Below are 121,896 nucleotides of genomic sequence, written 5' to 3'. Positions count from 1 at the left end.
GCTGCACTGGTATGCCTATACAGGTAGACTTTTCTGTGGAGGTATGGTGTGTATACAGAACAGCTTTTCTCATGACACAGGAAGGTATAGATTGATGCTAAAGAAAATTAACTGAGCTGTCAACAGCACTCCTGTGCTAGCTTAGCTAGACTCACACGGGGAGGATTTGCTGATAAAGTTGTGTAAGCTAGGGAGTGTGCTTTTTCATGCTTATCCTTACATCGCTGTGTCAGCAACACGCTATGATGTAGACACAGCAGTGAGGTGTGGTTTAAAGTGACGTGCTGTAAGAGCTAACAAGACTGAGTCTGTATCCACTTTTTGTTTGCTTGAATCAATAAGGAAAACATTTAAACAATTAAAACAAACCACTTCCATATTGAAGTATTAGTTTCTGCACGTTCTTAGTGCTTTAACTAACTTTTGGAAGTGCTTCTGGGTATTGCACACAATACTTCACTCTTGCTGTTTGGTTGATGAAAATGCCCTTAAACCTAACCTAACCGTTTTATCCATCTACTTTATCATAAATGTCATGGAAGAAGCAGTTCTTTAAAATAAAACCAAGCAGAGGGAGTAAAGTTGATGAGCAAGCTAACCCAAGAACAGCATTGCATCCAAAAAGTAGAGTAGTAGAAACAGAGAGAGACAATTATACCAGAGAAGACAACAGTCTCAGAGGGCTCAGTATTTTGTGACAAAAAGATACAGGGCAACACAAGGTAAATTAGAGAAGTAGTCATTGGAGAGCCATGAAAGAGAAAACAAAAGGATGTTAAAGAAGAGGGATAGCCAATAACTAGATTGAAAGAGGTTAGGCATGGTTTAGTAAATAACACATTCACAGCAGTTCTTTCAGTGCAGTGCAGAGGAAAAGTGTGTGTGATGTGAGGGTCAGGAGGAGCACATTAGTCTTATGGGCAAAGAGAAAGGCATTTCTCTGATGTGCAGAGGGAGAAGCAGCAACATCTGAGCAAAACCTGTATGTTGAGTGTGAACAACTCCAGAACTGATAAGTAAATGCTGCCATTTTGAGCAGTGAAGGGTGGTCTAGGAATTAAGATGGTCCAGAAGCAGGAGTGATTTCACCTTTGTTCCTAATTGACTCAATCTTATGGCTGGACAGTGAGAGATTTCAAAGATTCATAGGAAAGCACATTACAAATGTAGGCTTGGCAAGAATTACTTTTTTGAGAGTTCAAGGTCTGATGGAATCCTATGGTAATATATGGCCAAAAGGTGGCCATACATAGGAAGAACCCTCTTTAATATGGTTTGTATGTCCCACTGCAGCCCCACAGCAACACGCCAAGTGTCAGGCTACATCTTGAAGAGGATCCAGCTACAGGGTTGGCATGAGAGCAGGAAGGGAAGGATAATGACAGAAGAGTTAGGAAGCATAATAGGATTGTTTTCTAAGGTGGAGATGTTCTGAGGAGCACTGCTCTAAGAGAAGGAGCCAAAGAGGAGTTTGTGACCTAATCATGATGAACACCTAATTACTGCAGCAGACTATGGTCTGTGGGCATACTGTTTGATGAGGTGTTGAGTGAAAAGCCATCATCTATAAAGTTAGAAGGAGAAAATGACAAAAGGAGTACTGAATATGCAGCCAGAGATGAAGGAAAGACAGATGGAGAGACCCAATAAAATACATATTTTAGAAAGGTCAGAATGATGCTGCTTTTTTGTTCACTTAAGGAAACTGAATTTCTAGTAGGGGCCCTCTAGTGTAGCAAAAAGCAGTCATTAAAGACTTCTGTAAGAATTGGGTGTTCAGTAAACCTTGTGATGAAAAAGAAGGTAAACCTTGTGATGAAAAAAAGTTAATTAAAGAATTATTTTTTTCCCATTTTACTATAAAGGAAGGTGCTGGTGTATACATGTATAGGATGAAGAATAGTCTAAGAAAAAGGAAAAAATGAGAAATATGAAACCTAAGACACAGGGACTTCTGTGAAGAATGTCAGCATGAGTCCTTCAAAACTCAGGCATTACAGGTAAAAAAATAATAATAATAAAAATAAAGTAGATAACATGATTTGAGAGATGCATCCAAAAAAAAGGTCAGCCAGGAGGCTAATACTGAAAGTTGGAAGAAAATCAGAAAATCAGAGAGGAAGAAAGTGGTAAAGGAATCAGTATGAGAGAACTGGTGGCTAGGAAGAGTCCTCATCACAGACAGGCAGTCATCATAGCATTTTGCAACTTTTTCTCAGTAAGTGGCCTTCTCTATTATATGTGTTGAACAAGGTTTTAGAGGAAAAAAGAAAAAGAGCAGACTTTTCAAAATACACTCGCACTGATAGGGCACATGTATAGAATTGTGCACATTCACACTGTAGGAAGTAATGGAGAAAGAAGATAATGAAACTGAAAAGAGCATAAATAAATATTTGCTGTCTCTAGATAAATGTCTCTGTTTTCTGTTTCACTTTCTGGATGAGTAGTCGATGTGGGTAGTTTTAAAAATCTGTCACTCGTTAAAATATTAGCAATAGTGCTCATGTTTACATTAAATGCATTTTTAGGTGAAGGTTTTTAATTATTTTTTTTTTAGTTTTATCTGTGTCACACACATCATCTGGCACTTTCTGCTGGGTATAGCCTAGCAGAGCGCTCTCTGTTCACTGACAGTCCGGAATATGAAACTGCTCCTTCCTGAGTTCTGATGCAATATGCAGTAGAGGCTTACATGACTCACAGGAGGGAGGACGATTTTTAAGTGGAAGTCTTGGGTAGAAGACAGGCAAGTTGGCAAAAGTAACGAGTTTTCTTTCCAAGATATTTCTTGTTCCTTGAAATTCCAGTTAATTATGCCTTCAGTACATACAGTGAAGGTTTAAACATAGTATTGCACCATGACAGAACTTCAAACATAGAGAATTAAATCAGCGCGTATTTGGCTCTGAGCCATGATAGTTCTATTCTGTTCATTATTGATATAAGTTTCTTTTCTTTAATTTGTACAAATCAAATCAGTTTCTGATTTTCAAATTTAGTTTGCTGTCATAACAAGGTGCAGAGAAAAATTGTAACATTAGTCGATTTTTCCTGTGGGTAAAAGATCTTCCCAAGTTGTTGGGAGATCTTAAAAGGTGCTGGACAACCTGCTTAGTGCTGTGGCTTGATGTGGAAATAGGCATTAACATTTCTCAAAAGTCAGTGAGAGTAGGCAACACATTGGAAGAGACACAGAACCACTTTCTTCCAGAGTCCTAACGAATAGCAAAACTGTGTATTATTGCTTCTGTCTAAAAACTGGGCATTTAGTAGGACAGAATGCAAAAGATGGCTGTCTGGAGATTTTCTTCTGAATCTACAAATTGGCATTTTTAAGTTTCACCTGTAATTAACTGTAGTACAAAACCAGATTTGGGCATGCAATACAATTGTGAGTAGGGCTCTCAGATCCCTTGGGTTTCCTTATCAGTATAGTCACCTTGCTAAGTGGCTTTGCTTTTTTTCCTCTTTTCAAAATTTCTGTTTTTGTTTTTTTCTGATAAAGTACTCAAAACCAAGAGACTAATAGCTCTTAAGAAAGAATCAAATAGCTGACTGAGGTGTTTTGGTTCAACCTCTCAGTTTTGGTCACTTTGGTTCTAATGGACAACTTCCTCTCAAAGTTTCCGAACATGTAGCAGGCATGGAGAGGAGTATTTCTCCTCAATATTTACTTTTTGGTTATCCTGCTGTTGCTGTGACTGCTGATCCTGGCCTGTTCTTACCTGTGGCTTACTATTACAAACCTATGATGAATTTATATGCAGACTTTCTCCTTGGGGCCTTCTTCAGGTGTTGAAAACCTCCAGATCCCTCATTGTACTGTTCTTAAGTAGTCTGTAAAAGTGACATTCCCTTTTGTTCTTTACCTGGACAGTCTGTGCTTCTCATCCTATTTTATCCATTGTCCTAAACAGAGTTGCTCGGCAGATGTATTCAGCAAGGATGTATCCAAAATGGAGACATTGCATTTGGTATGGCAGTCACATGTATGACTCCTTCCATTTTGTGGTCAGAAAAGCTGTTCAGAAGTGAATCTGTAACTCTGCCCACATGTTTAAGGAGAATGGAGACATGATACTACAGAGATGTTTGATGGATTATCTTTAGCAGATATTTTCAGGTGTTAGTATGCATCAAGCTGTGCGTTAATCTGCATCTTCAGTTTATCCTGAGAGCTGAGGTGAACATTTGTTCTCTGGTAATCTTCAAGCCTGACTGCTGCAGATATTTTTCTTTTGCTCTGGTTTCAGCCATCCAGCTCCATCACCAGCACCTTTTGAAATTCCTCCTCGGGTTTCTCCTTGGATTTCTATATCCAATTCAAATCTGTCATAGACTTCACTTTTTATCCCTCCAAGCCACTCTTAGTGCCTTTTCCATGTCTTCTGTGTCTGTTTCAGGGATTAGTTTTTGTTGATGTTCTTTGAGGATAACAAAGCCTTTACCATGCTATTCAAACACTTTTTGCACTCAATTAATTTCTCTTTGATCCAAATATATATTAGAAGATAATTAAGTTTCACTGTTTGCTTTTTAATCCATTTCTGAGTTTCTCTGTATAGCAGTTGAAATTTACCCTTAACCTGAAAACAGCCTTCTTCCCTTCTTTTTTTCCAGTGTTCCACACATTTTCAGTATTGAAATATTCTTAATTACAATTTCCGTAGAACAGGATTAGCGATAGAGTGACTTCAGATATGTAAGGTGACTGATAAATACAGGATAGAATATAAATTCACAGTTGGCTGTGCACTGTGTTGCATAGATATAATTTCCAAAAATATCTTCAGCATCATACATTATATTTATTATTCAAGTCAAGCGAATTGTATAAAAATCATGTTTTCTTCCTTGAAGAGGAATGGAATTTGCTGCTTTAGAGGTATGTTTAGATTGGGTCTCATTAGCTGTTCTTTATTACTAGAATTTTTTATCACTGTTTCTGTGATTTGTGTATGCTTGCTCTAATAAAAGCAAATATATGTAAGAGTGAGGAGTACAGCAAAGATATTGGAATTGGAGCTCTAGTAACAGGATCCTTTAAGCATGATTTTCAGTAGAAAAGAATTACCAAGCGCTACCACAGAAAGGCTGTTGGCTGGTGAAGGAGACATAAGCAAAACTATATTACAAAGAAAATAAGAGTAATTCCAGGGTATTTGGGTGGAAGAAAAATGTGATAAAGGTGGCAAACTATTTTATTATACATTCATTTTGAAATTTTGCTGCTCTTTATCCAAGAGGTATACACTCTGTTAGTGAACTGGGTTTACAAAGTATTCACTGGAAAAAGATAATGAATATTTTTCCAAATTTAAAAAATTTGCTGGAACTGGGAAAAAAAATAAAATAAAATAAAAAAGGCAAAACCTGCATAATTTTGTTCTTTAAATATAAGTTAGTTTCTTGAATGTAAGTTAGAGGTTGTTACTTTTCAGAAATGGGTAGGAATACTTCAAGCTTTCCGGCTAAGGGGAAAAAAGAAAACTCAGAATAAAAAGTGAGAATGAAATATTTTGCTATTCATATCACTTTCTTGTATAACACAGCATGTCTCATCATGTTGTAAAGTAATAAAAGAACAGCTTAGCTTCTAAACCTTGAAATGAAAATTTGCAATTTTACTTGAATGATATTGACAGTTGTTTCAGGACTGGCAATCTTGGTGCAAGAAATGAACTAAGAATACTGACGTAAACCACCAGAGAGGCCCTGAGTTTTGAAGAGAAAATGATAAGGCAATCACAGGCAGCTCCTCAGAAGCTAAAGCCATTTTAAATAGAAAGAGCTCAAAGGATTAATCTCTTATACTGAAATCCTGAAGTACAGTGGTAATAATTCTGGTATGCATGGTCATTAGAATAAGATTTCACAAGTAGCCAGAGGAAATAAATACGTTATGCATCATTTTTCAAAATTCTCTTTAGCTCTGAAAATCAGCCATGAACTGTAGAACAGGAACAATATTGAAACCCTAATGAATCTTGAAAATGTCTGTGTTTTCTCCTTTTTGGTTTGTGCTGTGTATTTGTAGGTGACAAAAATTAAGAGTTGCAAATAATGATAATAGCAATCACTGCTCAAGAAGATAGCAGTCATAACGTTATGTAACAGCTGGAGCTAGGTACTGGAAGAAGCTAAGGGGAAATGCTATCCAGAGACTGAAGATCATAAAATCACTGAATGATCTGAGTTGGAAGGGAGCTTAAAGATCATCTAGTTCCAACCCCCCTGCCCTGGGCAGAAGGATGAGCACTTACATCATACATTATGGGATGTAGGAGCTTCTCGATAAGTTGAGTTCTTTAAATCAAGGCAGGATGTCTTGCTGGAAGATATGCTGTAGCACTGCTACAATTCATTGGGCTCGATTGAGGCTTTACTGTGTGAAAATCTGTGTTCTGTGTGCAGAAATCAGAGGAGATGATCAAAAGAGCCTGTCTGGCCTTAAAACCTATGAACTGTTTTCAGAGCTATTCCCATTTGAATTTCTTCTTATAATTTATCTCTCTTGTCACTTGTATTACTTAAACTCTCTACAATACAGAAAATTACATTGTGTTGGTTTAGGTATGACTGTATATGTATATATAAATGCACGTCAGTACAGATGCTTGGTCTTATGTAGAAATCAAATTTAAAAGTACTTTTATTAAAGTATTGCCAAGAACAATGATATTTTTTCCTTTGTGGCAAGAGAAAAAATGGTGGAGGAAGCTAATTTAACTTGCTCTGTCTAAAAATGAGCTTTCATATGTTTGCGTAGCTGAAGAAAGAGGGCAACTTCTGAATACCTTCTAGTCAAGCTAAGACCTAAACTGCTGTCTTCAAATGTATTCTGTCTTGAATAGAAACAGAAAAGTCAGGAAGTAGGCTCCTTCTATAGCTTGTCTCATGAGAAGTGGTGTGAATCTGGGCCTTCTCCATAGCAAAATGTAGCTCCGGCAATTTCTTCCTAGCTTTTAAATAATTAGCCAGGAGGAGCGTGAACATATGTGAGCAGTGAAGGAATAAATCACCACCACAGCAGCAGCTATGTCAGTTCTTTACAGTATTCCAACTTTCTGTCTGTTGCCCACTGCAGAATGGTGGAAAATATCTCCTTTCTTTCAATGCTGAGAGTTGGCACTATGCTCAAACCCAGTAAAATTAATTAGAAAATTATTATGGCAGAGAAATACCAGTCAGTTTTCATTTTCAAGAAATGGTGGCACTAAGATACAACTGACTTCAGTAGACTTTGGTTTTGTCCATGGTGTTTTCCATAACACTGTTGCCTTTGGAGTAGTTTCAGTCATGCAGTGACCTATCAATATCGAACTTTGTTGAGACAAATCTTCAGTTGTGCTTTTTAAGCTAGGTTGAAGCTTGAAGCTCACGTCATTTTCACCAGTCTCAAAACGTAACGGAAGCATTTGTGTTAATAAATCTTTGCTTGCATTCAAGTTCTCCCTTCCTGAAGGTGAAGAACTGTTCATCAGCACTCTGCATCTGGTTGCGCTTTTCAGTGTGCTCAACTCAAGCACGTCTGGAGAGGGGCTGAGGTGCCCTTGGCTCTGCTGGAAACATGATGTCACTGTCTCAACAAGATGCTGTAACGCCAGCGAAAGATCAATACTTTGATGAGGAGCTGCTGGCTCAAACCCACGGCAATATTTGATAAAGGACTGGTTGGAACACTTTCCAAAGCATTTCCCGCGGTGTGAAACTCCAGGGACCCGATTTGTCTCTCTGCCTTGGAAACTGAGTTGATTCATTTGTAAAAACATGTCTGCCAACCTCAGATAACAAGAAAAATTGCACCTTCTGTCCATGTGAGTCTTCAACCTTTCAGGTATTTCAATAGCATATTTGTGAAAGAAGTGCTTCAAATACAAATTAATTCAGCAGGGAAGGGAGGAAAAGATTTTAGCTTTTTTCCTGCTTCTGATACCAGACAAGCCCAGCACTGTATGACTGCACACCCCTGGAAGCTCCGCGTGGCACAGAGTGCAAGCCTCCCAGGAGCTTCCCTGCTAAAGAATATTGTGCTCCGGTACTTCCACTCACTCCCAGCTGCCTTCCATGCCAGATTTCAGTGCCAGTGCTGTTGGCTGTGTCCGCCTCCATCTCCAGCTGGGACAGACCAGGACAGCCACGTGCCTGTGGGTCAATGCGTTGTGAAAGGCACGAGAATCAGATCTCCATTGAAACGAGCTCAGCTTTCCGCTGAGAAACAAGCCTAAGAAGAGATTAGAGTTGTTCAGAGCACTAAAGCCACGTTGCTTTGGAAAATGTCATAATTAGTATACAACGATCAAGGATTATACAACTGGTGAGTGAAATGGATTTTCAGAAGGGCTGGGCAAACCATTAGACTGTTTCTGTCCTTTTCATGTCGTCAGATGGCTTTAGCAGAAGGACTGTGTGGATGTCCTGTCGTGCAGTATAAGCATCCTGTCATCTGATGGCAAAATATCACCTTGCAGCTTCATTTAATCCTCCTGCAGCTTCATTCAATCCTCCCGCAGCTTCACTCAACCCTGCTGTTGGCCCGAGTCCTAAATTACTAAACTTGAGGGTTTGGATGCCCACTGACAATTATTTTTGTGAAGTTTTTTTTTAGTTGAGGAAGAAAATAATGACTCCAGTAACCTCAAAAAATAAGGAACAGGGGAAAAGGAGGGTTTAGCATCATGTCCATCATTGCCATCAGTTTCATGGTAATAAAAAAAGAAGTGTGTATAACTTTTGACTTTTAATGGTCTGTTTATACTCTGGTTGATGAAAACACAGTACCTAGTGCAGTTTTGAAGTAGTTTGAATTGTTTTAGTAGAAATTGCTTCTTGGTGTTATCACAGTATGCATATCTGCCTTGACAAGAGGCAAGCTTAACAATATCAAATCACTTCTATCATATTTATTCAGGTCAAATTTATGCAAAAATGTTCCCTGGTTCATTCTTGTGTTCTGGGGTGCCAAAAAATAGAACTCATATCCATTCTAGCTTCACTGTTTTATACCGCTACTGAAACATTGATTGCTGCATTTGAATTGTAAGATCTTGGGCATAATTGACATAAGTCCTGCTTCATCTTTTTTTCTTCAAACCTAAACAAAGCAGAACCTGCTTTTCATATGGAAAAGATCAGGTCCTCTACATCTGGGATGCATTTGCAGCCTGAGTACCTACTTCACCTTAAAAGAATTGCTCAGTGTTTGTTTGCTCTTTTGTTTCTTTCAGCAGTGAAGCCGTACGATCTTTTCTTCTAGTGGAAGAAACAGGCAAGCAACTTTGTCAGTGCTGTTGTGAAAAGCCTTTCATAGCATTCATCAGCTCCTGTGAACTTCAGGGGAATCATTCGTCCCTTTCATACTAAGGAAAAAAGATCAATATCTGAGAGACCTCTTAAAGGTGGAGAAATCCTGGAGACACAAGCCAGCAATAGGCATCTTTGGCACCCTGAGTGTTTCTCCTTCCATACAGCCTTTTTTCCATTGCCACCTGCCCATCTGAACGGCATTGCTATAGATTTCTCCCTGGCAGGCACACCTCCATGGGCACATACACAGTGCCTGGAGGAAACTGAACCTAGGTGGTAGGGTTTCATGCTGCTCTAAGAAACACTGGTTCTTATAAACAGCTCACATATGGATCCCATGGATTTTAAGGACTGGAAGCTTGACCAAAGACTTTTTTTTTTTCTTTTAACTTTTAAAACATCCACAAGAGTAGTCTTGTGTGCTTTTAGAGGGATGATTCTGCTTCATGACTGGGTTCTTTTCTGTTACAATTAGTCTACTTCATTTATCCTCTGTCATGTAATGAAATGAACTTATTGTAGCATCACTGTTTGTGTAAGTGGCTCTCACTGCTATTTCCTATGGGATCAATCTAAACAGACAAAAATAATAATTCCTTTTACTTTCCCTTGTATGAAAACATCATCAAAGACCACAGATTCTAGTTTACTGTTGGCCAAGTATTGTACTTTCAGTGTGCAATTTCTCCTGTCGGAAGGAAGCACACAGGTCAGGAGGGTCTTCCCACCTGCAGAAGAGAACCCAGAGAGTGCCTTCCTTGTCACCAGTGTTTCTATCCATTTCATGAGAATAAATGGGGCTTTATAGTTACAGATAATGCCTCTTCAAGAAAGAGCAAGTGTCTCCTGAGGTTGCTATTAATACCTCATTATGAGATTATAATAAGAGGTCTCCCTGGAGTCTGCCAACAAAACAGCTGTTGGAGTATGAGTTGGTGCTGCTCAGCGCTCTGATGGTTTACTAATCTCATTCGTAAGGATCAAGCCAATTATCATTTTGCAGCATGTCCAGGTGTCAGTCAGCTGAAGATCACAGCATTCTGACCTGATGTCTGAACCTGACTTGTTTTCATGTCAGCATGGTCACTGGGCAGTTCATGTGAGTCCACGTTTTTGGAACCTACCTACTTTGGCAGCAGCATTAGTGCATTAGGAGCTTATTAGGTTTATTACAGTAACTGCAACATTGAGAGCTTTAAGATTATCTTGGAAAAAAAGAATCCATTAAAGGATAAAGCTGGTCCTTCATGAAGTTTGAAAAGCATACCCTACTGAAAAGCACACCCTACTCCATCTGACATCCAGAAGTGTTGCACTTAGGAGTAGGTGGACAACGGAAAGAGGGATTTCTGCTTGAGATGACTAAAAGTTCTGCATGTTTGTTTATCTATGGCTAAGATTTTTGTCAGTTTGTATCTTCCCTGCACATGCTTTCTGGAAATTTAGCAAAAGATCCTTGATTTAAAAAAGGATCCTTCCTAATTCCAGCGCTGTGATAGCTGTGCCCGTACAAACCATATAAAAGCTGCTGGAACGGCAGTAGCAAAGCCGGTGCCAAACACATTGGGCTGTTTACTTTCAAGATAAGCAGTGCTGTGGGGATCTTGGCATAGGGCCCCCACTATTTGAAAGCTGAGGAAATTCCCACTGGGCCTGAGACCAAACACTTCCTTGCAGCCGTTTGGTGGGCTTTTACCGCTGCGGTGTTTGAAAACGCTGATGGTTAGCAGCCTCTCACTGCTCAGGAATCCAGCTGAGCTGCTTCACAGAGTGCTCTTCAGCTTTCCTCGGCTGCAAACACAATTCAGCCACTCCCAGCTGTGTTCTGCCCACTTACAGCAATGATTAATTTCTTTCCAGGACTTCAGTATAAAAGTCATCTGCCCTGAGTGATACGCAGTGTTGCTGTTCCTTTTTGCTACATTTTTTTAATATCAAGGCACGGGATGCTTGTTTTCTCACATTAGAATTTTCACAAATATTGTGTCTTCCCATTTCTGGTCTCGTGGCCTCACAGAAGTGGGCTGAAAACAAATCTGTAGCTGAAAATTGCATTTTGTATGGAAGGGGAAGCTTTTAATCTCTTTATACAGGAGATACTACGTATTGATTCATGCATAATTGCTTAATACCTAGTAATAAAAAGCTGTTTGTAAAGCCTGAGTACAAACTGCTTTCCATCCTGATTATTCATTTTTCACCAGTTTGTTGTTTCTAATATTGTTTATTCTAGGCCAGGCTCAGGGCATTGTAGGGACTAACACATGATAATGGCAGTAAAAGGTATAAGAGTTGATAGTAGATTGCAAATTTGGTAGGACTGGTGGCTTCTGCATTTGTTCAAAATTAATGTGGGTGCCAAAGGTAGCACCCCCTGGTTTCTCTTGGCAGTTACACTGCTGCAGTTTAGACTAGTGCTTAACCATATTTCGAGGCCAACTGCACCCCAGCTTGTGGAATGAAGTAATATAATGATTAAAAATATTCATGTAAAACATCCTGAAATATTGTAAGAAAATGAAGAAAGCTTCTGCAATTGGAACATGTTCTGACGAGCCATGGAACTATTCTTAAAGTTCCATCATTTTGCATCTGAAAGAAAAAAAATCTGATGAACATCCATTGATCTGATGAAGGCTTTTGGCTGCTCAGATATGGGCTGGATTTTGGAGCATGATGGAAGGACCTGACTGTTTGAGATAGCAGCCCTCAGATGCCAGAAAGGTCAATAGAATTCCAAGCCAACCAAAATGAACCAAAATGAACAGTAACAAATGGGGTGAGTGCATCTTAGGGACTGCATTGTTTGTGCTATTCTGTGCATTTTTGCTAGGCAGTGCACTGAAACAATCAATAGCATTTATTTCTGAACTATTCCAGTATACAAAAAAAAAAAAAAAAATCACGTAGGATTTGATTATGCACTAATAGCCTCCTGTAAACAAGATATTTAGTTTGTAGGATGATTTTCTGCTTTTACTATCAGCTTTCAAATATTGATGACTCCAAGGACAATAAAAGATCATGCGCTAAAGTAGAAAATAAATTATGTCTTTCAAATTCATTGGTAGACATAAACTTGAAATTTGATGTGCTTATGGCGTTTAATTACTGTATCAGTGTAAAAGTAGCTTCCTGAACAAATTAAAGTGACACAGCACTACTGCTCTTACTCCTGTAGGAGTCAAAGCTTTTAAATAAAAAAACACATCCACCCATGGATTTCCACTCATGGAAAATTGCCATGAGAGGATTCTGTGTGCCTGCTCTTAATGTAATGGTACATGTATTAAACCTCTGTATGGACTCTTTCTGCTTTTAGTCAGGTTGGCTAAATGCTTATTGTTCCAGAAGCACTGAGTGGTAGGCGTGGTTTGGATAGACAATGCGTAAGAGCCCAAGCAATTCTAATAGCGGGAGCTGGAACATGTGAAGAGGAGGATGGATGATATGATCATACTTCAGAGATACCCTGGGAGCACTCCTGGCTGAATGCACCCTGCCATTTGATGCTCCTGGTTCTTAAACCAGAGGACTCTTCTGCACAGGGTTAAGCGTGGGCACAGGTGTCAGTGTGTTAGCCCCTAGCCCTTGTGGCAACAGCTTCTTTGACTCTGAGATCACGATAATGATGAAAAATATTGTGATTTCACAGAATTGCTACTTCATTGCTGTCCATTAAAACAGATACCTGTCCAATAAAAATAGACGTGAAAAGAATCAGAGTTTCTATGTGATTTATACAAGGTGCTGTAGAAGAGTATTTGTAAATATTTATGGTACAAGTGGATAAATAAGCAGAAGGGTGTTGTATTATAGGTGGGTCAGGGGAAGAACAAATCACGAGGTAAGTTACACAGCCAAACACTGATGCTACAGAGAGTGTCTCTGTAGATTCACTCCCAGATGGATGAATGCAAGATTTACTTAGGCATGATAATAGCTTCACCATTGCAAAAGTATTAAAAATATATATATATATATATTTCTATTAGGTGTTACAGTTTTCTACAATAGCTGCTGTCTCTTGACAGCACTGAGATACATCTATATCTACATCAGTTTAAGGCCATTATAATTCAGCCATCATTTTGCTTGAAACCTGTTTGGTTTGGGGGGTCGTGGGTTTTTTTGTTTGTTTGTTTTTGTTTGTTTGTTTGTTGTTTTTAAATACTTGTACTGTAGCAGGAACTTGAAACATAGTCATGAAACCAGGTAAAGGCACTCAGCTCTGAGTTGCTCTAACGCCTTTGATAAAAAGGAGGTATCTTTTGCCAGATGCCCAGGAAGATTTGAAGCCTGGAAATTCGTTTGAAGTTCAAAGGACAGTAAAGAAGGGGGAGTTGGTTTTTTTGTTTGTTTGTTCATTTTGTTTAAAGATAATGCTTTCTAAGTGGCGGAAGCTATTTCACCAAGCAGTGAAGATGATAAAACTATAAAAGCAGTCTGTCCTGATGACCCTGGGCCAAATCTAAGGTTTCTAGTTACAGTGTAACCAGGAATACATTAGCAATTTGGATCGCAGCAGTAATTCAGTTTTGAAGAAAATCCCTTGATCGTCTCCATTTGCAGTGTTTCAGTTCAGTTCTGAGGACAGCTGTGGTTCCCATGAAGCAGATTCTGTTTGTAAGGAAACTAAACCAGAAATGTTGATCCAAAAGGGCTGCAGTGGTCTTCAGGGGCAATAGATAGGTTTCTTACTTATTTGTGGACTCTGCCACCAAAAGGTCTTCCAGTTTGTGTCTGTCGCTTTACACTGAGCATTCAGCCACCTATGTAGTGGAGAAATTTGGTGCAGGAAACTGGCTGACATCTAAACCAGGGTCAGTCTCCTGAGTCTCACAGACTGGAGATGTAAGTAGCCTTAGCTTCCTTCACTGTAATCTACAGATTGCACTTTCAGCAGGAAGAAAGTGTCTAAATTATTAGAAGTTCCCATATTTAGGACATTATTCCCAGTATTTACGTGACAAAACTTTGAGGTCTCCCTGTTTAAGACTTGTCAAACATGAGGAGTGGCATTCAGTTGCCTAAATCTTGGCAATTGATTCTATTTTAGATGTTGTAGTGTATCCACTCTAGCTTCCATCTGCTGCTTCAGAAGATGTGGGTCTTTTCTGAGGTCCTGTGTCATGTCTACCTGTCCCACACAGACATCCTGGCTACATAAAGGCCTGTCGACTGGCATTAGACACTTTGTTTTCGGCAAATGGTACACAATCAGGTTCACCACCCACATGTGAAGAAAAGAAAAAAAAAAAATCAAACAAAAAACTAGAGTTTTGAACAATGAACTCCGAGTATGCCATGTATCCAAACAAGGCATTTTGGTGTCTGTCCAGAAAGTGGGGCAGGGATGGGCAGTGACGGGGAGGACTTTTGTTTTAAGTTTGCTTTACCCGCAGGTGTTTATGCCTGTCCAAAGAGCAAGTTACTTATTCATATACTTGAAACCAATTATAAGAGGCAATACTTTCTGTGAAAGCAAGCATTATTTATTCTCATATATCATACTCACTGTACAGCAAAATAGAATACCAGTACGAAGAACACTAGAAAGATTTTTAGGATTAGCAAATTCAGTCTCTGAAGTAAAGAAGTCTAGCTGCATTATACCTTAACTACTGTGATGCGTAAAGCAGTGGGTGAGGTGTTACCATCGTTATCACCCAGTGAGTTTGGAAGCTCAGGTAAATGTTTTTTCACCATGCACACACGTACACTTTGTACTCGTAATTGTTCTCAGTGAGTGAAAGAAAGTAATGTCTTTCTTCAGTTTTACTTTGCCATTAGTCATGTTGCTTTTTATCTGATAGTTTTCGGAGAGACGTGTTGGCATCGATTCAGTTACGCAGGAGCAGTTTGTATTTTCTAACACAACTTGAAGCTATGTTGTTGTTGCTGTTGCAATGCGTGCTTCTCCTGGGTGCTGTTAGAGCTGCACACAATATTGCTTGTCTACTGAAACGGTGCATGAGTGTGGTGTTTTTGTGCTGGGCAAAAAAAAGGGAAAATGTAGTGTTTTATCTCCCGCTCTTGTCCTGTTTGTAGTTGGGCACTGTCAGCTTCTGCTAAGCCTATAGTTGAGTTTCTGGCTTGTACTGTGTAAGTCCACAGAGCACTTCTCTATTCCTCTTTCCCCACTTTATGTTCTATCCTGTGGTGTTTCAAAACGCTTCCTTCCAAAGCCAGATTGATTTGTGATGTTGAGATTATCAACCATATGGTATAGCGGGTAAGTCGCACATGTTTTCTCAGTAGCCAGTGGTTGCTGGCTGTGAAAGACATACATAGCATTACATTAGTTTCTGTCCTAGGAATTCTAGTCACGGTCTCAAAATTTGCTAAAAACAGCAAGAGGATGAAATGTTGTACAAGTCCATTTCAGACTGAATATTTATTTCATCACAATACTTCTCCGGTTTCTATTACAGTTGCTGTTTTGGCTCTTCATTTTACACCCATCCAATTGTGGAAGTTTCTCACAGCTTAATCTACTATGAATGTATTATTAGTTCAAGGCTCGTTATTACATTTCCTTTTCTAATCAAGGGAAAGAATCTGTTACTAACAATGTAATCTCTTTTCCTGATGGCTTGTTCTTATAGATACAACCATAAAAGCAATTGGCTTGAATGGTTCCTTTGCACTCAGGTTCTTTTTCAAAACACAGATTACTTCTAATTGTCATTTCTTATCTACAGTGATTTAGAATTATGTCTTTGAGTCATGATTTCTGCAAAACTATCCGCATTAAACAGTCTGGAGATAGTTTGGATATGATTGATTTTTCAAAGCTTTGCAGTGAAATTTGATTCATAGTTCTGACTAAATGAGCTGGTTGAACAAAACCCTGTGCAATCATTTGAAAATGTATCACTTTCATCAAAATTTCTATAGATTATATTTAGAATGACATGTAGACTAGTCAGCTCTAAAAATGTTTCCTCTAAGATGGCGTGCTTCAAATTAATTTGTCAGCCATTTGTCAGGCAAGACAAGCAGATTACAAATGTTTACCAGGTTACTCCTCAATTTTTGAATTTTCTTTTCAACATATTCCGAATTATCCCCAGCATGATTGCTTCCCTTTGAACAAGAATGAAGTCCGCTACAGCAAAGTTCCTTAATTATATTTGTTTGCTAGAATTAAATATTTAACTTCAGTTATGAGAAGATCTTCTTTGTTCTCTGTTGCCCTCATTTCTGGGTAGCTGTGTCTGATTTCATATTCTGTTCTTTCCATCTTATTTTGATACCAGAATATTAGAAAGAGAAAAATCCATTTCAAGTCCACATGCCTGCTGAGATGTCAAAAGGCATAGTGCAGAAATAGCTCTGCTTTGCAGATTTTATGCAAAGTATTGGCAAGTATCTGCGTTCCACGATCACTGATTCAGACAACTTCATACCAGCTGTCATCATCTTTGCTTCAGTATTCAGCTGAAAAACAATCAAAGTGAAAATTACTCTATTCAAACAAACTGTTCCAATCTATCTTTGATCTGATCATTCAGAATCTCAGTATTTGAAAGAAAATTTCACTTGCATTTCTAAGCATTTTCTTCAAGTTTATATTGTATTCTTTAAAGATAGTACTAACCATGGAAAATAACATCATTAATTAAGTTACGTGAATTAAGTCAAACCTGTATCCAGGAGACTATGCATTAGCATTTGAAGATACTAAAAAATAATTTAAAAAAACATCAACTCCCTTCTTCTACCTTAAAGTCACTTCACTATATGTTTCTCCATCTTAAATAGAAAGTAGTCTTACTTTAGTTTATGAAGGCCACACTCTCTGGTGTAAGCCTGACATGGATTACAGCTGATACGGATTAGAGCCCTGCTTACCAAAGCAGAGCATCAAAGAAGTACTCTGGAAATAGGCTTTTCTTGAGAGAATCAAGGAATATAAGTTAAAATAGCTCAACCCAGAGGTATAAAAATGAGGATAGGAGAAAAGGCGTTGCTTTGGTGATAGCAGGAATTTTTATATGAACAGTTCTTTCATCCTGAAGCTCTTCTAATGCATAGATTGGAGCCCACTCTTGAAATCTGTCAAGTGTCACGACACTGGCACACACATGTCCTGTAAATACCCAAGCAAGGTTATAAACCTTCAAAAAATCTTACTTTTCATATACTCAGAGTTTGTATATGTGGTAGAGGTTACTACTGAACTTGATATGTAGTTTGATAATACCTGAACTATGAAATATTGTCTGCCCACCCAGAGTTAATGTCTCTTTGAGCTCTTCTTTTGCTTTTTTTTTACAAAACTGCACACAGGCATGCTCCAGGCAAATTCTACCTGGGCCTAGTAAAGAGCAGCTTTGAGGGACTGGAGACATCTGCAAGACATAGTTTTCAGATAGAAACGTGCTGTTTTATTAGAAAAATTGATAAAACTGAGCAGTGGACAAAAGAGAGAAACATTTGAATATTGCCAGCATTTTTTCAGTTCTGTTTCTTCAGTTACCCTTGCCAATAAGCACTGCAAGGAAAATCTACTTGTAATTTCATTGCTTCTTAAAGGATGATGTTGGACATAAGGGGGATTTCACAGCTCCTGAGGGAGTCCAATTGAGGCTAATGATTAAAATAGGGATAAGGAGGTAATCAAAAAAATACAGGTAGTCAAATACTGTGCATATGTCTAGGTGGGAGACACAGCTATAAGAGCTTGAAACAAACCATGTTTAGTATTTTTCACAATGACAGGTAGTTTATACAGAGAATATGGAGATAGATTGGAGCTTTGGAAGAAAGGAAAGAATCTGTAAATTTCCATGGTTCAGGAATAGTACGTGACATTTCCCTTCGTGAGAAAAATTATCTTCTGGATCCATTCCCTCCAGTGTATCAACAACTTTCTCTCAATTACCTTTTAGTTTGAGTGAATAAAGGCTGCAATCATCCTTTCTGACAAGCCTTTAAGACTGCTTTTTCAAGATCATTTTCAACAGTAATTTAAACTTATGATATAAGCATAGAAGTGCTTGAAAATAGCTCAGGTATTTTTCCAGAGAAAGTGATGTCATTCTTTGGAACAGTGGTAAGAATATTCCACTCACTCCTTAGTATTTGTTTGCTGATGAGTGGAAAGGGAATTAGACCATTACCCAGTATTTTGATGTTAAAAATGAATTATTTTCCTGTCCTCTACTGTCTTTGTCTGTTAGTTTCCATTTTCTGAAAGTATTTCAATAGCCAAATGTGGCCTCTGAGTGTATGGGTGTTCTGTTGGGACTTGCATTGTGTACTGGAGAACAGAATTTGATTCAGGTGTAAGTACTTCAATCTTCCTGAGGAGATGCACTGAAATATTAAAAAAAAAAAAAAAAAAAAGATAATTCCCAAGCAGCTATCTAGAAACTGTCTTAGGGTATTTTTTCTGTGGAAGGAAAGAAATATTTTATAGTTATCAATGTGTTCCTGGTAAAAAAACTGTGCTTCCCTCTTGCTTCCAGCACGGAACTGAGTAGATTGATAAAAATATGATCACTGGTGCACTTATGTGGTTATTATCCAGCTTTCACCCTAGTTACAATAGTTTATATATATATTTTTTCACTTTAGACCTTCCATTGTCTTAGATAAGATGGCAAACACAGTACCTTCTATTTCTGCCAAGGTATTACAAAGGGCATGCTTTGTAGTCCCTTCTGGAAAAAATTAGTTGCAAGGTCCTTAATGAATAAGTAAACCTCCAAAAGAGTTGGAAGAAAGCCAGATTACTGTTTTGCAACTTAGCTCGAGTTCGTAATGATTTAAATCAATGTTTTGTTAATGCGGGTCACACTGAAGAGCACCTGTCTGCTCTTGTTGCTTAGAAAGATGTACCTGGTTAGAAGACTTCCTTAATTGATTGCCTATATTATCATGTAATGATCCTCTTCAGTACAACATAAAGTTGCTCGGAGTAAGAACTTTTTATAGAGATAAACGACCTATTATAAAATCAGACACTGGGGAGAGAAAGACAGCTTTAAAAGTTATGTTGTTTGCTGTACATATAAAATAAATGGGTCATAGAGTCTGTATAAACCTGGTAAGTTACCTTGTAAGTTACCTTGTGTTACCTTCCTGCATTTTTTCCACCGACATTGTGAATGGTGCTTGCTATGCAAGGTATGATCGTTCCCTGAGTTAACTGCAGCCCTTCCTGTGGCCTCTACAGACCTGCGAACAAAGTGAGGTCATTTGCAACCATACTATTTCTCAGGGTGGAACCCTGTCATCAGCTGTCTTCAGAGCAAGATTTTAGGCTATAAATCCTGCAGTTTACTGGCATCACTGCATCTGCTCTTCTGTCCCAGTGGTAATTGTAGGCTTATATAATAAGCAGCAAAACAATAATTGACACATGCATGCTTCAGCCTACAAAGTCAGTCGTGCTTTAGAAGTTCTTTCTCTATTCTAGTCAGGAAAGGAAATCATAAAATGCTAAAACTAAATGAAAAACAAAACAAAACAACCAACCAACCAAAAAAAAACAAACAAACAAACAAAAAAAAACACCATTGTGTTGCCTTGTAGTTGAGCATTACTTTTGAAGGGCAAAAGCAAATGTTGATGTTCAGGGAATTATCGGAGAGTGACAGAGCATAGCAAACACCATGCTGTTAAGAGTTCCTGCTCAACATACCTGTACCAGTGCAGAGGGAGCCCAAATCATGGACCAAAACACCATTATGCTAAAATGGTGTACAAGCAAGAAATAAGGGACTTCTCCTTATCTAAACAAATAAGGAATGTGGATGGGGAATGCTGGAGGGCCTGCCAGTGATGCTAACACACCCTTATAGACTTTAAAGAGAGCTGAGAATATTTTATCAATTCTGTGTTTTACAATTGAAGGCTTTAGCATTAGCTAACCCCAAAACGGTAAGCAAGTTGGTAAGAACTAAAAGAAATAATCATAGGCAAGAATTGTAAAAACAATAAACTTTTTACTTCTTCAGCTAGCATGGGTCACAGTGTAAGAATATTGATTCAGGTGATTGTAGACTATAAAAGAGTAGATTTAATTTGCTCAGTGTTAAAATTAGAAATAAGTACCCCTGTATAATATTTTAAATAAGCAGCATTATATGAATGATCTGTTAGTTCCTGGTGCGTGTCTGAGGAGGTCAACACTGAAAGAGGCTCTGTTGCATTGCATTAGCACTAGACCGTGGTTTTCACGTTGCTGTTGTGGCTTGTAGTAATGGGCACAAATAATGGGAATGAAGCTAGCTAGATAGGGTACTATCCAAAACAAAAAGACTGTTCCTGGCCCAAGGATATTACAATCCAGGTGTAGGAGAAATGGTAACAGCTGATGTAGCTGGCACAATGCGAAGAGCCAGTGGGATGTTAATGGCTGCTAACCAGTGGATTTGGCTGACTAATGCTCACAACAGACTTTCACAACAAGTGAGCTTTAATTTAAGCCTCAGCATAAAGAACTTTACAGGTGTTTGGGTGTTTGTGGGGGGATGGATTCCAAAATGTAAAGGACAATACAGTTGATACAGAATGGAAAAGGGTGGGATACCTTGGTATCTTACAAAAATAAAGTTGGCAACATCATGTTTTTCAAGGTCAGAGCGAAGGATGTTGCAATAATCAAGATACAAGATGGCAAGCAGACATGAAACACATACTTGTTCAAGACTATCCCAAACACATAATTTGGATGACAATGACTAGTTCTTTTGTTTTCAGGAAATGAAATGAGTGTACATTGCAAGGTTCAAAGCAGAGTTCAAGTGCTCTTGCTCAAGCTCAAGCTTTTTAGACCCGTGCTGGCTCCGGGCAAAGCCAGCTGGAGCATCTCTGCGTCATCCTTTGTGAAGCAGAGCACTGGCCCAAACAAGAACACACCAGTGAATTTTTTCTCTATAGTCTGTGGAAAATATTCAGAATCAGGTCTGGAGTAAGGTCAGAGGCAAAGAAACTGCCTGTCACTCTGGCCGGTATTTTGAGTAGGATGCTGATACTTACAGTGATGAGGTTCAATGACACCGTGGAGGACTTGAAGGGCAGCAAAGGCTCAAGAGTTTAATCCTATTGAATTATTGCCAACAACAGGCCGGTTATTGGCAGGGCTGGAAGCCATGTCCTGTGAGGAGCAGCTGAGGACACTGGGTTTGTCAGGCCTGGGGGAAAGGAGGTCAAGGGGTGACCGCATGGCTCTCAAACATCCCGAGGAAGGGAGGTGGAGATGGTGCTGCTTGTCTTTTGTCCCTGGTGTTTCGTGACAGGGCACGTTGAATGGCTCAGAGCTGCATCAGGGGAGGGCCAGACTTGACATTGGGAAAAACCTCTTTTTTAAGAGGTTTGTTTAGATGCTTGAACAGGCTTCCTAGAGAGGTCATTGATGTGTCATGCGTCAGTGTTCAAGAGGATAATGCTCTTAATGATAGGTTTTAACTTTGGGACGGCCCTGAAGCAGTCAGGGAGTTGGACTCGATGATCTCTGTACATTATAACTGCACGATTTGCTTCCAGCACGCTCCACTCAAACCCTGAAGTAAAACACAAACTACATCCACAGAGAGGAAGGCAGGGCTATCCTGAGAGCTCCGGCGCCTTCTCCAAGCACACATTTTCACTTTCACTTCGAGCAGCGCTCCATCCCCGCTCGGAACGAACACACGACGCAGACCAGCAGCACGACCCACGAGCTTTATTGCGCAAAAACAACCCCCATTCCCCTACAGCCGCCGCCGGGGCCTCGGCGTCCAGGCCTGGGTGCCGGGGCCCGGCCACCGGGGCCCTTCCTCCGCCCCGCCCCGCGCTCGGAGGCCGGCCCGGCGGCTCTGTCGTCGGCGCTGACGCCTCGCCCCGCCTCGGGGCCGGGTAGCGGCGGCCGAGGGGCGCCGTTAGCTGCCGGGCTTCGCCCCGCGGCGGGCCGCGCCGGGCCCCCGCAGCTCTCGGCTCTTCCCTCCATGGAGAGGCAGCGGCCGGCCGGCCGGCCGCCCCGCCTGGTGTCCTCGCTGGGGCTGGGGCAGCGCTGCTCGGAGGTCACCTTAGACCAGGAGCGGGGGCTGCTGGCCTGGCGCCACCCGCGGCGGGGCGGAGGTGAGCGGGGAGCGGAGCGGAGCGGAGCGGGGCGGGAGGGCCGCGGGGCACCTGCCGGGCTGCAGCCAGGGTGGCGAGGGCTGGGTCGTGCCGAGCCCCTTCGCTTCATGAGGGGGAAAGGCGGCCGGGCAGCGTGGCCACGCGTCCTCAGAGGCAGCGTCTGGGGGTCAGAGTCCGCCCTGGAGCGCTCGGGGAGCAGCGCGGGGCCGAGCCGGGCTCTTTGTGCCCTCGCGGCTCGCTGAGCCCGGCGCCTTACACGTGGGTGCTGCCGGCTCTGCGGAGGGGGCGAGCAGGGAACGGGCTTTGGGTAACCAAGGGAGAAAAGCCGGCCCTGTGGCTGGGTGAGAAAACCAGTTCAGTGTAAGCCCATTGTTCCCTGGTGCTGTGGCAGCAAGTCGGCTTCAGGTTGTACCTGCATCAGAGTACAACACCATGCACTCACCGAACTTTAAAAGTGACTTTTTTTTTCACCTACGTGACTTAGTTACAGCTTAAAAAAACACTTTCATCCCGAAACAGTGTTTCAGGTATTTTTTTTCTTTTCCAAATTAGTTATTTCTGAAGCAATTCCCTTTCAAAAGGGCTTCGTGGAAACTTCCGAAGAAAGTTTAACTTTTCTGAGTTCCTGTTTGGGAAATTTTTATTGCAGGCTCATAGCTTGTAATGCGGTAATAAAGCTGTCTGTAGTTCCCCCTTTGTGCAGTTTGAATAGTGCTGATTTACAAAACTGCAACTGGGAGAGGTGACTGCCAAAATGCCCGAGAAAATTTCAAGATGACTTCTGAAAATGTCTTTGCATGAAGTAGATCAAGCTTCCTGCTCCCTATTTCTTTTATCAGATTCTTTAACCTTGTGGTTTTTATATACGTATTATTCCCAATAGTCTTATAGCCCTGCTAGCATGATAAGTGTATATGTGAAAATGTTTCATGTCCTTCTCTTCGCAGTAGCTGCTATAGAGTGGAAAACCGGTGTCATCTTCGTTTTAGAGGTGGAGGAACTGAGAGAGAGAGAGGAACTAAGTGAATGATAGAAAGGTTAACTAGAAGTTTATCTTAGGTTAAATGTAGATGTCTCCAGTTCCTGGGAAGTTCACAGACTTAGACAGTAAAATAGTTCTTCCCTTCTTAGTATGTGCTTAAATATTTTCCTGCTTTTTTTTTTCTTTTTTTCTGTCATAATGTCTTGTTGACGTCAGGCTTTTTGGAAAAAGATGGGGCAAAGAGGAGGACTTAGAAAGAATTGTATGAATTTGATGTTGCAGTCTACGTGACAGAATCAGTCCTGTTTTAAATGTATCTCTTATTCGTGATAACTTAAAAACACTTTTGGTGTTGTCCCCTTCCTGTTGTGCGTACACAATTTGACGTACTCTAGCATTTGTTCAGCAGTACTGCTGAAAAAGGTAATTTGAAACTTACTTTAGATGTACCACGAAATGAACTTAAAACTTTGCAGACAAATTAGTGTTTTTTTTTTTTTTTAATCTGCTGAGTTTCATGGAATAAAATGCCTGTAGAGGAAGGTATCTGGATTTTGAATGCAATATACAACGTTTCAAAGCCTTTTTGGGACAATTGCTCCCACAAGGTAAAGTAGCCCCTGCTATGGAGAGCATTCTGTTGAATTGTGTAAAATCATTCTAAAAACCCTTTCTGAAGTTACTGGTTGCCTTACAGGCCTAGAGCAAGCTCAGTGGCAGCTCCATTCCACGGTATGGTAACTTCCCTCAGACCATGAATGAATGCCACAAAATCCCACTAGCTCTATTATTAGTCCTCTGAGGTTTACAAGTGCTTATAAACAAGTTCTCCTAATTTATTGCTGGTGGACCAAACCAAGTATGAGCCTGTCCTGAAGCCAGCTCCAGTGTGGATGTCGGAATGCTGGGAGTAGTAGAAGGAGAGTGGGACATAATAATAAACAAGGCTCTTTTTGAGCTGGTTTCTGAAGCAGTACTCAGTTGAAGATTCCTTAAGTGGCAAGCCTGGTTACTGAGTGCAGTTGCTGTCCTGTAACACAGCTATTTACAAGATTTTGGAAAATGATATAGATGGAGAAGAGAAAAGGAGAGTGGGAGAAGAAATAGAAATGCTTAAGTGTTCCGAAAGCACAGCTATAATTTATGTAGAGAACAATACAATAAATGAAGTAGTCTAAAAGCCCTGATTAATTCATGTGTTTCCCGAGCTTGCACTTTAGTACCATCAGTTCTATATTTTTGCTGCCTTCCTGTCTTTCAGCTTTTTTAAGACCTGGGATGGCTCATTGTGTTCTCTGCAATTATTTTGGAAACATGAGCAATGTACATGACGGTATATAAATAAGCTTTATAATATGGAAGATGGTTAGTTAGAAGCATATAATTTCAGAGGTGTAGCTTGACCAAGATTGATATCTTTCATCCATTTAGCCTTTGACTACGTGACTGCTTTACAGTATGCCTAAATACAGACTTAATTATGCAGTATAGGCATTCTTTATTTTTTTTCTTCTTGTTGAATAGGTAGTTATTGCACTGAAACAGTCTTCTTTAAACAGAACAACTCAGAGCTGCTTATATTTTGAGTGTTTATTGCTCATTTGCATTTAACTGCTTTAGTTAAAATGATTCAGCATATATTTTGTCAAGATTTTCAGGCTTTCACAGATAAGAAACTAGAACTGTAGTTAGATGTACTGTAGAAGTACTGAAATATTTACCTCTTCGTCATTGCAACCAAATTCAGGAACAGATGAGAAACAATAGAGACTTTGTTCTGTTGTCTAGTAAGATGTGGTTTTGTAGAATATGGGGAGATTGTGCGGTTTTCCATCTTTGCACAACAATATAATTTTTTTGTTTTGAAAAAAACATTGTCAAGATGTCTTCTGTGAAGAAATAAGTATTGATTCAGCAGAATCATTTTAATGCTGTCATTGAGAAGATAAAAACATAGCATGCTTGTTCAAGCCATGGTATGTTTTTAAAACTAACTCCTAAGTAATGTTTACTTTCCTTCCTCCTGTTAGGCCTTGTTTAACAGCATCATATTTTCAAGTGCTGAGGTTCCCATTTCCTGTTCTTTGGTTAGACTCATTTGAACTTAGAATGAAAAGGCTTATCTGAATTTCTTCATGTATTTCTCAGTTACTTCTAGCTATACACCTTTTCTTCCTAGACATGTCTTCATCTTCAAGCTTGCTGAAGAGCTTTCTTTTTCACCTTTGGAACACTAGTACATAAGACGTAGTTGGAAATCTTAAGTACCTTATGCAAAGCTGCAGTGATTAATTATTTTATATTGTTTTATTATTTCCTCATGTTGATGCCACAATCTGTGGGGTGGTGTTTTTTTTTTTGTTTTTTTTTTCAAGTAACACAGTTAAAAAGTGGCATACTAAATTTTGTAGTTTATGTATTTTATATATATATACTTAAATGATTTAAGTCTTGGCTAGTTCTAAGGTAGTGTAAACAGAATAAGATTCATTAGTCATTTTTCTATTTTTTTTATTTGTGAAGTACAGGAAGGAAAGGGATGATCAAAGTCGGCACTGGACTGTGTACCTTCCTTTCTTGTGTGCTCTTAATCTTTCTGTTTTTTTCCTTCAGAATCCTCCCTTGGCCCATTTTTTTTCAGCATTTTTCCCAAAAGAACCGCTCGAGGAAGCCTCAATACTAGTGTTAACCAGACTGATGCCATTCTGATGATGTGGATTCTAGAGAATGCTCAGTTTGATAAACACAGTACAGAAACAACAGAGGTGGGCTTACTTGGAAACTATGTCTGTTAAGCACCTGTAGTGTGTTGATACATCCGTAGTCAAAGTCACCTTTCCTCAGTTGTTCCCAGCTGGCAGTAGGCATGTAAGGAAATCTGAACCATGTTTATTTCTTGGCAGTTTCACTGACTGAGCTGGTAGGATGTGGAGAATAACAGGCCTGACAGTCATTGTTTCTTTTCAGTCATTGTTTATATGTATATACACACGCGCGCATGCATGACTGTATTTTGTGAGATTGCGGCCTTCAGCTTTTTCAGTGACTTTTCCAGTTTTGAATTAAATCACTTTGAATTAAATCACAACTCCTTTTTTTGTTTCCTCGTCTTTTTTTGTTATTTTTTTTTACGGATGTTAATTCTATGTAATTATGCTCTCCATCCCTATGCAGCATCTTCACATATTCTGATCTTTATTTGACACAACTTTTTCTAGTGTATGATCAATGTAATGCAATTTACCTTCTGATGGAAAACTTTATTTTTCTTGTTTTCTGGCTTTTAGGTGAAAGGAAAGCTTAAACTTGGGATAAGATAACTTACTATTCATGCTGTCTTTCTGTAACAGTAAATAACAATAAATTAGTCTTCAAAGTGACTAAAAAAATACTCTTTCTTTTTAGTCATTAATATTTTTAAGTTAAAATAGTAGGCTTATTATAAAATTAATTCTGAAAGCCGGCGTATTCACGGGGCTGAGCTGATTACTTCGGAATAAACTAAATATTAAAGTCGCAGACATTTGGTGGGTGTTTTTTTTGCATGCTGAAACACTAAGCTAACATGTTTTAGAGAGAATTTGACCTGTAGGATACATGGTTGGCTGTAGTGAATGAATAAATCTTGACTTGGGTTCTGAACGAGTTTGCTTGTAAACTCAGGAAGCGTTCTGGGGGAGTGACAGACAGAGATGACGCACTAAAAACCCATTCTAACAGACGAAAACACACTACAACTTTCAGTTCCTATTTTCACAAAGCAAACCTAGTCAGAGTGTTTACCTTACAGTTTTGTTTTTTTCCCCACTTGTTTAACGTGGGGAGAAGTAGTATGCATCTAACAGTATTTTGCTGATTTGTCAGTTTGCACTTCAAGAGAAGAGTGTTCAGACTGTAAGAGCACTGAGCAAGGAACAATGAGTGGCACAGACAGTGTGGTGGGAAGATTGTTGTCTGTCTGTTGTAGTCTGTTTGGCCAACAGGGCCAGTTGTGCCTTGGGGTGCGTCAGGCCCAGTACTGCCAGCTGGGCGAGGGAAGGGATTGTCCTGCTCTGCTCTGTGCTGTGCAGCCTCACCTCCAGCACTGTGCGCAGTTCTGGGTGCCACAGTGTAAGAAATTATCTCTACAACTATTAGAGAGTGTCCAGAGGAGGGCTATGAAAATGGTGAAGGGTCTAGAGGGGAAGGTGTATGAGGAGCAGCTGAGGCCCCTTGGTTTGCTCAGCCCAGAGCAGAGCAGGCTGAGGGGAGGCCTCATGGCGGCCTGCAGCTCCCTCACGAGGGGAGCAGAGGGGCAGGCGCTGAGCTCTGCTCTCTGGGGACAGCGACAGGACCCAAGGGAACGGCATGGAGCTGGGACAGGAGAGGGTCAGGCTGGGGGTTAGGGAAAGGGTCTGCACCCAGAGGGTGGTCGGGCACTGGGACAGGCTCCCCAGGGCAGTGGGCACGGCACTGAGCTACCAGAGTTCAAGAATTATTTGGACAATGCTCTCAAGACACATGACCTGAGTTTTGGCTGGTTCTGCGTGGAGTCAGGAGTTGCACTGGATAAACCCTGTTGGTCCCTTCTAACTTCTGTGATTCTATGATTCCCCTCTACTTGGCATTGATGAGGCTGCGACTAGAGTACCACATCAACTTCTAGGTCCCCTTGTACAATAGAGGCATGGACATGCTGGAATAAGTTTAATGCAGGGCTTCCAAAATGATGAAGGGATTAGTTAATAGTCTTCCAGCAGTGCCCAGTACCAGGGCAAGAGGCAGTGGTCACAAGCTGGGACACAGGAGGTGAACACCAGGAGCACTTCTGTGCTGCGCGGGTGACGGGGCACTGACACAGGCTGCCCACAGAGGCTGTGGGGTCTCCTCCTTGGAGATCTTCAGAGGCTACCTAGACGTGGATTTGGGCAACATGGTCTGGGTGACCATGCTGAAGCAGAGGCTTGGACCAAGTGACCTCCAGAGGGCTCTCCCAACCCTAACCATTCTGTGATTTGGGCTCATAGGAATTCCTGAGCTCTGTTCAAACATAAATGCTGTAGCATTCAAGCCTTGTTTTCCTAAGCTGTAGGGAATGTTCTGAATAACATGTTTATATTTGAGAGAGCTTTGTATCTTTCTGGCCCCCTGCAATTACTGTATTATGGAGTGCATGTTTTTGACTAATTAAAATCAGTGAATTCTGTCAGGACAATGAAGCTGCTTGGTGTTTGCACAGTGTCAGATAGTACTGAGGGGCATCACTGGCATTCACAGAAGATAAATTTCCCAGACTTTCTCCAAACTCAAAGATTTACAGAGGGAGGGTGAGGTCATGCTGGTTTTTTTTGTTTGTTTGTTTGTTTTGTTTTGTTTTTCCTTTTTTTTTTTTTTTTTGTGGTCAGGAACCTCTTTTTTAGTGGTATGTAATTCTTGTGGCGTAAGGTTAAAAAATGCACGTTAACTAGGACGTTTATTATTTGCATTTTTGACACGTCTGTGAAGAGATTTGCTAGAAAAGCAGAACTTACACAGTTGTGATTCTCAGGTGGAGAATGCATCTTAAGAACTAAGAGGGCTTCGTAAGACTGCTTTCAAGGTCATGGGTTGTTAATATACGTTACGCAGTATGTACTAAAGTACATGTTCCAAAGAAATGCTTTCAGTAATACTGGTTTGGAGGTGTTTTTTAAAGTTTGCTATTTGTACAGTTGGAAACCTTTCTTTTTATTATTATTTTTTTTAAATACAGAAAGTGCCTAATAAAACAATGACTTCTGTTCCTGCTCCTAGCATACATACTAATGAGTATCCAGCACATAAAACTGTTTCTCAAAATGTTCATTACAGCATTGTCATTTAAATGTTGATCTAATTGTTGTCAGTTCTGTAGCATATCTGTGAGCAACATCAAAATGAGCTACTGAAGTGCAGGCTTTATAAATGTAATGAGCTTTCTTTCATATTCTGATGTATGGATAGGTGGCATAGCTGATAGAAAAATGAGAACTAAAAGCAGATCTAGAAAAAGAAAGGTTAAAGCACCTGCTCCTTCTTCTTAGTTTAGTGTTCCTTCTAGTCTATGTTGTTACTTGGATAAATGTTAAGTGGATAATCATATTAAGATTCCTAAAAACAAGCAGATTTTTGCTCTGAATATCAGAAAGGCCAATTAATTGTTAATATCCAATATTAATTACTTGATGTAGTCCTACATACGTACATGTATGTGTGATATCTACATATATGTTGAATATTTTGAGTGAGTTTGTCTTTGCTCTTATATCTTTATAGAGATTCTGTGTTTGTTGCATTTCCCTGTTATGCTTTAAATACAATAAATACAGTCATTATAAGCTGCAATTTCTTTTGTAAGTAGTGAAAACTATTTGAATACAGCCAGGTTCCTGAAGGAAGGTACTCATAAAATAGTTCACAGTGAAGGTGGAGACTAGTAAGCATGTCTTTGGACTCAATCTTCAAATCTCTGTGAGAATACAAACCCTAAAGGAATATACATTGAGTTGCATACTAAAACAAGTGTAAGGGAAATAAGCCTTGACCGTATAATCCCAAGCTCTCAGTAGAATGTGATGATACACAACAACTGAGAAGAGCTGTTGACAAATAGGACAGAGGGGAAAAAAAATGGTAGCAAAGGAATTGTAGTCAGCACAGTAAAGAGCTTGTGAAAAGTTTGACTTCTTTTACGTTCCTAACTACCACCATACTACTTGTGCAAAGTAGCAAGAAAGGTGAAATATAGGGTAAAAGCCAGTAACAGCAAGCAGTAACAAAAGTATTAGTGTTTGTTTTTTGTCTAATATCTCTTTACATCTGTCTACATATGGAAAATATAACAATCCCTTATATAGTAAAAAGTATAATACATAATTCTTTAATTATATGTGTGTATATGTTTGTGCACCACTTGTTTGCATATAAATATACAGTGTGCTTTTTCAGTTCCTCTTCAGTTGTGGTGTTTTTGTTTTGGTTTTTTTTTTTTTTTTTTTTTTTTTAGATTAGACGTAAAAGTAGAGAAATTTTGAAATTGGTAATGACAATGAGACAAAATTCTCAGTTTGGCAGGAGTCAGGAAGACTGAGAATGTTGAGGGACAATGAGAGGAAAAAAATGGCGCGTAGAAGAAATTCTTTCATATTTTAAGAACAAGAGGCCTTTACTTCTGAAAAACATTACTTTTAAAGTTTATGGAAGGGAAATATATTTAACAGTACATAAACATAACATCTAGAATTTGCTTCTCAGGAGGTCTTGAAGTTTGAAAGCCTGGTGGGATTTAAAGACTTAAGAATTCTTATGAACACCCTTCTTTCATAAGACAGCTACTTACTTGAAAATAACAAATAGCCTTTGTAGTTTCTCTGTTGCTTGATTTAGTTGCATGGTCTTTGAAATAGCTTGTGCTATTCACTCAACTGTCTGGATTAGGGGTCACTGAAGGGGCAATTTCCTTCCTCTGAAAGCAATGTTACTGGATTTTGGCTTCATGCAAAAACGTTTTTATACTCAGAACATCTAGCTTTCTCAGAAATCGTAGACACTTTAAGCATTAATTGAAGTAGCTCATAGGTGGTTATTGATGATGTACTTTGAGTAAATGAGAGGGGAAATTGGAAATGTTCAGCAAATTTCTAGTTATGCTCTTGATTGTGCTTAATAAGCAGCTACTCTAATTGTACATCTACATCATATGTAGAAATAAACATTCAGGTGCTGTTTTAAGATGTAAATGTGTAAGGTCTTGTGTTCACACAGAAAACTATTTTGTACCAACCTCTGAGATCATTGCTGTAGAAGAAAGTGAACTGAACAAGAAGCAGCGTAACACTGGCAAATGGCACAAATTGGCAAAGCCGCATTCTTTCACAGGTAAGGCAGATACAGTCTCAGGGTGCATGTGCTAATTACCTTGTTGGAGATATTCTAGGGCAGATTGAAAAGTAAACTTCAGAATAAGTAATATTTTTAACAGAAATAATGTGAATAAAAAATCTTCCAGTATACATTTAAAGGTCCTTTGTTTGAGAACTTGAACCCTTCCTTTAAGAACACATGGTTTGGCTATATATTGAAGTGCCAGCTAATGTCTCACATCTCTGCTGCTAAATGGATCTGCAGCAGGACACTTGCTTTATACTACTTGACTAGACAATCAGAAGAAAAGCTGAAAAAATGAGACCAAATGTTTGTTTTTGCTTTGTTTTTGTTTGTTTTTGTGTGTTTTTTCTTTTTTTTTTTTTATTATTCATAACCGTCAGAATGTGTGCACGTAAATGTTCTTTGTGTTATTGACTGCATTCATAAGGCAAAGTGCCAAAAAAACATTCTGATTGTTTTGGGGAAACAGTAGTAAATTCTGTCCTTCAAGCAGTCTAGTAACGATTGATGATACTGCACATGGAAAAGTAAGAGTGTTCTGATCTCACCAACCTAGTTCTTAATGTGCAAGAAGATTTAATCTTTTTTTTTTTTCCTCAAATTTCAGCTTTCTGCAATTAAAGTCACCCTGTTTTGTTGGTTAGATGGGAGCTACTATGACGTCTTGGCTTATCTTAAATTTATGGCCTTTTAGATCACGTAGGCATTGCAGATTTCAATATGGCTAAAAATATCTATACAAGCTTGGAACTTTTGTATGTTTATAATCAATTTATGGAGAATGGATTGCATTGGGTTTAAAAAGTGTTTATGTTTGAGTATCTGATATAAGGGAAGGACATAGAGCATGTTTTCAATTTTTTTTTTTGTTTCTACTGTTGATGCTCTGAATCCTTTTGTTAGCGGGGGTTAGCTAGCACTTCTTTAAAAAGTCACATATTTGAGAGACCTATTTGAAATGCATGTCATTTCACTAAACATTTGGTGAATTTTGTCTCGTTGTACCTCTTCTTTTTTATTATTATTATTTTTTTTTAATAGTGTATTATGTGAAAAAAGCCCGAAATCACCGCTGGTGGTGCAGAGATGTGACGTTTTGGTGCGTTGATGAGAACTTGTGTAACCAGTGGACACAGGCACTGAAAGAATTACTTGAAATGCAAAGTAAGTTTGAAAAAACACTAACATTTGCTACATCAATTTACAGGCATGTATGTCAATCAAGATTATTTTGAGATTTTTGATATCTTTTTTTAAAGTCTTAAGGCTAGCTTAAGGTGAGGCAGGTGGGGAATCTTCTTGTCACTACTTTGCATCTTGCTGTACTTACATCTGTAAGCTGTTCTGAGTGACTGTTTTATCAGTTATGACTACAGGTGTCTTATACATTTCTATTTTTTTAATTATTTTTGCAAAATAGGGACATACTGGGAGCTTAGCAGCAGCTTTAAAAGATTCTAGCTTTGGGGAATGTAAAGAGTAGATGTAGACTCAGAAATCTGAGATACTCTTGAGATCCAAGGACAAGGGTTGTAGTAATTACTGGACTTGTGAGTGACTTTTTGTGCTTATGTGTCACATATCCGCTCTCTCAGTAACAATGTTCCTTATATAGTTAAGAGTTCCAGATAATAATTTCTGGAACTTTCAGGCATCTACTTTTTGGAAGGCTAAGAGTAGTTTTGCAGGAGTCATTCCTGACAGAGACAACTTGATAGATGTCAGGGAGCAGCAGGAGCAGGACGTGGCAGAAGGCAAGTCAAGAGTGACAGCAGCACAGGCAGTGCCCTCGCTGGCCAGGGTACGGTCCCACTGTTTCTGAGCAGGACAGGGATAGCAGCAGGTCCCATTTACAGCCCAGACATGACAAAGAAATCAAGTCCATCCAAAGCAGTGGGCTGGTGGGGCTGGAGACAGGACTGGGGACAAGCTACCTACAGCATAAAGCTGAGCTCCATCTGAGAGAGAGAAAGAAATGGGGAAGGGACTGGAGGCAGTTACACCTACAATGTGACTCAGGCAAGGCCTAAAAATACCTAAACCAAATACTTAACAAAAAACATTCTTTTAAATAGGCATTGGAAGCATGCATCTCACCATTTTTTTCTTTTGTATGTATTACACCTGAGGTATGTCTTCCAATAAAATCTTTTAGTAAATGGGTTTTGTGCACCTATTCACTGCATCTGTGAGACATGTGGCCTGGTCAGACATCTCTGAGTACAAACTTTCATTCAATCAGTAACAAACAGTTTCAGAAAAGGTAACAGGTTCTCAGAGAGGATGGTGCTTTGGTGTGTGGTAGCTTTAAACCATTCAAAAAGTCTAGCTTGGGTGGATTTATTATGTGTGTTGGTCTAATAACTCTGTTTATTCTTTTAAAATAACAGTTTAGAATGTCATCTGAGAAGGTACAAGTGTTATAACAGATAGATGATCTATTAAAAAAAAAAAAAAAGCGTAGCAAGCCATTTCAGGTATTTATTGGTGCAGAGATATAATTGTTTTCATCACCACTGCCAATGTAAATCCATAGCAATTTGAACAAACCTGAAATAGTAAACTCAAAAGGTCCTTTCTGAGGAGAAGGGCTTACATATGTAGGGCAAACTTTTGCTGTTGCAGCATGTAGTTTTGTGAAATATCCTCATTGCTTCTTTATAGCACAAAGGAAATTCACTTTAAATAAAACAGGAAGACTGTTTACATATTTTAATGTAAAAGATTTGTATGTATGCCTCATGTGGAAGTTCCTTTCCTCCTGCTGTGCTTGGATTTTTTTTTGTCCTGTGTGCCTGTGCTACTAATATGTCGTGGGAATGTACTGTAAAAATAATATGCGTGAGACTAGCCACATGGAGTCAGACAAAAGGTCTGTATTGGCAAATATTTCGTAAGAGCATACAGAGCAGAGTGAATCCTACATCCTCTGGCACAGTAGCCTTAGCTTCCAGAAATGTCTTACAGCCTCTGGCTCAGGTAGTTTGTATACACTCAGTGATTTTTCTCCCGTTAGTTTTCTACTGTGCATGCATGTGTTTAATTCTTTGTAACTGATACAACTTGTGAAATTACAACATGAAGCAGAAATCCAGATCCCAGTTACGTATTATATGCTTATTCTTAAAGTTTTCTACCTAGTCATACCATTTGATGCACTGTGGTTCTGCTGGTATGAAGGAAAAAAAAAAGTAACATTGCTGATCCTGAACTTTACCAGCTGTCTTATTACTCATTCACTCAGTTTTGTCAGTATACTTGGTACGATAAACAAGGTAGAAGAAGCATGTTATGTTTACTTTAGCACTTTCTGATTTGTTTTTGCATAGCTTGTTGATTTTTGTGTGTTTTTTTTTTTTTTTTAAATCTTTTTTTTTGTTTGTTTTTTGTTTTTTACCTTACTGCAGAGTGTAGACCAAAGCGGTTGCTTGTGTATATTAATCCATATGGAGGAAAACGACAAGGAAAGAGGATTTATGAACAGAAGGTTGCTCCACTCTTCAGTCTGGCTTCTATCTCCACTGATGTTGTTAGTGAGTAATGAATATTTCAATATCTTAATAAGCTACTCAGAAATGTCTTAAAGAGTTGGTATGGTGTTTAAGTTTATTCTGTTATTTTACCTTTTCTTACTAAGTGAATGAAGCTAAGTGGTAGAGAGGGAATGTTTTCTGGTTGAAGTGTAAAGACCCAGATATATCATGACCTTACGTCCATTTTCTGCTTACTAGGTACAAACTTAAAATAATTTGTAAGTTTGAGTAGTTCTGAGATATTTGATCTCTTCATCTATAATAAATACTGTTTTTTACCCTCCCTTTCAGTTTTACTGTTGGAAAACAATTGTTCACTTGAAAAATATTTTGCTAAAAATTGTGCTATACATAGCCGTGTGTGTATACATATAGATACATATCATAGTGCCTGTCTCTTTCAATTCTTTCCTTGGCATAAAATCATTTGAAGCACTTTTTATGGGCAAGCTGTTCTTGTGGGCATACTGACAATAGAATCACAGTTATTAATAAATTAATAACAGTTTTAACAGCCATATCTTTTTATAACAGTATTTTTATAACAGTAATTTTTATGTGCTCATTTCTTCATAGTAACTGAACATGCTAACCATGCTAAGGACAACTTATTTGAAGTTAATATTAATAAATATGATGGGTAAGTAAATTCGTTTGCTCCCCTTTTTCCCCCTCACTGATCTATTCTGTATTCTGTCTCTTGTTGTCTCTAACTTAAAATAGTAGAGTTCATTGATGATTGGGAGATGCAGGACATGTTCCTTTCTGTATGAGGTTATTCACGTTTAGGAGTATCAAAGGAAAACAGAACTATTTCAGTAAATCTGTTCGATATGTAACATATTCATGTGAAGTATAGTGATATTTGCATGAGATTTGTGTGCAGAAGATCAATGTAAGATTACTTTTGCTGATCCAGAAGCTGAGTATTCTGTGATAGCCTGAGAAATATCCTGCAGTGTTTTTTAGTATAGGTGATCTTGACACTTACATGAGTCCAAAAAAAAATGTATTAGTGGTACTCTGCATGTGTGTAAAATCATGCACTATCTAGAAATGTTTAATATACCTCTCACCAAGTGCAAATAACCGCTGTCGTTTGGCTTTATTTTTTTTCACCAGTTTTGTTCTATTTGTGAAATTACTGGTTTAAAAGAAGACTTAGCTGAATAATAAAATTGCATTCCCTCATTAAATCAATTGTAGAAGCGGAGTATTTTTAATGAATAAACTAATCATTTCAGTTCTGTTTCATGACATGAAATGAGCCATATGATTATAAAATTGAAAATGTATGCAGAACCTTTGCAAATGAACTCTCATAACTACAGTATTTTAAAATTATATCTTACTATGGCTGTAGGCAGGTACTTTTAAGTTCATAAACTGAAAAAACAAAACAAAAAAGCAATATTTGATTTACAAGAGTACTCTGAAAATATACTTGCATGGTATAAATCAAGTGAAGGCATGATGTTGACAAATTGTGATAGTAAGAAACTACATTTGCAAATTGAATTCCTAGGCTTTTCACAGATTGAGTTCCTAGACCTGCTTTAAAATAAGTTGACTTTATGTAAACTGTTTTGACAGTATTGGCATTTTCCTTGGTTTTGCAGATATGCAAGGAAAGTAACCTAGAAAAAAACATTTAAGATTTTTCTCCTTTTCATCTGACTTAAGTCATTTGAAGTATATAATACTGAGGATTGGTGAAATTTCAATACAGAGTGGGGAAAAAGAATCAAGCAAGCCAACGTCTAGAATTGGCTGTTGTATGAGATGGTGCCCAAAGTGGTAATCAATCATTCTGTCCTGCAGGGTTTGTCAAGGACTGTCAAAACAGGCAACTCTCATGTGAGATTCAAAAAGGTGTAGCTGAACTTGTTAGTGTGGATGGGAGGATTCCATTTCCACTGTAATATAATGTTTTAGCCTTTACCTTTATAGACTTAGTCTAGTAAAGTATTGGGAAGTGAAACTTCTACAACATCAAATTTCTAATGCTTTATATTGATGCAGATTATATGTATTACTGTAAGCTGTGCATATGTGTATTCTCATTAAGGCCACTTACTGTTTCATCAGAAAAATAAAAGTAAGTATTTTTCAGGAGGTTCAGAAAAATAGTTAAACAGAAGTTGGGACTTCTGGGGAAAGGAGGAAGACTACTTAGGAAATGCTGCAACATCAAAGTGGGAAGACAAGCAGAATCCTTGCCTTCCTAAAAGCAAGCAAACAAAAATGTATAGCTTAAAACCAAAACCACATGCAACAAAACAGCCTACTTAATCTCACCATGCAATATGTATGTATGTATGTAATTGCAGAAGTTGGATATTCTAGGAACTTTAGGAATAAGAGGAACAACTTGAAGCTAGCAGTGATTTTAAAAAAGCATGGTGAGTTGGTCAGCTCTAAAGAGAGGTGATTGTACCACCTGGGGATATATGCCAGAATTAAAAGGAGGAGATGAGCCTTCCCATCCCCAAAGGTATGTTTTAAAACATGATAGATCCCCTCCTAGCAACTTGCTTTTACAACAAGTGGCAGTGACCAATTGTAGTGGTACCCAAAACGTTTTTGACAGATTGAAACAATCTCTAGTGTAGATGTACTTACTCATTTTAAAGGTTCTCTAAATCTCTCTTTGGTAGTTCCAGCTTAAATCTTGTTTTGGTGGGGGTTGTTTATGGTTTCCCTACCATGACTGAGAAAAACAGTTGGCCAGAGAAGTGCATCTTTTCAGAATCTCAGGGTTCTTCCATTCCAAGTCTGGGCCTGAATGGCAGGTGCCTTGAGAACTGCATGCTGTCTTTCTGAGCCTGACTTTTGACCGTTGTGTATAAGTATGTTTCTATGGCGAACGGTGACATTAGGAAGCAGTTCTTTTGCAAATTTTTAAATATCAGATCATGTGGTTAAATGGAAGATTTAAAAAAGAATGTTTCAATCGCATAAGCGTGTATTTCTCTCCTAGTTGATTCTTTTCACATAGAGGGAAAGCTTTGGATTCCTTCATCTAATTGTTGTTCACCTGTCCTCATAAGTCACTTCTGATTAAGTGACTTTTCCTTCATTCAGTGATGAGATTCTTCATTTAATCTACCAATTCCCAATCTGGGAAAGCTTTGCTTGTAATTTTAGAACTAGATACAGGATTCTTACTGATAATTGCTTCCTTACCTTCCAAGTGTATATGCTGAGCCGTGTTGTATAAACCTCTTGTGCATGTTTCCTGTTTGTTCTTCCCATTTCTCCTAATAAGAATTCCCCCAGTGAGTGTACTGATCCAATAGCTCAGTGATAGAGCAGCTTCCCCTTGAAGCTTAATTAAAGCAGCCAACGTAGTTACCGTATAGCAGGTTCTTGTACCTCGTTATGCAGAACTACATAATGGGATATATTAATGCTGTAATATTGTACAAATAATGACTGTTAAGAATAAATCTGATATGCATAAGGATGATAGTGATTCATATATATGCCTGTTTCACAGGTCTGTGGAAAACTTTCATTTTCTTCTTCTAGTTCTTGAATTAGTTTTGAATTAGTTCACAGAATTGCAGGTTGAGGTTGGAAGGGAGCACAGCTCTTTTAAAACTCATTTGTTTCATAGAGATGCTACTCCTGAAGTTGTGAATATATTTTATTTTTATTATCTGTCTAACAAGTGAAACACTACTCCATTAGAAAAATAAACCCAAAATGTAAGAAACACTTCAGGAAGATGTCTCTTACAGTAGTCCTTCACTAGGGGCCCTTCATACAGGTGCGTCATGCCTTGATGATCATCTGATGTTTGCAATCAATTTGGTCATACTAATTTTGTCTCAGTGAACTTTTTCATTTGTCAGTTTAAAAATTTACCCTTGGTAGGAATAGAAGTTCATATTGTTCTGTTATCTCTGAGTCTGGATATACAATTTGTTACAAATAGAACATAGACCTTAAGCTGGGGTGGAAATTTTTGACCACTTCCTCCCTTTCTTAGAAGCTGCACAGAAAAATGAGACAGGTTACTGAAGCTGAAGAATAAAGTATTTAAGCTTCAAGGAGATAAATTCATTATAATGATGAAACACAAACCTTCTTTTCTCCCTTCTCGCACAGTCTCTTAGGTGTTAACTTAGAGTTGGACAGTATAAGACTGTTTTCTCCATTAATGGGGAAGAAAATTATTTATTCACAATAAGAGAATTCTGAAAATACAATAATAAATCTAAATCATCACTATTTAAAAACAAAATCAGCTAACTTGTCCTATGGGATGAGTGCTCATTCTGCAGTATCTATTGTTGACTATGTGGAAGAGTTGGTGTTTGTGCATTGGAAATGATTGCTATAGAAAACAGGAAATGTTCCAAATCATGTATGTATAATTTTCGATTTGTCATGTGTTCCTTCAAGATGTATTGGAAGTAGTCTTTCGGTTACAGAATGTTTATGCTTTTAGAGTTCAGAGCGTGCATTTTATTATTGTGCATTTTATTATTGTGCATGAAATGTATACTGCTGTAAAATAGTCTTTTACTTCCTAGTATTTGCTTGGGTGTGGACACTGCTGAGCTTTAACATATTGAGGATCTGTGTAGCTGCTGCACCAGCTCTGACCTGAATTAATTTTGCAAACCAAAGTTTTGCTTCTGGTAACATTTAGAACTCTGTTTCATTATGAGTGGTTATGTAGATACACGACTTCTGTCTGTTTGGGCTATCAGCACGTTCAAAAGAGCATGTGAGCATGCATTTTGCTGTTTTTGACTTTCATATCCCTGCTAAATGAATATTGTAAAATAGCATACTTCTGCTTGAAGCCACAAATATTAAACTTATCTCTCCCTTTTTGGTAAAGGTACCTTTTTTCCATTTTGCTTACTTAGAAAGCTGTGTGTGCAGTCCTGTTCGGTGCTTTCCTTGTATAGTGATTTTCCACTGATACCTGTCTGTCTGCATACAGCAATAGAGGACAAAGAATTTTTTTAGGTTGCATTCCAACATTTTTCAAACGTTAGAGAACTGTCTAGGCGCATTTGTAGTTGTGTAGCTTGAATTTTTTTTTCTGCTTTTTGTTTAATGCCAAGTTGACTGTGAGCTACTATATTCTGTAAAAACTGGAGGAGGAGATTAGAACAACTATATTTGATGTGCAGTGCATGCCCTAAGTAGAACACTTGCCGTGTTGTTTATTGACTGTTAGTGTGCATTCTAATTTGTGTTTCCTGGCAGTGTTGTTTGTGTTGGTGGGGACGGCATGTTCAGTGAAGTGATGCATGGTCTCATTGGAAGAATGCAGAAGGACTCTGGCATAGACCAAAATAATCCCAAAGCACCGTTAGTCCAATGCAATATAAGGATTGGCATAATCCCTGCTGGTAAGAAAGGGTTAACTTTCAGTTTACTTTATTCGTTTCTTGTTGAAATTTCTTCTATTCATAACTTCTTGAAATTAGGCTTAAGTGTGAGATACGAGCAGTAGTGTCCAATAACGGCACCTAACTGTAGCTGTTTGTATCCCAGCGTAGTTACTGACCGTGTGCACTATTTGGGAAGGATGCATTGCAAAGGAAAGCACGTCTTAAATGTGCAACTTCAGAATTTGTTTCTTTCTTGCTCTCTTAATTCTGTGGCTCATTTTATGTTAATACAAGATAAAATGTTGACAGTAATGTCTTTGCTCATCTAAACACATCAGTGAGGGAAATTTACTGAATGGAGACTTAACCTGTGGGGGGAAAAAAAAAGTGGTGTGTGTTTTTGTTTTTTTTTCCTCCAGTTCCAAATGCTCCACAAATGTAGTTAGAATTGCAGTAAGACCATCCCACTGTTCTGGCAACAGGTTGGTTCTGGTTTGTGTGTTTTGTTTTGTTTTGTTTTTTTTTTTCCCATTTCTTATCACAGAAAACATAAAGCAACTGCAGCTGGGGAACAGTCCTCAGGTTGCAGATAGCTACTACATATTCTGCGCAGGCTACTTCTGGTGCCACGTGCTGTACCTTCACAGTTCAGCCACATACTGTAATTGAGAGGCATTTGTGAAAACTGTCTCAGGATTCAGTGCTTCAATGATAAATTTACTTTTTATTGACCACAGTCAGTGTTTGGATTAATCTTGCTGTTAAACCTAGTGGCCCACCTGTTACCTCATCCTTCCCAATTGGTGGGATGTCTAAAAAGTGGACTTAAATGACTCTCTTGTCCAAGATTGGATTCAGTCTTGCAACTCTTTAATGGCAATTATCTGCAATTTTATATTATTTATCCGCAATTTTGTGGACTGTGTGGAAAGACAAGTGCACTTTTTAGTGTCATTGGTATGCTGTTCTCTTTTCCTTGTCAGACGCTTGAGATTTGAATTAAAGAACTGATCTGAAATAAATCTGTGAGTTTCTAACTAGAACTGAAACACAGACTCTATCTGAAAATTTAACATCAACAATAAAAATACACAGGGTGAAATAGAACATTTGTACCCTCAGGCTTCAGGTGACTAATTTTGTGTTCCTTGTATATTTAAGAAGAATGTATCTAAACCTAAACATCTGAATTGTTGCTTGGAAAAGGTTTAACAGTTTCTGCTTGTAGATGTCTAACTGTTACTGTATTGCAAGTTGTAATGTGAATATCCCCTTATATTTTTTTTGTTCCTGTTAGCACATTAAGGGTTCTGTGTAACCCAATATTTAACTGTAATCTGTTTTTATTTGTTGAACCTTTGTATTTAAATCAGTTTGTATATTAAGCTTCAAAGAATAGAATGTGAAGTGCTCTACCCTTCATTTCCCTTATTAATGTTTATTTCTTGGATTAAGGAGTTCTGCTTACATGAGTTGGTTTCAGAAAGAAATTGCCTACTGGTGATATTAGTGACCATAAAAAGACAGTTTTAAAAAAAAAAAAAAAAAGAAACAATGTCAGTATTGAAAGCTATTTCTTTGCCCCTAGGAAAAGGAAATTAACTATTAGCATCATAAAATTGAAAGATTTAACCTTGCCTTTTCAATGATTTCTTAATGCATTTTTTCCAATCACAGCCAGGAAGTATGAGCTTCACTGATGTTTTAATATTGCTCACGTGTACCAAGCTACTTTCTTCTCTGGTGTACTTCAGTGTTTTTATTGTTATTTTTGCCTGCTGTAGCTGTTTGCTATCTGGATGCATAGTGTGTGCTGTGTTCCTGAACCACCATGAGGTACATCCAGCCTTGTAATCAGTGCTAAGACTCAAATATTTTCTTTAAGTCATTATTCTGATGCTTCAAAAGTTCTTTACAATAGTGTATAAGGAAGCTGGTCTTGAAGTTCTGTTAATTATTTTTTGGAAGTACAGAAGATATAAACAGATCGAGATACAAATTGTGTTATACAATATTTAAAATGCTTCATTGCTGAAGTACGTGAAAGTGCCTGTAGGAGTATTATTTTGATGTATTTATCAAACGCACTGAACAACTCTTAATGCTTTCTTAACACATCTAGCTATCATGGAGACCTGAAATTGTGTATGAAATAGCCAAGCCCATGCATTGCAGGATGCTTGGGAAGGCAGCAGGACTTTTCTTCCAGACTGGTGAAACTTCTAGTGAAGCATCTCTCTGTGGTGCTTACCTGACTGTTGTGTGGTTCTATGCTTCACTTGATGTGATTGAGCTGTGACCATATACTGACTCCAGCAGATCCCCTGGTTCTCAGAGTAGTTCAGGGAGTTTGTTCCAGAATAAATGAAGTCTTTAAAAAGAATATTTTTAAAGCTAAACTGACAATCCTGAAATACAACAAGTAAAAAGGAATAAAGCAGTGCAAATCCAGGAAAGCTTGATGCATAATGCTTTTTTAGTTCGTTACAACCAACATTTTCTTAAAATCCTAAGAACATGTCAGCTGATACTGAAGACAACCATTACCCAGGGATTAAGTTCTAAAAGTGTGTGTGTCTTCTGACATACGGAGACAATTTATTCATTGAAGACAGGTGCCTGGGATAAGGTGACAGTGTCTCAGTGGTTTTTCTTTTTTTTTTTTTTTTTTTTTCTTTTAATCTTTTAGTTCCTAACTTCAAGCTGCATTAGCAGAAACATGGCAGGTTGCTGCAGTTTTGTTGCTGTGGTTAAATGCTGCCTATATTCGAACTAGCACTCAATTCAGCAGGCTTAATCTTTGCTCAGAAACTGTCAATTTAATTGAACAGAGGTTTGAAACTACAAATGAAAGAAAGATTTAATGGTAAAACAGCCTCACCCGTATGATCTTTTTTGAGGAATTAGCTTTATTTCATAGGCAGAATCCCATTCTTCAGAATCTTTTTATAAACGTAAGGGTACTTGTAAGTCATAATTCTTATTTTCTGAAGCAAGCCCCTACGTGGCTCTTTCAGGGTATCCGGAAATAACACTAAGGAAACAGAATAGTCTGTCTTCTGTTTAAAACTGTCTGTTAATCTTACAATTTATTCTACATTTTTACAAAATAACTTGTTTTTTAAATGCCACGAATAAAGGCTTCTATTCATGTGGCTTTTTTAACTTCTGAACTTCTGTATTAGTTGCAGCTGTTCCTAAATCTGCCAATGTAAATTGACTGACTGCTGTTGTAAACAGGTTTCTTGTTAAAAGTACTTAGAGGCTGTAGCAACCTGCCAGTTCCACACTTAGTTTGGTATCTACAAGAGAGTGCACCTAAAAAAAACCTTCTCTTTAGGTATTACTTCCTGCTAGTAGCAGCTGCCCTTAAAGCACATTCAGCTGTGTTTTTTTCCTACAGCCAGAGTGGCAGTATGCCTAGCTGAAACCAGAGAGAACCTTTTATATTGGAACGTGGCACTGAGGTTTCATCCACGTGCTTTAGTATTAAAATGATACCCTCTAGAGTAAGCCAAAGTAATTCATTCTTCTTCCTAAACCTGGCACAGAAGAGGGGTACAAAGCTGTCAACAGCTGTTGGAAACTCCTCTAGTAAAAGAGAACCGATTGGATTAAATGCCCTTATGATCTCAGCAGGTAAAAAAAATCCTGCTGCACACTGTGCTGTGGCATAATACTAGTGCAGGTTTTCTCCTTCCAGAAACCAAGCCTGCCAGTCTGCCCTGGGAACAGGGGAAAAATCTTTCAAGTACTGGAGAGAATTGAGTAAAATGCAGCAACAAAGTGTTAATTGCCATAGTGATTTAGGCTTCTAGTGCATCCAGATTCCTCTTGCTTTTGCTGCACTCAAGGATATGAACTCTTAATGCCTAGGGCGGAAGCATGCAGGGTGATTATAATCAGCGTGTTGATGTGTGCCTATTGAAGCTCATGCTAAAACCAGCAGAGGCTTCGTACGGGAAGGTTGCATAGGAAAAAGATTCATTCACAAATTTCAAAACCAGCTAGAAGTGAAATCATGAAGTGTGACTGGACTCCTATACTACTGCCATCTAGGCTGTAAAGTTTCTCTTGGAAAATGTGTTAAAGCATAGCATTAAAAGCTAACTTTTTTAAGGTTCCAAATGATGTATCTGCAGCCTTCCTGGTTACAATATTTGTAATATTTAATGACCTTTGCAGTTTAGTTAGCATCTCATTTCAAGGATGAGTACATTCAATTTGGAAGGTGAAGTCCAATGTTTTGTTCCACCTTCCTCATTTTAAATCAGTTCTACTCCTGGAAACGACTGTCTTAGAGCTAAACACTGCATTGGATACGGTGGGGCTGCTATGAGAACAAGTCAGTCAAGATTACTTTTCCCTGTAACATTTGTGATTTTAATTTCATCTTTAAAATTTGCCATTATTACCATTTTTTATATACAACGGTACTGAACTTCTGCTGAAGTGATTATCTACAAGAATAAAAACCAATAAAAAACGCCCCAAATCCTTCTGAAGTGCTTCTTTTTAAGCTAACCTGCCATTCTGCAGATGTGAAACTGATTTCTTGGTTTCTAGGTGCCCAGACCATCCATCTCTCCCTGTAACAGTAACTTAGCCTCCTTACTTTTGAATGTGTCACATCCTGGTCCTTTAAAACTCACTTCCCAGCAAAGTCACCATCTAGATTTTTCAAAATACTAAATGCTGCTCAACCAAGAATAAATATGCAGTTACTCTGTCGTTAGCATGGTATTTTGTTAATGGGTGACACAAAAAAAAAAAAAAAGACTTCACAAAATTTTGGCTTTATAAAAATAACATAAATGTACAAGAACCATGATGAAGCTGTTCTTGTATGTAGTGGAAAACCCATTGCCATGGTAATTTCTCCTCGAGGATTCAGAGTACACTGTAGAAATACCTGTCCAGTTGTCAAGTGTATCTCACACTGAGCAATGCTCTTGAGTGCTACGTGTGTTACTGTTTCTCTGTTAAACTCACTGCTTGCTCTAGGATCAACATCTGGCTGGCCGTTGCTTCTGTCACCTGCTTAGTTTAGTACTGCAGTGACAGTCGTCCAGTTCTTTGGAATTTGTTTAGTTTTCCATCAAAAAGAGTACAAAAATGAACAGTCATAGCCTCAAAGAAAGAGCATGTATTCTTTTGAGAAGACTTAATGGTAAGTTAGTAGTCATAATCATATGAAAAATGATGTTTGAATGCTTTGCCTTTCTTCCCATTTATTTCGGATGGTAAATATTGATTTTGTCCACAGAATCACCCATGTAACCAGTTAGAATGACATTTGTTTTTCCTTACTACTTTGGTATGCTATGACCTAGAGCTTGAAAAAAAACCTTGGTTAATTTTTATATTGTTAACATTAAAAAAGTTTTGATTTGTGGATGAGGAGAAAGTGGAGGAATTTGCCTATATAGCAATTGTGTGGCTATATAACACCTCCTAGTAACAAACAAACTCTTGGGAAAATGGGCTAATGAATCATACATGATGTATGGTAAAGACTCAAAGCAATTATACTTGTTTTAACAAGGGCCAGCTACTGTCAGAGTTGATGTGCCCTTTACACACTTACTATTCTCAATGGGCTCTTAATATCAAAATATCTGGGGTGAGAACTTCGGGTAGCTGGGATGCTTTGGTTTGGGATTCAGCTGTCTACATACATATAGTGACACAGTGCCCTTTGAAATGTGCTACCCTCTACATCTAGTCTACTAGGGTAGCAGTGGAAAGTCAAGCAGAGTAATCTGCAGCACTTGACCACTGGTGGTTGGTGCCATTTTAGGTAAAGCAGTTATTCTCCTTAGGGTGAGTTTCAGTTTGAACTTTAGACCCAGATTTTGATGCTACCTCTGTCTGTCTGCAGGTGAGGTGGATGTCTAAACTCACATTATAGCCAGGGGCCATCTGATCAGTCTTGCAGCTGCCTGCTTGTGCAGATGTTTTATTTCTTGAGAGGCCCCTCAAGAGGTGCAGGGTGCCGGTGTGTGGGTACCTTCAGTCGATCTCAGGCTGCCATCAGCTCTTCTAACAAGATCTCTTTGACCAGAGTGGGAGCTGTGACATACAGTCTACAGAGTCACACGTACATATGTAACTACTTTTAGGTGTCATAACTTGAAACTTAACCATTCCCTTGCACACTGATTTTCTTCTCCTCCAGCACAACCAATGCAAAAGCTTTTTTCCAATCTGAAAATCTTTTTTTAATTATTATTTTTTAATGAATTAAAGCTGAATTAAACTGTTAAAAAGCAGTCTAACTGCTTCATATACACCTTGGAAGGGCAGAATACTTTTGTGTAATCCATATAAACCTCTTTTATTTTCCTTTACTCTGTTATACTCTGTCCCTTACAAATCCACAAAGAAAATCTAGCAGAACATTTATATCATTTTAATGCTGTTTTTAGAAGAAGAAAAAATCTAACACCTAACATTAGTCAAGAATTAAGCTCTGTGTGAGCTTCTTGCCCAAACTGAGTGTTAATCAAGGGGTGTAAGTCAAACTACATAAAGGAGAAAAACTTTTTTTTTTTTTTTTCCAAAAATAATCTGGTTCCTGTTTAGTTCTGAAGTATTCAAAGAGATCCAAATCCTTACTAATTATGAACATTTTTGTGACCTTGAAACTAGCATTGTTAGGTTTATACTTGGCATGATGTGGTGTTAGTACCAGTTAGATTCTCTTAGAATGTACATGAGGAATGATACCAGTTTTCTTGCTCCATACTACTGGATCTGAGAAGAAAAAAAAGGCTATTTTACTGTTTCATAGGTCAGTTAATTTTAGTTTTTTCTTTATTATTATTTTTATTTTTGTTTTGTTTTGGTGGTGGTGGTGGTGGTGGTATTTTTTTACTCCACTGGCAAGTCTGAGAAAGAGGGATCATTTGATAGCTGGTAAACACTGTTGGTATTTTCCCCAGCCTGCCGTTTTAGACTCTTGTGAGTTAATTTCAGACATCAGGTCTAATTTTAGGCCTCCCTTGCTTGTTAACTGAAGAGAAATGAAAATAACTCCTGTAAAATTGCCCAGCAGATAAATCAGCTTTTAATTGACTACAGAAGAGGATAGGGAGCCTCCGATGTTTAAATCTAGCTTGTGTGGATGCCCCTCTTCTCCTCCCACCTAGAGCGTAAGACTACTTGGAAGCTCTGGCTGTTTACATCAGGACAGAAGTGGCTTTAAGGTAATTCTAGTAGCAGAATACAAATTTTTCTCAAAGAAATTTGAAAGGCTGGATGAAATACTGCTTTTGTAAGTTTAGCAGAAAATTCAGGTCAAGTGTTCTAGCGGCCAATTTTCTGGGGTTTCTTTTCAAAAGTAGTAAGAATTTTCTGCCTAACTGAAATTTATGAGTTAGGTGGCAATATAAAACTGGAAAAAATAGCAATAAAGTGTAACTTAAGTATCTGAACTCTACTTACATTTTTTCTGCTATAAAACTCCAAATTAGGCACAGTAGCATCTTTTGTGTGCCTCACCTGTTGCGGTACTGAGAGAAATTGGAGCCCTGTTTCCTATACAACAACATAAGCTTGTAGTGGTACATTTGCACCATCATGAACATCAGCCTGTGTAGAGAGAAACCTCTTAGTCACATTTCCCTTTGTTCTGCCAGTTCTATTATATTTATCTTCTCTTTAACTGACTCACAGAGCTCCTTGTTCACAGTGGCTGCCTTCTGCATTGTGTTTGCTTGAAAGAGGCTTCTTCTGTGCACTTTATTGATAGGGGAAGTGATGTCCATTTCCTGAGAAATAAATTGGAGGCAAAAGGATATACCATTATCAAAAGGAACAAAAAAATATGTCCTGACTCCTTTCAAAGAGAAAGAACCAAAAGATTTTAAATAGTTATTTTAAATAGTTACTGGTCATTCTTCCATTTTTAATTTTATATTTTACTTTGATTAGGCCTTTGGAATCAAGTGCTCTGTATATGAGCTGCTCTGATCTAGTATATCACTAGCAAATCTGAGAACAGATACGTGGACAAGTTAAGTTTTGGTTTTCATTTTTCGAACCTTGACTTTCTAGGACTTATTTCCAGGGAAGAAATCTGAGAACCTGTGAGTTAGTTTTGGAGTTGCGTATATATATAGTTTAAGTCCTTGTACTTTACATGGAGACAAACAAGTTCTGTTTACCTGAAAAAAAGTTATTGTTCCAATTTAAATCATAATATTTCTATCTATATATTTAACTTTGTTCCATAAAATAGAAAGGGGCCAGCTACAAGAATAGAAAGCTTTTATTCAGAGATCCATACCAATAATACTTGCTTTGAACATATACAATATAATCTCTTGGTCTTCATTTTTCAGGATCAACAGACTGCGTATGCTATTCGACTGTTGGCATTTCTGATCCGGTAACATCAGCTCTTCATATTATCATAGGTGAGTGATGAAAAATCACTGTTTTGCTATGAAAATGTTTCCAATGTCCAAAAATAGTAATTTCATTTGGTTATTGTTTTCCCCATGTCTGTGAAATATAACTTGAATATAATGACCAAGTTGAAAAATTAACTTCTTGTCTGGGATTTAAGTCTCTTTCTGATTTGAAATACAGGAGGTTAAAAAATAATTGCTTTCTCCACTGTAATTCATTGTTTTCAAGGGAATATAACTTTAGATTTGGTGCTTAAGATTTCATGCTCTCTGGCATGCTTTTTAAAATAGTAGTATGACATAATAAACAGCATAAATTATTGAATTATACAATTCAAAGTTGTCACAAGTAGCACGTACATTTGAATAGTATTATTTTAAACTTAGTTGCCTAATTTTCTTGTGCAATTCAATGCTTTCATACCAAGTTAGAAATGTGGCTTCTGCTTGACTGGAATTAGCTAATAATTCCCCATTTTGCAGTCTAAAAATCACATATTTGAGGGGGAGCTAGAGAGGAAAGCAATTGTTCTTCAGTAAATGCCTTTTGATATGTTGTCATCAGTAAGTAGAGGTACTGGCATTGCCACTTCTCATAGACCTCAAGTAAGGGAGCCCCTGAATTGCATGGGGGCTAAAGGAGACAGCTTGCATGCTCACTGCATCGCAGCTAGTGATGTCGTTCCGATCTGCCATATACTGAGGAAACACAGTCACCCAGTTCTTAATACTGAATTTGAAAAATTGTACAGGATTGTGTTTGATTACGTCCATTTTGTGTAAGCATAAAGGATGCAATTTCCAGCTGACTGTTCTTTCATTATTACTTGCTTATTGAGTGCTTAACAAGAGCAGTTTTAGGAGCTGCTCTTGCAAAGATTTACACATGAGCTTCTCTGTTGCTCTCCTATGGTTAACTCTGTTCAGCATACGCACATTTTAGCCCCATTGGACTGGAATTAAAGAGCTGCTTTCTAATATGTGCTTAGTATATCACAATAGCTTAGTTGGATTATTAAATCTGCATATAAACATATGTATTTAAATTTCTAAGTGTGTTTCTCAAGTGCATAAAAGGGTGCTTCATAGTGGTCTGTGGTGGAAAGAGGAGAAAGAGTGGGCATAAAGTTAAATAGTATAGGGTCGGGTTGGTGCAGATGTTTTTAAAATTAAAAACAAACAAATAAACAAACACTTCTGAGTCTTCCACTACAAGGACATCAGATAGGTTGTGTACTTCATTTTTACATATATTCAAGGCCTGACTGGATAAAGCCCTTAGTAATCTGATCCAGCCTCATAGCTGAACCTGCTCTGAGTGGGAAGTTTGATGAGAAACCTCCTAAGGGCCCCTGTGGGTTGAATTGCCTATCCTCTGATACTATGAAATGTACAATTTATTCGTTGGACGTACAGTTCTGCTTTGATCTCTTTTGTAATGTCCTCTCCCACTCCTGTGTAGCCCTAGTGCAAATTCTTCATTATATACTTTTAGCATACTGACCTTTCTTTTCACGTAGTGCTTAATGCTTTTTAAATATTGAAAGAAATGAGTTGTAAAAAATGATTTTCTCTTTCTCCATGTATAAGAAATATATATATATATGTACGTTTGATTCATATGTATGTTGTACGACATTTTAATGAAAAAATCTGTAACATTAAAGTTGTTACTATTTTTGTAGCTTGAAACAAAATAAACCTTAATGGAACCTTGTACTTTCTAACCTCTGTAGGTGATAGCCAGCCTCTGGATGTCTCCTCTGTGCATCATAACAATACATTTTTGAAGTATTCTGTATCACTGTTGGGTTACGGTTTTTATGGAGACATATTAAAAGACAGTGAAAAGAAACGGTGGATGGGTCCAATGAGATACGACTATTCAGGTAACTTGGAGGGTTATTACATTCTTTTGTCAGCATGTAAGCATACTGGAGCAGTTGATACCCTCTGTCCAAATCACGCTTCTCTGAAGCTTTTAATCAAAAGGGACAGACTGAACCTGATTGCATACTCCTTGAGGTACCAAGTGTGTTGAATCAGATTATATAAAGCTGTGTAATTTAGGAGATAACATTAACGCTTTGCTTATTAAAGTTGTGTTGAATTTGGCTATATAACACAGTTAGCAAATTAACTGATAGTTAACACTTATGTGTTTTGTAAGCTTTATAAAGAACTAAAACGTGTATTTAAACTGTCATGAACGATGCTGAAAGCAACACTAATTCAAATTAATCAGCCTTTTTTTGATTAGTGAACCTGCTAGCGCTCTAGCACTGTTCTGTAGTGTTTGTATCATGTGTTGATGTGTCTCACCTAGAGAGCGATGCCTAAAAAGTTATATTTATTCTGTGTTAATCATTGTGACTTCCTTCTCAATTAGTTGGACAGAGGTAGGCACTCTGCTGTCTTGGACTTGCATGCTGATGGAGAGAACTGTTGTGGTCCTTTCAGTACTGATTATAGAGTTAGCTGAGTGGTTTAGCCTGGGTATTTGATATTTGGGCAAATCTTATGTTACTGGAAAGTATGTTTTACATTTTTGATTTGTTATATGTTAGGAGAAAGCAGAATTTAATTACCTTTTCTTAATGTAGGCTTCAAGACTTTTCTTTCTCATCATTATTATGAAGGAACAATTTCTTTTCAACCAGCAAAACACACACTTGGATCTCCACGAGATAAAGATAGCTGCAGAACAGGGTAGGCTAATATTTATTTCTGGATACTTGACATGAACTGTTGGAAAAGGCCTGTATGTAAACAGAGGTTACAGCAATGTTGCTTTTTAATATCAAAACACTTACTCTGAAAGAGACAAGCTTTTTAAAAAGAGGTTTATTGACTCATTAAAGAGAATACCTTATTTTATCAGGTCAGTGAACAAAAATGTAATAAAATTTTGTTAGCCTGCTTCCCTCCCCATCTCCAATTTTAAATGAAACAAAGTATAATACCACAGCACACAGTTCTGTGTTACTCCTAATAAATAACAAGTCTGGATACCTTATAGCTTCTGTAAGTAGAAATAATTATTCAGAAAGTTTCAAATGTTCGTGTTGTAATTGGAACTAGCAATTTTAAGAGTTGTTTTAGTGTAATGACAACAACTTGTCCTGAGTATAGGTCCTTTCAAGAACCACTATTTAATCTTTTTTTTAATGGACTACAATTATCCTGTATAAATTCTGTGTGACCTTCACTTCTCAGAAGAAAAGGCTAAGGGGCACTGAGAAAGTGTCTGGAAATAGCATGGGAGTGTGAGAGCTTCACCTCTGTGTCATGTCAGCGTGACTGCATGTCTGTTTCAAGTGTCTGAATACAAACACATGCAAGATGTTGTGAAACAAAAAGGAGGAACTGAAAATCCATGAATGGATGCAAAGCTAATGTCTCAGAGAGATTTTATAGATATGGTGTGATTGCTCACATGAGCACAGCATATGTATATGCTTTCCAGGGGGAGAAGTGGGGTTGTGCTCAATGCAAAGAAACAGCTCTGTTGCACACAGGATGAGGGAAGACCTCATGGATAAGGATCAAAACAGACAAACACAGATGACAGGGAGGTAGACATCTACAACAGACCTCTGATTAAGTGGGGGAAGTAGGTGAAGAAGCCTTTAGACAGTTGGAGGAAGCCTTCTGATGGCAGGCCCTGGAATTTATGGGTGTTTTTTTCGATCCTGGTAATTGCTGGAAGGTCACAAGCAATTCAGGAGATGCCTGGAGTGCGTTGATGATGATAATCGTACTGGTGATTGACAGACTGACTAGGAGAAATGCTACAGAAAATGAAGGTGGGGAATGTGATGGTTGAGGGCAGTCTTGGCAGCAGTGACTGTGAGATTATGGTTTAAAGTCTTGAGAGAAGGGAGCAAGGCAGAAAGTAGAATTACAGCCCTGAACTTGAGAAGAATAAGTGTTAGTTTATTCAGGAACCTTGGTGAGATCCCATGCAACGTTGCCCTGGAGGACAAAGAGGACAGGAGAGCTGGGTCTTTAAGGATGACCTGCTCAGAGTGCAAGAACAGACCATTCTGCTATGCAGAAACTTGAGCTGCTTGAGCTGCTTAGTGGTGTGGGGGACCCAGTGACAAAAGATATGGAAAAGGCTGGGAAATGCTTCCTTGACCTGTGGATGAGGGGGAAACAGTGGATGTTGCATACCTTAACTTTACCAAGATCTTTCCTGCTGTTTTCTTAAAATCACTTCAATGAGATGTAGACTATGTAAGAGGATGGGTGGAAAATTGGTTAGACTACATAGAAAGGTTTTGAGTACCATGTCCAACTGGCAGCCAGTTACTAATGGTATCCCTCAGAGATCAATACTGGGGCCAGTGCTGTGCAACATCTTTATTTATGACTGACATAGAGTGGACTCTTGGTGGGTTTATGGGTGATAGCAATTTGGGAGGAGTGGCTGGTATGCTGAAAGTCAGGGCTACTATTCAAAGGCATCTTGGCAGGCTGAAGAAATGGCTGATAGGAACCTCATGGAGTTCAGGAGAGGCATAATAGTGTGTACCTGGGGTATAACAGTCCCATGCAACAATAAGGAGTGAGCACTGGCTGTTTGGGGAGCAGCTCCACTGAAAAGGTCTTTGGGGATCCAGGTAGACAACAGACTACGCCCAAATCAGCAGTGGGTCCTTGCAGCAAGAAGGGCCAACCATGTACTGGCTTTCTAAGCAAGACAGAAGCCAAAAGGTCAGGAAAAGTGATTTTTCCTATGAATTCAGCATTTGTGAAGTAGAACACTAGCAGCAGTATGTCAAGGTATTACACCATTACAGCAATCAAATATTGAAACAGGTTGCCCAGAGAGCTTGTGGACTCCATCCTTGTAGATAGTCAAAATTTGACTGAACAAGATATTAAGTAATACCCTGATCCTATCAGACCAGTTTTGAGTAGAGGTTTGGACCACATCCAGAGGTCCCTTCCAACCTCTGTGGTCTTAACAGCATCACAGAGCCATATTTCTGACCTCCAATACATTTGAATGCTATGCCTAAGTTCCTATACTGTCTCCAGAGTTATCCTGATTCATGGTACATCGGGGTTGTTGGTACCACACCCCATCTTATGGTGGGGAAAGTCCTTTAATGATGGGGTACAACGCACAAAAGTTGAGCTGAATAGTTTTATTTCCATCAACTCAATTGCATTTCTGTTTTCAGATGTTATATTTGCAAGGAAAGTGAGCAACAACTGGCAGAACAGCAGAAGAAATGTGGATTAAAAAATGAAGGTAATTTATCATAAAAAGTAAGATGTGATACTATGCAACTTACTGTTCTTCATTATATATCAGCTCAAGTACGTATGTTTGTTTTTTTTTTCAAACTGCAGATTACTAGAAAATCCAATGTATCTGTACGTTTAAAAATATGTATAAGTGAGAAACATTCTTCCACCCAAGCCTCAGTTTTGATAAAATTGTACTAATTATTTATATATCTTGTATCAATATTGTACTAATTACTTATTTTGGTATGTTTGGCTCCTTTTCTTTGAGAAGGAAAGCTGTGAGCTGAGTCCTGTGAGCTGAGATTTTGTCTTTTTTTTTTTTTTTTTTTTTGTGAGTAAGATTTAACAATTAAACTGTGAGCCAGTGTAGAAAGAGGCAATTCATTAAGATGACTTTCGGAATAGATGAGGACTCAGCTTTGTGTTTGTTAGCACAAAGGTCACCCTATGTGGAGTTGTTTATTAAATAAATATGAGGCAGTGAACTTAAGTATTTCTGTGCAACACATCACCAACAGCCAGTATAAATGAAAAATTAGATTTTTTTTCTCCTCTTTCTTTAGTCGTGCTGCCCTTTTCCTCTTTCCCCCATTCCAAACCCTTCCATGGATTTTTACGTGGGCTTACCTTTTCCTTTCTTATATTAAAACAAATGTTTATATGCTGGATTCTGTGCAGTAGTTTCACTGTCTGTATCTCTTCATGTCTGATTACTGCCCCCTGACAGGAAGCACTGGTATTGGTACACTTTTGACCTTGCTGGTAGAAAATACAGAGCTTCAGTTGCCTGAGTTTAGCCTCTGCTCACAGTTCATCTTCTTGGATAAAACCCTTTTAAACAGCAGGCAGACTTTCCATGGGTGCTTATTTTTACTTTCTTTTTTTTTTTTCCTTGTAAAGCCCAATGCATAAAACTGTAATTTTCTTGACACAGGCTTTGGACCTTTTGACCTAGATTGCCTTGTAATTACTGTTGTTTTGCACAGTATCTGTGCGTGGCTGTAGCTATTTGTTAGCAAAGAGTATCATCGCTCTGTAGAGATTCACTGGTAGCCTATAAAGCCTGTATATGGATTTCTACGCCAACTTTAATTCTTGTTACACATGCCTGTATCTATATATATGTGTGTGTGTGTGTGTATACACACCTAGCTATCCATAATGCTTTCATTCCACTACTGCTTCTAGATCTTTGATATAGTTGACAAATGGCTTGATTAGAGTATTTCTAGAGTTTCCAGAACTGAATCTAGGAATAAAATAAATAAATTGCTTTACATAGTATTTTCTTAGGAACTAAATCTGATAGCAGGGTTCTTTTTCATAAGAAAAATTCAGTGGGGGATGTCTGTGAGAAATAATTGTCTGCCTTTTTTGTCTGTTTGCTAGTTACTTTTATTAGTTTTGGTTCAGCAACGGAACAAAGGCTGAAGAAAGTGAGTTACAGGTTAGTGAGCGATCAAGACTGCTTTAGTCAGCGTAGCACAAAACATTAAGCAGATGATTCTGTAGGACTTTGTCTTAAATTTTACTTTCAGTAGCAGTTTTTCTTTGCACTGCAGTCTATTCTCCATGCAATACTGGTAAGCAAATAATAACAATCCACTACTCTTGATTTGCAATAAGAAGGATTTTAAATTGCCGCCTCGTGTAAGCTTTTTACTCACCAGGTTGTATTAGCTGACTCTTTCATTATGCCTACTTGGTTTGTGTACAGTTCAGATGAGTTTAGAAGGATGCTTTTATTAACCATCACTGAAAATACTTCTTCGTATTTTATAGAGGTCTATGTGCATGTGCTGAGTAAATTTGGAGTGCTAACACTTTAGGCTGATTTCAGCAACTGGCAGTATATATACACAATAGACGATTGAAATGAGTGTCGTTTATTTTCTCACTTTTTTATGATTGCTTTATTGTATGGAAGATATTGTAGGCAAATAATTTGTGATATTACAGTGAGACACCCTGCAGAATGGTTGTGAGAACAGTTGGCCAACTAAAATGTGATAAGTACTCTGACTTTGTTCTTACTGAACAGTGAAGCTACTGTTGAACGACATGCTTAGATTTTCACTGAACAATACTTTTCTACCAGTTCGATATAGTCAATTACAGCGATGTATATAGGCATTCTACCCTAAGTACATTGAGACTTACTTAGCACAGTGAGCATGCTTCAAAAGTTAACACTTACCTAGGTATAGTAAATACTAAATTAATATTATTTAGATAAACAGCAGAAGGTTTCATTGTTAAAGGGTCTTGATTTCATTTTGTTGCTTCCATATCAGAGAACGTCTGTTTTTCTTTAAAATAGCTTGTATAGTTCTGGACACAGATGATGGGCAAGCATTGTGTATGAAGTAAAAGTAAGTATTACTGTTAGTTGAGATTCTAAAATGATGAATGTGGCCCATTAAACCTATTAAAGCCTGCTAGACTTTAAGACTTAGGGACATTCCTCCCTTCCCAGTGTGCAGGTTGTGAGGCTGCAGCTTTTCCTTTTCCCAGGTATAGCCAGTAACAAGGCTGAGCATGTTTTCTCATACAGGCGTAGACAAGACAGAGTACAGACATGGCTGGCTACGCAGACAGAAGGTCAGTATCTTTACAGGTACCCATGTAACCATGAACAGCCTCTGCATAAAACATGAGCACCACAGCTAGCCCAATCCTGCCTTCTCTCCTTCTGATGAGGATTGAAGTTTGCCAGTAGAACATAACACATACCTTCGCTCTCTTGATTCACAACCATGCTCATATTCAGGGATCCCTCAGGTATTAGAACGTACTTTGTATCTCCCATATCAATGCTCAGATCCTGTTTTTTGTTTTTTTGTTTTTTTATCCAGTTTGCTAACAAAACCTATAGCTACATTCAACTATTGAACTCTGATGCATATGCATATTTCTGGGTACGTTGAACTTAAATCCAGAATCTGAGTCCAGACCCCAGGCTGTTTGCTAGCCTCCAGCTCTGACTTGGAGTCTTTACAGATTACGTGTTTACTCGATGGCTAGTGTGACTTGAAGTTTTCTAATACATCTTGTGCACATAGAGAGCAAAGGAATAAAGTTTAATAAGAATAACCTGCAATGATCAGGTGTAGGACTTGGCCAGACGAACATACTGACCAGCAGCCTCCTTACGCTCAAGTGATCAGTTATCTCCACATTCTCCATGTGTGTCCTCCCTTAATCAACCTTGTTTCATGGAATCATTCAGGTTGGAAAAGACCTCTAAGATCATCTAGTCCAACCTTTAACCTAGTACTTACAAGTCCACCACTAAGCCGTGCTACTAAGTTCTACATCTACATGTTTCTTGAAGACCTGCAGGGATGGTGACTTAACCACTTCCCTGGGCAGCCTGTTCCAATTCTGTGCAACCCTTTCAGTAAAGAAATTTTTCGTATTATCCAACCTAATCCTACCCTGGTGAACTTTAGGCCATTTCCCCTCATCACTTGGTGGCTGGGAGAAGAGCCTGATCCCCACCTCGTTATAGCTTCCTTTAAGGTAATTGTAGAACATGATGATGTCTTCCCTGAGCTTCCTTTTCTGTAGGCTTAAACAACCTCAGTTCCCTTAGCCACTCCTCGTAAGAATTTTCTCTAGACCTTTCACCAGCTTTGTTGCCCTTCTCTGGACACGCTTCATCACCTCGATGTCCTTCTTGTTGTGAGGGACCCAAAACTGAACACAGTACTCGAGGTGCAGCCTCACCAGAGCCGAGTACAGGGGGACGATCACCTCCCTAGTCCTGCTGGCCACACTGTTTCTGTTACAAGCCAGGATAATGTTTGCTTTCTTGGCCACCTGAGTACCCTGCTGGCTCATATTCAGCTGACTATCGACCAGTACACCCAGGTCCCTTTCCTCCTGGCAGCTTTCCAGCCACACTTCCCCCAGCCTGTAGCACTGCATGGGGTTGTTGCATCCAGCACTTGACCTTGTTGAACCTCATACATTGGTCCAGCCTATCCAGATTCCTCTGCAGAGCCTTCCTACCCTCAAGCAGATCAACACTCCTGCTTAACTTGGTGTTGTCTGCAAACTTAGTGAGTGTGCCCTCTATCCTCTTGTCCAGATCATTGATAAAGGTATTGAAGAGAACTGTCCCCAGTACTGAGCCCTGGGGGACACCAACGGAGACAGGCCTCTGGCTGGACTTAACTTCATTCACCACAACTCTTTGGACCTGGCCACACAGCCAGTTTTTAATCCAATGAAGCATACACTCATTCAAGCCTTGAGCAGCCAGCTTCTTCAGGATAATACTGTGGTAAACAAAGTCAAAAGCCTTACTGAAGTCTATGTATGCTACATCCAACAGCTCTTCCCTCATCCACTGAGCTTCACCTTGTTGTAGGAGATCAGGTCCATCAAGCAGGACCTGCCTTTGATAAACCCGTGCTGATCGGGCCTGATCCCCTTGTTGTCCTGTAAGTGCTATGTGATGCCACTCCAGATGATCTGCTCCATGAGCGTCCCTGGCACTGAGGTCAGACTGACAGGCCTGTATTTCCCTGGATCCTCCTTCTAGCCTTTCTTTCATATAGGTGTCATATTTGCTAGCTGCCAGTCAACTGGGACCTCCCCTGATAGCCAGGACTGCTGATAAATGATGGAAAGTGTCTTGGTGAGCACTTCTGGTGGCTCTCTGTATCCTCAGGTGGATTCCATCTGTCCCATTGACTTGTGTATGTCCAAGTGGTTTAGCAGATCGCTAACCATTTCTGCGTGGATTAGTCCTTCTGTGACTTTATTACTTCTTTCTTTAAGAGTGTCCAGCCTTCCTGGACTCCTTTGCCCTTCAGGACTGCCTTCCAAGGGATTCCACCAACCAATATCCTTTACAGGCCGAAGTCTGCCCGCTGGAAGTCCAGGGTGGCAGTTCTGCTAATGTCCCTCCTTTCATTCCCAAGAATCAAAAACTCTATTAATTTGTGATCGCTCTGCCCAATCCAGCCTTCACATCACCCACAAGGTCTTCTCTATTTAACAAGCAAAAGTTTCTTCCCTTTCTCCAGCCTTGTCTCCTCCCATATAAACAGCTGGATCTAGTTAAATTTCATCATTGTTTCCAGCTTTGCTACATCGATGCCCAAATTTGGAATTTCTAATAGGATCTATGTGATCCCATATGTGTGTGGTATTACTGGTATAGACACATCGGTGCTGTTGGCCTTGTAAGATGCAACTCCCCTAAAGGTGGTCGTCCCCTTCAGTTCTCTGTGCAATCTCTCACATAACTCCTCACAGCTGCCTGCAAAACCCAGACATCCTTTACAGCACTGTCTGCAACTTTCATCAGCTTCTCACACTGATAACTGTTAGGTTGAACTATTTCTTTTTTTATTTTTCCAGAAGTTTCTTATGTTCGGTTTGATTCCCTTAATCTCAGAGCAGAGTCATCATTTGCCTGCAGCCTGAACAAAGTCATTCTGTAGTTTGATGTATGTTTCTCTCTTCTCTCTTAAAATACATATTTTGAATCTAATTTAAATGATTTCTTTCTGTAATGTCCTTTTTGAAAGCAACATAAAAGATCAGCAGTAAAGCAAACATAATTGATACTAAAACCACTCTGGGAAATGATGTAAAAATGTTGAATTTAACAAAGCTACATTTCTTTTATTACTGATTTGTTTATCAGAATATAAAGAGAAAGATAGACTAGATGCAAAAGTGATAGTTATTTTTAGCTTCCTTGAAGTCTTTTGTCATGTTACAATCCTTCTCTGTTTTCCCTGGAGTTCCAGTTTTCTGGGTTTTGTTACTGGAGAGGGGATAGTAAGAAATTCCAATAAATAAAAAAAATAAGAAAAAAAAAAGGAAGATAGAAAACTTGAAAAGACAAGGTCTACAGGAACTTTTTTCCCCCTATTTTTCCTCTTTTCCTGGTGTATAAAGCTTGGAAGAGGTTAATTCAAAATGAATGTGTTACAGAATTTAGGTCCACAATTATCTAGACAATGGTAGTAATCCTACAGTCACAGAATGGCTTGGGTTGGAAGGGACTCTAAAGATCATCTAGTTCCAACCCCCTTGCCAAGGACATGGATGCCACCCACTAGATCAGGTTGCCCAGGGCCCCATCCAGCCTGGCCTTGAGCACCTCCAGGGATGGGGCATCCACAGCTTCTCCGGGCAACACAGTCCAGTGCCTCACAACCCTCAGAGTAAAAAATGTCTTCCTGACATGTAATGTTAATCTCCCCTCTTTCAGTTTAAACCTGTTCCCCCTTGTCCTGTCACTATCTGTCCGTGTAAAGAGTTGTTCTCCATCTTTTTTATAAGTCCACTTTAAGTATTGAAAGGCTGTAATGCAGCTACCCTACAGCCTTCTCTTCTCTAGGCTGAATGTCCCCAGCTGTTTCAGCCCTCTGATCATCGCTGTGGCCCTCCTCTGGACCCCTTCTAACAGCCCCACATCCTTCTTGTGCTGGGTGCCCCAGACCTGGATGCAGGGCTCCAGCTGGAGCCTCCCAAGGGCAGAGCAGAGGGGCACAATCCCCTCCCTCCCCTGCTGGCCATCCTTCTGTTGGTGCAGCCCAGGACGCAGTTGGCCTTCTGGGCTGCAGGCACACACTGCTGGCTCGTGTCAAGCCTTTCCTTCCCCAGAGCCCCCAAGTCCTTCTCTGTGGCGCTGCTCTCAGTGAGTTCTTCTCCCAGTCTGTGCCCTGACCTGGGCACAGTCAGGGCAACCCCTGACCCAGGTGCAGCATCTTGCACTTGATCTTGTTGAACCTCAGTAATGATTCTCTAAAGTAGATGTAAGAACTAAGGTAGTAAGGCGTGAGAACTAAGCTAATAAAAATAACGGAATTTCAGGAAATGAAATAGATGGCTTGGTGTGCTATATATAATCTCATCAAAGAAGCACTGTGAATAATTAAAAACTAACCCCACTATGGACAAATGGATAGTGTTAGATTTCTAAGTCTCTATTAGTTAATATGCCTCAAAACCTCTACCTTACTGTGGTTTGATTATGAAACACATTAAACAATCTTAGATAAACAATTTTTTTTTGGTTGTTCCTTAATTTTTACCCCCCTATCCCCTACTGTGATACTTCACTCCTGAAATACAGCCCTAGAACTGTGAGCATCTCCACAGACTGTTCTGAAATCATTAGTACTGTGGAGTTGTTCATTTGAAATATCTGAGCCCGTTTATATTTGGAGGCAAAACAGAGTGTTATAGCTGCTTTATGGCTTTTTTATCGTAGTGGGGAAGGCAATTGTGTGTAATCTACAAATGCAAAGGCTTTTATTATCTGTTTTTATCCCTATAGATGAAAATACAGTTTAGATAACAACTCTGTGCAGCGGCTGCCAATGTAATCAGTCTTCGTTCCAGAAAATTCCTCTGCCTCTTGGTAGTGTTTATTCCATCACACATTTAAATTCAGTCCAGTTTTATTCTAACAGAACAGTTTTGCATTGTTGAAAACACTTTTATATTGTTTTCCAGGAGTCTCTGAATGTTTTTTTCATGGAAAAATTCAACTCTGCTCATACTGTTCATCTGCAGACATTGTGGGGTGTCGTTAACAGATGTAGCAGCACTGCTGCATCCTGATGCTTCCTGAACCCTGAGTCATGTCCTCCCTCTTCAGATTTGGTTTTGTTGTTGCTGTGTTTGGGGCTGTTTTTTTATAGTTTGTGGCATTGAGGCAGAAGAGGAATATTGGTTTAGAAACCAGACACTAAACCACTGTCTCTGCATTATTGTTTGCTTAAGACTTAACATGTCGAACAGCAAGAATAAAGTTAAAAGTCCTCCCAAAGTTTTAAGCTACAAGAGTTGCAACCTGCCTCTGTCTTCTCCCTGCCTGAGGCTTTGTGGTTTTACAGTAAGCAGTGTTAGTAGATAACAATGGTCTGTGAAGGGAGGAAGCAACTTTTCTGTTAGTATATGAAAGACAGATTTTTTTAAAATGCAGTTTTTTTAGATGCGTAATGACAGTGCATAAACATGCCCAGTAAAACCTCTTAATCTGCCATTGATTGCTTTTTACTGTTCTTGTGAATCTATCAAATAATCTATCAAATATCCATGCCTTTATTCATGTGTTTCAGAAGATGAAGAAGAATGGAAGGTTATTAAAGGGAAATTTCTAGCCATCAATGCAGTAAATATGAGCTGTGCCTGTCCACGCAGTCCTAAAGGTCTTTCACCAGCAGCTCATCTGGCAGATGGTTCAGCTGACCTCATTCTAGTTCGTAAATGCTCCAGATTTGATTTTCTACGGCATCTTGTCAGAAATACAAACCAAGATGACCAGGTAGGTGTGTGTTCCCTTTGGCAGTGAACTCTCCAGGAGCAGCCTGAGTTGTAAATATTGACAATGGTATATGACAAAAAGAATATCTACAAAACAGGTTTTTAAAAAGTGCTTATACAGTTTGTATGACTTAATCTTAGCATGTGTACCATCAGAAAAATCACTTAAATTAACTCAAGTCTTTGGCCTACAGCATTCTATATTATATTTATTTCAGCTTGGAGAAAAGGAGGCTGAGGGGAGACCTCATTGCAGCCTACAGCTTCCTCATGCCGGGGAGTGAAGGGGGGGTGACCTATTCTCCTTATTCACCAGTGATAGGACCTGCTGGAATGGTGTCAAACTGAGGCAGGGGAGGTTTAGGCTAGACATCAGGAAGAGGTTCTTCACCAAGAGGGTGTTTGCACACTGGAACAGGCTCCCCAGGGAAGTAGTCACTGCACCAAGCCTGTCTGAATTTAAGAAGCATTTGGACTGTGCACTTAGTCACATGGTCTAAAATTTTGGGTTGATCTGTGTGGTGCCAAGAGTTGGACTCGATCCTTATGGGTCCCTTCCAACTCGGAATATTCTATGATTCTAACCAAATTCCACTTTTATTAGTTAAATTCCTTCTTATAATATTTTGAGTATATTTACTATTTGGACAATATTTAAAATGTTACCAGATCTGTGCACACACTTCATGGAAAATTGTTCACAGCAATATAATGTAGCTGAGGTAGAAGACCTAGCAAGGAATAATAATTCTTGTAAAATGTATGAAAATATGATGTAGAAAAAACTTACTAGAACTACAGTTTGATTCTAAACTGCAGGCCTAGAGCAGGATTTTAATACATCTGTGTGACATGAGCTTTAGGCATTCAGCTTCAGAGTGCTTCCTTGCATAAGTTACAGCTGTCAGGAGAAACTGCAAGGGGAGATTGATCACTGCTTTGGAGTGTAATACCTGTTGAAAGTAGAGCTATGGCTATGAATGCACGCACTTTAATATTTGTCACAACCTGATATTATTAACAAGTTCTGGCAGATAACCGAACAATACACTAATGGCATATCTGGTTATAGCAACAACAAATCTCATTTGTTTGCATTGCTACTCTTCATCCTCTAGAGTTTGTATAAATTCTCCTTCTTGTATTTCCTTCTTACCATTCCCAGGCACATTGTGTTTGTCTGTGTTCTGTCTTCCCACTGTTCTTTGTCTCTTCTTCTTCCCTTCACTCCTTCTTATTCTCTCTGTTTCCTCAGTATTTTTGGTTATTTGAAGCTTTTCCTAGCTGCCTTTCCAATTGGCTTCAAGATTTATCAATCTTTATCAATCAATCTATCAATTTTAAATTAGTAAAACATATAAATGATAAAAACAAACTATATGAAAATATATTATGCAATGATAATCATCATAATATATGTAATTATATCATTACTATCATAAAATAAGAAATAATTATAATAACATTCTGCTTAGCCATGATACATGAGAGCATTCACAAGTGGCTCTATGCAGCCAGTGATAACCAGTTTTTGCAGCTAAACTTTTTGGCCTGGAATGCTTCTTAGTGAATCTCAGACTCAAACCTTAGTTTTACCTGAATTAGCTAGTTGAAATGATTTTATTTTGCTGGAGTATAATAATATCTCCATATATTCGTATTTTCCTATACACACAGCTCCCCAATCTCTCTAATTCTTTGATTAGGGCAGTGGTTGGCTCATCTCAAGATACTCTTCCAAAATTCAGAAGCATAAGACTTTCAGAAAAGTGTATGTTTCTTAAGGGCTGTAGTGAACAGGTCCTGAGGATGGTACAAGTTTCCAATCCAAACCTTTTTGACTTAAATTCCATGTTATAATTGTTTCTTACAGTTTATTCATAGTTCTTATACTCTATACTCATAATCTCAGAACCTGTAACCTCATTACCCTTCAAGTGGCAGTACTGCTGCTCCGTGAAGACAACCATCAAAAATAAGGTTTCAGTTCTGCTTTATGGTTTTTGACTTTTGCAGTTTCTTAAAAACAAGTATCACTCTATGCCTCAGGTTAAAGTCTCTAGAAAATTGGAACGGATGGACTTTATTGAATACCAAATGCTGCATGCTGAGTTTCTTTACGCATCAAGTATATTTAAGTAATTGTAATTGCCTTTTTTGATTATTTCTTTCTTTGTAGTTTGACTTCTCATTTGTAGATGTTTATCGGGTGAAGAGTTTTCAATTTACATCAAAGCTTTCAGAAGACAATGGAAGCAATGTTGCAGACATAGGAAAGAAACGTTTTGGCCAGTTCTGTAGAGATCACCCAGCCTGTTGCTGCAATATTGCTGACAGCACTTGGAATTGTGATGGAGAAACTCTGGATAGTTCAGCAATTGAAGTGAGGTGAGCATCTACTTCTCTCTGCATCTACCAAGAAGATATTAAGCCTTTTCATTGACGTAAAGGTGCTAATAAAGATACCCCAAAAACGTATCCCCCCAGCAAATTCGAGTCTTCTGATAATAAACTTAGATTATTGTTGTTAAGTTTTGGGTCCTTTCTAGTAAACACTCCAGCTATGTAATGTAAATGAAAATATATATTGTAAATGACCTCTTTAAGATAGATAGATGACCCTACCCTCAAAGTCCTGCTTAGTTCTTAGAAACTGGTGTTATATGCTTGAAGTGCTGAAGGGTGGAGGTCTTGGTGGAAGGATTCTTTTAGACAAATGCAGTATTTCATTAGTCTGAGCACTAGCTCTTGCAACTAAACAAAGCATTTTTCAGGAAAATAGTAATATTTTTTCCTTTTTTTAAAAAAGTCGTATAGAAGCCACCTGATGTGTTTAACTAGCGTCTTAACTAGCATCTTACAGAAATACTGAGTATGTCCTGTATTTTGTATATTTTGACGCACAGCACAGTCTTATCTCCAGCCTTGGCATATGGAGAAAGAAGATTGCAGTTCTACAAATGAACAAATTGGAAGGGAATAACAGCTTTGAAATTTTGAAGGGCTTTTAAATTTGTTTTGTTTGGTTTTGTTTATTGTAGATTAAAGGGAAATACAAATACAAAATATGTGCATCCAAGTTTGTTCCATTCAAATGCAATCTCACAACAGTCTGAGTGATTTATGTAAGAACAGTGTATGTTATACAAGGTCAGATCCTCTAAGTATCCCATGTCACTTAACTGTGTGGAAAAGAGTAGTAGCAAGAGTGATGTATGTGTGAAAACATCCAGTCTTCTTTGCAGGGGAGGATTGTATCAAGAATGAGGGCTATTTTTGTAGTCAGCAAAGAATTTTGCCTAACTGCTTGAGATACACAGATTATTAAAACGAAATATATAGTACCTACTTATATTAAAAAAAAAAAAAAGTATGATTAATTGATTTCCATATTTTTCAGGGTTCACTGCCAGTTAATGAAACTGTTTGCAAGAGGAATCGAGGAAAACTGTAAAGATGAAGCTGCCTACAGCCACAGTAGCATTGAACACTTACTATAGACACTGTTCCTCCAATGGGGAGAAGAAAAAATAAAAGCTCAAGGAAATTGAGTATATACGCATTTTAGTCAAATTGACAAGTATTTTAAAAATTCAGTTTTTTTTTTTTTTTTTGTGATGGCTTCAATATAATTTTAGACATTTTATTTCACTGTGTATTTTTGTAACATTCTAATCATTAAAATGTCTTGAAGTCATGTAATCTAATTTATGTTAGATTGGCATATATGTATGTATTCACAATGACTGATAAATACTCTGTGCTTTTCTAGAGAGCTAATTTAGCAGCTGTGTTGCAATAATATTTAAATATTATAAAACATTGAACTTTATATTGCCATCAAACCAAGATATCAGGACAAGATGTTTTCAGAGTCTGAGAAAATGTTTTCTGCTGGGAGTGTTACGTAGTTGCATGTGGCTTAAATGCTGGACAACGGTGTTGTCTTTTGCATTTTTTTTATTTTTTTTTAGTAAAATCTTGCATTTTCTAATTCTGACAATACCTTGCAACTTATCAATGCAATTCAAACACACATTCCTGGCTTTAAGTAATAACAATAACAATTTAGAAATATTTTGAAAAATAAAAGCACATCTGTATATAGACCATACCTTCTCTCATGTAATCTATTTATAAATGCTTCCTTGCATGCTGCTTTTTGGGTTTATAAAGGGTTTTATGACTGTTTGGATGATACCAAATACCACACACTGCAACTGAAATGTCTTGTCAGAGACTGGTAGGGATACATATGATACCAGGAAGGCATAGGCAAGGGAAGATATAAATATCTTGTAAAACACCAGCAAATTTTACATTTCTAAAAATAACTAAAATTAACATATGAAAAGCTTCCCTTTTCAGTACACAATTCTTTGGAGATTCTACTAGATACATTAAAATGTCTTTGCAAAATAAGTTGTTGGAATGTTGTTTAAAGATATGATTCAATGATTGAATGTTTTAAAGTAATATTTTTATTTAAATAGGAAACAATTTGTGTTGTGAAGTCAAGGGAAGAAACTGTTATATGATAAATCACAAATCACTGTGCTGACTCGTTTTTACAGCAAATACATAAGACTATCATGTACAGCTATTGAGTGATTATTTGTGTATGAATTTGTGTATTGTGGCACACACATATACTGTGTGCAGGCTTGGTGCTGAATTTTGCTCTTCTCATACAGGTTTATTCCTGTTTGGTGAGGATCAGAAGCTAGTCCCTGCTCTCTTCTGTAAACCTTACTGCATCTCAGATTTGTGTGTGTGTCTGAACAGCTAATGACTCTCTCTATTCATGTATATCTATTGGCACTTCTGTCATTCAGCTTATATTAGTTTCAGTCTCCTGTGTATTTGCTCTGTGTAAGCCATGGTGATCGGTTGGTTTATTACTGAAACACTTGAAATTTGTTTTAAGTGGCTGTTGTTTTTGTTTGTTTTTTTTTTTTTTTTTCCATTGAAACATTCCAGTTTTGTGTAATATTAAAATGTTGTGCTATATTGTTGCTATAAAGTATTATTCATACTGTTGCATTCATACTGTATGACAAAAAAAAAAAAAAAACACTTGCAAATAATAATTGATTACAGTCATACAAAGTTTAGGATCTGTTTCTCATTATATAGTGTTTCAGGGAGATACTTGAAAACTTTTCCAAAAGTAGTACTGTACTTTCTTCAGTGATGCAATGAGTTGAAAAGTTGATTCATCCAATGTTTTTCAGACATTTGTTATGTATACTGTATTTTTTAAGCCATTTTTAGTAAGCGAAATAGTACTTTTGAACCAAGAACCCTGTTGAAAAATCAAATTATGCAGTCATACAAATGCAAATATCTTCTGAAAGTGTCATTTGTGTAAAAAGTTTTAGTTAGATTGATCTATCCAGGAATATCGTGAAAAAAATGAGATTTCAAATTACTGTAATTCTTGGGCAGGATATGACAGTATACACTCAGCTCACCAACAGACAAGGACTTTTATGAAGCATTAAAGCTATCTAGATCACTTTCTTATTTATGAGAACAGAAGTAAATACTAGCCAGCTCTTTTCATTATTTTGCTAGCAAGTCATGAGACTCCTAACTCAAAAAACAGTGGATTAGTTACATTGTGAATGTATACTGAAGTGCTCTGAGTACTTTTAATATCTGAAACTGTGCACTTGGTATTTCCAAAAAAGCCCACAGTTAAGGCCCCCCTTCTGAGAAATGAGCTACCAGACAAGAAGGGAAAAAAGATCATTTGGTAGTATGGTAATGAAGTGTGAAGTAAATACTAAAGGTGTTGCAACATAATAAAATAAAATCTCTTAGAAAATAGAAAAGCTACATAGCTGCATTTGAATAATTCTACTTGTAGCATATTATACTAGCAAAGCATCATAGTTGAGTTGTATGAAATGTCCAGTGTATTTTAAGAAGAGAGCTGTATAAGTAATGTCTGCATTCGTTTTAATTCTAGTAGTTTGAGTTGTATTTTGTTTTTTGTTTTTTTTTTTCTCTGAATGTAGTCTCAATATGAAAATCATTTATAGGAAAACCAAGTTCGATTTCCTTTTTTATTTCCCAATCTTGCTGGCTTCAAGATTAGAAAATGTGTTCTGTTTTATGAGGCTAAGGGAATTCATTTAAAAAAATAAATAAATAATGTTGTGCAGCAGCAGTACTGTGGTTTTCTTCTTTTCACAATTTGATTTAAAAAAAAAAAAAAAAAAGCCTGTTGAGAGATTTCAGCCCCACAAAGGTAACGTACTCAGTGTAATGGACATGCCCATGTTAAACCAGGCCGAGAAGTAATTCATAAGGTTTCACTGATGTTGACTACAGCTGTATAGCAAGAGTGAGTGTGGGCAAACACTGAGAGTGAAGGAAAACAACTAGTGAAGCTAGATTTCTACTAAAACTATGTAACTCTATTAAGAGAAACTTAAGATTGAAGGAGGAGAAGTAACTTAGTTGTGAGGATTTAGAGGTTTTGGTTATGGAAAATTTTAAACTGTAACAAGTCAAAACCAACTACCATTGTAAGAAACACAGAATATATATTGTGCTATAAGCAGTACCGACTATATGCCAAGAAGATGTTTTTAGAGTTTCATCGCAATAATTATTAGTGATACAGCACACTTCCAAGTAAGAAGTACAATGTGTTCTTTATAGGTGAGCAGTGGACACAGTAGGAATATGATTTTCAACACTTCAGACAGTTCTGCTTTTGAAGTTACCCAACAAGCCAATGTTTGCAGGATGTCATGAGACTTCTTCAATGAAAATGTTTATTCATGAATGGGAAGATGATATGTAGAACCAGAAATCTCCGTCTTGCTGTTCAAATATTATTTCCTTAGAACTCCTGCCTTAATCCCTATGAATTAAATGAATAATAGGACTTCATGATTTTTATTCTCACTAGTCATATTGCTTATTCCAAACTTTCAATAGGTTAGTTAAATACATTTAATAGGCTGGTTTTTAAGTTGCAGTAAATGAATTCTGTCCATAATGAAGCAAATCTCCTCAGCCTTGTCTTACCCTCTGATATGCACATTGTGTACATCTTGCAAAGAGCTTATGTATGTTCTTAATGTGTGACAAGACCCATTATTTAAAAGGAATTGGGGTAATCTGCCCCAATTTAGTCCTTTCAAATACTCTGCAATGAGACAGCTAACACTTTTTTATTTACTAACACTTTTTTATTTAATTTCCCCCTGCTAAAAATAATTTCTAACATGTACCTACTGAAATTGCCAACAAGGGGCTGTCTTCAAAAGATGTTTCCTTCTTTAAGACTCTTCCATGTTTGAAATGATAGTGTGCTGGGTTAGGGAGCTGTTTCAACTGCAGTGCATTTTTGTTTGTTACATGTAAAAAGTTTTTCCATGTCAAATGGAAAAAAAAAAAAAAAAGCTTTACTGAAATCTGGAAAGATTGCATCAACCGGTTTCCTTTGGTCAACTAGGTGGGTAACCTTGTCATAAAAGGAAATAAAGTTCCTTAAACAGGACCTTCCCCTCATGAATCCATGTCAGTTGTGACCAACGACTGTGTTGTCGTTTGAGTGTTTTTTGGTAACTCCCAGAATAATCTCCGCAATTTTACCAGGCACTGCACCGAGACTGTCAGGCCTGCAATTACTGGGGTCTTCTTTCTTGCCCTTCTTGAAGATTGGAACAAAGCTAGCTTCCTAAAAAAGCTTGCTAGCTTCCAGCCAACTGGGGTCTCTCCAGATCCCCAACAATTGAGAGAGGTCTTACAATGACATCAACCAGCTCTGAGTACTTTGAGTACCCTGGGATGAATCCCTTCAGACCCCATAGACTTATATGCATCCAGGTGGAGCAGCAAATCCCACACAAATTTGGAGTTGGCTGAAAGTTTATCGTTTCCACAGTCGTGGTCCTCCAACTCAGGACTCTGGGGGTCCCAGGGCCCATCGTCAGCATTGAAGACAGAGGCAAAGAAAGCATTAACCAGTTCTGCTTTGTCTACATCCCTGTTTGTGAGCTGGTCATCCTCATCAAGTAATGGATCAGTGTTATCTCTGGCCCTCCTTTTCATGTTAACATACTTGAAAACATTCTCTTCACTGTCCCCCATGGTGCTGGCCAACTTTAACTCTAACTGAGCTTTGGCCACGCAGATTTTCTCCCTACAATGGCAAACATCATCCTTGTAGTCCTTCCGTGTCACCCAACCTCTCTTCCAGTGGCCATAGGCTTTTTTTCCTGCCTAAACTCTAGTAGATCCCTGCTCAGCCAAACTGGCGTTCTGCCCTGCCTCCTTCACTTCTGACATTTTGGAATTGCCTGGTCCTGTGCTCTTAAGAGGTACTTAAAAATTGACCAGCACTGATGGACCACAATGCCTTCAAAAGCAGTTTCTTGGGCACCTTACAAATTAGTTCCCTGATTAGCCCGAAGTCTGCTCTCTCCAAATCCTGAGTTGTTTTTTTGTGACAATTTTCCTCCCATCATCAAAGACTTTAAACTTGACTGCTTCATGGTCACTATGGCCAAGATGGCCACCCATCATCGCTTCACCCATGAGACCCTCTCTGCTCATAAGCAACAGATCTAGGAGGGCACCTTTCCTAGTCAGCTCCCTTAGTACCTATACCATGGAGTTATCAGCAGGTGCTTTGAGAATCTCCTGGACCTGTTTGTGTCAGCTGTGTGGTATTCCCAGTTAACATCTGGCAGGTTGAAACCATCCCTAAGGACAAGGGCAGCTGGCCTAGAGGTATCTCTTAGTTTCTTAAAGAATAATTCATCAGTCTGTCATTGTCCTGGTTAGGGATTCCTGGAAAGGAGGAAAGTGAGCAAATGCAAAACAGTTTATATGAAGAAGGAGGGAAAGGGAAAGAAGGGAAAGAAGGGAAAAAGAAAGGGAGAAGGGAAAGAGAAAGGGAGAAGGGGGAAAGGAAGGGAAGGGATTAAATAGAAATAGGAAAATAAAATGCAGACATGCTAGTTTGTTGTTTCATATTGTTTTGTTTTTCTGGAAAGCATTGCCCAGTCATGTTTACTTTAACTACACAGAAAATCTGGCACTAAAAGCTTGAATAGATTACCAGAAATTTGAATATTTACAACTGGTAGAGAGAATAAACACTTCATCACTTGTGAAGACATATTTCTAAGTTGTTTAGTCGTGGTCTATATCCCCACTTGCAAACTTCAGCAAAATAGCAGCATCACTCGAAGAGGTGTTAAAGGGCAATTGTAAAAGCAGCTCCTCGTAGCAATGCGCAGTAATCTGAAATGGCTGCTGAATTTAATCTGCTGGTATTTTTCATGTTAATATTTAGCAACTGTATTTTAGGAAAGGGGGGGGGGGATTGGGCAGGAAGCAAGAAGTGCTATGTTAGTACCTCAGTGCTGCTGAGGTTAAAGCTGTAGGACAGCAACTCACGCCAGCTAAGGGGCTGCTCCATAAACCTTTTAACTTCAGGCAAACTTGCCAAGGAAAACGACTGCATACCTAAATGCCTCTGCTGTTGCTGGTAGATGTTCGTGTAAGCTGCTCTCCCGAGCCTGCAGTGATGTGGGCTTTGCAAAGCAGTTTAGCCACCAGAACATATTGCTTAAAGATTTTTATAGCTAGAAAACTTTATTTGCTTAACTGAATTGCCTTTTCGGTATTTAAGCTTCCTTGTTCTGGCCACAGCAGGCAGAGGGAATGGGTCATTCCCTTCAAGGCACTGCCTTTACCTATGTTACTGTCTTCCCTCTTAGTCTGCTGCTCTTCGCTTATGCAGCATTAATATTCAGACAGAGGGGGGGGGGGAAAGATTTTTGAGCAGAATATCGATATCAAGAAAAACTGCTTGAAGCTGATTTCTATTTACCACCAAAGAAGTGACTCTGTAGAAAGAAAGCAAGTATTGACAGGCTTGCTCCAGAAGAGGAATGCATATCTGCATAACGTCTTCAATCAAAGCAGATGCTGTTAGTTCCTGGAGATCATGTTTTCATAGAACACTGTCTGCAGCTTTGATGGATGTATTTAGAATAGATACCTCCCCTTAGCAATACTTATCAAAGAAATAACGACTCTGATGGTTGCAAGGCTGGTGGATTCTGCACCGCCCCTAGCTCAAGAACGATCAACCCAATAAAATAAGTAGCTCTCAGGTGTGCTCTGCTTGTCCATTTTTTCTTGTAATGCTGAAGCTTTTCAAGGGAAAACAGGCAAAACCTGAACATTTTGGCATTGATTTAGTTGCAAGTTCGTGCTAAAGGTTTTCAGAAAACCCTCAGCTTGTTGATAGCAGTGCCAGGAAAGAGCAAACATGGGCGTATTCTCCCACTGGAACTGCAGATTGTGCTGTTTGTTCTCCTCTGTGCGTAGGCAAAGCTTTAGGCTAACAAAAGAGTATGTATTTTCCCTAGATAAAAGCATTTACAGACTCAATGGAGGAAAGCACGCCAGGGAGGAAGCACAGACCTGCTGCTGTCTGTACTCAGGAGTCCATCCTCAGGCTGCTGAAGTGGGAACAGCAGGCAGAGGCTGTGCTTTGTTGTAAGGTTTCCTCTGAGTGGAATAAAGCAGAAGAGGGATGAGACGAGCACAGATATCAAAAGATGCATGGCTATGCACACTCAGCAGTCCAATCGCACTCTCACAGTCAACAAAAATGTTGTCCTGTGTCTGTGAAAACAGCTCAGGTTTGGGGACTGAAGGCTGTCTGCCCTGCCTTCATTTGTTGCAGGAAATTTCACTGATGTGGGATAAATTCAGTAACACTGCTGTGAAAAAGCTCAGCAGGAATTTGCTAGCAAAGTGGATTGTGCTCATTTTCTTCACCTGAATTTAAAGATGAAAAGGAAGATGAGGAAAGGGTTGCTGACTCACCCCATCCCTTACTGAGAGTCTGACACAATGCATCTTACTTTGCACTTGCAAGGGGAGTGGGAGACTACTGGTACTTCTACTAATTTCTACCAAGGCTTCTAATGTATGCCTCCTAAAAAAGACTGCTGAGATACCAGAACCCCTTTGCGTGCTTGATGTGGTTGGGAGCTAAGGAAATGAATGTTCTGCCCTTTGGAAGTACCAATAGCTGTACTTTGTTTGGATTCCCTTCAGTCCCAGGACACAGGATATGTCTCTCAGTGATGCTGGCCAGAGCTTCCTATGCAGTGGCAAATGCCTTCCTGGTGCAAGGCAATGACTGAAACACACTGCAATTACTGTGCTTTTAATGCTTCTCCTAATGCCACTCAGGTGGGGTTGGATCTCTGCTGTCTCCCTAAAGATTGGGAAGCACTCATCAGAAGCCCACCGAAATGTCTCCTGCAGTGCTGCCTTGCCTCTCCCTCTCTGTTCCTCTTGAGGGGCTGGCGCTGAGCTCTGCTCTCTGGGACAGCGACAGGACCCAAGGGAACGGCATGGAGCTGGGACAGGGCAGGGTCAGGGTGGGGGTTAGGGAAAGGTTCTGCACCCAGAGGGTGGTCGGGCACTGGGACGGGCTCCCCAGGGCAGTGGGCACGGCACCAAGCTGCTGGAGTTCAAGAATCATTTGGACAATGCTCTCAGACACACAGTCTGATTTTTGTGTCGTTCTGTGTGGAGTCAGGAGTTGGACTCAGTGATCCCTGTGGGTCCCTTCCAACTCAGGATATTCTATGATTCTATGATTTCTACTGCCATCAAAGTGATGTCTTACTAACAGGGTTTGGTCCATGTGAAGATGCAATCAGAAGACCTCTATCAGGAAATGAGGTTGCCATTATCACTAGGCTAAGACCACAGACATTTTAGCAGGAGAGGAGGACTCTGTGGTTTTCTTTCTCATATATGCTGAGATGTATGCTGAGAAACCCCTGGAATGCACCAGAAAAAATATGTGGGTATCCTCTATGGTTGTACAACCAGTCCTGATTAGCAGGAGTGGCCTGTAGCCATCAGGAGCACTGATGTAGAATATGCCCTGCTCAGGACATATCAACAGATCAGGATGTGCTTCTCATTGATAGCTCTAACACAAATCATGCTGTGCCTCCAGAATGCAGAGGTTTCAGCGAGGAGCAACCAACAGGGAGCAGACAAAACAAGCTATACAAAATAGAGGAGTTCACAGAGCTCTTGTTAATGATGTCTGCAATGGACTTGCTGACTGTGAACTGCCGAGCTATGGAGCTGCAGGGGCTGAGCACAATCAGCTCACTGAAGGCACTGCCCACTCATTTACGTGATGGTGAGAGCCTGGCAACACACGCACTGGCACTCCAAATCTTGTGGCAGCTCTTGCTCAAATGTCTAAAAGTTTCTCACTTGTAGGTAGCCATGCTATGCCAGGAATCCCACTGTCTATGTCGTTGACAAAAAAAGCAAACCGTACCCGTCCCAAGACAGACCCCTGAGGGACACCGCTTATCATCAGCCTCCACTTAGCCATTGGCTGCCACTCTCTGGGTGTTGTCCTCAAGCCAGTTCCTTAACTACTGAATGGTCCACCTTCAAATCCATGTCTCCAACGTTCTGTTGCATCAGGTGGTCTTGAACCTGCTCTTTGCTTACAGTGGGAGTGACTTTGCTCCCCTAGCCCTCACTTAAAGGTTCAGGGAAACAAGAGATGTGGAAAGCCTGCCTGGCAGTGAAGACTAAGGCAAAGAAGTTGCTGAGTACCTCAGCCTCCTCCATGTCTGCTGTTACCAGTTCACCCTTCTCATTTATCTCGTTTATCCTTGGCCTATAATATCATAAGTATCAGGCTGTTACAGCAGAGTGATGAGCAGGAAGAAGATTGACACTGAGAGGTTGACCAAGCACTGGCACAGGCTGCCCAGAGAGGCTGTGGGGCCTCCTCCTTGGAGACCTTCAGAAGCCGCCTGGACGTGGTCCTGGGCAGCCTGCTCTGGGTGTCCCTGCTTGGGCAGGGCTTGGAGCACCCAGCCTCCAGAGGGCCCTGCAAGCCTCACCTTTCTGTGATTCTGTGAGAGGTTACAACATCAGGACATTTTAAATAGGGCAGCAGGGTCTATGAGGTGTGTACAAATTAAGATGGAGAAGCAGCATCTTGTCCTTTGGGCTTGTGGCACAGAGAGGCCCCCATGTTTACAGTGAGACTGTGAACATAAGCAGAGCTCATTCACAGGGCTAAGGCAGCCAGCAGCAAAGACTGCAGAGCAGCCTTACTGGTGCTGCCCCAGCACTACAGCATATTTGCTACTGTTGAGTGTTTGGGAGTAATTTGACCTGAGGAGATAATTGCCATAAAGGTGTATTTTCAAGACCTCTTCATGCAGGCCCACTGGAGAAGATGCTCATCTCCAAATGTCTCAGACTTCTTTGGATGCACTGAGACCTGTAAATAACATCAGGTCTTTTGTTGTAACCTCATTTTTCTCTGTTCAGGCACCTGTCAAGGTCTTGTTTTTCAATCTTCGCTGACACTGCTGACACAGCAGTGTCAGAACAGAAAGGGCTCACCAACACAGAGGGACACTAAACATCTATAACTGGCACGGCGTTTCAAACCCTGCTAACTGGCCTACGCTGGTAGAGCAGCCTCTGTCGAAAACAAGGATCAGTGCATGTTGAGTAGAAAGGATAACGTTTGAAAACGACACATCCAGAGAAAATTGCACACACACAAGATTTGCCTTTGGGTAGAAACAGATTATTTTGCATACAAATACAACAGGATGGAGAGAGCATATATAACTCTGCCTGTTGTTCTCTGGCGTGCACGTTGTTTGAATCTCTAACCCTGCAGTCTGAAGTCACCGTATTGGAAATATTGCCACTAACTTTCAATAAGGAAAGAAATATGGCTTTGTTTTGCTTTCAGAGCCTTTGTATCACAAATCAGTGCCTATAATCCAGGAAAAGAGAAGATTATTTCTCAGCAATATGTGAGACAGTGCCTTTGCATGCAGTTATATACATGTCACTGTTGTTTTCTCCACACCCTAAGCTCAAGTGGCGAGTTCCAGGGTTTAAATCACTTTATAATAATAAACTCTCTAGTACACTGTTTAAAAATTCTGCATTTTAATGTAAATACTTAGTTATCTACCTTACTGCAGTAACTGCTAGTCAGTGTTTTAAGTCTGATGGTCCTGCAGCTCCCTCTACTGAAAATTATTTCTCTGGAAAATAACCGCATTTCAACACACAGCATTCATTTTTAAGGTAGCCTGGCAAATCCATTTCCTGTGGGTTGCCTTACTGATGAGATCTGCAGTAACATGCTTCAGTTCAAATTACATGTTATTTCACACTGGTAATTTCTGCTTTTCATTTTCTTTTCAGGATTCACTGTGTTCAAACAGTGAAAGATGCTGCACAATTTTTGTTGTTGCCGTTGTTTGTTTTGCTTTGCTTTGCTTTTGTCCCAAACAACAGAATGATTTGGACAATGTCTTCAATAAAAAAAAGGATAGAAACATAGGTCAATAATGGAAAACTTAATTGTAAATGTTAGGATCTGAGATCCTTAGATTCTTTCTCAGGTACCAACTTTTTCAATCTGGGAGGATTTGCCTGCACTGTAAGCGTGCTGGGCACATGAATAATGGTAGCTAGAATTTTATTTTCTGTCTGCTCTTGGATAATTCCAGCTCTTGGTGAGTGAGGGTTCGCTGTGCTCTGCCCTAAAGAAGAGTGGAGGACTGTTCATGCAATATAAATAAAGAAAATAAGCTTCCACGTATGTTAAGCTGGTAGCCTGCAAGGACATACCCAGGAAATCACTCTCTCACTGTCTGTCATTGTCAGTCATTGCCACATGGCATACAGGAGGCTGGGGCAAAACTGGGTTAGATTTGGTGCCGCTTCTCCTCCCCCTCTCTGTTCCTGGCTCCCAGGCTCAGCCCACTGTTCCTTTAAGCCATAGCAGTATTTCTGGGTGCTAATTCTCCCCCAGCTTTTCCCCTTGCTCATCCAGCACACCCAGGCACACACTCACTCACCTCTTACACTTTTTCTCTTCTTCCCTTTGTCATTTCTCTCCTGACCTTTTACTATTTCTACTGCCTTCTTTTACCAGTTTCTTTTTGAGTTCAGATGTGGTTCCTGTAGCTCTGGCCTGATGACATTTCTCTCTTCCTTTAATCTCCCTTGGTCCACCTTTGATACTCCCTTGGTCGGGCTGCCTGCTGCTCCAGCACGCAGACTATCAAGCTCTTCTCTGTGTTATTTCTATTCTGGAACTTTTCTGCTTGATTTTGTGATGCAGACATACATCTGAAACAAGGGACTTACTTGTATATCACTGAGAAGAGATGTGAAAGTTGTTTGGCATCTGAACGTGTCCTTGGGCACCCAAGTGTTTTATGTTACAGTATATCCAAGCCATACTGATCAGCTTTGGCTTTGTGGCTTTCTGAGTGTTTTCTGTCTTAAGTATTTGAAAATTCTTCAAAACTACTTTTATCAAGGGGAAATATTGATGTATAATAAATGAATGACAATAACAATATGAAAATATTATTCTTTATGTGGAAATCAGTTGCAAATAAGTGCATATTCTCAAAGGCAGCATTTAAATACTGAGTATCACTGACAAGAGGTTGCGCAGCATCACCACTGGGGTAGCACGTTGGCGTGTTCATACTCCTCTGTTTAAGAGACTGGGTTAAAAAAAACACATCGCTGTGAACAGTGAGCTTTTCGTACTTATTTCTACATTAAAAGGGATCTCCAAGGAAACAGAAGTACTGTGTGGTGCTGCTAAGATGTTTGTTCTCTCTCTTAACCTTCCAACAGCCATCTTTATTGAAAGCCTTAAAAAAAATAATGATTCCTTTAACATGTACTGGTATGGACAATATAAATGTCAATACTCGTGCTCTACATATTTTCTCCTGTATAGCAGAGCAATGATACATGTGTAAAAAGCAATTTTGCAGAAAATCGGATAGAGTGATTTCGGTGCAAATGTTCCCAGCATTTATTGCTATGAGCTGGCTTGTTTACAATGGGATCCATAATCCACACAACACTTGATTGAAGTGCATCCTGATGTTTGTAACTGGATTTCATCAGAAACCATAAGCTTTATAAAAGGGAAATGGCTGTTCCCATGGCCAAAAGGGCTGTGTATTCTGTGCTGACTGTGGCCATCTTTTAAATTCAGGAGTATTAAGATCCCTGGGGCTTTCAGTGGAAAATGATGAGAGAGAACACAACACTATCAAAAAGGTAGCAGGAGAGGTACCAATCCTTCTGCCCTTGGGGGAGCAGCAGGGGAATGATACATCGCAGAGAAAAGCTCAAATCAAAAGCCAAACCTCTGCATGTTTGTATATACCAGTCTTTACAGAAGGCTCAGCCAGTGGCACATTGATTACAAAATCCAAGCCGACTGCACTTTGGTGCCTTTGGCATGTGACCATTCCACTTGAGCAGCCTCACATAAATGTTTTGAAAGTCAGTACTCACCAACAAAGCCCTCGGAGGTCAGCAGAAGTGCCTTGATGCTGAGCACCAGAGGGTTTCTTTTTCCAAAGGGCAATAAGGCCAGGCACAATGGCAGGTCAGCTACATCCCCAGCTGATGGAAATGATCACAACACCTCTGATTTTTAATAGTGCCACATCACAGCTTACCACAGGTGAAAATTTGCTACTCTGCTTAGACAATATACGTGCTTAATCCAATCTCAGCACGCATTTCACCACAACTATGAACAGGTTTTTGTGTCTATGGCTTTGCCTCTGGAATTGTTTCCTGTGAGCACTAGCAAAAGAAGTAACTTTTTATTCCACTTTAATATACTCTGAGCCAGAGGAACCAGACTAATAGAAGTGTTAGGTTCATTTCCAGACGAGTCTCGAGTAAGGAAAATTTGCATTTTCTAGTGAATACCCAAGCTCATCTAAACAGAGAGGAGAAGACAGTCTATTGACATTATGTAAAGGAGGCATATCAGTTTAAAGGGTTCTGTTTGCCTAGAAGAGTGTGAAGGAGACTATTTAATTACCTGTCTAGGGTTGACAAAGATAAACACCCTGCTATTATTCTATGTATTTGCTTGTAACTCAATTAAGGATGTGTACTTAATTGTATCACCAATAAGAAGAAATAAATGTTGAGGTGTTTGAAAGCTACAGGAAATGAGATGTCCCTCAAGAAACATGAAAGGTCAGGAGTAGAGAAAGCAAGGAAGCATAAAATTATGGCATTGGTATTCAACTACGATCAGAAGTGAAGGGCTGTGTTATCTGAATTCCCAATTGTAAGGTTGAATTGAGGAGTTAACAGAAAAAGTACGGACTTACAAAGCAGAGCGGCACAGTGCAGCAGCATGAACTAAATCAAACACTCCTAGCTCTTCTGTCAGTTGTGAAGGAGAGCTTATGTTCTCCAGTTATTTCAGTTACATTGAATCTTCCCGACATATCTATAATGTATCCTGTCTTCTGCATGCAACGCTCCTCTTGAACGATAACATGTAATTTGTGGCACTAAATGATCAGCCTATTTCATTTGCTGCTTTCCCATATTAATCTTCCCATTAAAAATACAGAAACAACAAAGGAGATTAATTTAATGCTTTTTCCTTTTTTAATTTAAAATTATTGCATGGGGCCTTCTGACCATCTCAGCACATGTCCCTTTTAATGTGCTGAATCTTCAGCATGGATTATTACTGAGCGTAACCGAAATTGCTTAGCCCCACATTTATCAGATGCCCACTAGCCGTAACTCTCTGCAGAGCACACAGGAACAGACAGCATTTCATGCGAGATCTCCCCCGTGGATGTAACCAGGCCCTGGGGCTCTGGCTGTTCCTGCTGGCCATCAGCCAGGTGAGAAGGTCTCAGCTCACCAGCACGGAGCCCACCAGCAGCAGGAGGAGCGAGGTGCAGCTGCAGGTTGCCCTGCCTCACACCCCCAGGACAGCCAGCAGCAGCTGATGGCACACACCTGTACCCACAGCTGTGCTTTTAGGGACACACTCAGACAAGTTAGACATTAGGTGTCTTTTACTGTCTGTTTCCCCTCTTTCCACAGAAAGAAGTATCCTCACCGGTGAGAGTTTCAGGGAGACAAAGTAGGCATGGGATGTACTTGGCCATGTCATGGTGCAGATAGCACTGCTGGGACACTGTGATGGCAGAGGAGTGGGAGAAAGGAGCATCCCTGCTTTCCTCTGTCATTACAACATCCCCATCTAATCTTCCTTTTGACATGCTTGACAATATAAGCATGTTCTTTACACCCTCAGGAGACTTCCCTGGCTGCAATTTATCACTGAAATGGCTTGATTAAATTTAATTTTACTCTTTATAATTTTTCTTTTTCTTTTTTTTTTTTTTTTAAATTACCTCAGCACTTTGAGAGGAAACTACTTTTTTTTTTATCAGTCGGTCTGACAGCTGATTGTTTTGAGGTTTTTTTTTACAGCATCTGACACAGCTGACACCACTGTTCTTATCATAAATATCTGCCACATTAGTTTAAAGCTGTGATTAAAGCTGCTCTGCATTCTGCTGGCAAGGCAGCTGGACCTGCACGAATTACGATAATAACCACACAAGCTCCTTCCTGCGAAGAGTGCTGTTTCTGTAGCTGTGTCAGACAAGTGCTGCCTTTTAAGAATGATTGCTCAGCTCTAAGTGACATTTTTTGGCTTTCTTTTAGAAAAGTAAGTTATTTATTTGCCTGGTATTTTAACTAAAGAACACTATCATCCCTAGAGAACAATTCTGTTTTTCAGCACCGGAGCAATTACTTTCAGCTGTATCAAGTGCCTGATGTTTAAAAGTCTGTGTGGTTTCATGGATCCAAGAAATGCTTTCTCTAAAGGACTCCTGAGCTAACTTCTCCGTGGTTCTCACCACCCTCACGGTCTCCAAAGTACGTCACTGCGTATTGCTCACTCGTCATTTATGAGTAAATGCACACCCAACTGGGAAATGTTACACCCGGAGCTGAATAGGACACAAATGCATATGGACATGATTCTGTCCTTTAGACCTTGTCTGGAAAAGCTGTCCTTGTTCAGGACAATGACAGAGAAGGAACTCTCTGGGGTTTTCTTCCAAGGGTCTAGCTGATGACAGGTGTGGATAAAATTATTTTTTTTCCATTTCCAATTTGACCATACTATACAATATTTACCCACCACTCACTGTTCTGTATAATTTTGCACTCTGTTGTTTCGGTCCGCCTGCATTTTATAGCAGCAGAAGGGCAGACATTTTGAGGCTGTAAAAGGGTTTATCCCTCAAGTTAATGCAGCAGTCTGAGGGCATCCCCCCACTGCCTGGACCAGGCTTGCTCTGCACAAGGGCATACACAGACATTATCAGGAATCTGAAGATCTTGTTTTCTCAGGAGAAGGTAGGTTAAGGCAATAGTCATCTCTGGATGCAGGTGCCCATCCCACGTTACATGCCTTCACCATCCTTGTATGTCCTTGGGCTTTCCTAAGGAAGTCTTTGTGCTTACGTGACATTGCCACTGAATGCACTTTGGCTGCATGAAAACCACAACACCAGACACTGCATTTCTTATCCTCCCACAATCTCAGTGGACATAAATTTGGATCTGCACAAGGCAGCAGCACATTGTGCCTGCTGTTCTTTGTCATTGACATAATCCCCTTCTTCCACAGCTGAGTTGTGCCCTTCTGGAAAAAAAACAAACAGCAGGAGCATTTCCAGGCTCACTCATCCTCCTGCCCAAGACCGGGTTTCTCTAAACTAAGCAGAGTGTGATGCCGCCAGCTCCCCTCTCAGTGCCTGGGCTGAACATTAGTACTGCTGTGCCCTGAGCAACGAGGCAAGCAAGGAGACACTGAGCGGCCATGCCACATGTGGCCAAGACAGCTGTATAGGTAGTACATATATTTCTGAATAGGGCTAATCCTTAATGCTGGAACAATGGGAATAGGGCCAGAGAGCTGAAGGCAGGATGCCCTATTAATGAGAGAGCTTGCACCTGCACTATTAGTTTATTACTGGCATGCATCAGGTTCATATTGACTAACAGTCCACTGAGACAAAGTCTTAGAAGCCCAACTCATAAGAACAGAACACGTATATAGCTAGATCAATCTATAATTCATACTTTCACCAGAGGCATTTGGACACTCAATTCTTGCCATACTGAATAATTAATGTATTCTTTGTGCTGGAAGTAAATAATATACATGAAACATATCATCCACAAAATGGAATGTGTAAGACCCTGCTATTGCCGTATGCTCTTGCCAACATCTACCAAAAATAAAAACCAAAAAAGACCACCACCACCAAAAAACAGAATAGTAAACAATGACAAAGCAAAAAAATAAAAATAAAAAATACTCATAGGGGTCATTCTTTGGTTCTCACAGTTGTTCAAACAAAACACATGGCTGCCATCTCTAGAGTCAACATTAGTGCCTTCACTCTTGCAAATCAATTTGTTTCCATGTCTTCCCATCCATTAGTAGTACTACAATTCAGCGCATACCTCTCAGCTCCACAGAACGTAGCTACTCAGGCCCAAAGAGCTTAACCAGGTGGAGTCTACAGCACTGGAGTCCACAGCTTTTACTATAGCTGCTGTTTTTATTTGAGTCCTGTGCTCAGATAAAATCTCAGTTGTCATTTTCATGATCTGTTTAGGTCACTTGGATTAGAAAGTATTGAAGAAAAAGTAAAACCAAACATTCTGAGCAAATTAAATCAATTAAGTCTGTGTAAATAACCTGCCTGCTTGCTGAATCCTTTGACTTTCATCTGCAATCCAACTTCCATGTCTTGTGGACAAGGCCTTTATCAAATACCTCAGGCTATGCACAGCATGTGCATTAAGCAGTATCTTTGCAACGATCTTTAGACAGGCTGTCAGCAGAATTACCATCATCACCTCTGCTGAGATGCTTGTGAAACCTACTGTATGGATTCTGGCCACTGGCTCTTTTCCATGCAAGCCCAGGCTAATGACTAGGATCAGCTAGTCTGGGGTCTCCAGGGGAATTTGTGAACACACTCTGCAAGCACACCAAGTAATTAATTTCGTAGCTTACCTTCCAACATGAGGCCAAAATTAGACCATGAATTCTTTCTCATCCCATTTAGCTGAGGCCAAGGGATGGAAGGTACCTGTGAGCTGGTCCCCTGGTGCTGCTTCCACCATTAGGCGCCATGGTGGAAATGGCCAGCTGCTGCCAGCAGCTGTGAGCACACAGGTACTTAAGGCCAGATACTTCCTAATGCCTCCTGTCCTGCAGCCATTGGTCTATGCCCACTCTGTTACCAAGTCAGAGTGACAGCCACGACTTCTTTTTCTTTGCCTCCATTAGCTTTTTTCACAGGTACCCTCTTGTACTGGGTCTGGCTGGAATGTTAACTTTCCCGGCAGCAGCCCATTCAGTGCCGTACTCTGTACTTGTAGCTGGAACAGCAGTGTTATCACACCAGTGTTGTGTCTACTGCTGAGCAGCAGTGGCACAGCATTGGGCCTTTCTCTAACCCTCCTAGGGGGTGGGCAAAAAGTGAGGAGAGAAACATCACTAGGGCAGCTGACCTAAACCAATCAAAGGGATATTCCATACCATGTGGTGTCACACTCAGCAATAAAAGGTGGAAACAGGAAGAAGAGGGGAGGGGTGGGCTCTTGTTGAGAAGACATTGGTCCTCCTCTGGAACACCGTCTGCGTGCATTGAGGCCTTGCTTCAAGGACGTGGTCAATCATCGCTCATTTGTGGGAAGTAGAGAGTAATTTCTTTCCTCTGCACTTCCATATAGCTTTCATTTATTTTGTTTGTTTGTTTTCCTCCCTTTTTCCCCTTTTCCCTTTTACTTCCCCTTAGTTAAATTGTTTAGTTCATGGTAGTTTTTATTTAATTATTATAATTATTTCCCTTTAATTAAATTATCCTTATCTCAACCCATGAGTTGTTCTTTGCTTTACTTCTCCCCCTCCTCATCTAAAGGAGGGGGAGTGAGAGAGCGGTTGTGGGGTTTAGCTGCCCAGCACGGTAAAACCACCACACCTCTGAATCCTTGGCCCCTCACCAAGCTCCCTGACATCTTGTGTCATCCCTGCTTACCCATCCCAGAGCCTGATCTCCCCAAAGGTGGAAGAGCACCAGGGCCTACCCACCTAAATAGTCATGTCACACTCCCACCTGATCCCACTGATCCCTGATCAGCTCTGAGACCTGCCACTGAGATGCCCTGCTCCTCCTGGAGCTATCTCCCTCTGCTAGACTCCCCCTGAAGCTGCCTTCTCAAAAATCCCCTCTGACCAAGACAAGTGCCAGGCTCTGTGGCTATGTTGCCTGCTGAATCCCCTTATTGTCACCACCCTCCATTTCAAGTCACTGTATTTGCACTGCATTCTCTGCACACTGCAACGCAGCGAGAGGCAGCCATTGCTCGATGTCTGACCCTGTGAGGACGTGGAGCCCGTGCCCTCCTGAATCACCACCCAGAACTGTGTGAGCTGTGCCTCGTTGTAATGAGCAGCCTGCTGGAAGCTCTGTGGTGGTTGCCCCCCACCTACCCCCCAGAACAGTATTCCAAGGCTGGAGGGGAGGCCTTGGGTCTTCCTGGGTCCTTCCTGAAGAGCACCAGTAAAGCCTGAGGAGCTAAGGGTGGGAAACTCTTTATTTCCTCCAGTAACTCCTTTGCCTAGTCCCGTCCTCCCCAGCACAAAAAAAGACGGGAAGTCCTGGAGAGAACCCAGAAGAGGGCCACAAAAATGATACAGGGCCTGGAGCATCTCCCCTGTGAGGAAAGGCTGAGAGAGCTGGGTCTGTTCAGCCTGGAGAAAAGAAGACAGAGGGGATCTTATTAATGTTTATAAATACTTTAAGTGTAGGAGACAGAGGGATTTGGCCAACCTCTATTCAGTGGTTTGTGGGGACAGGACAAGGGGCAATGGCCACAAAATGGAGCCCAGGAAGTTCTGCACCAACATGCGAAAGAACTTCTTCACGGTGAGGGTGACGGAGCACTGGGACAGGCTGCCCAGGGCGGTTGTGGAGTCTCCTTCTCTGGAGATATTCAAAGCACGTCTGGACGCCTACCTGGGCAGCCTGCTGTAGGGAACCTGCTTTGGCAGGGGGGTTGGAACCAATGATCTCTGGAGGTCCCTTCCAACCCCTACAATTCTGCGATTCTGTGATCCTTACTCTAGGACAGCTAAAGCCCACAATTTGGGCACGTTTCCATTTCATTCCAGCCTGAAAATATGGAAATAACAACTCAGGTGAAGCAGAGGGGGCCCAGAAACCCAAGCTGGAGGGTGTTCAGTGGTGACAGCTTGTCTCTCCCAGTAGTAGTGCTGGAGCTAGGAGGCAGAGGATGAGAGCACAGATTGATGGACTACGTGTCTTGCAATCACCTCTCAGGCATGAGGGTGCTAGGTAGCAAATGAGCCTAAATGGGGCTGAGCTGCTTGAAATGAGTGCCTAGATATCTGGGGGGTTATTAGCAATCCAGAGGAATTAGTTCTGTAGTCTGGGGCAATTGCATTGTGACTAAATGCAGGCTCATACCCAGAGGGAGAAGTTTACTCTACTTTGGAAGCCTAAACCAGGGCAGATGAAACTCAATCACCAGGTCTATATAGGATGAATAATGTTCCCAATACATTTAGGCAATTTTTTTCTTTGTCTTTTATTCCAGAACAGGCATTTTTATTATTGTATTCATTTTCTTATATTACTTAAAATAGTAATTCATGTACAGAGTAGATTGCTTGTGCTATTTTCTCACTGTCAATCCGACTTGATGAAATTGCTGTGAAAGGTATCCCATAGCTCAAGGAACAGCATGAGGCTGAACAATGCAGCTAAGAGGTGCCATAGGAAAATGCTGGTATCGGCCTGGTAAGTACTTAGCCTGAGGCCAAAGTCTGCCCTTAGGAGGAACACAGTACAATGATATTCTCTCAAAAATATTAGAAATTCTACAGGCTTTTATTGATTCTGTAAGTTCTTAAAAATCTGGCAAATAATTCAATTTCTAATACGGTACGTGATTTCTGAGGGGACTTGACCATGTAAAGACAAAAGGGTCAGGATTTTACTACCTGTTTGGGGGGATATTAAGCCATTGTAGCTCGTTAACTTTCATTACTTTGTTCCTGTTCTTTAAAAACATTTTGTGTGGGTGTTTTGACCTCACAAAACAAGGGTCTTTACTACTCCTTATGGCATCATGGGTGGGTGGAGGGGAGCTGTTTTCTGTGATTATTTTGGGAGTTTATTACTCGAGTGCAGTCCATGTCTGGCTAATGCACAGTTTACTCCACAGCCACCACTTCCATAACATCTTTTGAATTTGTCAGGGTTCTCCTTCCCTAAGCAGGGTGCTCAAAAGTTTATTTTCATGCTTTCTGTCTCCCACTCACTGTTCAGGACAATTCTCAAAATGCAGGCAAGTCCCTTGTTGGGCACAGTCTCCAATGGACTTACAGACCTCCAGCTGTGGGCTGTGTTGTGTAAGAATAGTCATTAAGGTTAGTCAAGAAAACGGAAAAACAAATCTTTCCTTTTCAGTTTTTTTTTTTCACTACACCTGTTCAAGGATTTCTGCATGTGCTAGATGGCAAGTCTAAAATTCAGGCTAAGCAGCCTATGAAGTCATTTCCCACGATGTCCTGACACAATAATTTGCTTTGTCTCTCAAGAAGTCTCTCCCAACAGCACCACACAGGCTGTGTCTCCCTTCACTCCCAAGGACACTGGGGAAGTAGCGATGGCTACCACAGGAGCTGGCCGTACTCTTCCTGAAACAACTCACACGATAGCTTTTTAAATGGATAATACAATTGTTTCCCTCTGTGGATGAACATACTGTGTTACTCTAAAAATGAAATCTCTCTCTTCCAATATATATCTGGTTACACATTAGGAAAGAGAGCTCATTTTGCTGCCACAATCACACTCTCAGTTCCATTACAATGATAATTATGCCTTCATATATTGAAGCTTATGTCTCCCTAACTCCCAGCCTACTGGTGAAGTACATTCCTCTCCCATAGCCCTCAGCAGTACCCTACAATCCAGTTACATGTATATCAGTATGAACATGTATGTACCAAAAGAGCTGTTCCGAGGAGCTCTGCAGTTCCACCTCCATGAGCTGCCTGGTCGCCTGGCAGATGGGCAGGGCTGAGGGGGCAGTAGTTCTCTGAGGGAAGTGAGTGGATTCTCATCCATTATTCAGCACAAATTTAAAAATCAAAGCTTTTTTCCCAGTGTCTTCATTTACTTAGGGGAAAAAAAATACTTCTTTCCATTCTCCAAAAAGTTGACTGTCATAGATAAAATTCTCTCTGGACAGGGAAGTTAAGAAACTTCAAGACTGCACTGCTAACCTTTTCTTGCCAAAACCTGACAGATTCCATGCTCTTTCAAAAAATTCTATAGGTTTTAACAAAGGATCTGAACTTGATTCAATACTTTAAACTCCTCAGTACTGGCACTGGATGAACTACTGTGTGCTTAAAAAACCAGCATTCCTCTTTACTATATATGCTATTTGGATGGTATTCACTACTCTACCTTCCTTTATTATTTGTTTATGCTTCTTTAATAACTCTTGCTCTGATTCCTTCTCATCTGGTTCCTGCTTTGAGCTCTCTTTTGGGCAGTAAAGCATGTATGCTCCTTAACCATCATCCCATGAACTCCCTCATCCATCTCCTACTTTACTGAGTTGTTGCACACAACCTTTGACCACACATTAATTTTCCCTTAACTCTTTAAGTTTTTACTTTGCCTCTACAGAGCTGATGAGCTCTGGTGTGGTCAGGAATTGAAGGCTAAGACCACAACTTCAGACAAAGAGCTGCCTGGGTGTTTGAGCATCCGTATATGTGCTTGTGAAGTCACTACCCACGGCTCTAAGAAGAAGGATGTAGAGAAGGGATTTCACATGGTGATTAAGAGAAAAAAGGGGCCTTTCTTCTTTGGATGCTCCTCTCTGACCATTTCTAGATCTGAATAGAAATGTGGTGGCCAGAGGTCAGAAGTTAAGCCTTGCACACTCAAGGAAGTTCCCTGATGAAACCACCCCCCCCCCCCCCCCCCCAAAAAAAAAAAAAAAAAAAAAAAAAAAAGATGGCCTATTTAAACCATACTCTTCACATGTGTCTTTCTTCCCACACATGGGGTGCATACTTCTTAACACTTACTGACTACATAGTTGAGTATTTCATATCCCAGTCCCTTGTAGGACCAAGAAATTTCTTCTTATGTGAAAGCCTTTAAGTTATTCCTGTGTATCAAAGACAGTGCTCTTTAAAAGGTTCTTTGCTTCCTGAAGTTTATGGGTCAAATTTGTTCATAACCTACATGAATTTGAGGGACAGCCTCCTGGGACTGCCCAGCATCTCAGCTTCCCCCACATACCATTTATTCTCATCAACAATGATGATGCTCAGCTATTCTTATTCTTTTGCTAAAGGTTTGGGCTCACACCTCTACATACAGATACAAACAACCAGGTGACCATGTCACACTATGGGTTTCACTGGAAACCCCCGGGGGATGGATTTCGATGGTTCAAGCATCTGCAGAGCATCATCTGGAAGTTACTGCCTTTAGGAATGACAGAATTAAACCCACTAGCTAAAATTTCTGGTAAGTTTTTAAACAGCACAGACTTGATCACAACAGATCTGTGGCCTTGCACAGCTTCTTCACATTTTATGTACCCTATCTTTTTAAATTCCGTAGTTGTTCACCCTTTAATCTCTCCACTATAAATTCTCTTTTGCTTTTCTTAATACCAAACATGCATCATCAAAATGTCTGTATCTTACTGTTTTGCTAATGAAAACTTATTGGATACTTTGCTGCTGTGTGGGACAAAACGCAGCTTTCAATAGGCATTTACACTTGTATGAATTTTAAATCCTTGATTTCCGTCTTTATCTTGGAAGCACAGGGACTGATGTCATTTAAAGCATTTAGCATATGGTGGGTATTCGATATGTGAAAAGAAAAAAGTTAATGCGCATAGATGTTTGTTTATTTCTGTAATATTTCCAGGAAAAAAACTTTAAGCTTAGCTGTTTTATGTACTGGTACCTACTGTGCAGATACAGCAGAAAGCCCATTAGCAGTTAATTAACAAACACACAAAATGCAGTTAATGATCGGAAGGAGCTCAATTCACGAATGGATGGAAGGGCAAGAATCCACCATATTATAACCATGGGCTGGCTCTGCTGATTTCTAGGGGGGCTGCCTCATTCTGCATCAAGCTGAAGTTTCCACCAGACTTCCTGCTTGTGAACAACACTGAGGATGCACCCACATTAAGAAATAATGGAATAAAGCAGTAATTATAAATTGCACACTATTATAAAAACAGAGTGATGTTTATAAATAATGAAATGTAACAAAGGAATGATTAGAATATAGGAGTCCTTGGCAGCAGTTGTGTGGGGAGCGCTGCTCCTTTCCAGCATGATCAAGGCGGGTTAAGTGATGCTGCTGTGGCTGGGCAGCTGGGTCAGGCTGTGGCTGGGCAGCCTCAGGCACCCAGAAACCCATTTTAAACTTAGAGCTGATGAGCTGTGACCACAGCATGCTGCCAACAAAACCAGCTCTTACCTGCTCCAGCTACTGGGGCGTTGGCAGGCTTTGGGAGATGGCACTGGTTTGGGGATCACTCCCTGAGAAGTAACACCAGCAAGGCAGAAAGCTTCAGCATCAGAAGCAAAGTTTCAGCAAAAAGAGATCTTCAGATGGTGCCTGGGTGTGGATGGTCCCTGTGTGCTGCACACTGGTAAGGAAGAAATTAAATATGTTGCCAGACACAATTAAAAACATAAAATATTTATCCTTCTTACTCAGGCTGTAGAAAACCCATCACCAACCTCCCAAAGCTTGCTGTTAAAAGCAAATTATTCTGAGTTTCTTTATTAATGCAATTTTTTGCAACTTGCTGAAACCCTTGCATCTTATTGAACTAGACTAAAGACTAGAAATAAGATTTTAAAAGATACTTTGCAATTGCGTTGCTCGTAACTTTAGGTGGCGTTGGCTTTTGTTAGATAGCTTCTCATCAGAGAAACTTACTTAACCAAATGCTAGCAGCGATGACAACCGGCAACTCTAATTACACTTGACAGAGTACAAGACAGCATTTTTTCATCCTACCAGATGCTTCCCCGGCTGCGGGCTCCCTCGTCTAGGAATTTCTGCCCCCGGTAGAACTCAGCAAGACACGCACCTGTCATTTGGGACATCACAGATATACGGCAAGATGTGTAAAGTGTAACAACGTGCGGCAGAAGCGGCAGAGAAAGCAGCCCCTTTCTGTCACAGAAGGCTACCTCCAAACGTGAGGCAGGTGCCTGTCAGCCGGGTGCTGCGACGGGCTCCGCAGCATGGCAGGGTCCCATCTGGAGAGGTATCGGGGTGCATCACTGTCCAACCGCTTCAACTCTGATGTGCTCCTCCAGTCTGCACCCAGACGTAGCTGAGGCAGACAGGACGGTCTGATGGCTGCCGTGGTACAGTTCCACAAGGTACCCAGGCTTGATGCTTCCTCTTCCAGACAAATCACGGCATAACAGGCTGTCAGCACACACAGATGTGTTTTCCCATTTTTGTTTGGTGTTTTTATGTTAATATCTCATTAATTTGCCTTTGATGTGTAGAAGGAACCAGCCTAATTTATGCTGCCAGGCACAAGGAAGGCAGAGCAATGAGGGTTTTCCTTGGGGGGAAAGGAACACACCTTGTTCTCAAAGATCCTGAAACACTATTTGTGGTGTGGAACAAGATCATAAGAACAAGCAATGGCCATACAGTAATGAGAACTTAAATTTGCTAATTTTAATTAGCAAAATAAAACATCCCATTATTGGAAAAATAAAAATAAAAAGCAAAGCCTCACCACTTGATTTGTTCATCTGTGATTGTGACTAACGTACATCAGTGTGAAATATTTTCCACTTGTCCCAGCTGCTGTCTATGACTAGTGTTTATTAAACAGGTTCTGACAAACACTGAGGCATGCAGATCTTTACAGCAAGTTTGCCCACTCTTGTGTGAGTTTGTGTGAATACAAATCTACACTGACCTAACTGGTGAAAAGGCTCACATGTGATGGTGCTGATGGAGAGGCAATATTCCTGCATTCCTTCTTCATAAGAGGCCTGCTCCATACAGTCTTCATAATAATGGTAAAATAAAATCAAACAAACAAACATATAAACAAATAGAATAAAATTGAAGTTTAGAGCACTATAGGCTTTAATTTGTTCCACTTTTTTCCACTTTACCTAGAACAAGAACTGGAGAAGTCTACAAGAACAGCTCAGAGATTTTCCGCAGCCTGGGGAAAAGAAAAACAGCAGTGCCTCTTCTCTTTTTTATGTGCTGCAGGCAAAACTCAGGAAATTCCTCCTTGGTTTTGTCCCTGTGGTTATGAGAATTAAGTAAGTCCATGAACTTCCTAGAAAGAAACCAACAAACAGAAAACAAAATTAAAATAACATACTTTGAAAGTTCTGGAGGGATTTTGATTGTCTAGAAGATATATATTTCATATCATCCCATTTCAAGAGCCAAGGGCTTTCATGATTGCTAGTCCAGATATTTGGAGCCTAGAAGTAGCTGTAACATTTCAAAAATAGGTTTTATATGCTTAAAAATATTTCATACCTTAACAGTCAGATATCTCAAAGCTTTCTAGACCTGGGAGACTGGGAATGTTTCCTTTCCATTGGTATAAAGGGTTCAATTTCTAGTCATATCCAATAAAGTATATATGGGGCATTAAAGCTCTGACATTTCTAGGCAAAGAAAATTTGTCACTGTAATAGCACGGATTTTTACCTTTCCAATAGCTCACACAGGTGTCATTTTGAGAGAAACTCCATGTCTGAAATGAAAAAGAGGAAATATTAGCTACAGGGAGCTGTTCCCATTTGGGGACTGTTGAGATAAATCCTACGAGATAGGGTTTGAGAAGCAGATAAAGTGGTCAAAGGGGTAAGATAAATTCAGATATAACATATCAGTGTAATTGAACACCCCATCTCCAAACACGCCGGTACATATCACCAGTCAGGGGTCGCTGCATGAGCTCTGTTGATCAATTCTGGAAGAACAGGGAGAGGCTGAAAATGCAAAACTGACCAAAGGACAGAAGCTGCTCATATGGCTCTTCTAATTAGGCTTTGCCACTCTGGGCCTGGATCCCATGCCAGGAGAACCTGTTTATTTGGAGAGCAGCAAGAATGGGCCAGCTTTCTCTTTCTTTCAAGGTGGCCAGGTCGTTCAGATGGGCAAAGGTTAAGGAAGAAGTTAACAGAGGACAGGTGTGGTAGATAGGCCTGAAGCAGCCAAGCAAGTGATCTTGGGGCATCCTAAATCTGATGAAGCTCCTGCATCTGCCCTGTGAGTGCCTGGTTGGGTGTTGGTGTGGGCTTGCAAAGAGGTCAGTCCCTGTGGCCAACTCTTCACTAACCACTACAGTGGTGCTTGAAGAGTTTTGGTGGGTCAGGACTTCACGAGGGTGACCGATACAGTCCCTGCTCCAAGTCTCACCCAGGAGAACTCGATTGTTTTATTGATTACCTGCTTACCCTGCTGCTGTGTCCATCCACTGTGAAGGTGAGGGAGATAATCTGTGTGGACTTTCTTACTGGCCAGCTGAGGCAGGTTCCTGATGATGGGCAGAGAGGAACAGGAGAGCTTATTTTTGTGATAGCTTACATTTTGAGTGGTAAATACATGCAGAATATGTCTAGGTCTTTAACACTATTAGATTACTAAATTGTTACTGTATTAAATAAGTCAACATGCGGAATGAGAGTATATAACACAGTGCAGTCGTTTCTCCTGACTTTTTGCACATGGCAATACAGCCCAGCTCTTAGTGCCTTTACTTTTTTCCACATAAGCATACTGCTCTTAATGATAATGTACTCCCTAATTTGTTCTCTCAATGGTTTACATTTCCTATAGCTAGTTTTTCAAATACATAATGGCACTGTAGAGCTTAAGCAATTATTTCCAATGTCTGGGCATATTTATCAAGTGGAGCTGAGTATTGATCATCTGTAGAGAATTTCTCAGCATTCTTTCACATTTTCTGGCTGGCTGATGGGAGGGTGCAGTTTGCTTTCATCAGTGAATTGAAAATTTGTTTTGTATCCCCGTTTTTAAACAAAACTCATCATGCCTCACTATTGCAGGTTCAGAACCAAAAGTAGTCATATTTTTTTTGCTTTTCCCGACTGCTGCCATCATTATTTGACTGCTCTGTTTCAAATACAGCACACCATGCTTTTATCATGTCTAGATTCAAAGAGTTGATGTGAAACAAGATAACTACACTTTATGACAATGATTATTCCAAGGTTTTAAGACTAACTACTTCATAAATGTTTTTGTTCGTTTCTTTTTAGCTGGATATCAATGAACTCAGCCAAAACATTTTTTTTTTTGTCACCTAAACAACTCTTGCTAGGAGTAGCCTGCTGTGTTCAAGGATGAAAATTTACTTCCCAGCATGATTTACCGGGTCCAGCATCACACCCGTATTAACAACCAGTGCTGGCTCCTCTCTTCAGCCTGTGCTGTTGAGGTCTTTATTGCCAGAGCAGTTCAAATAATTGTGAAATCACTGCAGACTCGTGTCCCTCCAATACACTCTATGGGTGTTGTTATCCCTGTTTTACAAATCAAAGAGCACAAAACTAGAGGGAAGTAAGGAATTATATTAAAACCTTATGGGAAAACCTGTGGGGAAACCATGAACCTCCTGGTGCCCCTACTGTGTGTCTTAATGATAGATTCATCACTTCTGTTTATTTTGAAGATGTATTTATATTACTGCTACTTCTGCTAATACCACTGCTTCCATAGATGCACTTAACTTTTGAGGTCTCCAAAGTGGTCCGTCTCCAAATCGTTTCCTCTCTGTTCTGTACATTTTAATGGAAGAAACTTGGGGAAAAAAAAAAAAAAAAAGAGACACCTAAGGATATGTATAACCTAATCCATCTAGCATTCACAAGGACAAAATTTCATTTCTGTAACCCTCATTCTGTGTGAAATTTCCTTGCAAGTTTCCACTGAAGAACCTTCTGGGTATCAAAATATTTGCAGGAGTGGAATATAGGAAGTGTTAACATAGAAAATTCACAGAAAATTTAAATTGACATTTTTATACTGATTTCCTGCTTGTTTCATGCATATGTATCCACCTGCAGTCATGTTAATGGGTAGAGGATTTCATAAGAAGAAACCAGAAGCCACAATGTAGCTGATCACAGATGGGAGATGTCCATCAGCCAACTGATGAGCCAGGTAGGACCAAATCCTCATGTCTTTGGGCACTGCTCTACTTGGCAATATAAGGGCTATGCTGCCACCATTCAGCCTTGAGTGAGATGCACAGGCTCTAATTAGACACCTAATTTCTCATATTCCACTTGGTTGTCTAATGTTTATGCAAAATACTCATCTTCTTTGGACAGTAAGCATTCAACTATTTGTATAAAATGGAGCAGAAGGATATAGAAGGATAATGGCAGTGAAGCCAGCAGCAGCCTTAATTAATTTGGGGGGGAAGGCTGGGAAGGATTTTCAAGGGCTTGTCATAATCTAAATGAAGCCAGACTCCCATATCAACCGAGTTGCACACTCACCTGCCCTGTACAAGGCTGTCCTCTCAACCCAGCAGCAAAGGTAAGCGGCAGTGCCTGTTTTTGAGCTTCCCCCTCAGACCTCATGGGTTGAGTTCAAACCTCAGTACCAAGCATCTGGTGACCATGGGCTGGCCCCCAAAACAAAGTCTTGTGTGCAAAACCACGGGGTTCAGCAGCATCTGGACAGGAGTTCCAGGGGACCCAAGTGGACTTGGAGAACTGGTGAAAATATGGACTGCGGAGTACAACTTCCTCCTGGTCTCAGCTCTGGCCAGCTGCATAGGGGTGCTAAGCAGGGCTGGCGATGGGTGCTGCAAATGCCAGAGCTGGAGGGACCACATAAACCGCAAGTCAGAAGCACACCACGAGCTGCTTCTGTATTCTCTTCCCATTATATTTTCACGTGATGTGTCCAGTCAGCTTTTAAATCATTTTAGAGATGTGACTCCTAGCACTTTTCTTGGGAAGCTATTTCACAGTCTATTAGACCTCTTGTTAAAATTTTGTCTGGATAGTCAACTCGAATCTCCCCTTGCTCAGTTTCCTACCTTTATATGCAATTATACCTCTTAGAAGCACTCTAAACAATCTCCCTAATGTCTCACTGCTTACATCTTTCAGGACATGTAAACAGTTATAGCATTTTGGGACACTGTGTGGGGCATCTTAAAATATTTAGCTCTTACAGTCTTTCTGCATGAATCATTCGCTATAGCCCTTATGTTAGGCATTTTATTCTTCTTAAAGTTCGTTCTAATTTGTCATCATCTTCCTAGTTAGGCTGGTGCCCAGGCCTGCATGCAAGCTGTAATTTATAAAACAAAGATTTCATATTCATAATGTTTTTAGACTGCACATAGTTTTAAAATCTGTTCAGTGCCCTAATTTAACCAGTAATTGTATCTTCTTTTTTTTTTTTTAACCTCATACAGAAAGAGAAGTAAGCAGCTTTTCAGTTTAATTAGTTTAGTTTCTGACAGCTTTAATGTGCAATGGTGTAAAGAACTGCAAGGTTAAAAGATTTTCCTGGGGTCCACAGAACCAGAAAGAAAAATAAACACATTTTGCTCATAAAACAGGAGCAACACTATATAGGATATTAAAATATTTTTCTCCATTTGTTTTCTTAAAGCACAGAGCTGCTCATTTCACAGTGTGAAATAGGAACATGGGTTTGTCATCCTAGCTCCTAAAATAAACCCCACATAAATGTATTCATAGTACCATCCAGATATTTTTCATGACAGCATGACAATCAGATGTCACATGCAGAATGCTGTCTGTTGGTATTCAGAACATTCAGTGTCACTGCATGGTAGAAGCTCTTTCTGCATAACAAAATGAATAGGGAGTATAAAGGCTACTTGTTATAATATTTTGGTAGAAAATTCTGTCTGGGAATCCATAAATGACACATTTTATTTGAAAAAAAAAAAAGAAAGAAAGTATACATGGAATGGTAAGAACAACTGAGTCTGATTTCTTAACAGAAATGTGAAAAACTGTATGGGGGAAAAAAAAAAAGAAAAAAAATCTGGTTCTAGATCAGAATTTAGGAAATTAACCTAATTGTGCTAAAAGTGAGTGGCAGCAATACCCTATGGACTTCAGGACTGCAAGGTCAAAATGAAAATAACCTTGGATGATGATGCATAATTCTTAATGATGATGACAACAAATACAATAATAGTAACAATAATAGTAATACATCGTTAAAAATAATAGTCAAAACAAAATTGTTCAGAAGCACAAGTCAGGACTGGGGCTCCATTGTGCTAAACAAATACAATATTATCATCACGTACCTATCACAGGATCACCTGGACTCTCCAATTTCTAACAGAAAATATAGGTTTTTTTTGTTTGGTTGGTTGGCTTTGGAGTAAGCAGCATTTCTGAAGTGCTCTGAGCGCAGCTGGTATTATATCTATCTTCTCCCCTTGTTTAGTACAGTAAGATAAAAAAGTGTGAACAAGCATGTGAGGAAAAATATATATGAAACCATAGATGATATCTTTTATGAAAAGCATGGTAGAATCAAACTTTTGAAAGACATCTCTTTATTACCTCTTCTTAGTGTACTTTCAGTCGAGGATATTCCCACCTCTGACCTCTTCAGCAAAATTTTAGTCTCCTCAATATTCATTTCCAGGTGTCTGCTTTCTGTCTTGTTGAGCGGCTGCTGCTGATTGACATGCCAAAATCTGAAACACTGCCTGCCAATTCCAGCTCACTTAGAGCTGCTGATCTGTGTTAATGCAGTAACCTTCACCCGAGCTCTTTTTCATGTGGATAAAGCAGGTCACAGAGGAAGGCCTGCCAGTCCCAAAGACTGAAACCTCCTTCAGCAGTTCCTTAAATTAACCGTGTGTCACACAACAGGAGCTGCCTGTATACCGCATGGCAATCCACATTGCTTCTGTGAGAAAATGAACAAGGCCTGCAATTTCAGGAGAGGGCTTAATTAAAGCAGATGAGATTTCCATCCCTATTTTGATGCTTGCTTTCAGATCATGGTGCACCTGACAGCTGTGGAAAGCATCTGGACATGCACCCCTAAGGTGGGAGGTAAGGATGAGCTGAAAGAAGAAAAGGAGAATCTTTCAAACAGAGAAAAAAAATGGTTTTGGTGTTAATTTTATTTAATTTTTTGTATTGGGAAAGGGGGGGGATATTTTGACATGGGACCATAACTCACAACTGTAAGGAGATATTCATAGAGGCCGTGTCTTCAAGGTACTTTATAAAACAGACCTGCCTAGGCTATTTTTGTTTGAATGACTACCATGTGTGGGCCATACCTGCTTACAAACTACCTGAACCTGTACCTGAGAGGACAAACATCTGAATGGCTCAGTATGGGCCTCTTCTTCGGGAGATATACCTGGAGGTCTTTCTCCTAATGTTTGTTTTGATATTTCTGAATGTTAAGAGAAAATTGTTAGTGAGAATCATCCTTAATTTGTATCATACATAGAAGATTGCAGACAACTCCTGGTGTGATGCTGGAATCAACCGTAATACAGCTTCACTGGGTTTTGTAGGTGATGCATCTAAGTGATGAGCTGTAAGGCTGGGCCGTGGCAGGATCTGGTGCTCCTCCATGCTTGCGTTGGCTACTTTGAGTCAGATAAGGATTAAGACATTTCTATGGATGAAAGATATTGAAGTATTTTTATTTATTTGTTTTTTTTTTTTTTTTTTGCTTTGTTTTGTTTTGTGGAAATTCTTTATATTACGTTTAAGTGAATTTATTTTGGCAAGTAAATCCCTATATCCCTATGCTTTCTGTAAACTTCCAGTTAATAAACCTAATGTAAATGTTAACTACATTTCAATACAGCACATTTTAATTACTTTGTTCTATATCATGTCTTATAACTTACTCAGCAGTGTAAAACCACGAAGCCTTCCCACAGTACAAGAAGCAATGAGATTGCTTTCCCTGGCACATTTGCTCTGTCCATCTTTCTCCAGAAAAGGATGCCTGCAGTGCAGCACACAATGCTCCTGCACACACAACACACCCATGCCTGTAGGGCCAGGAGATGGCCAAGGATGTTCCTTCCACATCTGTTGGTGTAGGAGACCTCCTGTCAGTGTATCAACACTGGTTTCAGTTCCACATCCCTGAAGGGATCCAAATTTCACTAAATATTTAGTGTTATCTACCATCTCATGGTAGAGTTTTCATAACAGACCTATATGCTGGGTGGATCAGAACCAGTGTAATGGTCATCAGTAACCAATTCCAGAACAGTGCACAGAAAGGAACACCTAACACGTTCAAATACTTAAAACAGAATGAAGTAAGCTGTTCTGAAAAGCCAGTGAGGGCTTTAATCCCTTGGGTTTAGTGCAAGATTGGAATTAAACAAACCTTAATATTGCCTTTCTTACCATACAAGTTGAAGAAATGGTGAATTGGATTGGAAATTAAGATGAAACTGCTCTGATTTCTAATGCATGATTTACATTCTTTCCAACACTGCTTATATCCTAATCTTTACCATAGAAAAATTAGGCACCAGAGAAAACCCTCATGATTCACCCAGATGGACATTTAGAAAATAATAACCATTAATTCAGGAAATGAATTAACCTGTAGTTCATCACATTTTCTCAACTATAGCTCGTCAAGGAATTAATAGTTCCCAATTCCCTCCTTCTTTTCTTCATTTTCATGAAAGTCACTTTCCCTTCAGGTTCTGTTTAGCAGAGTGGATGCTTTACCTCCAGGGCTCTTCATTTAACCCGGGATGGCCAGGAGCCCTCCTGCAATTAGCTCTGACAGTGTGCCTTTGCATTTAATCTGAATACTCGTCTGCTTCCTCCACTTCCAGGAGGTGGACTTTATATGTACTTTTTATGGATATGGAGACAAAAAAATAAAAAAAATAAAAAATAAAAAATAAACACAGCATGCGAAGCTGCTGGAAGAAGTCAACATCACTGGGTGGTGTGATACTATATATTTTAATGCAAATTAATTTATTTACTGGGTTTGTGGAAGTGATAAGGGAAAAGGGAATATAACCAACTTGGCAGTAGGCTTCCACCTCGGAGCAGCTGGTGCAACGCTCACACCAGTTCCAACAGTTGGTCCTTCTGGAGCCGCAGTTGCTCAGAGAGATGCAGAAGTGCTTGACAGATAATGTTGTCACTGCTAATGAGCAGGGCTGCCCCGAGCTGGAAGAGCAAAGTGCTGAAGCCAACAGCCACTGGGAATTCACAGACGTGGATACAGAGCCTGCAGAGCCCAGACCGCGTTCTGGTGACAGCAGCTGAGCTCAGCATCTCCAGCAAGCAACCCCTCCGTGGTGCAGAAGGGCAGCTGCTTGGCCATCCGTACCAAGGAGTGATTTTGTACATGAGGTGAAAAATTTCTCTTTCTTGGCCAAGTGCCTCAGACTTTCTCACAGAGCGTCACCAGCACATGGGCAGAGTGCAGGGCAGCCAGTGCTGATGGATCCAGTGCCCCCGGGGTTTGTTTTGACTATAGCGTCTCCCACCGCTGCAGAGCTGTTGTCCTCACGCTTTTCGTCCCTGCTAAGCACTAATCTGTCGTGTGCCACGGGTATGTTTAACAGCAGCATACCGTGACTCTGGTTATACTCTGCCCTGGAGGGTAACTACTGCGATTTAGAAAACTGTAATTCCTACGCTGGGCCTGACATGTGGCTAAGCAATAAAGAACTTCTCATTATTGTCATAAATGGGGCTGTCTCAAAGGTCCTGCCCATTACCCAACATATGTCTTTAAGTGCACATGGACACAAACACCAGGAAAATAGCTTTCAGCTCAACCTGAGCCTTCTCCCCAGGACCGCCATAATCCTGATTAGCTGATACTGTAGATAGACCTCACTTACTTGTCACACAAGCTCTGCCGCTTAATGAAATGAACAAATCTACTTCAAGCCTCAAAGGGGAGTTTAACTTGCTGTTTCTTTAAATTAAGCCTGCACTGCCTCAAACCTCTGCTGAAGTGTCAGCAGGTATATTCCAAAAATTACATCTACAAAAACGACTATCTCCCCCTCCTGCTATTCTCTGCTCACCCATCTAGAAGCTAATTCGGAAAAATAATGTTATCTACTAATAATGGTGAGCTAATCTCTGTTCGGATATCTGGCAATCTGCAGGACTGGTTTTAACAGCCTTTGTGAAGTGATTACAACTCAGTGATGTACCAAAACATGGGGGAGAGCACCATTTTGTCCAAACTGCTATTTTGCTCAAGGCTGCTCATCAGAAGAAATGATTTATGAAGGTACACCATCCAGGCTTATAGCATAGAAAAAAGAAAAAAAAAATAAAAAAAAAAAAAAGAGAGAGAAAAAGATAAAGTTCTTTTCTTCATTCAGTGGAAATTCATTGCATAATGTGCTGCTACATCTCAAATCTGTCTCTTTTAAGCTTTGTGTCCACTTTTCAACTGTTCTCATGTTGGTGATGCCTTAATAACAATTACAGCGACTATCAGCCCCGGGAGGCATTAGTATGAGCGATTGGAGGAAGGAGGAAGGTGAGGTTTTTCTCCCACCAGTGCATGGATGATGTACGTACACAATTTCCACAAATGTTTAAGGATTTGTCTTGCATGTCTCTTCTCCCTGCAGGGATGAGACACACTGCCTGACACTCACATGTCATGGACTGCGATAGCTGTAATTTCATTTATAGAAATCGGCAGTAAACAAAACCCCAGCGATTCACTTAGAGGCTCCAGCCAGACAAATCCCCAAGGAGGGCTTTCCACAGCCCGGGCTGAGGCATGTGCCTGAGTGATGGACTTGTGCTGGGAAGCTGCACGTCCTTCAGAGAGAACACTTGGGTTTGTAAAATATCTTCCCCCTACATTTAAATGCCCTTCACCTGGCTCTTATAGGAGACATACAGCTCTGAGCACCCTGTGCTGGCTGTTCTCTGGAAGGGTGCAATACTGTTTTCCAGGAGTTAGTGTTAGATATCATAAAATCACAGAGTCATAGAATGGTTTGGGTTGGAAAGGACCTTACAGATTATCTCATTCCAACCCCCTGCCATGGGCGAGGACACCTCCCACCAGACCACGTTGCCCAAAGCCCCATCCAGCCTGGCCTTGAGCACCTCCAGGGATGGGGCATCCACAGCTTCTCTGGGCAGCCTGTGCCAGGGCCTCGCCACCCTCTGAGTGAAGAATTTCTTCTGAATATCTAATCTAAACCTACCCTCTTTTAGTTTAAAACCATTACCCCTTGCCCTATCCTTACACCCCCAACAAAGAGTCCTTCCCCAGCTCTCCTGTAGGCACTGGAAGGCCGCAATGAGGTCTCCCAGGAGCCTTCTCTTCTCCAGGCTGAATATCCCCATCTCTCTCAGCCTCTCTTTGTAGGAGAGGTTCTGCAGCCCTCTGATCATCCTCGTGGCCCTTTGTTGGACTCTCTCCAGTACGTGCATGTCTCTCCTGTACTGGGGAGCCCAGAACTGGACACAGCGCTACGTGTGTGGCCTCATGAAGCTGAGTGCAGGGGAAGGAGCACCTCTATCAACCTGCTGGCTACAATTTGCCTCATGCAGCCCGCGATCCTATCAGCCTTCTTTGCAGCAAGGGCACATTGCTGACTCATTTTCAGTATAATAGACTGTATAATGTGTCCTAGTGTCCTTCCAGCCAGGGATGTGCCCAGTGCTGCCTCCTCCAGCTGCCCAAGCTGCTGCACCAGTGAGTGGAGATGCCTGCTAGTGGAGCATCCCCTGCACTGGGACTTTGGTGCATTTCTCTGAGAGTGGTAAAACCCTCTGCTGTGCACAGCACCGAGCCTCTCTGTGCAGCACAGCTCCCGTTGCATGCTGTCACAGGGGTGCTAAATGCATTTTTTAAAAAGTCGTCCTCCTTTGCAGTGTTTGTTTTGTGTTTTTTTTTTTTTTTTTTTTTTCCATCACATAAAAAAAAATATTTCTCTGCTCTAAATGAAATAGGAGCTCAGTGACTTTCATTTTCCTAGGAAAAAAAAAATGAAAGAAAGGGTAAATCTAGGTATGATTTTGTGTGTTTAGAGATTTTGTTCTGAGGATGGTTGAGATTTTGCTGAGGTGCTTTACAGCTGTGCATGCTTTTTGGTTTTGAACAATTTTAGTTTCTGGTATATTCTGTAGTTATATTTTGAGAGGCAAACAAAAGACTGTTGGGTATGAGGTCTGTTTATATGTTTCCACTATTCATAAACAATTTAATGATATATGGCAGGTAGTACAAAGAGAATGATCATTTCAATGACTACACTTTCTGAGGAAGGCTATGCTACACTACTCCTGCTTGACACCTTACAACAATTTTTAAGAGGGAAATTCATTCTGATTTGAAAAGACCGAAACATTGTGCTGTATGGAAGGTAAATCAATCTGTCTTTCAATTTACTTAATGCTATAAAACCCTATAGCTCTGCTCATTCCTGCTTTTTAAAACATCAGACGGCAAGAAAAGTGAGAAATATATGGCTGCTATTTAAAAAATGGTGGCATTACCAAGGCTTCAGTGCTCCCAGGGGATGCTCGGTGCAGAGTAAAGCAGAGGCTGGGGAGCAGCTGGGGTCTGCCCAGCCACCCACCACCTCCCCAGACAGGGCAGACCCAGCCTTGCAGTGCAAAGCCCTTTAGATACACACCAAAAACCTGCTGGTGCTGCATGTGCAATCAGCACATTTCCCAGACCCAGAAGAAATTTGCTGAGGACATTTTATGGTACAGTATAAAATAAAAATAACTGTTGTTTTTTTTTTTTTTTTTTTTTTTTTTTTTTTTTTTTTCCCTCAAAGATGGATATATTGCAATCTTCCTCTAATAGAAATGGAATGCAGCTTGGATAAAGTTTATCAGAGGGTTGAACTGCTTGGTGAAACTGGATATGCACAGGTTTAAAGAAATCTATTTTCAGGCATTTATGAGGGTGATAGCTATCTGTGTATGAAAAAAAAATGGTACAGTAGCAAAATACACTAATCTGAATGGATCCTGCTTCCCTATGTGTATTGAGAATGTATCCGAGATTACTTGAATAATCCTTGAAAATAGCTTACGTGTTGTGCTTGGAATAAATGCAGGACTTTTTCTTCACTGTGTTTGTTCATCGTATCCCGGATAAGAAAGATCATTTTGTTCTGGCTGATTTGTGTGATCTAAAATTTTGAATTCAAAACACACATACAAATATATCTTTTTAATAGCAGTGTTAACAGAAATATTTTTAAAAAAGCCAACAAAAGGATCACATCCTGCAACTAAATATTAAACTTATATCAATATTTACATTTTAATTGATGTATGAATGTTAAATCTTATCTTCATAAGTATTGTACTGTACTTATCCTTCTGTTACAGAATCACAGCATGGCTGAGGCTGGCAGGGCCCTCTGGAGCCAGCTGCTCCAACCCCTGCCCAGACAGGGACACCCAGAGCAGGCTGCCCAGGACCACGTCCAGGCGGCTTCTGAAGGTCTCCAAGGAAGAGACCCCACAGCCTCTGCAGGCAGTCTGTGCCAGTGCTCAGTCACCCACACAGCACAGAAGTGCTCCTGGTGTTCAGGCAGCACCTCCCATGTCCCAGGTTGTGCCCATTGCTTCATGTCCTGGTACTGGGAGCCTTGCTCCATCCTCTTTGCACCCTCCCTCCGGGTAGATATCAGTGAGTTTCTCTCTGAGCCTTCTCTTCTCCAGTCTGAATGGTTCCAGCTCTCAGTCTGTCCTCATATGAGAGATTCTCCTGTCCCTTCAACATCTCTGAGGCTCTTCAGGGGCCTTTGTGACCCCTTCAGGGCCTTTTCTGCCAAGCTTCTTTCCGGCTGGGTGGTCCCCAGCATGTGCTGGTGCCTGAGGTTGTTTCTCCTCAGGTGCAGGACTCTGCATTTCTCCTTGTTGAACTTTGTCAGATGTTTATCATCCCATTTCTCCAGCCTGCTGAAGTCACCATGACTCTCTGATGAATGCCAGCCCCCCTGGTTTTGTGTCACCAGCAAATTTGCTGAGGGTATGCCCTGATCCATCATCAGGTAAAGATGTTAAGCAGGATTGGACACAGTATTGACCCTTGGGGTACAGCACTATTTACAGGCCCCCAAGCAGATTTTGTACTTCTGGACCTGACTGCTCATCCAGCTCCAACCCATCCCACTGTCTGCTCACCCAGCCACACCTCACCAGCTCCTCTATGAGGGTCTGAGGGCAGACCATGCCAAAAACCTGACTGAAGCCAGGGTGGGCATGTCCGCTGCTCTGCTCCCATCCACCAGGCCAGTCCTTTCATCCTAGAAGGTCATCAGGCTGGCAAAGCATGACTTGCCCTTGGTGAATCCATGCTGACTACTCCTACTGAATACATTTGTCTCCTTCATTTTCTCAGGCTGAGTTGCGAGCCCAGCACCTTCATCTTTGTGTACATTCTCATTTGCAACAGTACATAATGCTGATGTGAAACTTTCTACTAGTCCCCTACCGCTGATGATACTGTGTATTTCTTCTCATTTTCATTATGGCATCTTCATTTGCAGTGACCTTCATAGTTTACAGTCACCATTTCTTGTACCTTTTATATGGAGCCAGCTACTTCAGGAAGAAGAGTGTTTGTACTCAGCATATTTAAGGCACTGCAGCAATGCACATGGCAATAAAGGACACAATGAATGAAAAGAATATTGGGTTGAATTACTATTACCCAAGTGTCAATGGCTTCATACTTAGTTTAGATCTGTACTGGTACACCACAGGACAGATCCTTTCAAACTACCCACTGCTGAAGCTGGCACTTACAGACAGATGACATCTGCAGTATATAAACTCACATCCAACAAGCTGTGGGTTTTGGTTTTGTTTGTTTGTTTGGGTTTGTTTTTACAGTCTTTAATTTCATTACTGCTTTCCATGTAGCTGATTGCTATACAGTTTCTGTGTTTTGCTTTCATTGTTCCCTACCTGCTTTTTTCCAGATTGAATCTCATTTTATTACCTACTTATATCTCTAAATTCTGCAGCTCTCTTTTTATTATTTTGCTATCTATCCTGGGTTTTGTAACACCTTACAATTTAGTATGATCTGTAAATTTAATTAATGTCATGTTTGCCAAAGACCTTAGGGAGCCAAGTCAATTACACAGCCAAAAAATAAAAAATTAAAAAAAAAAAAAAAGAAAGAAAGAAAAAAAAAGAAAACCCTTATTATGCTATAAATGTTCTGCTAAAAATCCCTCTTCATAAGGAGACACTATAGCTTTCTTGGCGTCCGTACATGTAATTGGAAAGGGGCCTAGCTGTTTTTCCCACTTCATTTGTGCCATTTTAACATTTAAAATATATTATTACCTAAGTACATAACAAAGAAATGAAAAATGGCAACTTAATTCCTTTCCCTGTAACTGAAATGTGGTGGACAGGGTTAGACAAACACTTGAAGTACACATTTTGCTATGACATCTAAATTAAACCTACCGCAGTGTTACTCAGGCAGAATTGCCTCAAATTACTTCACACATTAAGGGCAAACACAGGCAGCCAATTAATTGATTTTATTTAGAATGTCTGTTTTTTTATTGCTGTTTTTTTGTCGATTTCTTTGTTTCTATTTGTTTGCTTGTGTTTTTTGTTTTATTTTGTATTGTTTTGTTCTTTTTTTAGTGGCTTTTTTTTTTTTTTTTTTTTAGTTTTTCCTATGAGCGTTATGCATATAGTGCAATTGTGTGATGCCTCAGCCCAGTCTGATAACATTCAAGCAAAGTCTATAATTCTTTGTCATTATTATCTCTGGGCTATTATGATGTTGGTAGGAATTAGAGCAGAGCAACCTCCATCATTTGACTAGGAATAACAGCAATTACTACTTTGGTCTCTGACTGAGGTTAGAACAAATAAATTGAGATAGATAATTATTGCAATTTCTCAAATTCATCATTAGCTGCAACTGCATTTCTAATGCAGAAGGCCATATTACTGGGGCTGACCACGGTAGCTGCTCCTGACTCACACTGCAGAAGCGCTACTAAGATCACTCCCTCTTTAATTAGGCCTTTTATTCTTAAATTGAAGTCAAGATCACCTGAGACACATCAATATATATTAACTTTCACAAAGTAATTTAAGACTTTGAAAATCCATTTTGAAAGTTCAGCCTGAGCACCTGATTTTTGGACAAGGCTGCTCTCCACTGGCAAAAATGAAAAGGGGAAAAGAATTCTCATGCTTTAGTTTTTTCAAAAATGAGTCCTACTTCTTGGATAAAATAAAATATATGCTTTTGAAAGCGTATGGCAGAATATGCATTTGGATAATGAAAGTATATGGGTCAAGATGTGTAATTCAGCAGGTGATGAATGTGTCATGGTCCCATGACATCAGTGACTTTCTCGTAAATTCAGAGTGCATGCAGATTTCTCCAAGGAAAACTTGAGCTCTCATGTTTAGTTTCATAACCTTGGTTTACAATGTATTTAATTGCTTTTAGTTTTTATGTATTTGTTTCCTGTATTTATTTTGCCTGTAGATATATTCCAAACACCAGTGTGCTGGTGATGGATTGATGCAGAGTTATGGCTGTGAGAGAAGACCAGCCAAGCCTGGGGAGCTAAGCAGAGTGTGTGCACCAGCAATCTGTCTTGGGAGATCGAGCTCATCTTGCTGTGCATGTGAAAGTCAGCCTGTCCTGCAAAGATGGTTGTCCATGATATAAAGAAAACCCTTCCCGTACTGTAAAGGGTGCCAGAGGCCAAACCTAAGACTGCAGTGACTTGATCTGGTTGCTCATACACAGGGATCCAGTGTCATTTAGAAAACCCAAGGGTCTGGGGAACATTCAAATGTCACGGAGATGACACAGGATCTCCCTTTCCTAATAGGTTTGTGCTCCTCTGAGTCTAAGGTAGACACCTCATGGTACCACAGAGCGTGTTCAGCGGCTGTATTTAGAGCTCTGTGCGGTGCTCCAGACATCACGATGGCTGTGGAGTCTCAGAGCATTCAGGCACATTAATTATACACTTTGGGTAAATGTTTTATCCTATTTTTTAGAGAAAGATAGCTGACGCAGACATAGAATTAGTAAATTGTCCTAATCAATACCAGCGCCTACCATCAGCTTAAAGACTTCTAGGCGTTAATTATGAGGCACCACAAACACATCACTCAGGCGGATCGGCGGCAGGAGCTCCCGTGTGCTGCTCAACGCTCAGCCCACACACCCTCCCTCCCTCCACCTCACCTCTCAGTCAGCAGCAATTGTTTTTGTGAGACGCTTGTCGTTTTATACCTTCAACTTTCCAACTTTAAATTCTGCTCTTCAAACTCTGAAATGGAGTCAGGGCAAATTTCTGCTCTAGACCACCTGTGGTACACTGTGAGCTGCTCCTTTTGCTCCAAAGCCATCCAAGGAGATTTCAGGGAGGGTTTGTGTTATGACCAAGCACTTGTTCATGGTTCATGGAAGGCAGTACAGATGTTGGGGACTGGGGAGGAGAGGTAACCTGGGACGTGTGAGGGTGAAATCACGTAGAAAATAATATCACAGCAAAGCAGGTATTGTTCAGGAAGCAAGAAAGGAAATAACGTGAGAGGGGGAGACAGGGAAATCCATGAAGGACTGATGCCAACTTTATCATGTGCTGCCTTTCTGGAAGGCATTAGGATGTTATGGTAACAGGCATGATCATAAGGTAGGCAAGAAAAATTATAAACAAGAACGAGGCTTTCTGCAAGTGCAGCCTGTTCTGGAGTGTCCTGGAGGGCTCTTGTGGATGGGGATGGCGGGGGGAACACCTGGGCCAGGGGGTGGCTGAGAGATGCCAACTGGCGAGCACAGGTGCACAGAGCATGAAATAAAGCCCTGCTTTCTTTCGTTCACAGACAGACACAAAGAACAGGAGAGACAATAGAAAAATTGGCGTGTTGGCAGAGTTGTGTAATGTAAATGCTCCAGCTGTCAGTCAAACATCTCATCTTCACCCAGAATCTCACCGGAGCATGTGCCAAGGAGTTGCAACCAACATTCGGTGTAAGATGAGTTAAATTTGTTTTGTTTTGTTTTCAGAAATGAGCAGCTAGGTCTAGTGTGGCAGAGCCACAGAAAGATTACCTGACCTGCCCAGGTCTCTGGGTCTGACACATGGGTGGGAGATGAGGTCCCAAAAGCCAAAGCTCCCTCCCTCTGAAAAAAAGATAGAGACAATTTAAAGAGATTTCCATATGAAGAAGGCTGGCGTGGCTGATTTTATAAATAACAATAATATTTTAGCTATTCTAATTACAGATTGTAATTAAGCAGCTGGACCAGATCAGCATCGGAGGACAAACACCTGCATTTGCATTTCCAGATGTTCTCCACTGGAGCTATGAACAGATTTGTTGCACAGATACTTTACAGTCTTTTCAAAACTACCACCATTTTCTGTCTCGTTTCTTCTGAGGAACACGCTTTGCAATAGAGTTTGCTCAGGGAAGGAAGGAGGATGTTTGGGGGAATCAGAGCATTTAGTCCTTCCCCAGCCTGCCTCTTTCTTTTGTGCAATCACTTTTCACACCTGAAGGAAGCCGAATGAAAAGGGAACAGAGGCTGCCGATAACGAAACAACACCTTCATTCAAATGGGTGAAGGCGGTTTATTCATCCCTAAATGAGAGAGGATGCCAAAAGTCTGCTGTAAATCTGAATGTCAAAATTGCTCAGAGCTCAGTCCGCCTCCCCGGCAGCAGCAGGCTTTCTGTGCGGCTTTATGATACTTACAGAGCTATTCACAAATATTTCTAAGCAAAGGTTGCAGTCACCTATTGTCCTGTTTATTCCAGAAGTGCTCAGGGGCTGGCTGGAAGCAGAGCCCTGTCGTGCCGGGCATTGTACGAACAAAGCCATGGAGACAGCTGCTGCCTCGCCGGGTTTACTCCACCATTGTTTTGCTGAAATGCAGTTTTAAAATGTGATGCAGTTCTCAGGGCCGGTAACAAGATGGGAAAACAGTGCTTCTTGATCTGTGTCAGTTTGACTTTAGGACAAGCAAATACAAATGGGACTATATATTTTTATATATTTAGGGTAAATGTTTAGATAAAAACGAAAAGTGATGTGGGAGTCTCAGTTCATCTGAGGCTGGAAGCATTTATTAAGACAGCTGTGAGCAGGGCGGTGATGGAGGTGATGGGGAGGGTTTGTGGCACTCGACCTCCTGAACACCTCCTGTGCCTGAAGGACTCCGTGTTTCTTCTGGCCCAGGAAAAGTTCCCACACACAGCGACCACAACAAGTTCCTTTCCCAACGGAATTCAGGAGCTGCCAAGCCCAGCTGGCTTCACGGGGCTGGTGGAGACCATCAGGAGCTCAGCTGAACCCTGTCCCGACCTCAGAGGCAGCTGGTGAGAAGCAGGAATCTGATTTTTTCTGTTTCATTGAGGAGAAGTTGCAGGCAGAGTGAGATGCTGTGAAGGACAATGCTTTCAAAGTCGCTTTTTACTCTGCTGTTTTCCTGTAATGACTTTGCCTGCTGTCTGACTACACAGGATTTAAAATAAGAGCAAGTTTCATGACTGAGTGTAAAATCTGGGCTGGGGAAGGCTTCCAATAGGTCTGGTTTGTTGTATGGCTTCAGACACAACTGGGTAAGGGAGGCGCTGAGATCTCATTACCTGAATGCTGCATTTCTTTAATTAGGGAGAGAAAAAAGCTAAATCTCCACCCTCCAAATAGCTCTTCACTTTCTGATGTCATTTAGTTACCTGCTTCTTTTAAACACACCACACGTCTTTAGGGGCCCTTTGTTATGATTGCCCAAAAAGATGGCAGGGAGATCCTTGACAAGCTCTGAAAGTCTGTTGGAGGAGTTCAGGTGGCTCGGTCAGATCTGATGGTGACCACATAGTGTTTGTACCATCCTTCTTTGTGTCCATCCATCAGGACCAGAGCAAGGCCATGGCTGCTATTGCTTTCTGCATTGCAGAGCTCTCAACAGGGCAGCAAAGAAGGTCACCTTAGCAGAGATGAGAGAGAAATTTTCACTTAGAAAAGGCATCGAGCATCGCCAGCCTGAGCAAAGTGGCACGGTTGCTTTCAGCAGAAAATTGGGGACCGACTGGAAGTGTTACAGAATACACAAAGAAAGAAAAAAAAGATCTCAAAACTCCACTTTAGTTAATAGGCATCTAAACATATTTGACAGAAGCACCTGAATGCCTGTCAAACTGCAGAAAGAGAGCACTGAAATAGTTGAATCACCTGGGGAAACAGATTTCTACGGAGCTAGGGGGTTGTGTGAGATGGCAACACCAATCCCTTCCATCTGGCTGAAGCCCCTTTACCATGAGACATCCTGGCCAAGAAAACACACCAGGCACTAATCGTGCTTCCAATGCTCTGGTAATGCAGTAATGATGTTTTTCTTGCCAGAAGCCCTGGTCTGGAGGGCAGGACACCTTGAGAGAAGTCAGGTGAGTGGCCTGCTCGTGATGAGTGTGCCTGTGGCTGTTCCCAGCCGTGGTGCAACCATTCCTCTCCTCTGCTCCACAAGCAAGGACAAACCTTACAGTGACTGGGTATCAATACTGATCAGGACACTGCAGGGGAAGTAATTTTTAGGTTGAAAAAGCTCACTGGGAAGCATTATTTTCCACTACTTCCCGCAATACCTACCAATAATATGATCTCATGTTATGGCTTCTCTGCCAGTGCACCTTCTGGCACGACGGTGACCCTGGCAAGTTTCTCACACAGGAGGGTTTTGTTCAGTAACTTTCTGCTGTGTATCAGTTTGTCATGAAACGCTGAGCATGTGTTGTTTAATGTCAGACAGCAGCACAGCTTGGATATTGCTTATGTTCATTCACCATTTCTTTTCTTATCAAAGCCTGCTAGCTTCCTGAGCAAGGGTTTATTTCATCCCCGTGCTTGCAGTAAGCACGCAGAATCTATCCATTGTAACCAAACCACTGGGGGAAAAACAACACAATTATAATTTTATGACTAATGAATTTAAAATGACCCCAGGAGAAAATCCTGGCAACTTCAAAAAGAGAGCTGGGATGTGTGGTGACTTTCTGTTTACCTGCCTTTGCAAAGCTTGTTGGGATACCCCTCTAGCAGGGGATCATCTCCTCTGGGAATATGAGGGAGACATGCTAAACATTCACTTCAGATTTAATAGAGATGGAAGCTTTTTCCAGGTAGTGGAGCTCATATATATATATAAAACAATCATTTGTAGCCACAAGAAGCTATGATTTCTGTACTTGTGGGATTTCTGTATGTTTTCTTTCCTCCAGAATAAGAAAAGCTAAAAATGTTTTGACTTTGAAAGATCCAGGAAAACAAGCATCTGCGGCTCTGGTGAAAAGGAAGTTCTATATAAAACCTTCTCAAAACCAGGGAAGAATAATCATGACAAGCAATGATTTTTGTTTTCTAATAACAAATGGCAGCTGGATTAAGACATCAGGTCACCCATGCCCGGAGCACTTACTCAAGTCTTTCATTTCCTAAAGTTCAACTGGCAGTAAGGGCCTCTCCGAGCTATTTTGATGTTTTCAACGTTAATCCTTGTGGCATAAAGTAAATATTATTTCTGCAAATGCAGTTCACAATATTTACCCACCAATATTTGAGTGTTTATTCAAACCTCAGTTCTGAGAGCCCACCAAGTTTTGAGTCATGTGCCAAATTTATCTTCCAAAAACATCTGTGCTCAAATTGCCCACTAAGGTACCACATACTGCTTCCTACCCAACCACTCTAGCAAATTGCTTTCTCGCTCAAAAAAAATAAAAAAAATAAATGCAGAAACGCTGATTATTCTAAATCTGAAAGACACAGTGGAAACACACTCTGCAAGATGACAATTAGGCAGTGGAGTTTTATTTATAGTTGAGAAATAAACATCAGTTAATCATCACCACGAGCACCAATTCCTAACCTCCGGTTAGGTGAGATTTCAGATGCCTAACTCATTATCAGCTTTCAGCAATGCCTGCTCATCAACAGCAGTCATTTCACTTTAGACAAAATACAATGCATATGATATGGCTGTAATTAAATCATACTCCAGGGAAGAGACAATAGTGAATTATAAGATGTCTTGAGAAGTGATAATAATTACTCCATAGGGGTTCTGTTCTATTAGGATTTAAATACTTTTAAGAATTTGCAGAAAAGACTTAATTTGGAAAAAAAATAAACAAAAAAAAAAAACAACTGCTAAAGATGAAAGTAAACAAAAGCTAAGTGAAGTTAGTGTTATCTGTCACAAACATCTCTGGTACCATTGCAGCTTTTTTGCTTTAACATTAGTCCCTATGTGCTTTAGCTTGCCTGTAGAAACCACTGTATTATTCATCAAAATCAAAGCAGACACATGATTTTATCTAATTGACTGTGGCTTGGTATCTCCTTTGCAGATCAGAAGATTGGCCAAAGCCAAGGGAGAAACATCACTTGGGAGATCATGAGGAGAACAGTATCTGGAAAGGAGATCTGAATAGAGCAAGAAAGAACTAGGAAAATCCAGAGCCCTGGAAATGGAGGCAGAGGCCAAACCTAATGTTTTATATAAAAACTTAATACATTATGATCTGGGAAAGGGATGAGACCTAACCTGAGTCACAGCTTTCTGGAACAGCATTGGATTACATTTATGCCCCATTATAATTCTGGTTTGCCTTATTCACTTTATTTGGGCAACAAAAAGACAACAGATCTACAATGGTTGGAAAAAAAAACAACTCTACTTCAGGTCTAGCATCCTGATCTGAGAAGATAATATTGCATTACTATGTTTCCAGCTCTGCCTAAAGGCAATAAGCAGGGAGCTTGGTGGTGGAGCAGCTCCTGTATTCTGCAGGTCGGTAGGAATGATGTGTCTCACCCTAATCCATTAGTGTCAGTGGGGTTGGGGATTTCATTTTCTCTTTTTGTTCAAAGAAAAACTGAATGCTTTGGGAATTATCATAATAAGAACATTAGATACTCATACTCACATCACTTATTCAGTGCTTTAATACTTAGCAGCTGTGCTAGATTCATATTAGTACTGGGTATCTCATATAAAGTGTACAATGGATGTGAAAGAAGAAATGCAGGTGTCTTTAACAATGTTTATTGGAACAAATTTGAGTAGCTCAGATCTTACTATGCCTCATTTGATCTTTTTCACAGCTTTTTTTTTTTTTTTTTTTTTGGTGGAGAAATGAGGCTTAGTTGTTTCAAAGACCTGGAGCCCTTAATATATTTGCTGCTTTTTCTTTCCCTGGTACAATGGACAATTTGTTACAGTTACTGCACAGCTCTTGGACAAGCACTTTGTGATCCTGGTGATTTGCTACCACTAATTCTGCCAGCTTAGTTTAAAATCACCTCGATTAGCATTTCTATGGGAGAAAATTATCCAGTTAGAAAAGTTTTTATATGGGAACCTCGCCATTCCCTTCCATAGTAAACTCTGAGGCAAATAATCCATTTTGCTCTTCTGGGTCTTCAGGGTCATCACTTACCCTGAAAGAAAGTCCTTTTGCACTTTGATTATCCATATAGCCCTCTAATTCTTTGGCTGGTCAAAGGCAAATGGTAAAAGCGAGTTATGACGGATAGTCCCAAAAATGCATAAGAAGTGTTGCTCAGATTATTTGCTTTCCAGCTTCATGAAGTAATGTGTTTCTGTGGAACAATTTGCACATAATTTAAAAGTATTTTCAACCTAGAAAGGCCTCTTAACTCAAAACTATACAATCTCTTTGTGAAAAATTAAACTCACCTAACATTCCTTCATAATAAACACAAATAAGGAGAAATTTACAGTGAAGAAACTACAGCAGAGCCCAAACAGGGGAGAATATTGGACATTAAAGTAAGGAAAATTCCACGCCTTTCTTTTCCAAGAACCTGAAAGAAATACAGTGTTCCTTTTTCTGCTCTCCTCAAGAGATGAGTGTTTTGTAAATCACACTCCTCTGATGATACAGCAGCATTTCAAGTTGCCAGCGGCCGGGCTGGAACTGGCTTATTAATATTGCATGATAATAGATAAATTTGAGTCGAGTGCATCTTTGTGCAGGTTTAACTCCGTGTAATTTACCAGCACCTATGCTATTTATAAGACAGCACAGACCTCAGCATGACACGCTGCTCCTTGCCAAGTAACGAGTACCAAAGTATAGGTATAGGAGGAACAGCTATAGGACAAAGCAGGTGACATACCTACCAAAACCAACGTGTCAGCCAAGTGCTGCTTTTCTTCCCCCATGAGCATTTTGATGCTGACTGTGGATCTGCGGGCACTAGTGGTGGCAGAGTGCTGGCATTTAAGCTTCTGCTTAAGACTGCAGCTACATCGGGGCATGGCAGGCTGGGGAGGGACAGGCATGTTAATGCTGTCAGAAATACAGACCCATGTACACCTTTATGCCAGGCTCTGTTGACCCTCCAGGCATTTATTTCTCTTAAACAGTCCTCTATTACTATCTATAATGCATTAAAAAAATATAATAATAATGTTAGTAGTGCTGTTTCATCATTCAAAACTGCTGTATCTACTAGATGTCAGGCCATCAAAATGCATTTCCACTGGACAGAGGTGGTTACTGGCACACAGAAAACAACATAAGGCTTTAAACTTTGAGATGAACAAATCTCTCTTCCCTCCTTAAACTTACACTAGGGAAGAACCAGGAAACCTGGGCTTAGCAAATGCTGGATGATTCATGCTCAGGTGTGCCCAGGTGGTGAGGTTCCCTCCTCCTATTTCATGGACCTGCACATTTAATGACTTTGTTTAGAAGCACAAGTATCAAAATACAGAGAGAAATCCTTTGCTTGAATATTTTTTTGAGTCGGGAAACATCAAACGAAAAAGGATCAAAGAAGCAGAGATAAATGTGTGTAACAATACCCTGACCGATGTTCCTCCCAGTCTCCGACATGCACACTACGCACTATCTGAGCACACACTCGTGCCTTGAGTAGATCAAATATGCATTAGTACATATCTTCAGATTGCTGAATCTGATCTTCCTCTAGTCTTTCTCCATTAAATACACGCTTTTTCCTAACTGATATTAAGGTTGCATTCTCTGTACTTGTAAGACCTTTAGAGCTGGGGACTGCAGGGGCTTGCTGTTTGCGTGCTCTCAGCAGAGCAGGCTTGTCCCAGTGCCCTCCCTATTCACTCTACACAAATGAATACCTCATTCAGTTGTCTAATAAACTCTTAATTGGGTTTGCTACCCAGGACCTTTGCATTTTGAGGGGGCTTGTGAATAACGCAGGCACTAACAATTCTCTCTGTTTTGGGATATTGAGATATTAATGTCAGATAGCAGCTCCATGGTGGAGTGGCTGTGAATGTTCACTTGTGGATGAAGTCTCCATCATGTGCAACCAGTGAATCCATACCCTGACTGCTGACCCGTTTTCCCTATTTTCAAAGCTTCTGTTAATTTTCTGGCCAGCTCAATTCTCAGCACCACTTCTGGAAATTTGACTTGCCTGTAAGGAACCAACCCCAAGGCAGTCCTAGCAGCCGGATATCTACATTTGCAATCCTTCCTTTTTTCCTTTTCGTGTTACCTCTCAAGGATCACCCATGGTTCGAGGTCATGGTGGCAGTCTGATGGGGCCGAGCTGCCCTGTTTTTTCAGGTCCCTGCAATGCTCTATTAAATGGACTTGGGCGGCAGGTGGCAAACTCTGTGCAACACCGAGGACTAGAAACAAACCCAAGCACGGGCATGTGCAGTGCAGTGTGTGGAGGGCTGGACACCGCCGGCATGCACTCAGCACATTCAGTACACGAGGGGAGGCTCAGGTCTCACCCAGTGCAGCCTTCATTAGCAGGGTCAGCCCTGGCTGTCCGCACACTCCCGTGGAGTTCATGTAAATGACATCGCCGCCGCCACCTCCCTGCAGAGAGGTGCCAAGGTTTGTCTCTCCGAATCAGCGCCTCTCCCGTCACCGGCCGGGCTTTGTCAGAAGCCATCGCTGTCAGTGCTGCTTGGCACCTGGGCAGCCCTCCAGGCAGGCACTTCCCCAGCACGCCCCAAACCAGGCTCCCCTTGCAAAAGGCTTTAAAAATGTTATTTGCTCTGAACGTGATTCAAGCTCCCTCCTCTCCGTGTTCCTGCCCATGCCCACCTCCCCTCATCCAAAGGCAAAATAAGCAGTGCTGGAAAGGGGTTTGTGTTCAGGTGGCCTCACCGCCTGCCTCTGGGAAGCACAGGTTGTCAGGCCAATGCTCACAGTGCTCGTCAGGCCCAGCACTCACTGGTTAACATTTTTTGGTGGCCACGCTCTCTCTCACAGCTCACTTTCCCAGTTTCCATGGGTTTGGTCTCTAAGAGCATTGGGCAGGATGGGAAGCAGCCCCCTGAGCCCACGCTGGGATGTGCTGGCAGCAGGCAGGGATTTGCCTCCTGTCTGTGTCCCCAGATGGCAGAAGTCTGGAGTGCAGACCTCTGCAGAGCACCCAGCAGTACATCGGGCTGTTCCAGCCAGCGACAGCCCCCTTTCAGTTGGAAAATGACCATCAGTCAAAAATCAAAACCTGAGCATCCCATCTCCAAAATTTCATCATTTCTTTAGGTTTAAAGTCTGCTTTTCAATCCTCTCCCACACGAGGCCATTTCAGCCAAGCAGGAGGGATCATTTCTGCTAGGAAGTCACCAGGGAGGTTTCAGCAGCTGGGAAGAAATCACCACCACGCTTCCCCTGGAGCAGCCACCAGCTCGCTGCAGTGCACGGTGCAGCCCCACAGCCATGGCCAGCACCAATCCATATCCCAACCCGCTCAGCTCATGGTCTGTGTGGGGTCACCAGGATCTTTATTTTGCCTGGCTGCAGCAGAGTTTTCCCAGCCATAACATGTAGATAGATGTCGTTTTTGCAAATGTCCTGCTGCACACACATAAATAGTGCTCGGCATTATTGGCCATCTCGGTGATTAACATGTATTTTAATGGCTGCATCAACATTTGTTCCACCATGTCTCACACCCACTCCCCGATGCCTTCATGGACTGTCTCTCCAGGAGAACATTTTTCAAAACCAGCTTTTCCCACTCCCCACTTCTGGGGGAGGCACAGACCGTTTTGCACGTCTGTGCCATCACTCCCCATCCACCTGGTTCCCCGCGCCGACGACAGCTTGCTAAAATTGGCCGCACTGACGGGGCGCATTCCTTCAAAGCGCTACATCTGCAATGAGGGCTATTTATCAAGTGTACAAGATTCAAAACTGCAAGACCCTCAATTTCATAGTCATTTGCAGCGTCAGAAGCTGCTAATGGCCCATAAAATTTAGCAACTTCTCCATAAGCTGCTGGTTAATGAAAAATCGGTTAAATTGTTCACAGATCAGCTGGCGCGGTGCCCTCTGAGTCGTGGCAAGCTTCGGCTGGCAGAGGTTACATGAGTGGCACTGGGGAAGCGGGGAGAGCAGCTGGGGAGAGCAGCCAGGGGCAGCCACGCAGCATCACCCGGGTCTGGGCGCCTGAGCTGCTGATGCCAGGATTAAAGCCAGGATGCACGATAGCAGAGGAGTTTGATTTAGCAAGGCAATTTCGTGTGTTGATACGTGTATGCAGGCAGCGAGTCCCTGCTCTGGGTTTTAATTGCAAGCAGAAGGCAGAGCTGACTTTCCCCGCGCTAGGAAAGCTGCGCTCTGTGCAATAGGGAGTCCCTGCCAGCACGCTCCTGCAGCTCTTTGCTTGATGGAGGCTGAGAAGAAAGGACATCACAGCACTTAGCCAGCCTCCCGCAGCGCGTATTTGCCTTTTACTGCCCCCGCTGCTGTTGCTGTTGCCTCTCACAGCCACTGTTGCTTTAACTTGTGACAGCTTTGCACAAAACAGATGCTGCCCTGAGCTGGATGCAACGCTCTGGATGCAGCATAGAGCAAGGATCTGGCACCCGCAGCCGGCAAGCGATCCGGTGTCAGCACAAATTAACGCTGCTCACCACACTGACGTGGTGGGGCCTCGCCTGTCGATGCTGGCATTTATGATGCTGTGTATTTTAACTAATTAGGCCGGCACAACCCATCCATCTTATGGATGCTGGGTGTTTTTGCACCGGCATATGTTCCAATAATGAGAATCAATGTGGCTAATGACTTTGCGCAGCCCATTTCTCAGTCACCTTTGCAAATGCACATTAGGTTGGGGATGAGCGTAGAAAAAAACACCACCTTTGAATTGCCCAAGGTGCATTTCTGCAGGACAAACCCCAGACATGGCTGGCCCACCTGGAGCTCTGTGCAGCTAGAGTTGCCTGTACCAAAGAAGGTATGCAACTCTGAAAAAGCAATTTCTATTGCAGGCACTAGAAACGATGAGATTTCCAGGGCCAAAGCCCTTAAAGATGTTTCCCTGAATTTCCTTGGAGTCCTTCATTCTTCTCCTTGGGCAACCTTTCAAGTTTTTGCCGTTGTTGAGTAGTTGCCCCTTTTTCTCACCCCAGCCCACACAGCACCTGCATGCCAGCCTCAAGGATGGCTGCCTCTCAGCTTTAGTGGCCAGGGAAAGCAGCAGCAAAAAAAAAGAGAAATCCTTCCCTCATGTTCAAAAGCACCATCCCATCCTCCAGAGAATTGCCAGCTGTTCTGATTAAGGCAGTTCAATTGCAGTGTTTAAAAGCCTATTCCACCTGCTCCCTGCAAGCAACTCTCTGTGGGCAAGCGTAGCTCTAATTAAAAATTCCCTCCTGCTGTGATGACTCCTCCCTCACCTTTCCAGAAATCAGCCTTGTACAGACAACCCCTGGAGACTGCTCCCCACAGACACACTCACTTTTTTTTTTTTTTTTTCTCCTTCCCTGCAATGGAAATCAAAATTTATGGGACTTGAAACACAGACAGTGTGGGACAGGAAAGCTCCTTCCCAAAGCTCTCCCCCCAGCACTGTTCAGAAACTCCCCTGCCCCTGGTAGTTTCTGCCCTAGGTCTTTTCATCAGCCACTACCCCATGAAAATACTTTCACCTCATAAGAAACCTGAAGCTCTACGACCTTCTAACATCCAATTTGTAGCCCAGCTCATCAACACTGAGGCTGCTGTCACAGCAGAGCACCACGCTTACATGGTGGTGCTGGAAACCAGGTTCTAGCTCTACCTATCCTCTTGTGGGGTTGAACCCAGAGGTACGGAGCAGGCTGTGGAGAACCCCAAAATGTAGCACAAAAACAAGGGAAGTAGGAAATCCAGGTGCAAAATTTGCTGATATAAAACTCAAGTGGCTCTTGTGCCCACAGTGGCTTCCTTCTTCTGTCAGGAAGAGCTACAACCCAGCCATCCTGAGGAGCCAGACACAGAGGGTCCCACCACTGCTCCCCCTCTCACTGTGGTAAGAAACCTGCTGAAATAAACGGGCATTTATCTTGCCTCAAAGCACGCAGGGAGAGCACCCCATGTAGTCCTTGCCCCTCATTTCCTTTCTTAAAATATCCCAAGCCAAATCAGGCCCCTGTGCTTATCCTCACATGGGCACTGGAAGCACTGTGTGCAAATACCCGTGAGGACAACAACAGTACAGCTGCATTCTCCTACGGCTCTCCTGGAGCTGAGCCTCCATTTTTATGTCTTGTCGCTATCAAATTCCCCTGAGCTTCACGCAGGTGCTGGTGCAGCCTCACCCTACTTTGAGAAGCCAAGGTAGAAAATCTTCTTAAGTGAATCCTCTGCTGATAAGTGCTACTCAGGTGATGGGATTAATATTTCTCCCTATTTTGGAGTTGCTCAAGCATGCAGGTGAATATATGTCCACTTAGCATGTTTTTGAGCAGTAATATGTCCCCCTTCCTCCCCCAGGACTCTCTGCCTTTTAACCCTCCCATGCCCAGCGGGTGCACGCCTGTGATTTCGCTGTCACACAGCTCCGAGGAGCCAATCCCCATAGTAACAGGGCATCCACACGTGAATTCGGAACTGCAGCAGGTCCCAGCACTGCAGCGCTCAGAGTGGGTATGTAGGCAGCACCAGGGTGCATGTGCATATGTGTATATAGAAGCAATCCGTGCTTGCTCAGCAAATATCTGCACCAGGCAGGTAAATACTGATAAAAATGCCCTTCATGTACAGAGCCAGCACACATGCCATGAACAGTGGTGGTAAAAATGACCAAAGAATCAAGCACTGTTCAGTCAAACGTGCCTATCACAGCCCTAAAATGATCAGAGGATGATTTCCCAAGTTGTGTTGTTCAAACAGTTTATATTTGCATATTTTCATCAAACAACATAACCCTTTAAAATGGGAACGGCTGTAGCCTTAACATTAATTTGCATGGAAGGGCTGCAAAACTGTGCAGCTAGCACCACTTACTGGCAAAGCTACAGAGGCTTTCAACAAACCTACTTTACAAGCTCTCGCACAGGGATGCTGAATGCAAATCTTAGCACTAGCACTTGAATATAATAAACAAATGTAGGACATCATCTCTCTCTTTCCCTGCTCAAAATAAAGATCAAAAGAAAAGGAATAAACTGTATTTTCCCTCTAAAAGAGCCTCCAAACAGCTTCCAGTAACAAAAGTCCTTGCAGTACTTTGGCTTAATCTATTATGTCCCTGTGCCCTGGTAACACCTCCCCCTTCAATCCCACCTCTGCGGCAATGGACACCAGTCAATGGACAGCTTGGGAACATGCAAGAGACTTCTGCATCTTTCCTGTCCATATATTAAAAGGAAGATGCGTGTCCCTCATAAAAACAGATATATTTACGTGTTTGTTCATCCACCAAGACCATGGATGGGCAAGGATCACCATTTATAAAACCTCAAGAGAAACAAACCCCACTTGCCCTCTTGAAGACATTTCCTCCACTGATACATTCTTCATGCTTGGTGAGCTTCATGGTCCCTCTTCTGGACCTTCAGACTAATTTGTGTTCCATTAATCATGGCTAATAATTTCTGCGTCTTAACAGAGGGTCCCTACAGCCACCCTTGGTAGGTCATTTATTTAGGAAACAAAGCATCCATTCAGGCACAGTGGTGGCTCCCACTTAAAAGCACTACTGTACTTTGATGTATTTCTGACTTTGTTTACAAGCATATTTTCTCCAGCCTTTAGATGTTCACAGAATCACAGAATGGTGGGGTTGGCAGGGCCCTCTGGAGGCCATCTGGTCCAAGCCCTGCTCAAGCAGAGACACTTCAATATCTCTTTGCTTATATTAGATTCATTTGTTTAAATTCAAATTCCCAGGAACATAGAAAAGAAAATACTTTCAGCTTCCTGAGAGCTTCTGCTTAGGACAGAAGTTACCCCATTTTGAGTTTTCAGGCAACAGCTGTACTGATTTTAGACCAGCTTCCATAAAGGTGGTGGATAACTGCTTGCTCTCCAGGCTGGCAGGACCCCAAAGCCCTGTTTCAGTTGTTTCATTCTTTAACTGGAGAGGGCTTTTAGGTGCCTGATGCCCAATGAATATGAAAGAAAAAAAAAGTCATATTTTAGAACCCTGTCAATTAAAAGGATCATCTTGAAAAAGAAGATTCATTAATTAGTTACACTGGCAGTGTCTTTAATTAGGCATTGCTGAGAACCTTCAGTCTTTGTAATCTCTAGCATTCTTAGCTTGCTGTATTTTATTTACATATTTTTGGACATGTACATAATTCCTAATTAATGCTGTAGAGTCTACTCCATCTATTTCAAGATGTCACATACTGAAGATCTTCAGACGTGTTTACCAGATGTCTACTGCATTTAAA

The 121,896-nt window shown here is 40.5% G+C and overlaps 1 protein-coding gene across 1 annotated transcript; it reads left to right on the top strand.

Moving 5' to 3' along the window:
• The first annotated feature begins 22,159 nt into the window (after nucleotides 1-22,159).
• Nucleotides 22,160-67,518, top strand: CERK (ceramide kinase). The gene is made up of 13 exons (XM_032180960.1): nucleotides 22,160-22,383; nucleotides 31,127-31,240; nucleotides 32,291-32,413; nucleotides 34,657-34,782; nucleotides 35,359-35,422; nucleotides 40,012-40,157; nucleotides 48,485-48,559; nucleotides 50,290-50,442; nucleotides 51,157-51,262; nucleotides 53,746-53,816; nucleotides 61,909-62,114; nucleotides 64,293-64,501; nucleotides 65,514-67,518. Exons 1-13 carry the CDS (start codon nucleotides 22,251-22,253, stop codon nucleotides 65,611-65,613), a joined length of 1,626 nt encoding a protein of 541 aa, XP_032036851.1. The 5' UTR covers nucleotides 22,160-22,250; the 3' UTR covers nucleotides 65,614-67,518.
• Nucleotides 67,519-121,896: the final 54,378 nt, after the last annotated feature.

Source organism: Aythya fuligula, chromosome 1, assembly GCF_009819795.1.
Source record: "Aythya fuligula isolate bAytFul2 chromosome 1, bAytFul2.pri, whole genome shotgun sequence".
In the NCBI taxonomy this organism is placed as follows: domain Eukaryota; kingdom Metazoa; phylum Chordata; class Aves; order Anseriformes; family Anatidae; genus Aythya; species Aythya fuligula.
The sequence above is the reverse complement of the archived record's forward strand: the minus strand, read 5'-3'. Positions and strand labels throughout refer to the sequence as shown.

Excerpts from the sequence above, each read along its gene's own strand:
- CERK (XM_032180960.1), top strand. The coding sequence starts at position 22,251 with ATGGAGAGGCAGCGGCCGGCCGGCCGGCCGCCCCGCCTGGTGTCCTCG. Across the intron at positions 31,241-32,290 it reads AAAGCCGCATTCTTTCACAG|TGTATTATGTGAAAAAAGCC; the intron begins GTAAGGCAGATA and ends TTTTTTTAATAG. Across the intron at positions 40,158-48,484 it reads GATTGGCATAATCCCTGCTG|GATCAACAGACTGCGTATGC; the intron begins GTAAGAAAGGGT and ends TTCATTTTTCAG.